The following is a 144,179-nucleotide window of genomic DNA, read 5'->3' as shown; positions in this document are numbered from 1 at the left end:
ATATAGCATAGCCTCCTGCCGCAACCACATCACAAGTGATGAATTCATAGACCTGCATTTTCTGTTCTCATCTTTTCTCCTGCTTATTCCTGCATTACCCCTCACTTTCAGAAACCGTTTTTCTCTCCCCGGTTCAGGCCCAGTGGGAACCTTCATGAATGTTGGAGGGTTATGAGCTGAGATGGAGAAGGAAGAAGAACAATAAATAGAAAGAACTCATTTTTGCACCAGACCCAATCCACCTCAAAATAACCCTTCTGTTCTCTGGTTCCCAAATAGAGACAGAGAGAGGACTGTGGAACAGGAGTGAACCCCCACACTCCCTGGATCTGAGGATGTAGCCCAGTGTTATTCTAAAGTTGGTTGGTAAATGAGACTCTATGCATAATCGTAGTTCCCTTTTCCAGAAGGTGGCAGACCCATTTCTTGTTCTGGGTTAGATTCCCATAGCGTCATTTGAACCCATATGAAGGTGTCGTCTGTTTCCAGTTCAAATCAGCTGCTGAGCCAATCAAGCAAAGGGAATAATATCCCAATAACAGATATAAACTATTCACATGGTCTCAACAAATGTATTTACTAACCTTTAAATCATGAATTGTATCACTTCTTCAGTGCTCTGGTGTTGGCTTTTCCACCATGGATGTTAGAAAAGTAGAAGGACTTTGCAGCATAGCTTGTACTGAAAGTTGTTAATAAACTATGAACAAGTCATTAATAAGTATAGGTTACTAACGGCTTGCCTGATAAATACACATTTAAGAAGTCATTTATAACTACCAGTTTGTGAGTGATCTATTAGCTACTGTATCTATAAGCAGTGGCGTTCCCAGAAATTACATTTAGGGCAGGCGAGTTTTTTTTTCTCTACCTACCCCCCCCCCCCCCCCCCCCCCCCTCCGAAGGGGCGGGTACTCGGGGAAAAAAATCTCGGCGGAAACAAGTTAACAACGCAACACTGACTACAAAACTGAAAAACGTTAATAAAAACAATATGCAAGTATAATCAATCAATCAATTATTCAGCAGTGGTCTCTTCATGTAGTAGTTAAATGGATCAAGCTACTCTCATACTCAGAGCCCCTTTTATGCCTGGTGAGTACAGGTGATGGCCCAGAGACCCCCACACCTGGCACTCCTGGCACCCCATGAAGATAAAGGCAAACATTTTCATCACTATAGTATAGGCGACGTCGCTCTGCTGTTTGGATACGGTAGTGATTAGCTGCCTGCCTGCCCGCGTGAATGGACGAGGTCCGACGGCCACTATTCTCTTTGGATTTTTTTCACTGCCTGTTTTTCAGTCTTTTACTTTATTTTCTAGGGGAGGCTAGATTTTAGTTGGGCAGGCGGCCGCCTGCCCTGCCTCTATGGTGGGTACGCCACTGTCTATAAGGCATAATTATAAATCCTTAACTAACTATTACACATCATTAATAACTTTAACTAATAGCTCATGATTGATCTATTAATTAATAATGAATTAGTCATTGCAGATAGTTATTCTAAAGTGTTACCACTTTTCAAGCTGTTGTGAATAGAATAGCCTGTATTAATTGCCCCTTAATTTATATAATGTTACGCCAATGGCAGGTTTTCGCTATACCAACCAACATAATTTAACAGTATCTGACCACCGTCGCTTGACATCAGCATCACTCCCTCTTCGGCAAGCCCATTTCGGAAAACGGGTGAAATAGGGGCACTTTCAGACTGAATAATGAAGTGAGGAAATGCTGTCTGACTGTCAGGCTAATGTGATCCTGTTGTTTTGAGCCAATCTTAACAACCCCTTGAATATCTGTAACTCGTCTACATGCCTCCCATTTGGGACTCCCACCCTCACTCCCATATAAATTCTAATATTAAAACAATTAAAAGAGTGAATTGATGACTTAACATTCCAGATGAGCAGCTGTTGTCTACATGACTTAATTAGTCTTATCTATCTTCAGGGGTCAGGATGCCTACTGCCCCTACGTTGCTGGAAGATTTAATTAGAAAAGTTAATCATGAAAAGAAATACTGCAGGTGTTAGAGTTGAAGGTGTTATGGCAGAGAAAATAATGGCTTGTCAGAAAGTCCCTTTATTTTGCTCTGGAATGGAGCATTGGTTTGCAATCTTTAACGTATCGTATACTACAGTGCTATTGTATTTTATTGAATGATTGATTGAATATTTTATTAATCAGAGATGTAAACAGCACGAGGTACAATCAGACATTAAGGCTAAAATGATAGCACAACAAAAAGTCCTGGGGACTTGTTTCCATTGTGGTCCAATGAATGACATAAAATATTTAGATATGCCAAAAATCGTTATCTTCAATGTGTCTTTCAACAATGCATGTGAAAAAGAATTCTGCACAATCATCTCTGATTCTTTTGCTTTCCCTTTACCCTTGGCTGCTAGTGCTATACTGTAGATCCTGGATTTGTGAATGAAAAGCCAATATTTTACACACACACACACACACACACACACACACACACACACACACACACACACACACACACACACACACACACACACACACACACACACACACACACACGGCAGAGGTTTGTCGCCCGTGATGGGCTTAGCCTGCGTTGCCAGGTGTGCTTATTGTGTAAGCGATGTTCGGCTTATTTGGGCGCTTCTTATGGGCCAGTTTTCATGGACCACGGCAGCGCTTGTTTCTCGCCTGTTTCACGGATGTGGCAATGCTTGTTTCTTGCACATGATTGGCTTGTCAAAGTAGTGATCATTTTGACGTTGCACACATTTATGATTATTAGAAGTGGAGAGTCAGACACATGTGAAGGTGGAAAATAAGTTGGGAGAGAATTGGAGCACTGCTTTGGCCGTGAGTTGTACCTAAATGTTTGGTTGTACCCTCTCTGATTGTGTGGCAGGATATTCATACAAGCTGTGAGCATTGTATGAGGTTTACCACTGGTAATGGCAACAGATGGATTAAGTAAATCATTAGGGTTATTGAAATGAATTTCCTTTACATCTTGCAGCTCACTGTAAGATATCTACAGTATACAGTATGCCTCTTTGTATTTGTATTGTATCTTTAGATACTGTTGCTTTTATAGCTCCTCTGTACAGAGTTTTGATGCCACGTATAGTCTCTGACTGCGGCCCAGCTCTAAGGAGTGTGAAATGTGTTACGAAGCCCTCGGGTCTACTTTGTCTCGTACGCAGTTGTCTTTCTACCCCTTTTATCATCTACATAATGCAAATGAGCTGAATATACAGTAGGGAAGCTAATTGAGACAAATACGGCTGAGGCACAGGAGGAAGAGAACCGCGGTACAGTAGCCTACAGTATGTGTGTGCGGCTCTAAGTTTGGTGTCTTTAATCACTGTGCCATCAATGGAACCACATGGCCTTTTTTGCCCTTTTGCACAAGGGAGAAGTTGCCCTCAGGGCTTTATGCCAGACATAACATTGCCACAATTGAAGCGCTATCATTGGCTAGCGCTTCAAATAACATCCAGAACAACACTTACAGCACCTTGATAGAACAGCGTGTTGAGACATTAGCTCAGTGTTCCCAAGATCAAAGGGTTCAAACCCCACTGCACGTGTCTTTCTTTGATCTCCTGACAAATGTTAGGTTAGTATGAGGTTGGAGCTAGGCATAGTTGTGTGAGGTTAGGATTATATATAGTATATATATATATATATCATTTTTAATTTTATTTATTTATATTTTGTAAAAAAAAAAAGAAAAAAAGAAATCTCTATCCAGCAATTCCAGTTGGCAGATTTCGTCGCACTGGGATGCAAACTGCAGCCGCGGAGTTCGTTGGAATGCATTGCAGTCAATTAGGGCCAGGTGGACCAGCTCATGAACAAACACTATTTCTGAACGATTGACAACCTTGTGAAATACTCGGTCCAGGGAAATAATGGGTATAGGTATTCTTCCTTTTTGTGATTAGTGAAAAATGAACAAATAACTCAAAGCAATGTAACACAGACAGACCCCGTGGTGTGTAGTTGCAAGTGTCTCTTTAATGTTCATTTTTTTCCCAGACACAGTAAAGCACATAACCTAGAGCACATGGGGGACTACAGGGGTGTATGACAGGTGGACTTCCTCTGACAAAACGAGGACAGACAACTTGATCCAAGGAAACATCCGACAGAAATGTATGATTTGGGCTGAGCCAAGAACAAGGATTTTTTCTTCTTTTTCTCTCTTTTCCTTTTTTGTAAGAGCTGCATTAAACCACGTGCACATCTTGGTTGTCATTTAAAAAAAAACTGATGTCTATAAATTATTACTGTGTATTTTTTTTTTCCTTTTTTCTTTCTTGTCTCTTGAAGAAGTCAGTTCTGAGATCAGTCTGTTGTCAGTCCATGACAATGTTGATGTGTTTTCATCTCTCAACAGTACATCTCTGCAACTCCAGGGTGATGTGATTTCAGCTGTCAGTATGTCTTGAGGTCTTTTCAAAACAGTAATAAAAGTAAAGAGAAAGTGTCCAACGGGTGTATCCTCCAGAAAACTTTTCAAAATCTCAATACACTGGGCATAAGTTAGCACAAAAGTACCCAAAACACCTTAATTGAGGCTACATTTTTTTTCAAACATGATTACGTGGGTGACACCGCACTGAAATGACAGTGTAGAAAATATCACTTTACTCTATACAGGTACTGATTACAAGTTTATCCAATCCACAACAGTACAGTACATAGTAATTAATTTGACTTGTACCTAATTTTCTTATTTACATCACTGTAACATCGTTAGTAGTGTTCTAATATGACATCTGAAAGAGGAATGCTACATAAGATTTTAAGGTTTCAAAGGGTGGCGTTCAAATAACGATGGATTGCCTTAAATTATTCCACAATTACAATATTCTTCATAAACCATCTCCACTATGGTTCTGCCCATTGTACTTTAACAACCAACACATTCTACAAGCATTGAGTGGAATGGATTGAGTATACGTCAGCTCTTTTCAATAGTGTTTTCTTGTAAAGCGAACAATTGCACCTCCCTGAGATGAAGACTGTATTGAAATGAAAGTATCATAAGAGAAAAGCAATAAATAAATATCACTGACAACGTATACTGTATGTGAGCTCCAATCATATGGGAAGAAATTATTATGAACCCTTTGTGGTACTGTTCTGAACTTTACATGTCTGTCTATATGAAACATGGTTAATATCATGTGTTATTATTAAGGATGTAATGATTTAATAAAACTCCCGATACGATAAACCCGACAACAAGTCCACAATATGATATTCATGACGATATTTAGGGAGAGGAATTTAGGAAATTAAATTAAATCCGTAGAACTTTTCATTTCCCATTCGCATGTCATAACATGATCTGTGAATGTAATATAGCTCTGAGTAGCTTGTGATTTATCTTCGGTGGTTAATTAGATGCACTGTGCTATTCTGAGGCTCTATCAATGTAGCTTTTGTCTGTTTTGATACAGAGCTGTTTGACTAAAGTCTGATTTACACTTGGTTTTGCATCGTGTCTGGCACCAAATAAATAAGCTCACAATGTGTCGCAGCGTGACACGTTGTTAGCCTTTAGATCAGCTATTGTCATCGGTTGGTGGTCTCGGCCAGGGTGTCATGATGGCCAGAAACGGCTCTGTGTGAAAGTCATTGTCACCTGAATACCTATTGAAGATGCCGCCACGGGCCCACGATAATGTTGAGATGATTTTGTTATCACGATAACGACAACATCATTACATCCCTAGTTATTATAAGCCCTTCATGTATACTTGATGCATACTCTCTATCCAACTTCACCACTTGAATTGCATTCTTTTCAGGGTGTGAGTTGTAACATGGATAACAGAGGACAATTATTGTGTTTGTGGTGCTAGTGAGGAGAGGGTATAAAAGAATGATCAGATGACCGCAAGTAGCATTTGGTTCCATTAACAGGGAGATAATCATATTTCTTGTAGATCATTCCTGTTTAGACAGCAATGATAAGATCCTAGCAGTGCCACGATGGGTTAAAAACAGTACCTTCGTTCCTGTGTCAGAAACTGCCATGGATCATTTAAATGGTCTCTGTAAACCAGCGTTTGTCAAGTAGTGGGGGCCCAATGGTGGTTCGCACGATGTTCTGACAGTATCACCTTCAATAGAGCAATGTTGTGTTGTTTGTTGTTTCATACCGTCGCAGTCGGGTGGAAATCTTGTATGTCCTTTCTTAATTATTTTTTAAAAAACATTTTAAAATAGTGAAAATAGCAGATCTACAAGCACATGCGAGGTGTTGTGTGCTTGTAGATTTTATATTTTCACTCATTTTGTGTGACACTCTTGTATGAAGTAGGGCTTTCATTTAGGAAATAAAAACAAAAATTTGAAATTGGAGATACAAGGTTTCTGCCCGACAGCCAAGATATACGTAGTACAGTGACTTCAGGGTCAACAAAATAAATTGTGTAAAATCAGTTGAGACCCACTGCTTTAAAGCACTGACTCACAGAGAGATGACTTACTATATAGAATAGATGCAGTAATACACCGCACCATCACAATCTGTAATAAAGCCCAGCCATTATTGCCAGTCTAATTATTGCCAACAACCCTGTTGAAGCATTAGGGATTTCCATTTACAAGGATATGCACTAGAGGCATTACCATAAAGTTAGTACTGTATGTACTAGTATCAGTGGGTAAGGGTTTCTGTTACCCATAAATTAAAACGTGTGTGTACACACACACACGCACACGCACACACGCAATAAATATTTTCAATTCATTCATTCAAATAAAAGCCAACACACAAACAAAAAATACAAATTAAACCTTCATCTCCCCAAGTCAAATTTCCAGTCACTCTCTTTTATACTCCTGGGGTAAATCAACTATATATTCCATGCATTATAAAGAGGTGTTGGTCCACAAATGCACTCAGGTTGATGGTCGAGGTCTAATAAAAAAATACAAAATAAATCATGATGCAGTTGTGGTGGAATATCAAAGTTTGTGTTGAATGGGGATGGACCAGACAAGTGTGATAGAATTCAGAACTATTAACTTGCAGAAGCTTGCATACTGACAGGTGCGGAGGTTGATGATGGGAGAAAAAACCTTCTCCTTGCTAGGACTGCCGAAAAACAGACAGTGAAAGAGAACGAGAAGTGAAAATGATGAGAGAGAAGAGAAGCAGGCTAGAGGCAGAAGTAGCGGGGGCAAGCTGACCAACAGCTTGTCTGACATCAATCCAATGATTGGTATGACTTTCAGTTGATCATCTGAGGTTCACTGGACACATATCTGATTCTTCAAGCTGTCAGAGAGAGATAGAGAGAGAGAGAGAGGCAAGGGGATTAGGAAGATAAGTACTTAATGACATTTTTAACACAATAGTTGTAGCTATGGCAACTGTCTGACCGATCGAATTCAAACTTGATCTCCGTATCTGTCTGTGTCCCTTTTACCAACATCCAACAACAAACATATTACCAACATTCAACAGTCATTATGACTAACCTTAAACAACCAACATTAAACAACCAACATTAAATAACCAACATTTGACCAACAATAAACATCTAACTATAAATGCACGGAATCTCTGCATATGCATGCCCCCCCCCCCTTTAAGTCGAGAAGCGTCCAACCGTTCGGCTTCAAAGTTTCCATGCGTGTCAAGCCCCAGTGCACGCTCTCCTGTGAGGGTGGTGTCACGTACACGATGGAAAAGCTATTGTGCTATTATGCCATTGTGGTAGCCTATATTTTTCTGACAAATAGCCTCGCCGGCGGTGCTGGACAATTTAGTCTCTGCAGAGCGCCGAAGCTAAAATGGTCCGGCGGAATCCCTGACATAGATACAGGACTGTAGTGTAGATACTTAGCTATGCAAGACTGTGTAGATACAGAACTATGTAAATACAGAGCTACACAGGACTGTATAGATACAGGACAGTATACTGTAGATACAGGGCTGTGTAAGATTGTGTAGAACAGAACAGTGCACTGTAGATACAGGGCTGTGTAAAAACCGGGTAGTGTAGATACAGTATAGGACTGGGTAGATGAAAAGCTAGATACAGGGTTGTGTACAGTGGATACATGATTGTGTAGATACAGGACTGTTGATACAGAGCCGTGTAGATACAGGACAGTGCAGATACAGGGAATGGGAGGCTCTGATGCAATGTGTAGGCTACTGTGTCTGGAAGCAGACATGAAGTGCATTCTTCTCTGCCTCTCTCTACGTATCTCTCCCCTTTAAATCTCTCTCCTTCTGTCTTTCTGCGTCTTTCTCTGTTTCTTGTCTTTACACTCTTCCTACAGTACTCCCGTTCTAGAGGTTGCGGCACACGTCACACAGCCAAACATCAGAGCGTTCGCATGCGTTGGCGTTCACACACCAACACATGCACATACTGTACACTTTTCTCTCTCTGTTTCTCTGCCCACTGCCACTGTAATTCTCAGCTGTCACTTAGCCAGCGTGTTTTACCGTGACATTCAAAACCTGGTTTTAAGGAAGAGCTGGCAAACAGCATTCAAAACAAACATAAAAGTTTCAGGCAAACAACAAAAGCAGATGTGCCCTGGCAACGAGGGAAGGCAAAGTCCTTCCTGCTGCCGGCGCAGGTTGGAATCCAATCCGAGGCCCTTTGCTGCATGTCATCCCCTCTCTTTCCTGCCTTTTATGTCTCTCTACTATACTATCACTAACAAATAAAGCAGAAAATACTGAAAACATAATCTAAAAAACTAAATCAGCAAGAAGAAGAACAACAGCATAGAGGCAAAGCACAGCAGTGCAGTCAAGGCCACGTTCTTTATCAAGACCAGCAAAACAAAGCAGAGACAGCTTCTTAATGCAATATGCCTCAAGGAACTTCACACGCATTTAAGATCCTGCGATAGTGAACAGGTCTTTTAGTTTTAACTTGCTCCACAAAGAGTTATGTGCCGAGGGTGTTCAATACGCAAATGCCCCTTTCCCCTTATTCAGTGAGAGTGGAGTCAAAGGCTGTTGGTAAATTAAAAGGCATATATCAAAAGAAGAAGAATGTAAGTAACCTTGAGAGGCTACTCTGAAATGAACACATTCTGAGCATGTTGGTAAGGGATTCCTTCTGTTTTGTATTCCTGCTTTAAATGTGAGGCACCTTGATGTTGTAATTGCCATTCACATGCATGAGTATTGACTCATTATAAAGCCTGCGTTCACAGTGGCAGCTACAAAACATACAAAGATAAAAAGCGACATAGCATCTCTGTCACTGCGTCGCTGTTAAAGAAGTGTGATCAACATGCTTCGTTGACAGATATAATGAGTCCCCCCCCCCCCCCCCCCCATTACAAGCAAGAATTGTGTGAAGAGCGAAGGTGAGGGAGTGCAAGGAGAAAAGACAAGCAAACAAATCTACATACTGTATACACATAGCATATCTAGCTGGTACTGTACAGTACATGAGGCTAGAACATAGCAGCAGGTATAGTACATGATATAAGGTGCAAAAAGTATCAGTGCATTGTACATGAGATTAAGATGCAAAGACAGTATTAGCGCATTGTCCGGTTCAACCACACAGTCCACAAAGAACTGTAACTTTCACAGGTAAAGTCCAGTAGATCCACAAAAAAAAGTATAGTCCATGGCCAGGACAGGCTCACATAGAGCGGTAACTTTCACAGGTAAAAAAAAAGTGTTTTTGGCCTTTGACACTGAGCTAAAAATATTTTTGTCTAATTGTTTATATAACTAACCCAAGCTAAAACATGTTGTCTCTGTGTGCATTGCATAGTTTGGCATATCTAGTTTGCCGCCTCATTACACCAGTGAGAAAACAGATAGCCTACTAAAGTATGTGAAGTTGGCAAACAGCTCAATTACAGTGGTGAAGGTAAATGGTAACAAGCAGAGTCTGAGACAATCGTTGGCAAGGGCCTGTTGATTTAGTGGTAAATATGCTTGTCTGCAGAAACACACATACAGTAACCCTGGTATGTGCGGACCTTCGACTGAATCCCATTAGGAACTGTTACTTGATAACAACACTACTGCCCTCTCTCTGTCTATGAGAACTGAACCAGTAAGTTGGCCTGGTAGTTCAAGTTCATGAATTTACTATCCCAAATGTTATATTTGGTTTGCAGTTATGCATCAGTCACAAAAAAAGAAGAAAAAAAGGGGTAAAAAACATTGTGACATATAAATTGCTTTGCTGACATTGTACCCCTTTGCTACACTCAGTATTTTTCTTCTTCTCTAAATTTCAATTATCCCCCATTCCCAACATCTCCATCAAATTGTCAGCACTCAGATGTGTGTCCTCCCCAAAACTGACAGCATGATGTGTGTCCTCCCCAAAACTGTCAGCAGGACACGCTTTTATAATAGCTTGGAGATGAAATATGGCCTGGAGCCCAGTGTCCAAATCCCACCACTTTTGCAGCACCCTGCATGAAAACATGCACGTGTAAACACACTCCTATGTATTGCACACACTCATATATGCACAAAAAACATGCACACACTTTCACGCACTCGGAACGCTTGCAGGCACTCGTTCATGCATCTACACACATATTCACCCATAAACATCCTCGCATACAGTAAATCCGTAAACACGCGCACACACAGATTTAAAGTGAGCACAAAGAGGAAAATTTCTCACAGCTACTGTATATCAAGGCTCCCAGCTTTCTCCTTAAGGCAAAGTGCCCTCATAACTAATTCACCATGAAGTGGGTGTAGGTTACATAGCCTCACAGCCTTCAAAAGGCCAAATAAACCACACCACCTGAGTGCCTCAACCCCTACACATGATGTGGGCAGCACGCACTCCTGCATGCCTATGGAGTGTGACGAATTCTGTCAGCACATTAATGTGGTGAAGCATTATTCATGCATAATTCACCCTAGTGCCTACATTCTGCATTGGACATTTTGAAATCCCTTTGAAGTTAATTTCCCTCCCTTAATAAACAGGGTAGCTGCTTTGGCTGCACTGCGTACTTAATATGACTGTGTTACCATGTTAGAGCAAGCGCCACCTTCCCATGTTAATTCCACTGTTCACAGTGTAGTGACATTACAGCGCCACGTAAAAAGCATCTGAACTCTAAAGTGTGCTTTCTCACATGGGGCAGATATCAGCCCAGTTGTTAATGTGTTCCTGGGCAGTTCTCTACACACCTCTCTTCTTCTCCTCCCCTCCCCTCAATCTATTTATGATAATGTATTTCTGGGAGACGTCTTGGGGGATGTCAAATGAAGCTGTGCCTGTGAACACAAAAGCCCCATGGGACTGAAAAATCATGCAAAAAAACTCCCTTTTATTTCTTGCCGCCTTCAAGGTGCCTGGTTGAAAGGCCGAGCTCACAGGGACGTTCACACGTAGTGAAGATGGAGAGGCCCGCTTCAACAGGAGCCATGGTTTACTTTAAACAAAGAACTACATCTAAGTGAATATCTAATCAGCCTGGAGTGAGTGGCAGCAGATTAAATCTGGAAGGATTAGTATGTTTTCCATCAGCAATAACACTATGCCCCTGAGAGTATTCATTAAAGGAGAGAGGGATAGATAGGTAGCCAGCATACATCACACTCATACATACATTCATACATACGCTAGGTAGGTTTGTGAGCGATAATGAGATCTAGCAAGAGAACAGATTGGGAATTTATCCCTTATCCAGGTTGACAATCACCTATTTTGCATCTAGTTTAGCCCTTGAGTTACAGTATCTGTCTGTGCTTTGGGAATTAATTAGCAAGTCAGTGATGGGGGGGAATGAGCCTTGAATCAAAGTCAGATTTCCCCCCTCTATCCCCTAATGGCATTGTTTTTCCTTCCTTTTGCCCAAGCCCACCTTTGATGCTTTTTGCCGGCAGCCACTCTTGTCATCGATATCTCTCTTCCACAGAGACTGTGTACAGTAAAGTGGCTTGTAAAATTCCTCCACTCAGGACCTCATGGGCACAAGGCGTAAAAAGCTGGTCCTGACTAGGCAGAGCTCCTCCTGGGCTTTGTTATAAATCACAGAGCCAACAAACAGGCAATGAGTGCTGGGGAAATATGGGCTCTGAAATTGTCAGACCCCGGCCTCCCCCTTCCATTCTCTAGCCCCGGCTGTTTTCTGCTCCAGTGCACAATGTATTTGTTTAATATTCAGAGTGCTTGAAGCCTTCAAGAAGAAGTTGCTTAAAATCAGAAGATGCTAAATTAATTTTCAAAATGTTATATAGCTATTTTGGAAAGATTTGTCCTTTGAAACTAATGATGTTGTCTATAAAATATATATGATCCACTCTCTGGTAATGTAGATGGGATGCCCCCTATAGTTGTACTTTTGTGCAAGTTATTGATTTCTAAAATAACATAAAATTATAATAATCATGATATAAAAATCTAGTTTTGGAATGAAGTTCCTTGTACATTATAAAGTGTTTTTCTTAAATCCCACTTTGGACCAAAGTAGGGCTGCCTGCAACTGTCGATTATTTTCTTAATGATTATTCTATCGATTACTTTTTGGATTATTCGAGTAATGTGTTTTTAGTTGTTTTAGTTGTTCGATTAACCACTTTATATTTTGTCGCACAACGATGTCATGCAATAATTGTGAGAATAGAAGATCTACAAGCTCACAATGCACCATGATGCGATGACGCATTGTGACCTTGTAGATCAGCAATTTAGATTTTCTTTTCTTTTTGTTATTTTCCACTATAATGACATGCCCAAAATAGGATATTATAACCCTTCCTGCTAGCCACTGAACTGTGGCTTAATACCATTGCCAGATTGATGGTAGTAAAGTGACTCTCCAGGACACTCCAAATGGTCATTTATGCTGCTATTGACATACAGGCTGTTGTCTGCCTATGTCCAAATAATTGCCTTTCTGGTTTTCACTCCCTCCTTATCGGTTCTAAAATCATAACGGCATCTTAATTTACATACTGTAAACATGATGCATGACGCAGAAACCTTTGAACAGGAAAGATAAATGTGTAGGCGATGTGCACACAGCTCAGAATTGGAATGAGATGGAACGTCAAGTTGCTTTGAAGATGTCATTATTTGTATGCATGCGGTAGCCTTGTTTGAATTGGGGTGAGCGTGAGAAAGGAACGTGACTCTGACAGCAGTGGAGATTTGTGGGGTACAGCACAGCGCCTCGAGGGGGTTGGATTTCTCCCTAGGCTAGCCTCCAGCGTTGACTCTCATGCTTGAGGGAACACTGAGGGAAGCCTCTAGATAGACCTGTCAATGACACCCTAAGGAATTCTCTGTTGCCGGGTGACTTCACAAGGGCAATAGTCAATATCCTAGAAGTCACAACTGCTCTATGACTGACTTGACACTTTGTAGCCCCAGTCCTAGTTGTAAGACACATAACTGTCATGTTGAATTCCCAACCTCAAAACCTGATTCTACTACATGGACATGCCTTTTACGGTATAAATTATACTGGTTTGACATCAATACAACAAAAATTAAGAATAACTGCTCATCACTGTAAAGCCCGGAGCAACTCAGTAGCCGATGACATGGGCACAAAATGCCCTGATCAGCGAGTCCCTGGTTTGATTCCCGGCCGGTTGGACCATTTGCTGTATGCCATTCTTCCCCTACTGTCTTGCCACAAAGGGCAAATCTGGCCACACTTGTCCCTCCCCCAACACAGCTGAAGTGCCCTTGACCAAGGCACTGAACCAAGCCCCCAGAGTTGCTGAGAAACATTGAAGCCGCCACCCCAGTGGCCAAAGCTGGAACTGCAGGCGGGGAGAAATACATGCACGAGCAAAACATACTGAGAGATATTTATATATATCTAACTATATAAATGGCGACCGACTTCCGCACCCTCGGTGGGGACACCCCACAGCTCTGTTATCGAATAAACAACGCACCGCCAGACCACATGTCGCCAACTGACTCGCCATGGCGGCTGCGCTGAATTTACGCGTCGCGTAGGGGACATCTCATTGCTCACTACACCTTTTCCACCGCGCAACATAATTAATTCTACTCACCAAATGTCGGACAAAACGGAAGGGGAGGCAGCTTCGTACCGTTTACCGTGCGCACGACCTAATCACCACAACAGCAGGCAGCCGGTGCGGGGTTTTTTCCTTTTTTTCCAAAATGTTTTTTTGGTCACCATTTTCTCCAGGAACCATTTCTGGTGTAACGCCACCGCCAGCATGCGCTGGCTTGCCAGGTTTGCACAGCCAGCGCCAGAAAGAAGCAACCACCTACATCAAACAAACAACACCCATCCCAAGGGCCCCGCCCTCTTCTACGGGGGTCCCCACGCGCCCCTACACTTACAGGGGGTCCGGCCACCAGCGGGCTGACCGCGGACCCCCTGCATAACTATTACATTCTCTCCCTACATGCCTCACTTACACCTCGCTGAAACTCGCGCCCGCCGCGCTTACAACACGCTCACCTGGCAACACCAACACCCCTCCCTCCACCCCCTCTTCCTCACCACCACGCCACTGCATACAGTCGGCACAACGTCCCTTCTCCACACACACACAGCACACACACTCACACACACACATGCTTCTACGCCGCCAACGCTCACCAACACGTCGCCAACGCGCAACAACAGTTCTGCATTGCTGCGTCTCTTCTCCACCACCACGCTCCATTCAGGTCACTACAATGTCTACACACGCTGCCTCTACTTCTTCCTGTACTTACAGCCACACTATCCGCTCCCCTGTGCACGTCGCCACGCTGTCTACTCTTTACCTCCCTCTCTGCCTCATAGCAAGTTAGCAACAGCCTCCACAGCACACACTGCTACCTCCCCCCCCGCCTGTTGCACGCCTAACACTCGCCTCCATCCCCAATATACACGCGGCCACGCTGGGCCCCGTGCGCGGCTGGGGTTGAGGGGGGCGTAGCCCCCCGAAACTCTTGTAAATATAAATATGTAAACATATCATGCATAAATACATATGCATTTACATATAAATATGCATCTCGAGTGTATTTAATAAATATCTTGCGTTCATACCTTGACACACGGGTTGCCGTAGGACGCAAAAAGGACACTAATGCGCATGCTCATAACTCTATGGTGTCCCCAAAAACATCTCAATAATTCTACTTCCGGCAGGCTTCCGGGTGCTTCAAAACGCCACTGAGCACATTCATTGAAATGATAGCTGGGGGCGGGGCAATCTGCCCTCTAGTTATATTATACCTCTATGCACTGAACCCCTGACTGCTCCAGTGGAGCTGTTCAGTGGCCAACAGTATAAGACTGTGGTTGTACTGGTTAGCTCCCAGGTTTTAATGTGTGTATGTCTGAGTGCAGGGTGTTGCTGAAAATTAGCATCTGTGCTTAGCAACCTTCCCTGGGAAAATCTTTTTTTTTGGTATGTCTGTCATCATATTTTATGATATCAAAAAGACTTCTTCACATCTATTGACTATCAATTCATTGAATAGTACAACATATTAGCAAGTGATGTTAAAACCACATGCTGATTAGCTCTGTCTACCTTAGTGTTGAGATATCAATAATCTGATATAATGATATCAGGAGATGTGGGGAAAACAAAAGCTCTCTTATTAGCAAAACATCACATGGAAAGGAGAGGTGGACCACCGCAATAGCCATTCTGCTGCATTCAGAAGACTTTCTTCTATAGCCCAATGTCTCCGCATGTCCAGACATCTGTGATATCTTGGCATACCAACTTAATAATCACATGCTCATTCTCAGTTAGGTTCTTTTTAGACTGCATATTAAATCATGGCAGTGAGATGTGGTTTTAAATCATCTGCTGTAACACTAATCGGCCAGTTTGGGACAAATTAAATTGACCTTGAACCTGGACCAACACAACCATTGACGAGGAGATGAGCACACAAGCATTTGGTAATATTATTAACTTCGGTGCGTCGCATGAAAATGAAAACGGCGTTGGTTGGAAACTAGCCAGGGACGTGCACAGATAGACTCTAGGTGGTGCTAGAGCACCTGCCCTTTGCCCTCTTGACCAGAAGTGCCCTTTTGAAAAAAAAAATTACAACGTTTTTTTTTTCCAGTTTACAGCAGGGGTCTTCAACAGGGGGTCCGGGACCCCTAGGGGGTCTTCAGAGTTACTACAGGGGGTCCGCCAAATCTTTATGTGATACGATTTTTCTTTTTACCATAACCACTCGAAACCTAGCATCCCTTTTCTGAGGAGAACTTTAACCAAAAATAGCAGATCTACAAGCTCACAACGCCTCGCGCTGCGAGGCGTTGTGGGCTTGTAGATCGGCTATTTTTGGCAAAGAGGTATAGGTGTAGAGGGAAAAAAGAGCAGATTAAGTAAACAAAAAAAAGTATCATTTACTTGAGCATCTGCCCCTCAAAATGTCTGTGCACGCCACTGAAACTAGCAGTGACACCTGCGTTATTTGTATCACTTTGCACCGGGTGTAAGATAGGGCTTTTTCATGTCTTTTTCATGTGAAATTCTAATGGCGAAAAAAAAAACATTAATTGATTTCACTGGATGGAAGTGTGCTCCAATGGAGGGTTAACATTCTGACAGCCATCATCCATTGCTTATGTTTTCATTGGTGAAGGTACCCTTTTCCCTGTTTACTTTTCAACTAACCTAGGGGGAGAAAAAGAAAACATCCTTGCAAGCATATATATAGGCAGGAAACCGTAGTGATTATGCTGAAAAGCAGGGCACACAAAGTATTGGTAGCAAATTGGGCATTGCAAATGCGAGATGAAGGGTGCAATTCAAAGAAATGTCTTTGCCCTGCCTTTGTGCTGCCTTCGAGGGCCTTTCTCCAAACCGTATGTAGCATCGGGTGCAGACGCAGGAGAATAGATGAAAGCCTTCCCACTGACTCTTTGCCGTGGGGGTGAGGCACAGGACACTGGGAGACTATGGGGGGGAAAGTAGGTGGGCATACATGCAAGCGCCAGTGTCCATCACAATACAGCATTCTACTTTGTGTCCCCTGGATAAGAGTGGAGAAGGCCACCATGGATAAGCATAATATATCATGCTCCTTTTATCTGACAGCCTTACCAACTGGATTTTATTTTTTATGTTTTAGAATTTACTGCAAAGGTCAGAGCATGCTACACACAAAGCCATGTCATTTTCCCTGTCACTCATGGATGCCAATGTGATCGTTATACACTAACACCATGAAGAGAAATTCACATCTCCAAATAGCCTGCTACCGCAAGATTCAATGGCTATTCAGTATATGCACTGCCAATGTGAAGATGCACGATGACACTGCAGTTATATTTCAGCCTAAACTTGAAAGCAAATATTAATGTGAATAAATAAGAGATAAGCAAACTTAAATAAATGCACATCGACACATGGGCCAATAAAGACTAATGCTGAGAAGAAATAGAGCCCGAACTCCCTGGAAAATATCGACTTTCTTGTTAGCCCATCACAACGTTTCGATCCTCTAGGGATCTTCTTCAGGTCATTTTGGCCTGACCTGAAGAAGATCCCAAGAGGATCGAATAAACAATAAAGTCTATCTTTTCCATGGAGTTGGAGGCTGCTTATTTCTTCTCAAAATAAATAAGGGATAGCCTGTGTTAACTGCTATCACATTGAAGCATACACCTTTTCGTAGATTATAGTATATCATATTTATGATGTATCAATAGGTGTTCATCAAGGCTTCTGTTAGAAGGTCACTTTATAAAACAGAACAATGTACCTGTCCAATGCCCATTTTCTCATTGATACCCATACAGTAAGTGAATTTATGCTTTTCTGCTACAGTTCCGAAACGACCTCGGATGATTTGCATGACTGTCGGCACATGTTGGGATAATGACGCCACCAAATCCATAAGGGTGAGTAACCATTCCTTCCAGATATTCACTGGGTTTACCATTGGCGGATCATTTCATGCAACATTAGAAGATGAATGAGCAACAGATTCTCAGACTGGTGCAAAGAATAAGGATTCAGCTAATGGGTCTCTGCACAGTGTGTGAGAGACTAGCCTATTCTAAGAGTTGCAATCTACCACTTTATTTAAGTGACAAACCTTTCAGAAATGATTGATGGCACAAAATGAAAACCATGGCCAGTAGTCAGTTCTCTGAGTAAAAAATGTAGAATATAATTTATCTTTCAGACAGACTGAATGACGAACCTAAAAAAAAAGCTTTTCTATGCATGAGCATGTTTTTGAAATCAACTCTAAATCATCAGCAGACTAGGATGTGTTTTTTCTTCTAATCCCAGTATGGAGAGTGACTATCCAGTTAACATATGACTGTATACTACAATGTGAAAGTGTATTGGACCTCAATTCTTATCCAGAGGACAGGGACTGCGTTTTTTGTTCTACCATGTCTAATTAGACGGCTTAGAATGAAAACAATGAATGAAAAGAGGTACTTAGGATTCCAAGCACCAGGGCCCTCGGGTGGCACAGAGGTAAAGTACCTGCACACTACTGCAGAGTCTAGGGGTTCGAATCCACCAGTGCATTCGACTTTGTCGAGTGAGCCATCGAACACAATTGTCCCGTGTTCAGGGGAGGGAAGCTGGGCGGGGAGGCTGATATTTGTCACTGCACGTACGCCTAGGGGCTGGGGCGGCATCTGTCAGCAGGGAGTGTTTGGCGGGAGGAGTGGGACGGAGGCGCTGTGTTCATGTATATGATAGGCGTTTAAATTTAATAATTGTATTGTTGATTAATTATATTGTATATCCTGGGATGGATGATGGCACTGTAATGATGTCTATTTGACTTAACCTATTGGCAGCCAATGTGCCCTGCAAAAAAGGCCCATTTTATCATTTCAATTTATCTTTTGTTCAGTCCCGCTATTATAAAACAATCTGAAAACTGCATGAGCAAAATTGACTATTTTGCAAAGCATAAAGATCAAAGTTAAACAAGGAAAGTGTGCTCCTCAGAGTGCAGATCTCTGCTGTGTCAGTCGTGTCGTGTAGCCATCAGGACACAAGGAAGCTGTGGGGGGAATTGTTTGTAAAACAAACCCTATGGGCAGAAGTGAAAGCGGTTTTAGAGGTGTGCTCTATAGGGGCCCTTCAACATGTGATTCCACTTTGGGTGTGATAGGATATTACACTCATGATACTGTATATATGGCATTTTTGAGCGGTGTAGCCGCTCCTATAAGTGGGGTTGGGAATTCGTCTTTCCCTGTACTGTGATTGGCTGATTGGCCACTGTTGTTTCTAAATAACACCGCTCACTTCACACTGGGTGTGATTTTTAAGAAATATTCAGAAATCTGTAGGAGTAGTAGTACTGTAGCTAATAAGTGTGTTTAGAAGAAAACAAAATGGTGGAAATTCCTGTTGGCCAGAAATGGGCGTGGTCTACATGGCAAGTTGCGTTATGATCCAAGGAATACAGGGAACATTTTTGACTATCTAAATAATTTGTATTATTATGTACAGTACAACCTACGGTTCAAATAAAGCTATAGGCAAAAATGTGAAGTGGCCCGTTATAATGCCACCATGATGCTGATTTGAAAAAATAGGTTTCGCTTGGCTTACTGGGAGTGTACGTGCAAAGTTTCAGGCCGATCGGTCCAGCGTTGCCCGAGATTATCTGCTCACAGAGAGACATACACGGACAGCGTCGAAAATATAATCCCCGGCCGTTCTGGCAGTATTCCCAGGTCCAAATCATATTTAAAAATGAATGATGGGAACTTGAGAAAGAGCCATCCTGTGAATGTATTTTGTGGTCATGCAAACACAGAGGTCATAACAGCTTGAAACAACAGTACAAATCCCTAAATTGGCTGGTAAATGCTTCCTATCCCATAGTGATTTGTCTCTGTCCTTGTGTTAAAGAGGGGAGAGAGCTAGAGTATTACTTTCTGATCTGGAGGTCAAATAGATTCTTCCTCTGTTTCGCCTTAGTTAACACTGACCAGTCACACCAGCCTTTTTTTTTTTTTTTGCATTTTTTTATAATTTCAACCCTTGTCGAATTATGAACAGATTAGGAGCTAAAAATGTTCGAAGATTTGCTGCTCCATTCACTTCAATGTTAAAATTCAAACGGACAAACAATTCACTTTGTTTTTTGGTTTAAAACTACTGCTTTTGAGCTATATTGAAACATCAACCAAACATGTCAACGAGGTCAAAATGACCTCGTTGACATTTGTGAAACCACACCTGAATCTCATCTGTGATTAGAAACCATCTGGGGATCAATCATACTGGAGGAAAAAAATCTGTGGCTACGCGAACAGGTACCAAAATCATGGCAAAACCCTGGCAGAGGCTACAGACTTTTCTGAAAAAACTCTGGCAGGCAATGTGTTAAGAAATATTCAGAAATCTGTAGGACTAGTAGTACTGTAGCTAATAAGTGTGTTTAGAAGAAAACAAAATGGTGGAAATTCCTGTTGGCCAGAAATGGGCGTGGTCTACATGGTAAGTTGCGTTATGATCCAAGGAATACAGGGAACATTTTTGACTATCTAAATAATTTGTATTATTATGTACAGTACAACCTACGGTTCAAATAAAGCTATAGGCAAAAATGTGAAGTGGCCCGTTATAATGCCACCATGATGCTGATTTGAAAAAATAGGTTTCGCTTGGCTTACTGGGAGTGTACGTGCAAAGTTTCAGGCCGATCGGTCCAGCGTTGCCCGAGATTATCTGCTCACAGAGCGACATACACGGACAGCGTCGAAAATATAATCCCCGGCCGTTCTGGCAGTATTCCCAGGTCCAAATCATATTTAAAAATGAATGATGGGAACTTGAGAAAGAGCCATCCTGTGAATGTATTTTGTGGTCATGCAACCACAGAGGTCATAACAGCTTGAAACAACAGTACAAATCCCTAAATTGGCTGGTAAATGCTTCCTATCCCATAGTGATTTGTCTCTGTCCTTGTGTTAAAGAGGGGAGAGAGCTAGAGTATTACTTTCTGATCTGGAGGTCAAATAGATTCTTCCTCTGTTTCGCCTTAGTTAACACTGACCAGTCACACCAGCCTCCCCCGTCTCCCCCTGGCATCTCGGCTGGACTCAGCATAGAGCCCTTACTCTCCTCACTCCCTGACTGGGGACCACAGAGAGACTCTGTGCTATTTTTGTCACAGCAGACAAACACCCTGAAAATGCTCCAACACACAGAACAAGTAAGAGAAGCTACTTTAGACAGGAAAGTTACAGTATGAGCACCGACTTTACGGGGGAAAAAAAAACGGAACCCGTGGCCAGCCACCTCCAAAGCAAAGATAGAGCATTGAGATAAATTGAAAATGAAAAGACTTGGGCCTGGACCACTGGCGTAGCAGTCCAGGTACCTAGGCAAAAATGTAGCCTGACAGTGCGTCACGAGTTCGAGTCCCGATCCCGACGGCCTTTGCTGCATGACACTCCCCATCTTTCTCCCCATTTCCTGTCAGCCTACTGTCCTATCCATGAAGGCATAAAAGCCCAAAAATAAATCTTTAAAAATGAAAAAAGAAAAAGAAAAGCCTGGAAATATATATACATATATGGTCGAGAGCTAAATAGGGTTGATAAATCAAATGACATTGTCCAGTATGGAAGTCTCCTTGCTTTTAGATGACAGCAGTATTGCTGTTAGGGTTAACTGAGTGAGCTGTTATGGAACATTGCAGCTGGCTTGTTAGAGGAGTATTGATCACACTTCTCATTAGTACTCTTGTCAGGGACGGGTCATTTCTTCCCCCTCGTGAGTCAAAAGGCTATTTTCCAATTTCCACGGCCATGCTGAGGCCAAACTAATCTGTGCCATGGAGCACACTCTGTTCTGTTCTGTGACGGCGTTGTGTCAACGGTTATCATTTATGTTTCTTCTGCAATGGACCTGGAATACTAGTACTAGGACATCCCTTCGAAAAACTACAGTGGCATCAATAATAATGTTAGCATGGTTAGGAAACATTGATGAAAATCCAGAAATGGGTATGGTTTAAAACGTTTCCACGGCAATCTGTGCGCAAGTGCAAATGCAATTGGAAACGCTATTAACCGTTCTCAGAACCATGGTGTCGTGGAAAAGCCCTAAAATCATATCTGGCCTATAGCTCGGTACAGCTTAGCAATGAAAAGTTATACAATCTAGACATTGCCTTCTGATTTACATGCACATGTATGTGACCCTATTTTTATTCTCATGCCAACTTGTCAAAGCGACCCTTTATTGTTAAGGTCAGGTCCGATCCCCCTGTTGGTTAATGCATATGATGTTACACATCGATCCAATCACTCTATTGGCTTGCATATGGCTGTCATGACTAGGGGGTGGGTGGGGGGGTGCTTACAGTAGCAAGAGGTGATTAACCCATTTAGACCTGGAACGCATCTGTGTCATTTTAGATTTCTTTGGCTATTCAAAAATAGCAGATATACAAGCTCATAGCGCGGCACCGAGTGCCGCGCTATGAGCTTGTAGATCTGCTATTTTTTGAAAAATCTTGAAAATTTGTGCAAATCTTTGAATATATATATAATTTTTAAAAAAAGGTGTGAGGGACAGTCAGTATCCCAGAACAGTAACAAAGGTGAGGGACAAAGAATGCAGCAAGAGGATCGGTTGAGTGCTGTGTGAGAGACGCATTCATACTGTGACGCCGCAAGGGACTGGATGGAGTATGGATTTACTTTCCCCGTCAAGTTTGGCACAATATTATGGCACTACAGCTGATCTACAAGCTCACGACGTGTCGCAGCACGACATGTGAGCTTGTAGATTGGCCATTTTTCGGTGTGCTTCCATGGAAGACATGCTGCTTTGTATGGAATCCAAATGACTGAAATCAGTTTGTGGCGACTGAGAACTTTAATCCATGCGTTTCAATCAGCCCTGCCAGGGAGAGCTTGTGGTAAGCTGGGGAAGGAGCAGCATTGTTTATGTTGTATGGGGGAGGGGGGGAATTGGGGGTCACTGATGCTGTTGAGGCAGTGCAGCCGACTGTGTCTAAAGCATCGAGCTGTTAGGCGGCACATCACGTCTCCCCGCTCCAGCGTCCCTGGCGGTTATGTGCAGACAGAGAGACAGCCCAACAGGGGGAATTACATCCAGCATATATACGCACCATGAAAGCCCCATCAATTCACACCTACTGGCTGAGGTCTGGCTAAACCAACACACCTTTCTCTGGCACTGCCCTCTCTCTCAACTGCATCGAGGTTAGCTCAAACGATCAGGAAACTGGGTCAATACTCTGGTCAAATTAATAGAAAATATTAGCATATTTGTGTTGGCATAAATGTTGTAGTGTGGACTAAGGCAAGTTAAGCATAACCTTAATTTGTTAAAATAATGTGCGATACATGAGTGTATTAAGATATGTGCATAGCCATGAATGTGTAATAGAAACAAATCTATAAGTGTAATAAGTATCATGTGCTTGTACAGTGTAACATTTGTACGTACTGTATACAGCATGTGTGCATACAGTATGTACAGGTATGCAGACATTTCCGTTATATGGATAGTATTTTGTAACCATTGTGTGGCGTGTGAAACCGTTGTTGTTGGTGATTCTCTCTCTAAATCAACTTGACATAGTACTGAAAATGTGTAAGCACGGTTAGGTTATGTCAAGGTTATGTCGTTTTTATGCCTTGCATGTAAATAAATAGTCTTTTATCTCTAAGAATTGTTTGGGGCGTACACAAACTATTTTTACACATGCATGCTTGGATATCAGTGCCCATTTCTTGTTAGTATCTTTTTTTTTTTTTTGCTCCTGTCTGGCTGTTTGTTATGTCTATAAGTTTGTTTACTTCTAGAGATTGGCTCCTGCAGGCACAACAGCCACCAATTAGTAGCAGTGAGAAAGAAGTAGGGGAAATGACTCAATTAGACTAGTTTTCCACTAATTGCTTCAATAAAGCTCAACTTAAATGAGAAAAGGTGCCTGAAGATGCCAGCTGAGCTCCCCTGATTGTGTTTGTCCTGGAGAAGCAACGCTTTCTTTAACCCATTAAATCCGGAGACGTATCTGTGTCATTTTAGGTTATATAGGAGATATAACCATTATTTTATACTTTGGCTACTCAAAAATAGCAGATCTACAAGCTCATAGCGCGACACTGAGTGCAACGCTACGAGCTTTCAGATCTGCTATATTTTTTTTTAATCTTGAAAATTTGTGCAAATCTTTGAAAATATATTTTCTAAAGTGAACATTTGTAACTCAAATATTTGCTAAATATTTGCTAATATCTGACAAATGTTCGCTTAAAAATATATATTCAAAGATTTGCACACATTTTCGGGAATTTTCAAAAACAGCAGATTTTACAGATAAATAGAGACAAGCTCGTAGCTTGTATAAGAAATCTAAAATGACACAGATGCGTTCCCGGATTGAATGGGATAAAATCCTAACTTTGTGCATTGTTCAATGTACAGTACTGTATCCCCCCTCCCCCAACTTGAGAGCCGGGTAAATTCAAGGGCAGCGATGAAAGGAAAGAAAACGGAAGTTGTCATGCTAATGCACTTGCATTCTAACACTCTACATCCAAAGTACCAAGATGAAATGAACTGCTGCTTAGGACGCATGGCAGCTAGAAATCAGCTCACTTGTTTTGGTGCTTGGAGCCCTGCAGGTGTGCGTGGTACTGTGCCACCGAATTCAGTGTGACGCTGCAGACTTCACAGGTGTAGCTTCGTTTCAGACCTGGAATTAAAAAGACAAATACAAATAGGACAAATAGGAAGACAATAAATGTAAATGTTTCAGACATAAATTACAAATATTTGAACACACTCAGCATACAGTATGCATAAAGTATGCTCTCCACTTAAAGACTATATCAAATCATCAAACTACATTTTACCTGCTCTGGTCATCTCTGACCTAGCCATGCCTTGGGTTGGCCACCAGTTCCAGGTGCCTTACACAGTGTCCAGCCAGCCTTTCCCTGACCTTGCCTCACCCGGTTATGCGGGGTACTCAGTTTCACAGAGTACCCGTCTGTCTCTGTGTCCCTTTCATGCCCATATATGGAGATTGCTGTATCTGTCTGTCCTTGTCCCTTTTATGCCCATGAGACATAAAAGGGCTATACACAGTGTAGCCCTTGTTGGGTTAAGAATTCACTCGCTACTATAGACCACAATGCACAGTTATCCTTAACAAGATGGGGGTCTAATAACCTCCTGTGTGGATCTCGGACTTCATGTGGCCATATATATATAGTAGGGGTGTGCCGATACACTAATTTCACCAAACGATACGATACGATATTTGGCTCACAACTTCGATACGATTTCGATACGATTTCGATACGATTTCGATACGATACGCACTTTTTTATTATGAAAATTACTGGGGGAGAAAAAAAGCAAATGCAAACAAATAATTCTGTTTTTGCATTATTCAGACATGCAAACTTGTAGCTTTTCAGCTACAATAGCCGTTTTGAATCCAAATAGGTCAATAGTGTGACACCTGACCCGAAAAAACAACAACATGTTGTCACCCTTTTCACCTCGGGGCTGTTTGCATGCCTGATTATTATTATTGTAGTTAAAAAAATAAAAAATAAACTTTTTTTTTCCAAAACGATATATATTTTTTCCAAAACGATACATATCGTCACGAAAACGTATCGCGTATCGTGGGACGATATATCGGCACACCCCTAATATATAGCATGACTCGAAATGTAAAATTAGCAATTCATACATATCAAAAAAATATTAAATGTGTGATTAGCCTACTACTGGTAGCATGCACAAGAAATGTGGCGCTGATCGATCCAGCAGTTTGTACAGCTGTCTTGACCAAGAACTTTTAGTTGATGATTATTTGTCATACAATTAATTGTGATTCATGATTTAAATGTGTTTTTGGCATTGAACATTGCATATTGGATATTCCCTGAAGAAGACCAGGTCTTCCTGAAGACCAAGGTCGAAACATTGGTTTCCTATTAAAATAACTTTTTTTGCATTGTGGCAACGAGCTGTGCGACCTCTCTTCATTTGGCATTGAACATTGGAACATATAAAAATGACAGTTTTATCTATTTTCCTTTTAGGCTTTGTAAACTAAAATGGCACAGAACAGATATGACGAATAGCAAAGGATATGACATGGAAATGACAATTAATACAGCCATAAAGATATGGTTTCCTTACGCATAAAAGATAATCAGTTTACTTTTCTGATAGCTACATCACTCATAAATGTGAAGACAAGCTTAATATTTGGTTATTTGTGATGCTGCATATATGAAATTCATAGATATTGCCACATTTTATTTCAAACTAATTTAGTTGTGGATGTCTGGAGTTTTGGTATAGTTGATGAAGTTGATCTGTCATCAACTTCCAAGTAGTTGGTCCAAGTAGTTTGTATATCTTGGATATAGTTTTGTGTACCCTGTAATCTTTTGTACTTTTTTCTCAATCAACCTTGAGGCTCAATCTCTATGTTTGGTGTATTTGGCTGACATATTATCTACAAAGTAGGAGTGGCAAGCATTTTTCATTTAATTTCCTCTGTGGTTGCAGATGTTAAAAGCCCTGTTGCATGGAAAGGTATAGTAGCCTTGTGAGAATAGAGACAATTCCATAAGTAAATTGTCAAAGTCTTCCTATGTTCACAACAGTGAACGTATCCATCAACAGCCACATGTCCTTGAGCAAAGCACTTGACCTTTTATCTGCTTGCTTATTGTGAATTTCGATTGAAAAGGGCATCAGTTAAACGCCTAAAATGTAAATGCCGCTGCAGTTAAAGTGGTCTGTGTAATTGCTGTCATGTATTATTAATGACCCAGTGGCATGAAAAATGGCCCTCACATTTACCTTGCTCTCACAATTGAGTTAAGCCTCCCCAGAAACATGCCTTCGAGCAAAAGGCCAAGACAAAATAAATGTCTCGCTCTCCTCCACTGAATCACAAATTTTCACATCTGCCAACATCCTTGAGTCAAATCTTTGTTATTAATGATCATTCGGTTCATATTAAAGCACTACGGTATCAAGCACTGCAATTTAAAAAGAACCAGAACCTCACGCCATTATATCCAGACGGAGGGCTGACGAAAAAAAGTAGCGCCAAATGATGTCGAAAATGTGTTATTTGCTAACAGCTTTACTTCTGAGATGTGGGTGTCAGCTGTTTTCCACCGTTGTGATGAAGGGTGATATCCCCGTGGGCGAGACAAGCAACTCACTTTCATTCCCTCCATCTGTTGATTGGCTGTAGCCATAACCGTGCTGTCAAGACGGCCACTACCGGGCTGGAATTTCAATTTTGTGCGAGCATCCCCCTGACAGGCTCGCAGACTGACATTAACCCATTAAGAAGGGGAAATAATCTGTGTAATTTTTAGATTTATTTGGCTATTAAAAAATAGCAGATATACAAGCTCAAAGCGTGGCACAGAGTGCCGCGCTATGAGCTTGTAGATCTGCTATTTTCGAAAAATCGTGAAAATTTGTGCAAATCATTGAATATATATTTTTAAAGCAAATATTTCTAACTCAAATCCTTGCTTCTGAGGGGTCCTTGGAACAACATATCTTGAGATGGGGGTCCCAATTTGAGTTACAAATGTTTGCTTTGAAAAATATATATTCAAAGATTTCCACACATTTTGATGATTTTTCAAAAATAGCAGATCTACAAGCACACTCGGTGCCGCACTATGAGCTTGTATATTTTTGAATAGCCAAAGTATAAGATAATGGTTAAAATGACAGATGCTTTCCCGGTCTTAATGGGTTAAAGTGCTGCGGCAAGCACCAGGGGTGTGCTCTGTGGTTGGCCCTTTTGACAACTCGCTTCTCAAACACTTTTTGAAAAGGTGAAAGATTGTGTGACGGACCCCAGCATCCATCACTGCCAGCCACCTGCAGCACTTCCCCCCCAGCCTCCACCCCCCCCGCTGCCTTGGCACCACCCTGCATGAACGATGGAACGCCGGGCACCTGCCAGGCCTCCATAAAGCTCTCCTCCATCACCACCATTTCCTGCGCTTTCTGACGCCTCCCCGGTGTGTCGTGGGATAGTCATTTGTTTTGGTTAACGTGAGCTTGGTCCCTCAGCCCAGGAAGAGCGTAACCGGTTCGGGGAGTGGAGGGAGCGGGAAAATGTTGTCAGTGGTCTCATTTATTTGGATTAAATTCAAGCTTTCTAGAACTGAGAAAATAGAAACAGGTTGAGAAGCAAATGTAAAATGCAATTCCTCCTTCAGCCTATAATTTGTCCACTTGCCCACACTATTGGTGCCTTATGGTCTTGAAAGAAATAGCAAATTAATAGAACATGGCATCTGCTATTTAGATATACGCTGGCCTGTTCGCTCTCCAATAAGCCAGCAACTGCAGTCTCTTATTGAGGCGGCTTGATTTAGCACTTTCGCTGGGTACCGTATCTGTGGCCAAATCTCTGGTTGTCTCAATTAATTGAGACTTATTGCCTCAGCCTTTCGGAGGGAACAACAAAGGGAAGGGAAGCGTCATGATCGATCAACAGCGTAATCCTCTGAGTGGATTGTTTATGAGCATAGGGAAGGTGGTTTGGGTCCATGGTTCATGCTAGATTAATCAGGGGCCATCTGCCCTTTTCAGACTTTTCATTTTTTACTTATTCCCCTCTACGCTTCCCTGACTGTAATGTAGTGCCCAGGCTGAAATAGCATATGTTAGCTTTGGGACCCCACAGGACCAATTGTATGATGGCTCAGGGCCACAAGTCAGTGAATGGTTTTCACGAAATAAAACGTATTTCCCCTTCAAAGTGATAAAACAGGAACAGCTAGCATGTAACCACAGATAGTACGGCCGTCTCTGGACACATGTGTGAAACAATGGAATATCAGATAAGTGACAATATGCTTTGAAAGGAATGTCTAGGTTGACATTCTTCAAATAACATAATTTACCAGATGACACAGCGTATAGCAAAGAGAGCCTTGACAACAGCTTGAAATGTATGGCGCTTCCTTCTGTCATCAAATCTAATGTCTTGAATTTGTGCCACTTACCAGATGAGTCAGTGTACTGGGGACAGAAAGCCCTCCCTTCCACATGGCCTCACGGAGAAGAGCTTGATCAGCTCTGTGTAATTTGCAAGTCTGAGCCGGCTATTAAGACAGTAATAGATCTATTTTAAGGTCAGGGTGAGTGGTGAAGATGGCATAGTAGCAAGATAAACGGCTTGTGAATTGTGATTGCAAGGGTCCCCAGGAAGTAGCAACAAGAATATAAAGAGGTGGAGATGGAGAGAGAGAAAAGGAAAAACAGAGATACAGCATGATATGGCAAATTACATCTCTCAGAATATGTCACTTCAATTAACTGCTGCATTGCACCCGGAAATGCATAATGTGTTGGGCTGACTGCCAAATTTCGACCACAGCCAAGCCTGTCAGTGTGGAACGAGCCATGATCACTAACAACCACATCTGATTGGCCCTTATGTGACCACATTATGTAGATTAAAAAGAAATGTCGTTGACAAGAGGGATGTGAGACAAACTTGGTTACTTTTTGCATTGGAAAAGGTTGGTTTGTACTGCAGCCAGTTCATGTCACATAATGGTGATGCCTATGTGTTGCTAATTCCTTTGTTTAGACTATATTCATCTTCCTTGGGAACGGGTAGGAGAGAAAAAGAGGTGATTGAATGATCAGTTTAACTGGTTATTTACAACATGGGACATGGCATGTAATCATTCCACAGTCTCATTAAGTCGATGGAATGTAGCAAAAAAATATAATATAATATAAAGTTATTTTTAATGACAGGAATGGGTTAGAATTAAGTATTTAATATTTTAACAGTGTAGTGAATGGTCCTGTATGTGTGATATAACAATATCCACCAAGGCGCTGGAAAATAATTTACTTTAAATTTGCTTGAATTTGATATGTTAATACTGTACGTTAACTCTCTTACTGCCAGACTTATTTCTGGCTGCGTGCACCCACTGCCAACTGATTTTTCATTTTTCTTACCTTTTTCAAGTAGTCACAGAATATTTATCTCCAGTATGAACATAAATCTCAATCAACATCATTAAATGGAAAAAGTTTAAGGGGAAATAGAAATTTAAAAAAGTGTAGTGAACAATTCTGAAATATGACTGCATACTGTATGATCTTCATATACCAGAAGATCCAAAAGTTACTTTGGAGTAAAATAATATCGTTTCTTGAAGAGACTGTAGCAGTTCTTGGCAAAAGTGCTTCAGCACATAGTTTGGGTTGGGTTTTTCTTAAGTAAGAGTATCAATACTGCAATGTAGAACTGTTGTACTCCGTTACAAGTAAAAGTCCGTAATTCAAAATTTACTTGAGTAAAAGTACAAAAGTATTGGTATCAAAATGTACTTAAAGTACCAAAAGTAAAAGTACTAAAATGTTTGAAAATAGCAGATCTACAAGCTCACAACGCGTCATAAATTGGCATAACGATTAAAGGGGGGGAAATAAAAAAAAATAGGATTAAAGAATGAATAGAATGTAGCACTATTACCGTGGCCTTATATTCCTTGTACGTGAATGGATTGAATTTGAAAATTAACACTCATACACTGGTTAAGGCTATGGGTCTCCCAGAGTCCCGGGCAACCAGTTTTGTTGGTTGACCATACATGAACTCCGTTTATAGTAGGCTACTATATGCAGCAAAAGGCATACAGTATTTTCTACTAGAATAAAATCGGATCCTTTGTGTGGGGTGTACATTCCATTTCTACACTTTAGTTCAAGTCCAAGCAATGTAAACACGCAATGTAAACACATACTGCCCATTCATTTTACATAAGCCTACTTAGAGCTGGCTATTCTTACTATCAGAAGAACTATCAGGAGAATACAGGCAGTTATGAAACATTTAAGGACCTCCATCACAAAAACACCAAGGTACAGAGTATCAGGTATTCTGTTATCAGTATGGAAAATAGGGCTGAGCGATATGACTTCAAATAAATATCACGATTATTTCAGACTTTTGCGATTCCTCGATTATTATTGATGAACGATTATGAATGAAAGTGAAAATAGCTGATCTACAAGCTCACAACGCATAGCATCGCAATGCGTTTTGAGCTTGCAGATCGGTTATTTTTGTACGTTTTGTACGTAGCTTGAAGATCGGCTATTTCCGCAAAGTAAAATGAAGTATAATACAGGGTTAAGTGGTTAATCAAACTAATCGATATACTCAATTATGAAAAATCGATTACATTGTTGTCCTGTTGATCTGTTTATATGTAAGAAAATAAAATAAAACCCTGCTTCTCAATTATTCAGTTGTCGGTTATTGGTTCTAAATATCGGTTTTGATATAATTTCTACTGCTATTTTTGGCGAAGAGTTTTGATGTAGAGGGAAAACAAAATAAAAACAGCAATCCAAGTACAAAGCCAACCCTGGTTCAGTTGACTAAATCTAAAGGGGTTCAAGTGCTTTGCTGCCTGTGGGTTGCAGTGTTGTCTCTCTGCCGTTCTCTACTTGTTTCTACCTCATGCTTTGTCTATTCCTTTCTTACTAATTTGCGTGTTCAGTTTTTATGCACCACATATGTGGAACAATCTCCCAGAAAATTCTGCTACAGCTAAAGTTAAAGACCTTTCTGTTGGCCAATGCCTTTTACTGTTGTTTTTATCATTTCTTCTGTACTGTAATTTATAATAATAATAATTATTATTATCTGACTTAATGCTTAATGTTTTAAATTAAGCACTTAGAATTGCTTTGTTGAGATATGCAATACAAATAAACTTTCCTTGCTCTCTCACCATCAACTTGACAACTTAATGTGGCTGCAGTGTGTTGTGTCCACAATGGAGTACAGGCTCCTGGCAAACAGTAGCACCTCCTCCTCCATAGGAGCCTTTGAATATTTCATCACCTGGCAATCATGAGAGGCAGGCTGCATATTTTCCCTCGTGCTGGGCATATGAGACAAGTTGAAAAGTGTGCAGGACAGTGGTGTCAGGCAAGAGAATGGAATGTAGACATAAAGTGGATTGAAATGGCACTCAACTGCCCTTTCTATGTATTGTATATCTAAATTGATTCCATGAGGGCAGAGAATCAATAATTAACTTGCTTTTAGCTAGGACGACCCCTCTTATTCAGAAATAGGAACATGTCAACAAATGGCGAATAGATTTGACTTTGCTTATTAATAGCACAAAAGGAAGCTGAAAAGCAAAGACAGAGGCACACCAGATTAGAAATTAAGTGCATCTTTGATGAATCCACACTTAGAAAGCAGAGCAAATGACAGCCTTCTAAAATTTTAGATGTATAGGCTTAAACTGTTTACCATTAGGTATCAGTATCAGTGTGGGAACTGGAACAAGTGACATCGCATGCAGTCAAGAGCACTCACATACTGATGTATTAACTCATCTCATTCTATCCAGTAACTCATTCTGTTCCCAAGACATTTATTTGAAATCACACAGTCCATGAGGGCCAGAGGAAGAGGATGAGGCAGGGCACGAAGAAATTAGCCCTGGTGACCATCTCTCATCGGTCACCAAACACGCTATTGACACACCAGTGACACCAGCGTGGCCGAGGAAAAAAGTGTATACTGTAGTAGTCCAGAGCACTTAACACCTTAGCATCCGAATGGAATGTCACGGTGCATTAAGACTATCTGCATTAGAACTGTCGAGAAGCTGTCGGATGCACCAAGTGGGAGCTCAGCTGTGTCCGCATATTTGTGTTCACACAGGACTCCAGGGTATGGCACCTGAGAAAAAGGTTGCGTGACCATGCAGTTCATCTAAAAATATCATGATGGGGGCTATACAAAGAAGGAGTACTAGGGGTAAATCATCTCAAAGACACGAGAAAGACAAGACACAGCAGAAAATGGTGAACATGTGGGTTCCCTGCCAGCATAGTTGCTATACATACTAAATTAAGGCTGTTTCCTCTGACGTAAAGATGGAGTTAAGCACTACTGTGTTACACAGTAGAACAGGGGTCTGCAACTTTTTTTGACATGAAGTGCCATGTTTGTAATTAGTTTGAATTATGACAGCTCAAAATAAAATTTCCAACAGACCTTATTTTTTCCCCTTCTTTTGAAGTATTTTCTTTCACATCAGGTCATTGTAATGCCACATATCTCCCTCCCCAGTCAGAGTTCAGAGTTTGAATGAATGTAGAATTATGTGCACGATGTCATTTGCATACAGATGTGAGGGGACTTAATTTAATTGACTACATTTATTACAATATTTAATTCTAAAAGTAAAATCCTGAAAGTGATTATCTACCCTCTCCTGTGCCAATTCTGGCACCCGTGCCTGACAGTACGTTTTAACAGCGGGCGACTCTCCGGACGATCTCGTCCAAAAGATAAATAAAATACATCTTTTCAAATCAACATCGTCCCCCCGCCCACTTCGCCTCTTCGCCCCGCTATCGCCAGTAGTTGTCGGCTCTCATAGACATATAATGCACTTCCGGAGAATACTATCCTGAGTCGCTGTTAAAACGCACTTTAAGGTTGACTACCCCTGTATTAGAACAAGAACAAATTATATACAAATGTCAATTATGGCTGTGGTAACAGTCTGAAAATAGGGCGGTCCCTCGACCTCCGCGGAAGGCGTTTTTTCGCACCTCAGACTCGAGCTGTGCATCGTTCAGGCGCTATCGTTTTAAGCCTAAAATCGTAGATCGACAAGCACCGGCCAGCGAAAGCCGCCGGTGTCCGCTCTGAGGAGCGATGTGGCCGGCCACTGTGACCAGATTATAGGGTAGCGCACTAGTATTGCATCATTTGCTAACGTCTATATGCTAAAGCTATGCAAGTACACATATCTGAGATATTCACATATACCTGAGATATGCGAAGTTGCTGTTATTATCCTGTTCAGCGAAATGTTCAACGTGTAACTCCAGAGCATGGGAACTTGGGAAGCGATAGCGAATCAATCATCAAAAAGTCCCGCAAAACGTCCACATTTTGAAGAAACGCTTTCTTTGCGAATAAACCTTTTTTTTCGCTGGCTAAATGTAGGACTACTGTGGTTTACTGCAAAAGCAGTAATTAGAGATAGTCTCCAATAAAGAAAAAGGAAGGATTTACTGGACAAATTTAAAATATTTAGAAACGGAACATCTAGAGCTCAACAATCCCTAATTGTTAAATCAAATAAATGCAATAAAACAAAAGCTAATCAAATATTACAGCCAATTGGAGATGAATGCAAAATTCACTAAACAATGGTAGTACAGTATGAGAATGGACTGGGAGCTAAAGATTTATTGGCATGGAGAATACACAAAACAAACTGAAAGGTCCATTCATGAAATTAAAGGTCCCCATACCAGCAGGGCATGTCATAAATTATAGAAAATACAGCATTCAGCTGGTACAGGAGTTGCACACGCAGCCCAAAGGCACTGAACCTTTAGCCATCACTAGTTTTTGAGAATCACTAGATCTACTGATTGATAAAAAATAAAATGAATGACATGAGAGTTAATGAAAGAAATGCTAGACAGTGTAATTTCAAGACTCAAAACAAAGTAACAGGAATAGATGGCTATCCAATCGTGATATGACATTTAGAGACTTACTAATGCCAATACTCCTGAAATGCCGCTCATATAGACTGATCAATATTTAATATAGATTAGAAGCCTTAATAATTAAAAAAATAGGCAAGAATAGACATTTTACCACAGTTGATTTGTATTTTCTAATCCTTGTATAGAATTACCACCTAAGCTGTTTAATGAGCTCTGGTTTTAGGCATACTGTATATGGAAAGGCCAAAAATCTTGGGTAGAATGGGTAATGTCTCTCCTAATGACTGGAGGGCTATTATAAAGCAGCACAATTTAGATGTTATTTTATTTTGTTTAACTGCTGCAACCCAATATTACAGCATATTGCTTAATTTGCTTAAATTAAAGGAAATACAGCAAGGAGAAGAGGAAGGCCAAATAGGATATTTATGGATGCGGTGAGAGAGGACATGCGGAAACAGATGGAAACATGATCCGCTGTGGCAACCCCTGATGGGAATTAGTCGAGAGATGCGCTTAATTTGCTCAAATAAAGGAAATAGATAATGTCTAACAACTTGCAGACAACCTATGTACTATATCTTTAGATATTTATAAGTTAGGCATAATTTAAAAATGTGTTGTTGGTTAAGAAAGAGAAATGAATCTGTAATAGGCACATACTTCAAGGGGCATGAGTAGAATTATTTTTATCACACCATTCCATTTGTCCGTTTCTCTCGGATTTGCACAACACTTTATGGAAAGTTTGGTCTTGGGTGAGGGAAGAACTGATCAAATGTTCATGTTTAGCCCAAGGCAGTTGGTGCGGCATCTCATAAAAGGCATTTAACTTGCAACACCACACAACTTTGTGGAAAAGTTAGTCATGGGTCAAGGAAGAACTGACTACCTTTCAACATTGATTGCCCAAAGCGTGGGTGTGGCTTCTCACAAAACACATTAGAACGGATTCACATACCTCCATGACACTTTGTGTGCCTATCTGCAGACACAAAATACATAGCATTGGTGGTGGTATACACACTCCACAGAGTGCAATCTTTCTAGTCCTTTATATGCTATTTTTATCTAGCTAACGGTTGTCCTCTGAAAAAAAAAAAAAGTTAGGGAGAGAGAGAGATGGAATAGGGTAAATGTGTTAATGCCTCAGGTAGCATCTTTTGTGTTGAAGAATGGGCCTGCCAGCTTACTTGTGTCCCTATGAACTAAGCAATCCCCTTCCTGCCCTGCCCTACTGCCAGCCTGGCTGTGTGCCTGCTATAGCTCCATTCCCTTATTCACATGATAGCAAATGCTAGTTTTTCCCTTCTAGGATGATTTGCTACTTAATTATTAATTGATCATCGCCAGAGACATGCGCTCATTAGGCCATAAATGCTGAATGATGCCGCTAGCACGCTGACATTTCCACCTCCACAATGACTGGATTGATGTCAGTTTATCAGTCTCTCTGTGCCAACTAAACTGCATAAAATACATTGTGTGCTATACAGAGGTTTGGATACCTTTGAAACTATATCTACTCCCGAGAGGTGAAGCAGAGAAGCTTCTGCATTTTTGACATACAGTGCGAAGTACTACCATGTGTTTACCTCGCTCAAACAATAACAGTGAAGTCAACACATCTCCAGTGTTGACAAGCAAAGTCATGAATAACTAATACATCACTACTAATACTAAATGAAAGGAATTGGGTTACAACAGTATGATGTGTGTGTGCGCGCGTGTGTGTGTTTGCATGTGTGTGTGCATGCGAGCGAGATGCCATGGGCCAAAACAGAAGCTACAGCTTATGGCAGTACACCACCATGTTCAGATTAGCTGTCAGACCTAAGACGTGACTATCATGAGAATTAAGGGGAGAATGAATGCGTATTTAACAGAGATTCTCACCCATTCACTCATGGTACAATATGGTCAGGATGAAAGCATCAATAATCGTATGCTGAAATCATAGATAATACTCAAGCACACAAATCAAAGTAACCAACAGGCAGTGTTGCCACTTGCCAGATTCTGTGAGAGAAACAAGCAACCAGGTCTAGGAAAACCAGCCCAAAAGAAGCGACGATGGGCCACATGAGCACTTTAACATATACATCAGCTATTTGAAAATAGCAGATCTACAAGCTCACAACGCGTTGCATCGATCTGCTATTTTCAAATAAAATCTTGCGGGGAAGTTATAATTAACCGATCTGGCAACCCTGCCAACAGGTAGGACTACGCAGGCCGAAACGACCAAAATTCTCTCCAACCTGCCTGAGCCCTCGTGAAGAACCAATAAAGAGACAATCAGGCTTGACATTAGTGTCCGGTGTCCAATCAGCTGTAAGGAGTTATCTAATCCATGCTGCCTTTCTCACGCACTGTTGCCCTTTAGAGCACCTCAGGGCTTCCTCTGCTGCTGCTGTTACACCAAGAACATCTGCCCACTGGAATCATATTCTGTAAGTGTTATTGACATTATTGTGACTAGGAAACAATAAGGGAGCACAGCACCCTCCTCTCTAAAATTAACCCATTAAGACCGGGAAAGCAACCACTTTAACCATTATTTTATACTTTGGCTATTGAAAAATAGCAGATATACAAGCTCATAGCGCGTCACCGAGTGCCGCGCTATGAGCTTGTAGATCTGCTATTTTTTGAAAAATCATGAACATTTGGGCAAATCTTTGAATATTTATATTTTTAAAGCGAACATTTGTAACTCAAATCTTTGCTTCTGGGGGTCCCTAGAACATTTTTTTTTTTAGATGGGGGTCCGCGGCCACATACATATAATTTTGGGGGTCCTTGACATGAAAAAGTTTTAGAACCACTGATATATATATTTTGTTTCAGGGACCCCCCAGAAGCAAAGAGTTGAGTTAAACATGTTTGCTTTTAAAAATATAAATTGAAAGATTTGCATACATTTTCACGATTACAAAAAAAAATAGCAGATCTACAAGCTCATATGAGCTTGTATATCTGCAATTTTTCAATAGCCAAATAAATCTAAAATGACACGGATAAGTTCCCGGTCTTAAAGGGTTAACAGCCTGTGACATGCTCACAGTCAGAGGCTGGCCACTCAGAGATGCTCAGCCTCTTAGGCATTCAGCTGGCAGTCAAGCTGACAAGTACAGTTTGGGTTGGCATTCAGCAGTGCACAGGCTCAAATTAACATCCATCATATAATACTGTACCCCACGCCTGCACATGGACATAAACACTGGAGCAAATAATTTAATAGCATTGGCTGCAACATTTGCCATCAGCTCTGGATTCAAAATAATCTTCAGTAACTGATGTACTGTACCAACTATCATTGAAGATGAACGAAGAACTGCTTGGCAATGCATGGCCTGAAATGGTTACATTGTTTCTTCGATAAGAAGAAGAAAGTCCGCACACTGTTCTCAATCTCCAAAAAAACTAACTTTTTATTTATGCAACGTTTCGACCTTCTAGGTTTTCATCAGGCAAATATTGAAAATTGAATACATTTTTTTCTTCCACATAAAGTGAGCAACTAGGGATTCTAATGATGCCTAGGATATAATACAAAATACACAAACTTGGAAGCTCCTTGTGTGCAAAAAGCAAAAACTTTATCTGTGCTACAAAAGCACATCAATATTAATACCCTACTGTATATAGATCAGGCGACAAACTTATTGTAGGTGGCTACATATGCATACATATACTGTACAGGTACACATTTCAAGTTCAGTGCTCTTCCTCAGGCAGCATATACTGTACCTGTATAAACGCTGCCTGAGGAAGAATGTTGCATACCACTGTTTTATAAGTAGCCATGTTTTATATAATGTTCATCACCTATTTAACACCACACATGTAACATAGGTGAGTCTAACCACATTATGGTTTAGTTAATAATCAACCTAACTGCAGACAATGACTTAATATCTATAGCTAAAGATTGGACAAGGAGGCGATACTGTGATTAGATTCTTCTTTATGTCTTATTATTTGGTCAAAAGAAGAGCGGACAATTATACACCCTCCTTTATTTTTTGTCAGACAGTTATAACTGAGAAGGAGACATTGGAGGACAAAGGTCAAAGGTCTCAACCATTTTGTTCAGTGATTACCTTTTATCTCACCCATGTCCAGGGTTTTGCCCAGCTGCTCTAGAAGGTCAGCTCTGGCAGCATTCTTCTTGTGCTTCTTGCCGTCGTAGTGTTGCTGAGCCATGCCGGGATTGTTAAACCATGCATTGCATAGCTGGCAGTAGCGGTCCGAGTCGCGGCGCTGTCGCGGAGAGATCATGGGTGTGGTTTCCGAGGAGATTTTCACAGGACTGGGCGACACCTCTGAAAGATAACAGAGGATACTATGTGGGCACAAGAGAAGACCAGATCAAACAGAATGATCTGTAAGGGGACATTGGGCCATTAAAGTAAAGATAAACAGATAAATGAGTTGTGTTTCAAACCACACATAATATAATAATATGATACAATATAATATATTAGGAGGAGCCTTTACCTTCATTTAGCCATTTAATGTATTTTTTAAATACAGACCCAGTATAATTTTTTAAGGATTTAAGGACTTAACCTATAGACCCCTTAATAGACGACGTCACACTGGTTGCAAGCGATAAGAACCAGTATTGCGCGCACAGGTCCAGCACCGAGGGTGCGTTCGGAAATTGCGCACCGGAGCGCAATCGCCTATTAGTTTGTATTGGCCAGTGCGCTGACTGCGCTCATTGCTGTATTTCCGAACGCACCTTATGTTGGGAATTGATTGCATGAAACAATCACCTGTGTGTTCAGTCTCAATGTTGGTAAACAAATAATTGGTCTACTAAGACAAGAGGCGATTCTTCATTTTTTTTTCTAAATCCTAACAGTTTAAAAGAAAAGAAAAAAAATGTTTTCAAGATTTAAAAAAAATAGCAGATCTACAAGCTCATAGCGCGGCACTCGGTGCCGTGCTATGAGCTTGTATATCTGCTATTTTTGAATAGCCAAAGAAATCTAAAGTGACACAGATGCGTTCCAGGTCTTAATGGGTTAAACTGGTTACCTCATTTTGCTATGAAACTTTTCACATTTATAAATTGTCATGGTAACTTTCGAAATACGATGGGATTTATCAAAATAATGATGACAAGAATGTTTTCGACTAGGAAGAACCTCTGCCACGAAACATCAGATCAGGTTCGGTCAACAAAGCCGCAAAATAAATCTGGTCATGTTTATATGGAGGCACAGCCCCTTCTGAATAACAAGCCAGTGTCTCCATTTAATGACCTGAGAAGAAAACCTAAAGTCTATGCGTCAAAATGGAATGCCGAGCATACAGTACTTGTCTCACGGCCGCTGATTTGTCCCTTCATGCGTGGATGCTGCCATTATCCCGCCAAAAAAGCATATTACAGCATCACACACCCTCAACAAAAACGGAGCCATCAAGTTAATCAGTAATAGATACTCAGGTGCTCAGCCCACACCTCATCTTGACGAGTTAACGTAGAGTGACTTGAGCAAGAACAAGTGATTAAAAAGGCATGTGTTTCAATCAGAATGTCCTGACGTGCCATGAGGGACGGCGCGTTGTGCAGCAATGACTTCCACCCCTCAAATATTAGTTAGCTCTGTCTCTCTAGTCTCTAAATAAGCGAGTTTTCGCAGCCGTGTTTGTTCCCACCCCACACTACTTTTACTGGTTGAGATCTGCAGGCTGCTTTGCGCCCGTTCCTGGAATATAAATATCAGGTCAGAAGCTTTGTAAATACAAATTATATAAAGGAAATTGGATGTTCAAATTGCATAGTGGACTGACAACACGTCGCTTCTCTAGCTCACTTTGCTCCTGACACACTTCATATTTACATTTCAGGATTGTTCAATCAAACAGTCAAACAGTATAGTGAGACCCAAACAGTAAAACAGTATAGTGGTTCTTTTTTACTCAAGGAAGGGAATGTGTCTAATATTTAAGGAAAACTAATAGAATACGCACATCACTTGGTTGAGGTGCTGGGTTGGAAAGTAATGTAAAGTATGAAGAAAAAGAATAAACCCGCACACTCATCTGCTATTGACAACGTTTCGAGCCAAGGCTCTTCATCGGGTCAACCCTTTTCTTTGTCTTCTTTTTCTTTTATATTATTATTATTATTATTATCATTTAAGACATGTCTATGCATACTGTGTTTGTGCATGCGTATGGGAGAAATATCTAAAGGAGACTGTGTGTATGTGTGCACATTATGTCTTTAGTCAGCCTCTGATTGCACAACAGACTAGCATGGGACTGCCGCCAGATTAGTAACAGGAAGTAAATATAGCTACCTTTCGCACATGAAGTGTGTGTGTGTGTGTGTGTGCGCGCGCGCGGAGCCGTGCATTGATGAAATGGAGACATTCCTCTCCTCATTAGTTATATTCATTAGTTAGTTATAATAATTAGTGGTTTGCGCCCCTAGCCTTGTTATGACAGGCGACAATGCTACATATCAGGACTGTTTCGTGCGAAATGTTGTAACCAGTTTGTCCGCTCGCTGTCAGGAACCGGTCCACATTTACTTCACATCCCATTATGTGCAACTGAACATGGCAACATTTCTCAGCAAACGGCACATGATGTTGGGGAGGTGCACTGTAGGCGAAGTGAATTGTCAGCATTTTAATCTTCTAGCAAAGCATATCTGCAGCTCATTAAGTGATTCAGAAATTGACATTGGAACAGTAGGGTTTGCACAGTACATATAGGCTATGCATCCGTTGTCAAAGTTGCACTTTTTACTGCATGCTTGCTGAACAACTGCTGAATGAACAGTTGTTCTCTCTCCCCAGCCTTAAGAAATGCCATACACAGTAGATGGTTATATGATATCGCAAGTCTGTGTTCATTCATGCACAAACATCTTCCCACGTGTTCGTACCTTTATTTAACCAAGAAAGATGATGAACCCATTGGATACATTATTTTTTAAATGGTTTTATTGGTGATTGTTATAGGGTGCAGGTGATAGGGGAACAATATTTAGTAGTACTCAATGTACTTCAGCGCAAGTAATTTTTGTTTTCAAATCGCAACCAAGATCCCACTCGAGCTGCTATTTCTTCTAACCTCTGGAACAACAGTCAACACTGCAGAACTAGTGTAGTGTGAAAGGGAAAGTTCCATCGGGTATTTGATATCTAACATTGTGCAGTTTTGAATGTCTTTAAATGGTTTTCACATGTATTATTTAGTTAGGGGCCAAGCACTGAGGGCATCCTATTGTATTTTTAATTGCAATAATCAGAAAAATGTAGGATAAATAATTAAGCTACGCTAACCCTACTTGTGTTTTAGTAGCATCCACAAAGTCATTATAGCCATGTCTGAATTGCGCTAACCGTATTCACTTTTTTTCTGAAATAGTTTTTTTCTGCCAACCATGCACTAAATAATTCAGAAAGGCCACCTTGCTGACATTTTTAATTGCCACTGTGACATTTACAGTGCTCACACGAAACCCCGAGCTCACCCAGATCTTTTTCACAAAAGCAAATTATTATCATTAGACATTTTGTGTCAGTGTAAAGTTCAACCTTCCAGCGTTTAAAAGAAGAGACTAATGGCTAACAGCCACCACTTTAATTATGTTAGGTCACTGCAACTGGCTTGATTAATTTATTTTGCTCACTTTTGTTTAACAATAGCTAAATGAAAGTGTCATGGTACACACCACATTGCCAAAAATAAAGGAGACACCTCAATAAATAAGGGATACCAAGTATCCTATGTAGGGTTCAGATGGCTCTCCATGATAGGCGTAATTGTTCCTGGCATGGTTCAGGTCCGACCTGGCAGGCATGCAAACTGGGTAGGACAAGATGCTTGAGCAGATACTGTATAAACACAGACCCACAACAAGGTATCCTCCACAGGAATGGTATCTAACCATGTTAATTATTTAGATAAGCTAATAAATGCTGATGACTTACTTAAAATGACTCTGATGCCAGCTGTTCGCAACAAAACTATGAATGTTCAAGTCCAACTTCATCCATGACCAGCTCCAGCTGCACCTAATGCGCGCCCACCTGCTTCACTACCAATGCATCAATTTCTCTATGACTCATTCAGATTTTTTTTTATGTTATAGTTGATGTTATATGACAAAGATCCATGGACCAGACAATATCAGTACCATCTGCAATTCCACTGGAGGGGCTAACACTACACAGGCCAGACAGAGTACTAGCCTCAGCTGGTGGGCTTGTAGGAGGTGGTCTGGCTGTTTGTGTAAACAACTCGTTGTGTCAAGATGCCAGGGTGGTATCTACACACTGCTCACCACACATAGAGCTTATGGCTGTCAAATGCTGACCGTTTTACTTGCCACGGGAGCTGTCACCGGTCGTCATTGTAGCAGACTATCTACCACCAGAGGCTAATGTGAAGGAAGCTATATGAGTCAACTTTAAAATAAAATCTACGAGCAGCAGACGGCACTTCCCGATGCTTTTTTTGTGGTGGCGGGGGATTTCTTGTCTTGCAGCGCATCAAGGGCAGCTTCCCTGCAAAACTGGATCCACTACAGTTTCTATATAGAGCCAATTGCTCCACAGACGACGCTGTCTCAACTACACTGCACTCCATCTCACTTTGTCCCATCTCGAGAAAGAGAACACCTACGTCAGGCTCCTCTTCATCGGCTTCAGCTCGGCATTCAACACCGTAATTCCACAACAGTTGGTGGAAAAGCTGAGGTTGCTGAATGTGGACTATGGCACCTGCACCTGGATCCTCAACTTCCTGTCTCAGAGGCAACAGAGAGTCAAAGTCGACAGCCAAACATCGAGAACCATCTCAGTGAGCACAGGATCGCCCCAGGGCTGTGTCCTGAGCCCCCTGCTGTTCAGTCTGTTGACCCCACTGCTGCACTGCCAAATTTGGCAGTAACCATATCCTCAAGTTCGCTGATGACACAAACGTGGTGGGACTCAAGAATGATGAGTCTGCTTACAGGAAGGAGGTGGAACTATTGACGTCATGGTGCAGTTCGCATAATCTCTCCCTGAATGTGTGCAAAACAAAAGAGATGGTGATCGACTTCAGGAGAGCCAGCAACCGCCACCACACACCGCTGACCATCGATGGCACCCCTGTGGAAACGGTTAATACCATCAAGTTACTGGGAGTTCATCTGGCAGACGACCTGACCACCACCGCTAACACCACAGCCATCATTAAGAAGGCCCAGCAGAGGCTACATCCCCTCCGAAGGCTCAAAAAGGCAGGCCTTCCTACTCTTCTCCTCACCACCTTCTATGCACCATTGAGTCCCTCCTAACCTACGGTTTCACTTCCTGGTTCGGCAGCTGCAAAGCACAAGAGAGACATCTGCTGAACCGGGTGGTGAAGACAGCTGGAAGGATCATCGGAGCCTCTGTTCCCTCCTTGTTGGAGATCTATAGGCTACAGAACCAAGATCCACCAGCATCATAACGGACCCCCATCACCCTTCCCATGGTCTGTTTTGTGCCCTCCTACCCATGGGGAAGAGGTACAGGAGCATTAAGGCCAGAACGAGCTGGATGCGGAACAGCTTCTTCCCGAGTTAAATGAGGATTGTAAATGAACTGCACCCTCTGCCACCCCCCCCCCCCCCAACGAACTGACCTAAACTAATTGGCCTGTACTTGACTGGAAAAATGTAATTGCACTTTTGAAATGCACTACAGCACTTTACTAAACTGTGCTGGTAACTTTTTTTTTGAAGGATTGCACCACGGCACTTTACCTACTGTATATGTGCTTGTGCTGTGCTGGTAACTTTTAGATGAATTGCACGTCATACATATAAGGGTTTCCTTATGTAAGTACACGGAAATACAGTGATTCTGAGGTAGCAAAGGTTCAGTGGCCTTACATTGTTATTCACATTTCATTATTTCATTAACAAATTGATATATGATATACCTGTCAAAAAAGTAGCTAAAACATTTTAATACGGATAAATAGAATAGATAATAGACCAGATGAATTAGCACTTTGTTAGAGCAGAATTAGTATTGCAAGCCAGATTGTTGCCTCCCACATTTTTCAAATGCTTCAGTCATACAGTCTGGAGCACGGAAGCTCAGAAAATTATCCAGGGGTAAAGCAGATGTGATGCCTCCTCCTCCCTTCCGTTTCATCGTTACAGTTGTGCAAATGTATCCTCTAAATCAAAATAATCAAAGCCTATATAGCTTATCAGAAATGGAAATTAAAAAATTAAATGTAAAGATAATTTTTTAATATATTTTTGTGAACGGAAATGACAAACAGACAAACAGCTTCCTTTCTCAGCTTTCGGGAGGTGTAGTTCCAGACACCAGAAGCGTAGCGTCTGTTGGGCCACTCGGGCCATGGCCCAGGCAATGGAGCTCTGGCCCAGTCTAGCTGCTGAAAGACGAAGGCGAGAAAAAGAAAATTCTACTCCTCCAACAACAATGGATACATTGGCTGCCCCATTCGCACCTTTTACCAAGCTACAAAAGCTGCAATGCATATCAATAGCCATGTATAACCTGTTACGTACTGTAGTCTGTAGGAGGCATATGCTACTGTCAGATGTCCTGAAGCAGTCCAAAGGAGAATGGATTATGGTCCTGGGATTCATGAATTAAATTACAGAGGTGACTCAACTAGAGGCAACTAGTTGAGTGTCAGTGGGTGTGTGCGTGCGCTCACTTGCTACAAGTGACGTCACAAATTGACACGGAACCATGTAGATTATCAACACAGTGTTATGGTGCTACTGTAGTAAAAGGCTGGGAGAGAGTGTTGTTACTGTTGTTTTATGGTCGTTTAATGAATGAATCTTTTTTTTTTCCCGGCCTGGCCCAGTCAAAATTGTAATCCAGCCTACGCAGGTGCCAAACACTATGTAGCATTCAGACAGAGATAGTGGAATAGTTGTCTGCAGGGCTCATCAATGTGTCCGTACAGTACATGGACAAATGTGTCCGTGGCAAGACCATTTTTTATTATGTTCTTATTTTGTTCATGTAATATGTGAGGAAAGCATAGACTGTTCTGTACCACACTGCATTGATGCCTGTATACAGCCAGTGCAATGTACAATTTCAATTTAGCCACTCTTCAGACACTCTTATCCAGAGCGACTTACAATAAGCAAAGTAATCACATACAGTGCAGAGAATAGAACAGTACAGAGAATAGAGCAGTATACAGTGAATAGACTTGGACCATGCTGCATTGATAGTAGCGGGAGTGACATCAGGACTCCAGGTCTCCAGGTTTTCTTCAGAATAGGTTAAGACACTGATTTAATTAATGCAGAGATACCAGGTAATAAAAGTAAATAAGTACACGTACTTTATTACAATACTTAAGTATTTTTTGGGAGGACCTGTACTTGAGTATATATATTCATCACAACTTTCACTTTTATTTCAATACATTTAAAATAAGAACATTATTATTTTACTCAACTACATTATCACTGTCACACCTCAAATAAAATCTGAATATACTGTAATTGCAAGTCTCTCATCATGATATTGGATTTACCAGACTGTTCTTAGCATATTCTCATGAGTACAACTGGCACTCTCATCAAGTTGCCTGCTGTCCATTGTTTTGTGCTATATAGGACACACCAATTATGGTGTAGTGCCTGTTTCATAACGCATTTATGCATGGATATTTGATAGGATAAATTATGTGCCAATCCTTTATAATAAACAGGCTTTGATTTTGATATTGAGAAAATAGATAATTGTAAGAAAAGTGGTGGAGGCAGGCTGGCAAAGGGTTTCCATGTTCATATGAAAGAGACTTTTTGTTTGTTGTTTATGATTGAGTTTCTGGCTGATAAGGGCACAGGCTTTTATGGGCGTTTGTTCTTTCAACCATTAGAACAAATGCACCATACTATATTGTGGCATACTATATATACTGTAAAAGACTCAAGTGGATGTAGATGGAGAATTATTTCTTTGGTGGACACCACCTCAAACAGAAAATTCTGCCTTTGATGTGATGGATGAAATGCACTCAAAATTCATCTGTTGTACTCTTTTATGTTCATGTGCCACTGAAAATGTTGCGACTGAACTGTAGCTGAACTATTTGAAAGCTACATCTGAAAATAGTGAATCAAGCCACAAGCTACTTGGAATTCTAGTAGCCCAGCAGCCGACCCTAAAATGTGAATCACTTTCAAATAACACTTTTACTCAACTACTTTATATACCACTGAGAAATACCATCATTGCAAAATGTGTAGCGCATGGGCACTATGGCACATTAGGAGTATACATTTAGGGTTAGGCCTATTAGTTTCTGGTAATATTATTGGTCGTGGCAAAAATAAAGTTTGATGAAAATGTCCAACCCAGCCCAGCATGGTGATGACCCCTGGTTGGCTGGCTATGCGAGACTAGAAGAGTAGAATTTGTATTTTACTGTAATAGGCAAAGTGTTCATTTTACCCTGTTGTCCCCTGCCGTATAATTAAGAATGCATTAGAATGGATCTGTGTCATTACCCCAAATGTAATAACAGAAAACACTTTTTTTTGTTTTTGTCAAAACAAACCTCAAACACTAATATTTGTTAGTGATTCCAAGCTAGTAATATAGCCAGCAGCCTTGTTATTTTATCTGGCCTATTGCTTGCAATTGTATAAAATGTTCAATGAATAATTAATGTAAAAACTAGCAGCAAAGAGATAACTCAAAGTTCACTTTTCTATTTATCGTCTGCTGCAAGAAGAAAGATTGCACATCTCTTCTTATTCCTAATCATTGATGCTCTGTCTGACTGCAAAGCTGAAGTGGGGGTTGGGGGCAGGACAGACGCTTTATTTCATACGCATTTTTAGTGCTTCCGACGTGGATAGACTGTTGAAAATTGTGTGAGCCAACAACTCTGTCTAGGTCTACTATTTCCGACCCAATCCCCATGAAGGTATGGTATAAATGTTATTATTGTACAACAGGGGTATGCGTGAGGCACTTGGGAGCTGTGCATGGTTGGTTACATAATGGTTTCCATCTTAGCAAAAAGAAAAATCTCAGAAGTGTTCAGAACAATAACTGGGAAGAATTACAAGTAGTCAGTTGATAAAGCCTGTTGATAATGCTTTGTGTAAGCTTTTTAAGTTGTCTTGAGAGCAATGCTACTGCAATACATAGTGGAGATTCATCAGACACGCACGTGCGCATGCAATGCACGTACGCGCGCGCGCGCACACACACACACACACACACACACACACACACACACACACACACACACACACACACACACACACACACACACACACACACACACACACACACACACACACACACAATTCAAGTGTAATCACACGCTGTTTTAATATTCCTGCTGCAAGAAAAAACAATCTTGCGAACCTGTTTTATGCTTATGAGAGGTACCCAACCCCCCATTCATCAAATTCTCATAATTGCAGGACAACTACACTGCTACCCAGAGTCTTGCACATTCCAGTCTCATAGATGATGACCCAGCAGGTACAGTTCAAAACTCAGCGCAGAAGACCTGCGCTGAGGTCTAACAGGCAGATATGGCATCAAAGGAATATTATACAACAGGTAGTTCCGACCAAGCAATCTGATTGGTTGAAATAGCTATCTAGCCGTGCTTCAAACCAGCATGATAGCACGGGCCAAATCACATTAATAAATCACTCCGCACTGCAGTCCGCACCTGATTAGACCATATAAGGCACAGCTGTGCTGTGAGGTCACGCTGTCCCACGGTGGGAAAACAAACAGACGAAAACAAACAGCACGGCGAAAAGAGCCGATCTACAAGTTCACAACGCGTCGCCAGGTATCGCACGGCGAAAATAGCCGATCTACAAGTTCACAACACGTCGCCATCGCGAGGCGTTGTCAGCTTGTAGATCAGTTATTTTGGCCACGTGACACGGTCGTACGACGGAGCATATAGCCTACTGGAATTCATTCCACTGTGCAAGCATTGATAGCTCAGCTGTGTTGATGAGACGGTGCCTCAAAGCGCTGCTACAGGGACTATTTAATGTCTCAGTCAAATAAACTCTTCTCTTTACAGGGAAACGGATAATAGCGAAACATTTTTATTATGAATTGCCCCACAATATGAATACATTTGGATGTGTTTTGTTGGTAACTGTTGTATAATCGCAATATTACACTCGAGGGTGTGCTTTACCTACATTATTGGCACTTCAGTGATGCTCGCGGAACTCGGCTTCGCCTCGTTCCTGACCGCATCACTGGCGTGCCAATAATGACGGTAAAGCACACCCTCTCGTGTAATATTGCTTAAATATAGCAATGCACCTGTGTAAATAAGGCATATACTGATATCACTCAAAGGGTGTTTCGTTCTCCACACAAAGAGAAACAGCACAATTTAAATATCAAATGTCATCCTCCTATAATTCCACAAAGCTCTGTGAGGGTGGTGAGGCCAAAATCTCTTCTGCCCGGTTCTCCTCAGTGGCTGGAGCAATCGATCTGAATTTGCACACAGCCATTGACCATTACCATGTGCACGGAACAGCGGAGACAGTTTTACGATTTCCCCAAATCTCAGCTGTTTATTAGCGTTTTTGTGTAAAAGTATGTCGCCATGGTTACGGCTGCCCAGCGAGCTAAGGGATGAATGCGGGGGGGGGGACACCGCGACGGGACGGGACGCGGGATAACCCCACGTTCGCCTGCGCACTTAACCTAGCCTGGTTCCAGACGAATCTGCCTTTGCAAAATTGCATGCACTTTAGCCCTCGGCAGATTAGGTCTGGCCCCCCTCCATAGAGATTTCAATTCTCTCCCTCCGCAGTTGTGCGGAACCAACCAGGGCCCAGTATCCAAATGTGGGCGGGCTTATCACCTTATTTGTAGCAATGACGTACAAGGACTGCTCTGATTGGTTCGTTCAAGGAAGCACTGCTCTGATTGGTTTAGGTCTAACCAATAGAGTCCGTTTGGATCTTTTTGTAACCGCCCCTTGGAAGAAAATCAACCGTTGATAGGGACCAGACTATTATCCACGCAGTGTGTCGTGTGATATTGTCTGGCTACATGAGGCTACACTTAACCGGGTATGGACTAGTAACAATAATTTACAGTATGTGCTCAGTGGAGCGCATACTGTACGTATATCTGTCTCCACTAGGCTGGTTTGCCAGCCTATGATGTCAGTCACCTACTGTATCTATGACGTATGACTTCATAATTGAGCGTGGTTTGAGCCTGAGCCGGCCATCATTGACTTCCATTATAAATTATAAAGTTCAATGTTTCAAACCAATATAGACAATATATGAAAAAACTAAATGTGTGGAATTACTTCCTTGGTCTACTGGCAGCATGCACAAGAAATGTGGCGCTGATCATTCCAGCGGTTCGCGACATTAGCCCCAGATAGGCTCACAGACCAAGATACACAGGGGCGAAATCTCTCCCATTGCCTTTGGATAACTATACCACTAAAGTTTTGATGTGCACTCCTCACTGTAATACCAACTTTCGGAGGACAGGGCATAAAAGTCATTTTTCTTTCCTTTTGTAGGGCAGAGAGAGAGAATGTCATTTTGTTGTAAACTTTTGGATGAGGAATTGTAGCAGACTTGAAGAACATGAAGTCACCAAAACTCACGTTACAGAGGGGATTAGTTCTGAGGCATTACAATTTCTTTGGCATTTATGTGAGAGGATTTTCTTTTTGAAAATCATCAGCACATGATGAATCATCCAAGCCTGATGGCCCTGCTTTATCATCATCAAGTCAAGGAGACAGCAGACATGCCAGATCTCATAACGGCAGTCATGCGATCAGTTCATGAGCGGAAACACAGTATACTATTACCTGCTTTGTTGGCCTGGTATATAGGCTAAATGCAGCTGGATGGGATATGGGAGAGGAGGTGTTAATAACCATAAAGAAAGTAATATGTGGCTAAAAAAAAAATACAGGCATACAATTTTAACACCTTGTTATCTCCATCCAAAATAATTGAACAGGGATATGCTTTTTACCCACTGTCTGTTTGTTAGCCACTGATTTTCACACTGACTGGCCAAAGTCTGTGTTTGCGTCTATTTTATATCCAGCTGCATAGATTTTCAGCTGTCATACATAGAGTATATGGACTGTGGAATATACAGTATATAGTGTATATCTGTAAAACCCAACAAGCATATATCTAACAAGTAAGAAATAAGGAGTACTAGGGGGTAAGGTGAAGGGAAGGTGAAGAAGTGAGTTTTCAGACTGCAGAGCAAGATGACGGAGGGGAGGGGAGTCATTCCACAGCTTGGGAGCCAGAAGAGAGAATGAGAGTCTAGGACTCTAGGTCCCTGTCTTGATGATATATGTAGTGTAAAAGTACGCAATTTGTTACTTTTATACATCCACCATTGAAAACGTGTCTTGGTACAAACAAACAAAAAAGAACCTTGTCCATTCCTACCGTAACATTGATGTACAGATTGAGAAAGGCTGGTGGTAATCCCAATAACTTCTATATATTATTCTACAACTAGAAACGTACGCTCATTGGAGAAGAACACTAACACTTCTGACACAGTAACGACAAAATGTGCGTCGTCTTCTGGCTGTCTCTCTTTAAGACAAATTGTAAAAAATATTCAAACATAGTGTTTTGATGTGGTGTCTGCAGTGCCGCTTTAGACTCCACGGGGGCTCTACGCATGATACGGGACTGCGCGCGCGTGCATGCGTCCCTCGCCCGCGCGATTTTTTCCGGGTTTCCCGCGGATAAAGTTACTTTTTTTGTTACTTTATTTCGGTTTTAGTGTGCTGGGCAGCCTGCGCGGATGTGAACGCAGTAATGCACGTTATTTTCTGCTGAAGGGAGGGGGCGGAGAGGGGGCCTCTTTGATCGGCGGGTAGGCGGGGCCCCACGCAACCTGCGTAGTGTGCGTGTAGGGAGAAGCGGCCCTGGGTGTCTGTTCGATATAATGGTCTACACAAGTTTCCCAATAGGAAGTTTTACTTGGATACATTATGTTGGATAATATGTTAAAAACAGAATATGTGCTGCTAGGACAGCGGAAATGACACAATAGAAGTTGTGGTTTTGTGGCATAATGTTACTTGCGTGTGACTCTCTCACACTCACTGACTCTCTCTCTCTCTCTCTCTCTCTCTCTCTCTCTCTCTCTCTCTCTCTCTCTCTCTCTCTCTCTCTCTCTCCATCTGTGTCAGTATGCACTGTACAGTATGTGTAAGAGGCAGGAATGTTCTGCAACAAGCATGAACTGTTCTCCATCAGAAACATCCATCGATCTTCTACTGCTTATCCAGAGTCAGGTCACGTTAGCCAACTTTAACTGGGGGATCCCGAGGCGTGGAGATATAATCCCCCTATCTATTTGGTCCGATGTCTCTTGCCAGCTGGCCGTGGCTGGAATACCTCCCTGGGGAGCTATCCAAGATGCATCCATATTACATGGAACTACCTCAACAGGCTCGTTTTCATGTGAAAGAATATTGGCTCTTCTCCAAGCTTCTTAACCTGGGAAAACTCATTTTCGCCACGTATCCGCGATCTTATTTCAGTCATGACCCACATTTCATGAATATAGGAGTAGGAACAAAGTTTGACCGGTAGATCAAGAGCTTTGACTTCTGGCTCAGCTCTTTTTTCTGTCAAAACAGTGCGGTACAGGGAACGCAGCACCGTTCCTGCTACACCTGGAGTGGGCAATCCACAAGTTTCCTGCTGAGAACCATGGCCTCAGATTTGGAGATGCACTGTACACTTGACTGCGAACCGACCCAGTGAGATTTGGATCGGGTCTGCCACTCCAGTACTGTCCCAGAATTCCATGCAATGTTGAAGAGGCGTGTCACCCACAACACAGACAACAGACCCTCAACACCCAAAGCCTTCAGCATTTCAGGATGGATCTCATCATTCCAGGGGCTTTGCCAATGTGGAGTCACTTGACATACCTCTGTAACTTCCTCCTGGGAAACTGGAGGAAGTGTTAATGTTAATTTGTGTTAATGTAGCAACAATGCTGTCACAACGTGCGTGTCCACGATTGGCTAGTTCCGGGCCATAGTCTATCAGTATGCTCATTCCATCGCCTGTTGTGATTGGCTAGTTCCGGTCCATAGCTTAGAGAGGGACAATTGCTTTGATTATAATTTGTCAAAAATATGTAATTGTTACTGACATATTTGAAATTGGCTTCCTTGGCCAGCTGGTAGCGTGTACAATAAATATGATGATAATTGGCCAAACAGTTTGCCAGATTAGCCGCAGACAGACACACAGACTGCAACCCAGAACCCCACCTAGCGGAATAATTAAAGATGCAGTATTTGGGTGTAGTTTAAAGTTTGAAGCCCCATTCAGTGCCACATCATGGCTAACATTACAGAGTACAATATCATCTCATTGAGAATCATCCTTGTGTAAAGCTGCAGATTTGACAGGAAATGGCATTCACAGCATTGGCGGTATTGTGTTCCTAGAAACGGGCCAGAAACTCTCAATTCATACTTAGAATGATGAGCAAATAGGAAACAAAATTTCCATCTAGAGGAATGACCAGATGCACGATCCTACAGTATGTTTGTATAGAAAGAATTATAATGGCCAATTAACACTCAGTCATACTGTGTTGAGTATGGTACACATTCAAGTAAAAATGCATGTTAACAGGCAAACGGTATATGGGTCACTGAATATGTGCATATTAGCAGAACGGTATCCATGAAGAGCCTGACTGAAAGGGCAAAGGAAATTATGGGCAGTATTAGTTTATTCAGGCTATGTGTGTTATACATAATGTGAACTATGTAAAAATATGTAAAACACACCCTGCGAGAAAAGACTGGTCTGGTACATCAGTGCTGTCAGATTAAAAGCTTACATGTAAAAAGAAAAAAAAAACTTTATATGAGTTTAAAAAAAGCAACCATAGTCTGATATTACCCTTTAAATGCTTTGGAGAAAGAAAGAAAAAAAATATAAAAAAGAAAATAAATAATCGGTCCCTGAATGAATTTCAAACTCCCTGTAGTCATAACTCGTGCTCTATCCTCAAGCAGTGAATCTCAGCTGGTTTCACACCAGAACCCAAATTATACAGTCAGGACGGAATGTATTACAACATAACAATATTCCTCTATTGTAGCTGCTTTTAGCCCATGACCCACTTTGAGTACCGGCCCACACTGCCGTAAAGGTGAAGCCGTTGTAGTGGTAACCCCATTTTACTGCATGGTTGTTGGATACTGACTGAAACACTGAAACACTGTTCCAAAGGGGAAAGATTTGGAACACATTGTGGTTTGCTAATCATTTCAGCTGTGGAACATGACAATGATTAGTCATTTGGGTTATGCTATAACAAGAATTGTTAGCCGTACGATCCTGGGTAATTTCTGCGTGGATGTGTTTTGAGGGTGTGCGGGTACAGGATGTTTCTGCCTCTATACCGCTGACAACCAGTTGAAACAACAGAGTCCCGTGAGATGAGTGGATCAGTGGACGCATTCGGCCTCTCCGCTAACGTTACTTATGTAGAAATCGATAGCCCAGGGCCTCCTGCTGCCCCTGATTTATCTTCCTGACATTTCCTATTTGTGGCAGATCCCTGCACAGCACAATGCAGGTGCTTTAGATTGTCACTGTGAGATAAAAACAGAATGGCCTCGAATAATGCTTGCAGTTATTACAACAGGGATATTGGAAGTGTGTAATCTTTCAATGACAAAACACCTCTGTTTTATTTTGATGTACTGTGCATTTTCCTTCCTATATGTAGCCTATACATTAAATTCCATATGATTTAGAGGAAAAGGGCATGTGTTGGCGAGCAATCCGAGCATGTGACCAAATGTAACTATTTTGTACTAGCTTCCTTATAATAATAATCCCTTCCCAGCATCAAATTTATGGGCCTCCTGCCAGTACAAAGAATACACACATTTATGAACATTACATACTAGACAATATTCTTTTTCACATAACATTTAGAAAGTTGTTATGAACAACAAAGTTTGTTATGTATTAAATGTGTGGTTTTCATAGCAGTACGCGTAGGTTTATTAGCATTCTTGCTGCTGTTCAAACAAATACCAACTACTTCTGTCCCCAGACTAATCCGTGGGCAGAAATCTCCAATCGTCTGGCAACGCGAGACGTAGGTCATTATTTTGGACAGGCATTATCATTGGGAATCATTTTAAGACACTCATCACTTTCAACTTGGGGAATATGTGCTCCCTGCTAAAAGCACAATATGACAAATCCTCTGTCACTACAAACACAATACAATCAATGTTTCATTCTTCCCTTTTATGTGACTGAAGTATAGGTCTAAATTGCTCAATGTCCTCATTTCATCACCATCTATTTCTACCATTTGAAGCTGTGCATACTCATGTTCAGAGCTGTTCTTATTCATTCTCTATCATCAGTACAAGTGGATACATCATACTCTTAACTCTTAGAAATGATTGTATGCACGGCTTATGCACAAATTGTTTGAATGCAATATTGATAAATGTGGGCCATGGTTTTTCATTTGAACTAAGGGCCATTCTTATTCCAGACTAGTGGAGTCAATTCAACTGACTTCTCAAACGTGTGTGTGTGTGTGTGTGTGTGTGTGTGTGTGTGTGTGTGTGTGTAAGAGTGCATGCGTGTGGTGGGTACATTCATGTCAGCTAAAGAGGGGAGGTACTGTGAGGCCATGTACTATTTGTTGGGTGTCAGGACGATTGATAGCTCTGTCATGGGAAGTGGGAGCCGTCTCCTTTCTGGCTCATTGGCCACAGATGGCATAGCTAACAGTTGGATCTGTCAGTGACATGTGAGTGAAGCTAGGTAATAGCATAGGGATTTTCCAAGGCAAGCACTATATCATTAGAGTGCAATTGAACAGCAAGGTCCAAAACTACAGCGAACAAACTCTATTTACAATTCATCAGAGATGGGTGAAAAAGCATGAATTCTTTATGATTATTTCAACCAAGCTGGAGAACCAGATGGGTGGGGTTTATTGCATCAGAATAATTCAGACCATGTCAGCTTTGTTGTCAATCTGATTAAAAAAAAGTTTAATAGAGTTTTAAATGTCCTATGAATATCTTAAACTTTTTGTCTTTTGTTTTTCCTAAGCACCAAACCCAGCGTTTCTAGCACTTCAACCACAGTAAATAAACAGAATTATTGGCAAATACTTTGAGACCATTGTTTTAGAGAATTGGTAGGCCACTGGCTGCATTGAAGTGACACTATTCAAGCAATTACAAATCCCCTTGCTGAACTTATTTCTGACAAAATGTTGTTGCATTCCAAAATATCCTCACCACTAGGACCCTGCAGCATTCCTTTTTCAGCGTTGCTTCAGTATATACAAGTGCAGTAGCGGAGCTACGAGAGGTGTCGCTAAAAAAAGACTACTAAATTAACGAGTTAAGCTGCAAGGGAGTATGAACAGAATCAACAGTAGGAGTGACCTTTATTGGAAAGTGTAATAACCCAAAACTTTTATGAAGGTGTCACTTTTTGGAATGGTGGATGATTAATTGGGTAACAAAATATTTAAGTAGGACTACAGACCCACTATGAGACAATTTTAATTCAATTCAATTGTATAGCAGAGAGAATGTCAAGCATTGATCGCCATTTAATTCCACTGAATGAAAATGAGGCAACAGGTGTGCCTCATGTGTGTCAAACGTCAATAGGATATTGTAGCAATACCATAAACCTGCTGAAACACATGAAAATGAGCCGTGGAGATCACAGGATTAGTGAGGAGGGGGACGGCTCCCAAGAGATGCAGAACTCTCTGACAGAGGTCTTTCACAGAGGCAGGATTCATCCACGTACGTACGGTATATCCTACTATAATTCTAGTAACCTGACGGTGGGTGGATGGGGTCCTGGGTCTCCGATCAAACTGCGCATGCGTCGTGTTGCCAGGTTTCGCGAGAGAAACAAGCAACGAGGTCTATGAAAACGAGGCCAAACCAAACGAACCCTATACCACCAACATTGGCCCTACAGCGCTTACAGTACGCCGACATGGCAACACCGAGACCCCGCCCACTCTCTGACTGTCTACAATTCCAAGCAACGAGGTCTATGAAAACGAGGCCAAACCATACGAACCCTATACCACCAACATTGGCCCTACAGCGCTTACAGTACGCCGACATGGCAACACCGAGACCCCGCCCACTCTCTGACTGTCTACAATTCCACACGCCGCGGCCGCCATTGAAATCAGCAGCTCGCTCGCTTCACACAGCTCACGCACAGTTACCTCCTAAACGCTGAAATAAGCACACATTTCGAACCAATGTGGTAATATTCTCACACAAACAAGCCCAACTTACATTTCTGTCCATTACAAATGTCACAAGACACGAAGGAGACGAGGCAGCGGCCCCGCGGAAGTCGCGGCCTAGCGCAAGCATAAGCCTCGCCTGGGAGTGGGGCCTTTACCCCAACATCGCCGCGCCGCCCGACGGATGTCGGCGCGCTGCCACCCGCGACGTCCCGCGCCATGTAAACAAACTACCGGTTGTTGCTAATACTGTCTAAAGCATGTATGTGAATGCTTATGTCCAATACTGTGTTGCCGTTAGTTGGGTTTAAGCCAACAGCTGCCTATAATGGGCCGTCAGTGTGGAGCTAAGCCACGGGTAGCGTTAGCATGCGGCTAACGTTAATGTTACACAACGCAGCTGTCGTCACTCAAACGGCTACGTTAAACATCTTATCAACAACCTGTATGAACGTTAGTGTGGTCAATGTCATCAATGCTAACTAATTAGCCCGTTGAACAGTGTTATTTTGGGGACTTTGGTGGGTTTCTGTGACACAATGTCACGATGTAGCAACTCACAGTGTTATGTCACACGCAATTGAATAGCTTAGCACTTCCGGTCGTTCCTTCACAATAAAGGTTGCAATCAATTGAAAATAGCCCATCTACAAGCTCTCAATGCGTCGCGATGCGTTGTGAAAATAGGGAGATGGGGAGAGAGAGAGAGAGAGGGACGGAGAGAATACTCAAATACCTTGAGCAAAAATACTTCAGAGTACTCAACATGAGTAAAAATACTTAAAAGTACTGAAAAGTTGAAAAAAAAGAGTAAAAATACTTAAAGATTGATGAAAACACTACAAATACCTAAAAGTTGATAAAAACACTACAAATACCTAAAAGTTGATAAAAACAGTAAAAATACTTAAAAATCTGTAAAAAAAACTTTAAAGCTAATAAAGTCATTAAAAACACTTTCAAGTAAATACATTGAGTAACAATACTTACTTAACTACTACTACAAATACTCTTTTAGTACCGCCTCTTTTAGTACCGCCTCAATACCAGCTTCAATGCATTACTGAAATTACATTTATATGAAATACATTACAACACCCTCCTATAATATTAAAACAAACAGCCGAAGGGGTCCGCCATGTTCCACAGGGGTGCGCGGGCCCCCAGGGGGTCCGGGGACACCCAGGAAAATAAAAAAGAAATGTTGAATCTTTTTCTTTTTTCTTTTTCACTTTTGGAATTTTTTGTCCCACGCTTTTGGTACCCCAAAATAGGGGGGCGCCACGACGGGGCGCGCGCGGGGGAGAAACCGCGCGACAGGACGTGCATTAACCCCAACTTTGCAACTACTTTCGCCTGCGCCCTTCACCGGGTATGGTCTAGTAGTGATAATTAGGCTATTTAATCTTTTGACCGGAAACCTGTAACATTTCTGAATATATTACAATTTATTTTGTATTATATCCACTACTAGTCCATACCCGGTGAAGTGTGCAGGCGAAAGTAGTTGCAAACGTTGGGTTATCCCGCGTCCCGTCGCGGTGGCCCCTCCCCCGCGTCCTGTCCTGTGTTAAAGTAAAACTGATATGCATTGCTCAGTATTTATTTTTGTTTAGTTTTTTCATCTTGTCAATTCCCAGTTTAACATTTTTTTTTATGTACACAAGAAGATTAGAAGACTAATAATCTATATAGAATCACCCATCCCCGTTGCACCTTAGGGGTTTTTATGCACTGCTATAAAACAAGGCTTTTTCAGGCAATGACAGTGAATCGCAGATAACCAAAGACCCAAGATAAAACAAATTCACTGGTGAGTGAATTTGTGGCGCTATAATAGGGCAATGTTAAAATTGGGTGGCATTTGTTCCTCAACGTAGTGCGAATGTTCGTGCAAATTTTCACCGCAATCGGGGTAACCGCCTTCCATTCCGACATCTCGCCACTCCGACTAGTGGCTTCCGCGTGCGGTTAGGGTTAGGTATAGGGTTCGTTCACGTCGGAAAGGCGACATGTCGGAAAGGCGACATGTAACCCGCAATCGGACGCTGTGTTCATGATTTGTGGCATTTTGTTCAAAACGGGCCACTCCTGCAAACTTTAGATGTCAATCTTAGCCAATCAGGATGGAATATGAAAAATCAAACTTGATCACATGACTATAGAGATCATGTGTACCGATTTGCGTGAAATTTTGATAAAATCTGAAGGCTTAATTTCCAAAAATGTGTTTTACAGAAGTCGGCCTCCTGGTGGCAGTATAAAAGGCAGATGCAAAAAATGCAGGGCAAAGGTTTTTCTTTGGCCTCTAGGGAGTGTACATACAAAGTTTTACACAGATCGGTGCAGTTATAGGTAAAAACGCAAATCGGCCTGTTATAGCGCCACCATGAGGCTGATTTGAAAATCTTCTTCATTTTATTTCTTCCTCGGCCTAGTGGGAATGTGCGTGCCAAATTGCATGGAAATTGCATGCTGTGTTCATGATTTAAGGCATTTTGTTCAAAACTGAGCACTCCTGCAAACTTTGGAAGCCAATTTTAGCCAATCAGGATGGAATATGAAACATCTGAAAGACGTATTTTGTTTAATGACTATAGAGATACTGTGTACCGATTTTCAGGATTTTTGGACAAAATCTGTAGGAGTACTGTCCAAAAATGTGTTTTGCACAAATCGGCCTCCTGGTGGCACTATAAAAGGCCCAAGTGAAAAATTTGGGGCAGAGGTTCTGCTCTGGCATCCAGGGAGTGTGTGTGCACAGTTTTGCTGCGATCAAGCCAACGGTGCCAGACATTAGCTGTACACACACACACACACACACACACACACACACACACACACACACACACACACACACACACACACACACACACACACACACACACACACACACACACACACACACACACACACACACACACACACACGGACGGACGGACAGGGGGTAAAACATACTCTCTCGCCATGCCTTTCGGCCTGGCGGAGACAAAAATGAATGCCACCTTTTGCATATAAACTGCCCAGACAAGCCAATCAAGAGGCAACTAACCCTCTGTAGTAAACAAACAGAGCTCAAGGTTCATCTGCCTTCATTCGTGACAGTTACCACACGGTCTCAGGTGGCCTGGCCAGGAGAGTGATCTGATTATTTCACGCACGCCATATTTCTTCATTCTAACTTGATTGCCTCAACAGTCATCTCCCATTACCCTCAAGACTACCAATTTGTAAATTGATTCAAGGTGAGCAGTTGCAGTGAATTGCAATAGCTACCCCAGTACCGTCATCCATAGGAGTGGAATAGTATAGGTGATTAACCCATTCAATCCGGGAACGCATGTGTGTCATTTTAGATTTCATTGGCTATTCAAAAATAGAAGATATACAAGCTCATAGCGTGGCACCGAGTGCCACGCTATGAGCTTGTGGATCTGCTATTTTTGAAAAATCTTGAAAATGTGTCCAATTTGTCCGATTCTACAACTCTGGTGTAAAGTTTTTTGAAAAAACATATATTGCTATATCAGTGGTTCTCAAACTTTTTCATGTGAAGGACCCCCAAAATGATGTGTATTTGGCCGCGGACCAAAAATTGTTATAGGGACCCCCAGAAGCAAAGATTTGACTTAAAAATGTTTTTAAAAAGAATATTATGTATTCAAAGATTTGCACATGTTCAAGATTTTTCAAGCTTACGAGCTTGTAGATCTGATATTTTTGAATAGCCAAAGTATAGAATAATGGTTATAGCTAAAAATCTAAAATGCCACTGAGATCCACACAGATGGTCTGGTTCTAAAAATCTGTAACCATATTTCTGTCATAATTTGTCTCTGTCTCTCTCCTCCGGCCACTCCCACATTCCATCCACCTCACCTCAGTTCTACCTATACACACCTTCTACTCTATATGACTGGACCCTCTCCACTCACCCTCTACTTCAAGTGATGTTACTGTGTTTCGGTCTTGGCAAAGCTAAGGTCTTGGCAAAGCTAAGGTGAGGCAAGAACGCTGTTCAGGAATCGTAAATCATAATGTCCCCCGTCAGCATGCAACATCGCGGGTATACCCGAAACGTCAAATAGTGCCATATGGTCAAATCCGTAACCAGCTGTCACCCGTTTCACGCCATGAGAGTGAAAATGCATTGGCTAAATTCATTAGTGGCCAAACCATCTTGTAAATGACACAACAATCGGTGTAGAAATGGTAGTGGGGTGTGATTTGGGCTTTGCTGTGGGTGGAGATGGGGGAGTGGCTCATGGGAGCAGTGCCAAGGTTTATTGAGTGGACCTGGGTGTGGGTCTTCCCACACAGACAGAGACAAAGAAGAGACACTGTGAAGAGCACTGAAAGTGCAACTTACCAACTGAACCAAATCCGCATGGCAGGCAATGTTCCCAGTACGCCTGGGCTGACTTTATTTTAGCACTGAAAGCATTTATATTCATTCTAAACTGAGTGTCTGTGTGAGGCCAATAAATGTGAATTTAACCTGCATCCAGTTGTCTGTCCATCCGTGAAGCTGAGAGGAACCCTCAGTAGCAACAGACTGCTACAGAAATAACTAATTATATTTCAAATATAGGTCGATATACAACATTTTACTTTAAAAACACTAGGTCTGCATAAATAGCTTGACACAACTTCAGCTTTCAAATGCAGTCTCACCCTTCTGGTTTCAAATATTTACCCTTCTACAATGAAAAGTTCTGCAGGCTGCTACACACAATGTGTAAATCAGTAATTGACCTTCTCTCTGACATGCAACATTCAGCACCATGGACAGCAAAGGATCAGAGAGAAAAATACAGTTCTTTTATTCACTGTGGGGACTTTTCCAACTCATATTTGAGGCAAGGCCTGTTCCTAGTCCCTAGTTGTGATGTGATTCTTGAGTCTTGACAAGCAACTTAATGAATTTGACTGATTACATCCATATAATATAACATTATCACACAAACAGGCAAAGTCCCTAGTTAAAGGATCTACACCATGAATTTGAAAAATAATAATAATATTTAATATCATATTGTTTATGTCCCTCAAACGTTTTTCAAAAGGTTTGAGCCTAAATCAAGCCTCAGATATACTCATTCCAACTAACTTCTCTCTGGCTTATAAAGCACTTTCACCTGCAATACCACATTGTCCTGTTTGGCACGGCGCGCTATTGAGCCAGTTTGTATGCATGTTATCTCATGGTTCTGTGTGGAAAAAGTACAAAAAAAAGATGTTTTCTTTTTTCTTTTCTTTTTTGGAACTGAAAAAACAGGAGGGATTTTACCAGACGTGACGTCACGTCTGGGTGAAAATCAGTTTGGTCTGTTGTGAGACCAATTTACAGAAAACCCCAGATATGCTGTGAAAGCCTGAGTGTTCAAACTGGGGTATTTTTTGGGATAGAAGAGAGGCAGGGGAGACCAAAAACACACAAAAAAGAAGGAAAAGTTAAAATTCATGGTGTAGTCCCTTTAAAGTCCAAATGCAACAAAGACAGAGAGAATCAAAGATGAAAAAGCTAGAACGCAGTAAAAAATATCACAACCTACTAATGCCTTAGAAACCACAACAGACCAGTCTAGGGGTGTTATGATGATACATGTATTAGGAACCATACTATGCTCTTAATGTTTTTTTATAATAAATCAACTTCTCTGTGCTCAACCAGAGCGTTGAAAGAGATCCCCCTCAGGGCCTGGCCTGCGCTCAACAGCCTAAACGACACAACCACGGTTACGTTTACAGTGCTGCATGCCCCTCCCACCCCCAACGAAAAAAAATACACTACTCACTGACAGTACGTTTTAACAGCGGGCGACTCACGGGCGATCGGCGGGCGACATCGGCCAAAAGATAAAGAAAATCCATCTTTCATCGCCCCCCCCCGCCCACTTCGCCCAATCGCCAGTAGTTGCCGGCTCTCATAGACATATAATGACGTCGCCCGGCGATCGCCCGAGAGTCGCCCGCTGTTAAAACGTACCGTAAGAGGCGTGCTACACTGTCAGATCAGCAGGTCTGGTCTGGTGTTCCCTGTGAACTGAACGATGGCAAGAGAGTGGTGGATAACATCACCCCACTGTGTGAAACACACACAGACCAACACACACATGGTGCTAATTTTACCCACAGCATTTAGAAAATGTTTTCGCCCCTATCCGTCCGTGTGCCCGTCCATCTGTGAGCAGCTAAAGAACCAGAGAATATGGGTTAGGTATAGCTCCATTATTGTTAAAAACAAAAACGATCATGTTATGTTTATGATGATGATACGACCTACGGTTCAAGAGTTATAGGCCAAAACCTGAAGCGGCCTGTTACAGCACCAAATGACGCAGATTTGGAAAATGTGGGGCGGAGGTTCTTCCATGGCCTACTGTCCTGTGTACTTTGCACACACATGGAGTGTGTGCAAAGTTTCATGCCGATTGGTACAGCGGCGTGTGAGAAAAGCTGCTCACAGACAAACAGAATGAATACATTCCAACTACAGGCAATCAACCCATCAAGCGGTAACACGTTTTCAAATTGAACTGACAATTTGATTTGACAACAGTTCCATGGGGGTCCTCAAGTAACATTAACTCATTTCCAGATTGACAACAACTTTTTGTAGCTGAGATTGGTAAAGTTTCAGCTAAAATAACTTTATCACCTCCAAAATTGCCACAAACAATGTGTTCAATTTTGTGAGAGCTGACAAGTTGCATGTGTCCTCATTTTCCCTCAGCTCAAGCTTAACCCATTAAGACCTGGAACGCATCTGTGTCACTTTTTGATTTGAGCTAAAAAGCATTATTTTACACTTTGTCTATTCAAAAATAGCAGATATACAAGCTCATAGCGCGGCACCGAGTGCCGTACTACGAGCTTGTATATCTGCTATTTTAGAAAAATCGGGAAAATGTGTGCAAATCTTTGAATATATACTTTTAAAGCGAACGTTTGTAACTCAAATCTTTGCTTCTTGGGGTCCCTGGAACAAAATATTTTGAGATGGGGGTCTGCGGCCAAATACATGTCATTTTGGGGTCCTCCTTGACATGAAAAGTTTGCGAACCACTGACATAGCAACATGTGTTTTTTCAAAAAACTGTTGGGATTTAGAAGACATTTTGTAGAATCGGAACCTCTTATTGGGTGTGTTTGACACTGGGCCTTGAGCAGAGTGATTTCTATTAGTTTTTCATTTGGGCAAACTTTTCCATCGTAGTCAAGGCTATGAAATGGAAGGAACAATGAAATGCCTGGATTGCTCCTTGGCAAGATCAGTGCTTTACCCGGGAAGGAGCAGCACAGCAGAGACAAAGCAAAGTGAAATACATTTTCCTGAATGAGCCATGCATTCCACCTGATGGAAACACATACTGTTACAAGAGACTCAGCATCCTTGCCAAGCAGTACCTGACGATGCCCGCTACCTCGGTTACATTTTAATGTATTTTTTTTAAAGCTGAACATTTTCTGACATTTATTTTAACAAGCAAATTTGAATATTGACCAGGGAGTCAAGGTGAGGCTTGCCAAATTTAATATGCATCCTGTATATTCCTGTGTTAATGAGGTCTGTCTCAGAATTGCTCTACCTCGACTACCTGCTCCAGTGTTTTTGACCTTTTGCCAGTCAGAGTGATTTGGGATTGTTACCTGCTCCTTTTGACTTGTTAGCCTGTTTTGATTTGCTTTCCATTATTGAACTCTCCGTACTTGCCCCTCCAGATATTTGCTTATTAAATGTATTGTTTGAACTTTTCTCTGCCTCCGGTTGCCTGCACTTTAGTCCTGCTCTCACAATTTTACTCTTTTTAAAGATTCTATTTATTTGGACAGGATCATTTATAATGACAGGAAAGTAAGGAAAAAGGTTGACATTACACTGAAAGGTACATGGTCGGTGCTCTTATTGGCTAAGCCTCTCAAGCACCCACTTTCTGTATTCTATCTATACCACACCGCTGAATACCCCTCCAACACAGTAAAATAAGTTCATTTAAGGATCCAGTTTTACATTCAGAGTAAAATGAACACTCCAGGAATGCATAAAATACCTCTTCTTTATGAATTATGACTTGACAATATTGTTATATTAGATACCATAAAGTTAAGTACTCAAGTGAGCCATGTAATCTATACTTCCTCTCAGAGGATAGGAGTGTAGAGGAGAAGAGAGACATCAAAGCAGAGCAGAGGGCAAGAGAGAAGTGCTAAAACATTGAGCTGAATATGGAGAGGCTACACCGTCTCTGGAGGAGAGGATGAACCATAATGAACTCACACAATGAATGAATCTACCTTTGGCTGTGATGGCAGGCTGTTCCCCGAGCAGCAACTTTATTCTCTTGGCGTGGATTTTGCCCTGGTAGTGCGACTGAGCCACGACCGCCGAGGTGAAGGACATGTTACACAGCGTGCAGCACTTGTTCTTGTCCACGTCGCCCTCCTCGCTGCCCTGCAAGACACCACACACTTGTGGTTAATGCTTCCATACAGGACTCCATTTGTAGCATTCGTTTCTGCTTTGCTGGACAGTGCAGTGAAGAGAGACAGGATGACATGTGATACAGTTCATGAACTAGATTTGAACTCGCAGCGGACTGCCTAACTGCCAGGGCCATCAGGACACACAGATTTTATTCCCAGCATTGGCACACTTAGAGGCTTTACTTTGGTGGGCTGCCCAGGTATATTAAAGGCTGCCAAAGTATTTGGAGAGCCATTTAAAAAAAAAATAACAGTCTGAGAAAACAACGTGGCACTGTGCACCGTATATTATTGTCTTTAGGGTGAACATCTTCTGGTGTTTGAAACTTGGAGACTGCGTTCATAATAGTCATGGGATGCAAACTAGGTCTGGTCTGTTTAGTAGTAATAAAAAACACAACCTTTCCACATTGATTAATTAGGTTTCTGACTCTTTGTTTTCCCAGGCTAAATATCCTCTGTAAGAATTGAAATGTATTGATAGTGTAGTATATTTGTGCAGGTGCATTCATGTATGCACGTGGATGTATACAGTACCCTCCCACTCCCTGAGAAATAGGGCATCCCCCGAAAGCCACATGATTTTTTTTTACATATTGTAAAGTACTAAATAACATGAGAGAGGTAACTTAGTTGAAAGAGATGACATGTAACACAGCTCATGAGCCCAGTTTGCACCTGACTGCGACACTTTGTGAACATGTAGATTTGGCTATTTTTGGTGCAAAACAACGGGACAGAATTTAGTAAAAAATCTGGTGTTACAACTCAGGAGCCACTAGGCAGCCATATTGGTATGCCCTAGTCTCTCGACATAAACTGTGGGCTCACACAACTCTCAGATGATTCTGAAAGCGCTTGAGTCTGAAATGAAAGGGCTGAAAATGCACAGATTGTGTAGCGGCTGTCAACCCCCCGCCCCCCCCCCCCCCCCCCCCACCCACACACACTTCAATTTCGCCATTGCAGCCGCGTAAAAAAGTCCTACTGTAAATCAAATTATTTGATTAAAAGATTATTGATCAGCAATGACAGTGGTTCACTGATTATACCATTATCGATCCCGAGTTTATTATAGATCAATGTTGTGTACCGACGAATATTGTTACGTTTATTATAGATCAGTGGTCTGTACCTACAGTGTGTTTTAAATGCATTAGCCTGAAGTGGAACCCAGGACACTCATATCACAGGTTTTAGTGAAAGGGGAAAAAAGATCTTATCAATGATACATCAAAGAGTCCATCACGCCATCCATCTGCCTGTGGGGCTTTTAGAACATGATGGAATCAAACACATCCAATGAATAATGGAACAGAACACTGTGTAAAAGTCTGAACACGACATCTGTGTTTTTCTGAGGGGAAGCCTTGTTCCGTGTAACCACTGCTAATAAGATTCAGTACACGGTCAGCCAGTATCCACCATGTATTAATTTAATTCATGCTAGCTACTCTGTCAAACACTTTTACTTTATGGTCAATGGATGAAGCCATGAAGGCTACCACTGTAGATAAAAACACAGTACTAGCATCATGTATGGTGTATGAGGTAGATAAAAACACCCTACTAGCATCATGTCTGTATAAGGTAGATAAAACACCTTACTGGTGTCATGTGTGGTGTATGAGGTAGATAAAAACACCTTACTGGTGTCATGTGTGGTGTATGAGGTAGATAAAAACACCTTACTGGTTTCATGTGTGGTGTATGAGGTAGATAAAAACACCTTACTGGTGTCATGTATGGTGTATGAGGTAGATAAAAACACCCTACTGGCATGTGTGAGCCAGCGAACAGATGTGCCTTGGAAAGACGTCATTTCTTCCAATATAAATTCAGATTAGGCCAACTGCAAAGAGAAAATCTCCTGACCAGGAGATTTTCTCTTTGCAGTTGGCCTAATCAAAATTCATATTCATCCAACTGTTAGATGATCCAGTTCCTGGTGGAGGGAAATGGATGCTGTTTCTCCATTTGGGAGAGGTGTGTGCGTGTGGGTGTACTGTATGTGTGTGTGCATGCGTGGGTTGAGGGGTCCTCATGTTTGGAGTAGGCCCACTAATAAATGCAGATTAAATGGATGAAGGCAGACTATGACAATGCCTCACCTGTAATCCCACAAGTAATCTCACTGATCTACATCGTCTGTAGATGAAGGGAGACACACACACACACACACACACACACACACACACACACACACACACACACACACACACACACACACACACACACACACACACACACACACACACACACACAAATCCACTGGTTGGCTAAATGGGTTGGTTGCTGGCAGGTTGCAAATGAAAGTCATTTGTGCATTCGAAGGGATGATAGTGGGGGAGATAGAATGAGGAATGATAACAGACCGACTGCAGGAGAAACACATTTACCTCAGACAACGCAGAAGGAGGAGAGCACAGTGCCATGTGCTGCACGCTTGTTAACTAGTAATGCTGCACTTTAGTTCCTTTTCCAGGTGGAATAATTTAGAGGCATCACTTGCTCTTACCTTTTAAGTCATCTAAAGTTAGTTGTTATACGATGTACTACTTCTGTTTTACTGTATAATAAAGAAATACATGTCTTTTAGAGGACCTTAAGAGGCATACAAAGGGGCACTTCTAGAATGACCAGTAATCACACCATTAATCTCTCCCACCACAGATTCAGATCAGGGAAAAAGCCCATCAGTCTGTTAAATTGCCATTACTGTAGATACATTCACCCATAACCTTTACAAACTTTAACCACTATACTCTACTATACTATTACTTCCCCTTATGCAGGCCTCTAGGCTCATCTTAACACCCCACACTACTTCCTCTGCATGTAAATGTGGGGGATTTACAGATTGAAGCTTGTTCTTTGGCTGTGCCTGTTTTAAGTTTATGGTTGTACTGTAAGTGATGGGATGTAAGGTGGGATGACAGGAAGTCTCTGTCTGCATGACAATTACAGAAGAAACACATTCACCCTCTGAGAATGCAGGGGGAGGAAAGCTAGCTGCCATGTTGGAGGTGGATGCTACTATTTCCTCCAGGAAAAAGAAATAAAGACTGGGAGTGCAGGGGAGCTGTGTCCCACCAAGCAGGCTCATAGAAGGATGGATCATCAATGCCATACCACTGGTCTGACGGCCCATTATTCCGTAACCTTTTAGATTTTTGACCCCTTTTGAACCCCACTTCAAAAAACTCAGACTGAAAGCCCATTAGTCCGTCGGCCCATTATCCAGACAACAAAAGCCCACTGCTCCAAATGCCCATTGCTCTATAAATACACACACTGGAGTTTTTTTTCAAGATTTGTATTTGTTACATCTCATATACGAGTAAAAAGGAGTAAAGCTCTTTGGTATCGGTTCCGCATGGCGCTGTGGTATAGACAACCTAGAGCGCAAAGCACGGCTAGGCGCTAAAATCAGCCCTGCCCTTAACACAAGAATGCACCGAATTCTGAGTGGCGAAAATCTTGTTTCGGCATTTATGCCTGCTTGGGACCTACAACATTGCAGGCAAAGTTCTTGCAGAAAGCAAGTGTGAACACTGTGCCGGCAGCACATGATATTGCTTACATATTCTAAGTGCGACTTGTGTTGAATATCTATCCATCTATACATTTGGCAGGGGATAAGACAGTCTGGTTGTGTTTTTAAATGTTTCATTCTTACTTTTACGATGCATCGGTCTCTGCTACAACTTGTCCAACTCACTGTTGGTGACGGCCCTTCTCTCAATATAAACTATGGCTCTCTCTCTCTTTCTCTCGCTCTCTCGCTCTCTCTGTCTGTCTGTCTGTCTGTCTGTTGGGTAGAGCAAGTATGCTTTAATAGTGCCACACTACGAGCTTGTAGATCTGCTATTTTTTTTTAATCGTGAAAATGTGTGTAAATCTTTGAATATATATTGTTTAAAGTGAACATTTTTAACTCTATTCTTTGCTTCTGGGGGTCCCTGGAACAAAACATTTTGAGACGGGTGTGGGCGGCCAAATACATATAATTTTGGGTTTCCTTAACATGAAAAAGTTTGAGCACCACTGATATAGAAACATACGTTTTTTCAGAATACTGTTGGGATTTAGAAGACATTTGTAGAATCGGCTTCAGGTCTTAATGGGTTAAAGCCTGGACATTTCTAGCCAAAAGGCACACACTGATACCTGCCAAACGACAACAGAGGTAGCCTAATCGGAACACCTAAACATAAATAAAGGCTGACAATAAATGTCTGGGCTCATATCAACACCGGGAAATCTCTCCATCAAAGCATAACAGATTTAACCCACAACAGTATTGTCAGTGTGTGATGTAGCCCAGATCATGCTGTGTGCCTGGATAAAAAGGAAGTCAAAGGTCCAACCATCCGTCCTCTCCCTCTCACAGTGTGATATCATCTTGAGAAGTGATGCAGTCTGACTCATTCTCTGACACACACGTGTAGAGTCTTAAAAATAGAAGAGTACAAAGCTGTACAAGCACACGCGCCACACACACACACGCGCGCTCTACTCCTAGCCATGGCATTGTCATTCATTGACATCATTCTCAGCACACACTATCGTATGCACACTTGCATACACATGTAGCCTATGTATGTGTGTGTACAGTATGTATACAAACCCTTCAATACAAAAATATAACAGAAGATGTCACCTCCAAAAAGTTAGGATGTATCATTTCACGGTTAATTAATACCAGATTAATGGGTGAGCTAATTGCAGGGTAATGTGATTAATGAAGAACCGGTCGTATGTGGCAGCTTGATGATAGCAGTGGATTTGCCTTGTTCAAAGTTATACAATACATAGATAGACAAATAAAACACAAACTGTATGCTATTATTTAGCAACACTGCAGCACGATTTTGTGGTGTATTAAAGTAAGCATAATGACAACACCAACATACACTGTATTAATACAGTATACAAGTGCATGTGATGTGTCATATACTGTAAGACTAGGCTTGTCACAATTATTACATAATCGTCTAATCGCAATTATTTGAGATAATCACATTTATTTTTGCATAATCGTCCTAATCGTTTCCATGTTGAAAAATGTTCATACATTTTCTAACATTTTCCAAAAAGAGCAGAAATAGCAGATCTACTTGTCAGCTATTTCCGCTACTTTACTTTACGTGTTTTTGAAAGTAAAAATTATTAAATATGTTAGAAATGTCTTAGCTCATCCTTTAATGCATTATTCATGTATCGGAAAATATACAGTTAACCTCCCGTAATTACAACAATCAATTAACCCATTCTAAACTGATACAAAGATTTTATTTTTCACCCAGGAAACTCCACAAATGTTCCGCAAAAAGCCATGGGAACATATGTACATGGAATGTTCAGGAGTACTAGCTTTTTGGGCCAAGGTTGCATTATCTCTGACTGACATGACTGAGATAAATATACCTTGTTTACCACACATTTTATGAAATGATGATTCATCTCTTAGCTGAACACTTCATAAGAAGAGAGTGTTAATGGCCGGTTTAGTGGCAGCAACGAAAATGCTTAGTAATGAGATGGAAACCACCTCATAACCTCAGTATTCATCGTTGGAAGTTGAGACGCTTGAGATTGGAGGCGTCCAGTGCACAGGGAGCAAAGACAGAATCGATCCAAACTTGACTTACTGCGGCCCAGAAGGTTAAATCAGTACTTTAGCATCAGAGGTTGAGCAATAAGCATGTAAACTGAATCTGCTTTGTCTTTTTTTTTGTTTAGTTTTTTTCCCTTTTTCCATAAGCAGGTTTAGAGGGTATTCAACAACATAATTATGATTTGTTTTGGTTTTCATTTCATTGTATTGTTTAAAAATGCATGTGTTATATACGTATATACATCATGGTTTTTCCTTTACTTTAATGTTTGTGCGAACCCGGGGGTCTGGTGAGGGGGTTAAGAAGCGCCCTGGGTTGTTTTGCAACCACAGGACCGCCAGATCAGAGGAAGAGACTATTGCTATTGCTAGCAGGCAAACTATAGAGTACATGAGTACATTAATGGCCACTGACGGACAATCTATGAACTGAAAAGATACACTTCTCTAAGTTATTGTGGGACTTTGTGTGAACTGTTTGTTTATCAGTGTGCAATGCTAAAGACACGTTAATCACAACTTTTTGTCTGACAATTAATCGTCATCTTAAATTTCATAATAAGACAGACAAACAGACAGACAGACATCGTGTTTTAGCAGCTAAAGGCAAATGTTAAATATCTGCCAGGAACTGTTCACATGCACATAAGAATTGTACAATGTATTTTGTCTAGGACACCCTGCTACACATTCATAGTACATTTACACACATTCACACTGGGATGCTACCCTGCACATCCCATCATCCAATCCCCACTGTTGGAGACATCCACCACACTGGAATGATTGGAGGTCAAATACAGTACCTTCTTCAAGGACATGTTCATGGCAGCTATTTACGGATTACATGTTCCTCTGCATACAATGTGCACAGAACTGTATCAATTTAAATTGGCTGCATATGGCTGCATATTGGAGAATTTATGGAGATTCATGATAACCTCAACAATAATAGATTAGTCCGCCTTCTAAAAATGATTTTGAAGAAGAGCTTCATGGTTGTGGTTAAAATAATCCTGGTTATTTTGCTGAACATTGCAATCCCGATTATTGTTAATGATAATTGTTTTGTGGAAAAATATCTATTTTAAAGTTTGATTATTGCCTTTATTGCTGCTCAAATACTATGTAATGACCTCTGTGATTTTATTCTGATGGATCGGATGATGGGTTGTGCAATGCTGTTGTTTATAGTAAACTTTGGCAAGGAGACAATTAACAATCACACTTTGCACATTACACAGAACGGCTATAGGCTATAACATTGGGGGGGGGGGTAGGCTATAACATTGGAATGTCATGTTTGTGTCCTAGTAATTACAACATGCAACACTACAGTACTTTACGATGTGTTTACTGTCCAAACACATCCATACAGCCTGTCTACGCTGGTTGCACCATAATGATGTAATGAGAGTCCTTTATTATATCCCTATCCCCCATTACCTCATGCTTTTTCATAAAAGCACACAACCACAAAACATTTTCATTACATGCCCCAGACCGAGAGAAAGATGGAGGTAGGGCATGCTTCCTGGCAGAGATTTGCAGTCTACTGAGCACACTAGGGTAGAAGGGGGTGAAATCGATTCATGTAAAGATCTTGATTTTTGTATTCTACGATTCTGAATCCATTTCCAAAAGTCAATTTTTTTATAGTTTCACTGCCAGTAATGTTGACTTTCCTTCCCGGCTTCCGCAGCTGTCGTGCAACAAGCAGTGTGGCAGCTGTGTCTACAACTGGGCTAGCAGGACAAAATAGGAAGAAATTCAGCTGACTCTGTACTCATTGAAAGCAAGCGTTTGGAGGGACGTTTATGTATAGTCTCACTCTTTAGCTCACACTCCTCCCCTCCCTGTATGCGTCAGCACGCCGCTGTGGGGAAGAGACACATGTGTGTTGTTGCGATCATTAGAACTCTCGTCAGTGACGAAAAAAAAACCTATGTTGACGTTGTGACAATCTATGTTTTACCCGAGCCCTGATTGGCTGTTTCCTCGCGGACATGTATCTATAGGCTGGAGGGGCGATAAGGTCTGCTATATAATGATCAATTGAATTAAGTTAACGTTAGCCTAGTTATGTGTGTAAATTATTTGCAAGCTCACTGATATTGACATTAGTCATCTAGGATCAGCACTGCCAGGTTGAACATCGAACTGTAGGCCTATATACATTTTCAGAGCAACGTCTATATTTGCATGTGTTGTGAATCAATTTGTGACCTCAAGAGTCTAAATCGAATCGAGTTGTGGGATACCAAACGATTCAGACCCCTAGAAGCATGCCCTGTTCTAGTTGGATTTCTGCACTATGTACTGCTGTGCTGCACTTCTCTGAATATTAGAGATGGAGAGAGAGACAGAGAGAGAGGCGGAGAGGGAGAGACGTAGCGTTTCAGTATAAAGGGTACTGCCTCCTAATTCCTAATGTGAATGCATAATAAAAAATGTTTTTCATTTGTAGGCAGTAAATTCTCTTTCCTGTCAATGCTGCACTGCACATTTTCTCTGTCCAAGTTCTAGCGCTGTATCCATTGCCCGCCTGTATTTGCATTGTGATACACAAGAGTGTCTTACTTCACTGTACTATTATCTATGCTAGCTGCCGTTTTTTCATTCTTAGCTGCAACATCCAAAGTGTCAAATAGCATAGGTTTTATATGGCTTCTGGTAAAGCAGTCGGTGTCTAGGGGCATTCTCTTTCTAGAGCTCAAACATCCCTTCAAAGCTTTGTGGCTCCATGAGAGCATGGCTTTCTTTGGGCTTCCGGCTATACACCCTCATTGAACTGCTCCAATCTGGTGTGCCTGGGTTCATATGTTGTAGCACGAGGCCTAAATCTGTAGGGAACGCTCACATCTCATGTGTGCTTCCCCTTCCCCGGCATAGAGGAAGAATGACAGCAGAGTGCAAGCATATCCCTAAAAAAAAAACGAAAGAGCGGAAACTGGACCTGATCCTAATAAAGCTTTGAACAAAGCAGTCTATTACTGCCAAGCAGACCGTGCACGGAGGAAATGCTAAGCATGACAGACACAGTGATGGCTAGTGCCTCTCCCATCTCATCCACTCAGACAAACTCTGACCTTCATCATTACACAGCGAGCAGACCCATCAGGGGACAGGCAGACTAAAACCCAGCCTTGATTCCACAGCTCCAGATAAATAATAGAGTGGCAGTCACTTCCACAGCCTTCGTCCAGCGTCACACTTTTATTCTGCATCCGTCCTGTATTAGTGCTATTTATAATGGTAGCACGGCGAGAATCCACCTGCATATGTATTCATCCTGCATCTCTACTAGGGCAGCACAGTTAATTGAAAATTGTGATTTCAGGTTTCACAATTATAAAATTGTGAATCTTGGCAATTAATTGTCAGCTGTTGCAACTTTCCCTCGTCTCGTCACCATTGCACAATGATTAATAAGCAGAACATTATACAACCTATCTTTCCACCCACCAGGCTCACGGAGGAACAATAAAATGTTCAGTGGCAGTTACATACTATTTGACCAAAGCTATGACACCAAAAAGCACATTAAGCAACAAAGGCATTAGAAATATAAGATCATCTTTTTCCATCAAAACTCATCATGATGAATAATCATGATTATATTATTCCTTCTTTCATTCTTTTTTTTATAAATGCAATTTTACTTACAGTACATCTGAGCTGATATCTACTGTCTGCTCATCTCATATTTTTCTCAAAGGCTTTTCCAGTATTTTAAGCTAGTTTACAGGTTTACGTGCCAGATCATGGTCGCTCCCTATAGTGTTGTGGCTGTGGGTGTCACTCACTGTGGAGAAGTAGTTCGACATAATGCTGAATCGGTGGCAGGTGAGGGGAATCAGCCTGGAATCGGTTTACTTTGCAAGTTTGCATATCCGGTCGAGAGAATAAGTGTTTATGGAAACGGTCTGTGCGTGCATGTTAGACTCAAGCCCTAGCCCTGCCCTGGCCTGTGGTGTTAAAGTCTCCCATGGGCCCTGGCCCTAACCTGCTAGGGGTCTTCAATTTATCAGCCTCAGAACTACCCGAGGCCGAGACCAGACACCAAATCAATGTAATCTGTCTCTGATGTGCGCTTCCTCTGATGTGCACTCTCTCTGATGGGGCAGCGGTGCAACTCTCTGATGCGGCAGCGGTGCAATTCTCTCTGATGTGCGTGCTTGTGCTCTCTGATATATGCATTATGCAAACACATATTACGTGATCTAGCAGCAAATAAGTAAATCAAGATTTACAAAGTACCTTTCTTTGATGTGAACTGTAAAGAACCATGTTTCAAATTGCCCCCCCCCCCCCTCACTTTTTACCCCTCAATTTGGCCATGCAGTGCTATGAAGAAAGCTAGCATCCAAAAAAAAATCCTATGAAAGAAGGAGTAGGATATGCACCTCCCCACAGTTTCTTTAAACACTGTGCTGGACCCAAACAATAATCAAGTGAAGAAAAAGGAAATGTCCGCACACGATTGCTCTCCCGTCTTTTCTTTATTATTTTAACCAAACAATCCCATGCAGGGCTTCATCAAGTTACTGTAGCATCCACCAATACATTCTCACTCCCAAGTCATCAGGCTTCAGAGATGAAACAGAGTTACTAACATAACTTGGGCTCATTGGATTTATCTCCTTTCATTTGGAATGTTCAGTTTTAAGAGTCGGACCCGGGCCCAATCTATTAATTAAACAATTGGTCCGAGTCTGGCCCTAATCAACTCACGGGGTCTTGGTGGGGCTCAACCAGCTTGCAGACCATTAGTGCGTACATGTGAGTGGAAATTAAATTGCATTCAGCTCTGTCTGTGTGTCTATTTGTATCTGTCTGCAGCTAATGTGACAAACTACTAAGCTGATAAAGCATCATATATCTTGTGCATTCTTCCAGCAGGCCATTGACCTCGATTCCCAAACATTTTTTCCAATCAGTCAATGACAACAATGTCATTTTGGTGAATTAATCATAACAGAGCAATATGTCCTCAAGGCTACGGTCTATGCCTATGGCTAGTCTGGTGCAATCTAACTAGCCATTTACAATGCTCATGTCCCTCCGTCTCATGGGATATATCACTGGTACTAGTCGGTTGCAAGCATGCAATTCACTGGCACAAGTAAAAGGATCCAGACTGAAATGCAACAAGTCAAAGTTGCATTTTAGTTGATAATCTATGCATGAAAAAATAAATAAAACATCTGCAAATCTCTTAGCCGGTCATTTAAGAGACAGGCGTACTGTAAACTGCCTTGTGTTGTCTACCATCCTCTCACGGAGGACTGGCACAGTGAATGCGGGGCTCTGAAAACCTGGTACTTACATTTCAAATTACATCCTTTCATTGACTGGTGACATACTTGCCACAAGGAATTAACATTAAGACTGTGCCGATTACATAACATAGAATTACAAATTATGTTCAAAAGGCTTTAACATTGTAACATCATGTTTGTCCTACTGATGACAACACAACTTTTCGATGTGTTCACTGTCCAAAGATTTGTCTCCTGTCTACTCTGGCTGCACCGGTATGATGTAATGACAGTCCCTTATTTTAGCCGTACCCCACATTGCCCTGTGCCTTTTCATACATGCAGACAACCCCAAAACATTGTTATAATAATAATAAAATAATAATAATAATAATAATACATTTTATTTATAACGCACTTTACATTTCTGGAAATCACAAAGTGCTACAGGGTTCAAATCAAAGGGCACAAAAACAACAAAAATCAGAGCAACAAATTCAGGGCATTATTATCACAGACAGACAGAAAGATGGAGGGAGGTAGGACATGCCTCCTGGTGGAGATTTGTGCTCTACTTAGCGCGCATTTATGTGTGTTTTTAAAAGAAGGATGGGCAGCAGCAAAGCTGAGAAAACACAATGTGACAGAAAGTGTGTGATGATTAAATCCTGGACCAATATGGAGTGGCTATGGACATGAACAATATTAGCAGGATTTGCTATGTTTTCTATTTCTGTTTTATTTGGCATTCTAAGGATGGCAATAACGGTCAAGTCCATCTGTCTTTTCCCCCCAAAATATATCTCAAAAACAGGCTGGATTGCCATGGAGCGTCCTGTATATCTCCCGGAAGATGAACTCAACAGATACAATATTTGTGACAATAATGGTCTTTCCTCTAGCACCACCCTTATGCCAGAATGTCCACTTGCATACAAGATATCTCAAAATCGAATGGGTGGATTGCAATGAAACTTGGAACAGCACAACTTCTAAGGGGGGCTTGCAAGGCTTTTAGACTCCATTCATTTATTGTTAGGGTTTTATGCAAATGCTAAAATTGAGATGATAAAGATAACAAAGATTTGATTTGGGGTAAGACAACATTTTCACACTTGATGTATCTGCCTTTAATCCAACATCAACAGACTTCGTTATACTTTTACAAGTTCAAGCAGTTTACAGTACCTGCTTACACTTATCTAAGCCTTTATGAGTGTACCATAATTGTGAACAGCAGGTTCACACAGTGGTTGCCTCAGATCAGGGACTGAGGATATTCAGATTGGTAAATACTAACTCAGCGAATTTGAGCTTACGAGCCACTGCACTGATTGCATGCTCAGCTCTTTTGATTAGCTGTAAAATGCTGTGTTAATGAAAATGACTTATTCCACTGTTTTAGCTGTTCCACGTGCACCCAACAGAAACTCAAACATGCACCGTAGATGAGCTTTTGAATACCACTTGGAGTGAATGTGTGATGACTGGGAATTGGCCAATCAGTTTGGAATGTGAAAAATCGGACGGATTGGACGGATCCATCTTGATCACTTGACTTGACTGCGGCATTTTGTTGAAAATGGGCCACTCCTGCAAATTTAGATGTCAATCTTAGCCAATCAGGATGGAATATGAAAAATTAAACAGATCCGTCTTGATCACATCTGAAAGTTTTGTGTAATGACTATAGAGATACTGTGTACTAAAAAAATGTTTTACATAAGTCAGCCTCCTGGTGGCGCTATAAAAGGCAGATGTGAAAAATGCAGGGCAAAGGTTTTTCCTTGGCCTCTAGGGAGTGTGCATACAAAGTTTTACACAGATCGGTGCAGTTATAGGTAAAAACACGAATCGGCCAGTTATAGTGCCACCATGAGGCTGATTTGAACATTTTCAAGTGGCATTTCTTCCTCTGCATAGTGAGAACATAGTGAGAATGTGCACGCAAGATTTCACGGAAATTGCATGATTTGAGGCATTTTGTTCAAAACGGAGCACTCCTGTAAACTTTGGAAGCCATTCTTAGCCAATCAGGATGGAAAATGAAAAATCGGAAAGTTTTGTGTAATGACTATAGAGATAGTGTGTACCGATTTGCGTGATGTTTGGATAAAATCTGTAGGAGTACTGTCAAAAAAATGTGTTTTGCAAAAAGCGGCCTCCTGGTGGCGCTATAACAGGCCCATGTGAAAAGGCAGAGGTTCTGAATTGGCACCTAGGGAGTGTGTGTGCACAGTTTCGCTGCGATCAAGCCAACGGTGCTTAAGATTAGCTGTCCACAGACAGAGGGGGCAACGGACACACACACACACACACACACACACACACACACACACACACACACACACACACACACACACACACACGGACGGACGGACGGACGGACGGACGGACGGACGGACGGACGGACGGACGGACAGACAGGGTGCAAAACATAATCAATAACATTACACTTGACTGAGAACTTAGAAGCACCTTATTGCCAATATGTAACTCAAACAGGAACTGGTTTCAGTCAATGTGCAACATAAAATGTAAAAGTTAAGATAAACAACAATACGCGCACACACACGCACGCACAGAATTATTACCATATTATATGTGAGTATATAGTAGAGGTATGTATAATTAATGTGTTTTCTGTGATCATAATTGCCATAGGGATTTTAGGTCTGGAACCACAGGTACCCCTGCTGGCCTGGGATCTTATCCTTATAACTTGCAATATACTGCAATAATCTTCCTTACATGTCTTATAGACCCTCTCAACCCTTTCCTGTCTCTCTCAGCAAAGTCCAAATGGGAATGTGCTGCACACTCAGCAAAATGTGTTTTGTCAATGAGGAGACAGGCATGAGGGTCGATTGACCCAAATAATATCAATATCCCCGTTATTCAAATGATATAATAGAAATGAGAAACAGAGCTCCTCATTGTTTGTGGGATTATGCATTCACCATACGCAATCATAGCTTCAGCAGCATAATAGTAGCAGATAGACAATATAGGTGAGGAGTTACAGCAATGACATTTTTCTCACACCAAGTTGAAATGCAAGGAAATTGCCGCATCTAGCCATTTCCAGGCTCCTTTAGTTTCACAGGGTCATTTTTGGTTCATTACCTTAAGATGTACTAGATCTGGGCTGCCTACTTCCTTTTCATTCTCATTCACTCCCTTAACTATGAGGTTTTGTGAGGAATGGCATACCAGAGTCCTTTAGTTAATCCAAACTACTCTGTATGAACCCTTTCACAAAGAAGCTTAGACATTGATATTTGTCACTGCACATATAGCTACGGGCTGGGGCGGCATCTGTCAGCAGGGAGTGTTAGGTGGGAGGAGTAGGACGGTGGTGCTACGTTCTCCCGGTGTGGGTTCCTCACTGGCAAGTGAGCCAGTAGGATACAACAGCACACTGAAGTGTGTGTGGGGAGGAATCAATTGGCATCACGACTAAATTGGGGAGAAAAAATAGGATTAAAAAAAAAAGGTAAAAATGCTATTTTTACTGAACATTTGCTTTTGACATGCCTAGATGGATAGTAATGTGTGTGTGTGTGCACGCGAATGCACGCATGCCTGTGTGTATTCCTGTGGACTGTAAATGTCTTTATTTGTCTGCAATTTGAGTGTTTACTATGTGTGTGTGTGTGTGTGCGTGTGTGCATGTGCGTGTGCGTGTGCGTGTGCGTGTGCGTGTGCGTGTGTGTGTGTGTGTGTGTGTGCCTGTGTTTGTGCCTGTGTGTCTATGTGCATGTGCATGCAATCTGTTGTATATCGCCCTAGGAGAAGTCAGGGCAACCAAGCATAAGACTGCAGTCACTTCTTGTTCAGTCAAGACAGCGCTGTACACCTGTGTGTTCTCCAATAAAATTGCTCCATTTGATGTAGCTCCGCCTTTCTCACAGCAATAAACTGGCAACACCAGACACTTCTAATGGAAGCTGACAGTTCTATAAATTGACACCAGAGCAATCCACACATGCATTCGGCACACGTCAACATAAAATCTGTCTGGAAAAGGAATAAATCATGTATACTCTTGCTGTGACCAATAATAATAAGTATCTTCTGTTAGTGTACATGCTATGACCCTGGCGTATTACTCTAGAGAGCAATGCAAACAATGGCTATGGCCTAACAATGCAACAGAAAAACAATAGCTTCTGCCTCTAGCGAAAAGTTTAGCTAGAGGTAAACATTTTGCTTTAATTTTTATTTTTAAGTCTAAGGAGAAAATTACAGATCTATCTCACTGTAGAAATCTACCTTTTGTTAAATGTTGTCTCTATCCAATTTTCAATTCGTAAGGGACACTGATTTGGGGTAATAAAGAGTTTTACCCTATTGTCAGCCATCGCAACTGACAAAGGATGGCTTGGTAGCCTGTGAAACATAGTGTTACTGTACATTAAAGTAAGAGAATTGCAATAGATGTAACAGCAATGTATGTACTGGGGTTTTCTCCAATAGATATTACTGCATAAACTAATGGACTGCATTTTATATAGCGCCTTTGTCCAAAGCACTATTTTTTTTTGTACCCTATTAACACACAAAATTCACACACTGACAGCAGAGGAAACCATGCAAGGCACCAACCTACTCATCGGGAGCAGTTAGGGATTCAGTGTCTTGCTATGATAGTTACAGCCTTATATTCCACATGGAACCAAGAGGATTATTAAGTAAGTAAGTCTTGCTATGAGAGGCCATCAACACTGGTGACTACTGCAGACTAAGCCTAAAGACTAAACCTAATAGGGTGAGCACTGTATGAGGTGAACGTGAAGATGTGCCTGTGGGAGAAGGAATGACAGCCTTTGTAGCCATCAGTCTTAAGCAGAGTGGACATGCACAGTCCTGCATGGCCCCAATGCCCCGTGGTTCCACCGACTAGCGGCAATGCACTCTGTGACCAGATGAGGACAATGTGCTTAACATACTACGTTTGAAAATTATGATGACCCATCTCAGCAAAAGGAGGATCATTTAAATGCTTGCGTTTTGTGTGTCTGAAAAAAACAGGGGATAAGTGCTTTTTAAGAAAACTCCCGGTTCTAGGGGCTTTGTCAGTAATTCAAATATGGCCCCCTTTGAAAAGATTTTGGACACCCCAGCCATAAACCATCGTGCATAAACTTGATATTCAGGAATTTACTTCTTCTGCCCACTGGTGTGCACAAGAAATTTGGCGCTGATCAGTTAGTGGTTTGCAAGATTAGCCACGGACAGACAGACACAGACACACACACACGCACACACACACACACAGAGATTACAACATCCGGCCACGCATCACTGCTGACAGGTTAAAGATCTAATTTAGAAGCACAGAATGAGGCTCATAAAAAGGGATTTGCTTGGGCATGTGGTGCAGTGACAGCCTCACATTAACGCAGGCCTATATACGAACAAAGGATGTGGTGGCACACTCTTCTACATTATACTGCAGTCATCGCATTGTGATTGGCGGAAGAATCAGAACCAACTTTATTGTCACATCACAGGTTTGCACAGGTGTAAAGAAGTGGGTGAAATTAGTTTTTGTGCAAGCTCCATAATGTTTTTTATATTCAGAAGAAAATAGAAAAGAAGAGGGGGGTGGGGGGGCAGGGAGGGCAAGGAGAAAAATAAAGGGAGAGCATAGGGCGGTAAAATCCACATGGTAGGTCCACGAGGAAAAGTAAAGTCCACGGCCAGCCTGGTGACATAGACAATGTCATGTGGTGGTCAGGCCAACAGTCTGATGGTTGCCGGGTGAAAGTTGTTCATAAACCATGGGGGCTTGCCCTTGATACTTACGGTAGGCCTATCCTTGCCTGGCCGCGGTCGTTGTAGGGGGTATGAACAGTTTGTGGCTGCAGGGTGGTGGTGCCTGTCCTTGAAGACGCTCTGAGCTTTGACTACACACATCTCTTCTTGAACAGTTCCTGGAGTGAGGGAAGCTCACCTCCCATTATGCGCTCGGCTGACCACACCATCCGCTGTAGGTTTTTCCTTTGGCGTGGCGCTCCATTTTCCGTACCAGGCAGTAACACAGCCTGACAGAATGTTTTTAATGGAGCTGTTGTAGTATAGCCTGAGGATGTGGGGGGCCTACTCCGAACAGTATAGTCGCATGCTGAGACCTTTTCCTCACATGCGTGGCGTGTGCGTCCCACTTGAGCTTCTCCTCCGAGGAACTTGAACTCGCTTGCCCTTTCCACTGCAGCTCCATCAGTGAAGATGGGCGTGTGCTCTCACCCCGGCCTCCTGAAGTCCACCATCAGCTCCTTGGTCTGACCATTCGGTATCACTTTACTTAAAGGTCGGGTCTATAATGCATTATAATCACATTTATTATGCATTATGATGCGCTTATACACTCGTTATAAATGTTTATAATCATGTATGACAATTTATAACCACGTACGTTTATAACGTGCTGGTCATACTGCATTATAAGCTCAGTGGAACAGCACATTATAACTACCTTAAGTAAGTTGTTATGCATAATTATAAACATTCATAACAAGTGTTATGAAGCATTATAAGTGCATTATATGATGCACTACAATACATTATAAATGTGGTTATAACACATTACAGACCCGACCTTAATATAAAGTCTTATCTCCAATTAGGAGTGCTAATATAGAGTATCCTGAATATAGCATTCTGAAAACATCCATCTTGTTTACCTTTGTAAACGTTTTTGAAATGTTAGTTTTTACGGCGTAGCTTCTAGGGACCGAGTTGACTGGAAGAGCATGTGTGTGTGTGTGTGTGTGTGTGTGTGTGTGTGTGTGTGTGTGTGTGTGTGTGTGTGTGTGTGTGTGTGTGTGTGTGTGTGAGTGTGTCCATGGCTAATCTTGTAAACCACTGGACTAATCAGCACCACGTTTTTGTGCACATTGCCATTAGACCAAGGAAGTAAATCCCTGTATATTTTCCACATAATATATGTTTTTATGCCATGGCTCCTATAGGTCTGAGTCGTCTAGAAGAGGCTTTTTCTGTGTGTGTGTGTGTGTGTGTGTGTGTGTGTGTGTGTGTGTGTGTGTGTGTGTGTGTGTGTGTGTGTGTGTGTGTGTGTGTGTGTGTGTGTGTGTGTGTGTGTGTGTGTGTGTGTGTGTGTGTGTGTGTGTGTGTGTGTGTGTGCGCGTGCTCGTGCGCGTGCACGGGTTTGCTAACAAAACTCGAGGTGATGGCAACTCCAGAATGGATGGCCGATTGGCGGCAACGATCAGTAGGATGCCTTAAATAAATGATTCACTTTCGGGTCAAAAAGGTCAATGTTCAAGGTCACAATCAATGGCAAGGTCAAAATTGAGAGTGGCCGTGTGGATTTTCCTGATACTTGAAGGGGGCGATCAGTAAGCTGATCATTAAGGGGAGGATCAGTAAGCTGGCCCAAAGCCATAATTAAGTTGGAGTTGAAAGGGTCAGAGGTCAAAGTCAACATCAAGAACAAGAGATGTTGCTGCAGGCAGGGTTTACACCCCCACATGCATCTGTTTAATTAGCAGTGTGATCCGCTGATGTTTACTGACTAACAGAGACAGTCTCTGGCACTGTATCTCTCTCTCTCGCGCACACACACACACACACACACACACACAGACACACACACACACACACACACACACACACACACACACACTAGGGTTGCCAACAGTCCCGTATTAGCCGGGACGCCCCGTATTTGAGCCAAAAGGGGCGTGTCCCGTACGGGACTTTGTTTGTCCCGGACTCCGGTGTAAAGGGAAAAATAAAAAATATATTTCTGTTTGCGCACACTGCAGTGTCTGGCTGCGCGTTTGTGTGCTTTATGAGATGGGCGCTAGGACCGCTCAGTTGACAGGGCAGGCACAGTGCTCGCACGAGTGCTTGTGTGTGTGTGTGTGTGAGATTTTCTCCGGTGGGAACGGCATCATTGTTTGTGTGGCATGTCAGCCTGTTCTCAACCCTAACCCTAAAACCGAAATAAAGTAACAAAAAAAAGTAACTTTATCCGCGGGAAACTCGAAAAAAATCGCGCGCGCGTACGGGAGACCCATGCACGCGCGCTGCGCTAAGCGGCTAATGTACCATCCAAACAAATCACAAGGGCTGCAAGTAACTGTCCATAACCAAGCCTTTAATGTTGAAGGTTGCAAAACATTATGTTCCTTTTGTGTTCTGTATTTGTAAGATAATTCCAGACAGACAAGATGTGTCCTTGATTGTTTGCACCACAGATATGTGGTGCAAACTGACAAAGGTCCTAGGAGGACTGAAGCGTTTGCTTTTTAATTCACTTTGAGCACCGAGCACAAGAATGAGCATTATGAAATAAAGAAAAAATATTTTCTTTAAGTCTGTCTAAGGAGTTTTCCTTGACTTTTATGCAGTGAGTGAGTCTCCTTCTGCCAGGTCACCACAGATATGTGAAATTAATCTTAGTTACGCTGATCTAAACTCCTCACCAACCACACTATTGTCGCAGAAAATATAAGGTTTTTACTTTCTGGTTAGCCTGGTAAACCCTCCCTCCGGAAATCTCATTTCCATTTGATTTCTGGAAGGAGTCTGGTCTGAAACGCCTTTCTCCAATAATCGCTCTGCTCGCCGAGCCGACGAGCCTATCAGCGTCGTCGCTCATTGTTCTGTGATTGACAGCGACAGTTGGCCAATCAGGTGGCGAGTTCGAGTGAGCCCGAATGAACCCGAGTGCAGCCTGAGAGCCGCCGACAAAAGACGAACGGCAGCCATTGTTATTTGTGCGAGTGCCTTCACTTCTTACTTTCGGTTTTAAAACGCTCTCAAACTTCTTTTTTGAGGCACGGAATTTACTATTAACATATCGTTTGGATAGAATTTAGTTGTTTAACTTCATATATGTGGTCAATTAATCATGACAGAGCCTATTTAAAAATATAAATTTAGAGAACCGGCAGGGGCGGGGAGTGACACGCATGTATCCCAATAAGGCAACCTATTTTCGGCATGGCCGTCCCAAAAGTCCCGTTGCGTCACATAGTCTGGAGCTCGTCAAAATGAACTGCTCATTGGCTGAAGGGGAAAAACGATCATTGGTTGAAGGGGTTGTCAGTCAACGGTATTACTCCCGCCCAACTCCAGCCCACAGCGATTATTGCAGAAAGGCGTTTCAGACCAGACTCCTTCCAGAAATCAAATGGAAATGAGATTTCCGGAGGGAGGGTTTACCAGGCTACTTTCTGGTGGCCAATCAGTAAAAAGTGATCAAATTACATGAACAGAATATAAACAGTCGGGCTGATCAATCTGGGATGGTTGTTGCCTGCCTTAGTAACCGCAGATGAGGGCTTTCATGTTTATTACTAATCAAAATATCATGCTATTCGGGTCGGGACATCTGTAAGCACTCTTCAATGTACTTTTTGCTGTTGTCAATCACTGTAATTTTTTTTTTCAAAGGTAACATTATTTTGTTGGTCAAAACCTGTCATACTTAATTGCGCAGGGATATAGGTGTTTGAGAAAAATATATATTGTGCGCAATAGTCTCTGCCAGCGGGTCAATAATCCTCAGTATCTCTACTTTAAAAATAAAAGCACAAGTATAAATCTATCTCATCATAAATTTCGAAGGGGTGTAATCTGTCACGAAGAACACATTGCAGAGGCAAAATAGACGGTATAACTCACTCCTCCTCATTCTCCAAGTTATCCAAACAACACACCTTGACAATCACTATTTTACAGAGGAGTTTACACCTACTATGGACTAGGAGTAATTTTAAGTTGTCATTTGTGTCTACATTGGAACTATTTCAGAAGATGCAACCCTTAAACTGTTGTAGAAACAGACATTTTCTAAATCTGTTTGTTTGTTTTACAGTCACACTGAGAATGAAAATGTATTCCAAATTGACCTTTTTAAAATGACAGAATGGACCATCCAATTTAAGTTATATGTGACCACATGCCTCCAGAAGGAGCAGGTTGCCACAGCGATCGGCATGACCAGTAGCGGTGTACTGTGGTCAGCTGGCATCAGGCAGGTTCCAGACATACTGTGCACTATGACAGTGCCAGAGGGGTGGTTGGTGTGTGTGTGTGTGTGTGTGTGTGTGTGTGTGTGTGTGTGTGTGTGTGTGTGTGTGTGTGTGTGCGTGCGGTGGAGAGAAGAGCTAACTAATAACCACAGCCTGCGCTGCCTTGATGCAATGACCACTGTACCCTTTTACTAGCAGCCTGAGGTTAGGTTGTGACGTAAGCGTAGATCCTTTGCCACACTGTAATTAGCGCATATAAGACAAGTGTGTGAATGTTTCCTTGGTTTTATCACAGACTATCTAGGTGTGTTAACCACTTACACCCTAATTAGTTGACCGGGGTCCCCCGGGGCACTCTCCTTTTTGGGCGGTGCAACCGCCCCTATATGTGAGGTTTGGACATCGACCCAATTGCACCCCCCCCAACCCTGCGCTGTGATTGGCCACCAGTGTACCCCCCTAACCCTGCACCGTGATTGGCCACCATGACTCTATTCAGGACTGTGATTGGCTAGAAACACATGACACATGTGCGTAGCCATATAGGACTATGCACTTAAAAAAAACACTTTTATATATTTTTTTAAAGTGAATCACTTCCATCACTGTAATGACCACTGTGACCACACCGCCCACTTCACACTGGGTGTGATTTTTTCTCTCTACACCAAATATCTTAACCGAAAATAGACATCTACAGTTCACAATTCTATAAGCTCACAACGCAGCACAATGCATTGCGACGCGTTGTGAGCTATTTTTGCCATTGTTTTGCCACAGAATAGGGATGCAAGGGTTCAAGTGCTTAAAACAACAAAGGAGACTATAGTCTATAGCTATAGTGAGTCCTACAGGCTCAACCAGCTTTTATGAGTATCGCATATGATTTGACCTGAAAATGACGTAGTGGGGTTGAAACCAGGCCATGAACTCATGCATGTTAATCCTCACTCTCTTGCAATCCTCTGTCTCTCTCCTGTGTATTATTTAATATTTAATAAAGCATAAATAAATACCATAAAAAAAGAAAAAGCGGGCAGTTCACTCCACTTCAATTGATTTCTTTATTTAGACAAAAAAAAGGAAAGCTGAGAGGGGGCCAGTATGGGGACAAAAAAGAGATAATATTGCAGTCAGGGGGTACAAGTGCTTCCAGAGATGGGGGCCTTAAGCCTACTTTATACTTAGTCGTCCGATGGAGTCACTCGCCGAAAACAATTGAATTGAACAAGTGAATCAAATACTTTCGCTGAGTGACACCATAGTATCACAAAGTGTAAGTTGTTAAGGTTGTTTCTGCCTAAATCATTGGCATCATTACCATCTATGAGCTCAAAGTTTTAACATAACCGTAACCGCTAACATGTGGTAAGTCAGTTGTCAAACTGAATAGTGAGAAAAGGTCACAGTCAATGTTTACAAGAAGGCAACTAAAAGGGCCACAAGTAGTTGAAGAAGAGGGATTCACACGCAAGGCGCCATGTGTTGCATAATGAAATATAAAATTAATAAAATAAAAGTCAGACAAGGGAAGTTTAGTTAGTTAAGCAAATGCTTCTTTCCAAGTTGAGTTGTATTGTGCCCGTACGGTGCAATACACGCGCCAACAAATGCCAGAAAATATTCTTTTTTATATATAAGAACGTTGGTCAAGGTCATCAATCGGCATAATGCAAAGACATAATATATCATAAAAATAAAACTGTCCAGAGCAAACAGTGTATTGTTCATCTTTATCATGAGAAGCTACAGACTGTAACATCCCAGGGGGACATTGTGCTAATCAGCCACAGCAGAAAGACAAAGAGAGTAGATGGCTCTACCTCGCTCTTCTGGGATTGTTTCCCCCACACACACACACACACACACACACACACACACACACACACACACACACACACACACACACACACACACACACACACACACACACACACACACACACACACACACACACAAACTATAACAATTCTACAATACTTGACGGGACATTTGGCCCTCACAAGTACATGTATAGTAATACAAACACGCACACACACACACACACACACACACACACACACACACACACACACACACACACACACACACACACACACACACACACACACACACACACACACACACACACCTCATCCTCTCCCAATGAAACAGAAGCCCTATTAGCCTGAAGTTGATTTAATTAGAACAGCAGTAGGCTCTAAGGAGACAGCCCTTCAGCTCCCAAACTCCTCCCCTGGCAGTAATTGTCTTTACACAAGTTTTTTACATTGAATTACAGGAGTTGTTGGCTGAGGGGAAATGTGAACTATCCTGAGGGGTCCATCCATGCACCTGTTAGTGAATGATATCACCAGTGGTTTTAAGCTAAACGGAATGTGCCTGTAGATGATTGGATGGTTTGCATCCAATAATAATGCTCCTGTACATTTTGTAGCATGTCAGCTGCAATGTAGTACAGCTAAACTTCCACTGAAAATGTTCACAAATCATAAAAAAATCACACCCTGTGTGAAGGAAGCGGTGCCTTTGGGGCGGGGCTTAACTCATTTCAGTTCGTCCCTATTGGTGGTCTGAGTCCACTTACCAAATTTGTACTTGGTAGCATGCTGCAAACTGGAATGATGGCTGTTTAAAGCCCAGCCAATGGGCAGACAGAGGGGGCGGGGCTTAAGTAATTACAGTTCGTCCCTATTGCTTGTTTTAGTGGGGGCTTCAGCAATTCATGCTGGTCCCTATTGGTGGTCTAAGTCCACATACCAAATGTGGACTTGGTGGCATGCTGCAAACTGGAGTTATAGCTGTTTAAAATCCCGTGCTCATACGGGCGGACGGACATAACATACGCTGGGGGTCCCTGGACCCCGCTTTGATAACTTCATCAATTCATGCTCGTCCCTATTGGTGGTCTAAGTCCACATACCAAATGTGGACTTGGTGGCATGCTGCAAACTGGAGTTATAGCTGTTTAAAATCCCGTGCTCATTCATCCCAGGCTCAAACAAACGGACACACAGACAGAGTCAAACGTAGAGCGGTTGGCACCGCTAAAAATGTTTAGAATATGTTTCAAAAATGTATTCCCTTTAAACCGTAACCACTATTAGTGCTAGTGCGGTTCTTGGCTCAGTGGAACAACAAGACTATGGTTAGTATTTTGGGGTTGGCACATTGGCGCAAGGTGCACAGCGGACAGGGAATTGTCAATTTCCTTATTTTTATGTTTGGTATTTGGGTGATTCACCGTGTGGGAGATGTGGGAGAGGCACAGAAGGGCCTGTTTGCAAGTACCACGACTTTGCACCGCCTATCTGCTTGGACAAGGTCAACTAGTGCACAGCGAGTCATGCACTCATCTTTTGTGCTGCTTTCTTCACTTATGTTTTGTCACTTTAGTCACACCCACATAGACGTCTCTCCAAGGCAACTTCAACAAACAACTGCTTATATAATGCTTGTCTGTTTCACTTAGAGGTAAACAGTCAAGTTGAAGTTATTTTAATACATTTTTTTGTGCATTCTAACTAAGTTAAATGCTGAGGCTATTATCCAACAAAGCCGTTCTGTATTGTGACTCGTGGAGAATATTGATGCTATATATCGTATATCGTTCTCTTTCATAAAAATCCTTTCTTGATTGGTCAACAAGATCAATTATTACACATTCTGCCAGATTCTGTTTGGCCCACCTCCAGATATTGAACCATTTCTTACACTGAGAAATGCTTCTCGTATATAAAACCAGTGCCAGACATATTAACTGCATTTGCAAGATAATTTTAGATCATCTGCTCTTGGTCAGTTTAATATGCTGTAGATTTGTTATTAATCTACCGCCTCACACCGGTTCAGGGTAAAAAAAAACAGGTAAAAGACTATCTATGTGTTCACATTTGGGGCCCTATTTTGATGGCGCAACTTAATTCCTGGCGCTATGTCTTAACTTGCGCTGAGGGGGCGTGACCCAGCAGCACTATTTAGCTAGCTTCCACCAATTTCAACAGATTACTTTGATTCCCTCAGGGTTGGTGACATTTAAAAGGATAAAAAGCACCTCTATTGATACGCTGGATATAAACAATACAATTAGTTAAAAACAAAAAAGATTAGGCACCAGGTACAAAGGCATTGCAAATAACATGGGCTCTAACTGGAAGACAAATTATCAAGCTCTCCTAAGATTAGCTAACGAGTAATGAAGTCAAGAGTAAATGTTACATTTTACAATGTTTACTACACAACTGCTGCACTGTTTCTGTGTTACATTATGATTTTTCTGTTCTGTTTACAATAATTGGGCTGCAGCGACTTTTGTGATGGTTTCTAATGTATGACCATTTTAACTGTGTTTTTTTTGGACAATGCTGCTTACCCTGTTAACGCAGCCAGCACAGACGCATGCACATACAGCTTTGATCTGGAAAGCGTGCTGGTACTGTATGTATTGTAGTACATGCAATAGAGGGGAAAAATAGATATAATTGTCTGCACCTCCGGTGCTCCATTTACCAGGCTCTCATTTTAGAAAGTGTTTATTTAGCACTCTCGTGTGAGGGAAAATTAATTAATATTATCCGCCAAACAACGACTGCACACTGCAATGGTTAATAAAGCATTTCCCTTGCACTGGCATATTCATGCCATTAACAAGACATCACCATGTGAGAAATACAAGAGCACATACAGTGTTGAGTTATTGTGATGAAAATAATTCCTCAATACCTGGACAGCACTACAGTATGTGTTACAAAATACATACCTGTACTATTGTACAAAATTCCTAGTTCATTTAAATGAATGGAGAACAACATGAAAGTCCAATGAGAATCTGAAGCACTGTATTTTCATTGTCAAGAAAGACCCCTTTCTTTGTTGAGATGCTGTAGATGTAGACAGACATAATGACAGCTCACATATAGTGTAGCTGTACCATACTGACATGCATGAATGCATACAGTGAAAAGGGACAGTGCGTGGACAGTAAACTGGAAATGTATTCAGAGCTGGTGCCTATTTGGTATATTCTATGGTTGTTTAGAGGGTGCAGTGTGGCAGAGTATTGTTCCTTTGTGATGATGAAGGTCGTGGTCATTTTAGAGAGATAATTGGGGAGGACAGGTGACAACTGGAGCTGATTGCCAACAAACGTTATATCACTATCTAACTCTATATCACTATATTATAACGTATCCAGTACTAAACTGTATTAGAGAGCAAATAATTGAAATGACAGTCAGTGAACTCTTGATGAGACACGCAAGCATTTATAGTGCATTTATTTTGTGGTCCAGGTTTACACAGTCAGACAGAAAAGCAATTTTAACTCCTCTACACAAGAAGTAACAATAAAGAGCCTTGAACCTTGAAAGTGGTTCATTGTAAACAAGCCCCCTTTTTTTCTCATTATGTCATCTAACCCTGACAATCGACCTTGCTGAGTTCTGCAGGCTGTCTGTGTGATCAACACTAATCACCTCCTCTTTGGATCTTCTCATAATGAGCAGTTAACAGGAGCCTACATGGCAGAGGAGAGGAGATTAAAAAGCGAGAGGAAGTTGTTTGCAGGGGAAATGTGCTGAGAAAGAGAGAAAACGCAGAGCAACAAAGACGAGAACTGAGCAAAAGTAAAGACGAGACCAGGAGCACTGAGGGAGAAAGAGAGGCAGCCACAGAAAGAGGAATGGGGCTGCATGTCCCTTGATGAGTCCTTATCGGGTGGTGAAGTGGAGAGATTTTGGGATTGATAAAGGTAAACTCACAGTAATCACAGCTGAGACCGTAGTCCCCTCAGTCTTACAGTACAATCCACACTATACCACTACAGCTCAATTATCACTGCTATCTTCACTTCTCACTGCTGTCACCATGCCAGTTCCCAATCACGGAAGTAGAAAATAACCTTTTTTTCTCCTTCATATTATTGTTGAAATGATAATTTAATTAACCCATTAGGACCTGAGTCCGATTCTAAAAAGCTTTCTAAATCCTAACAGTTTTTTGAACATAATATAAAACATATATTTTTTTAAATATCTCAAAATATGTTTTTACAGGCACCCCTAGAAGCAAAGATTTGAGTTACAAATTTTTGCTTTAAATATATATAGAAATAAAAAATTACACAGATGCGTTCCCAGTCTTGATCGGTTAAAGTAATACTCTGTAACATACATAGTTGTCATTATTGTTTGTCTGTGATGTTTTGAGCAACAAGGATCTTCCTCTGGCTTTTGTTTGGCTACATACAGTCACCATAAATAATACAATTAAATAGCCATAGTCCCCCTTACAAAACCACGTTATATAACAGATGTATAACAGATGTTCAGATGTGTAAAATAGCCCACAAATTGTGCATCTGTCACGCGATCCCACCTTCCACATTAAAATACCGTATGTGAGCCCTGAATGAATCTGTCGCACAATACATTTTATCAAACATTCAGGATATCGACCAAATCAACCATACAACCTCCTTGGCTAATTCTAGGCATTAGACAGCCTGAAAGACTCAATATATCACAAAGGATACAAAATGTCAGCATAATATAGATGTCAAGTTGACCTACAGCATTGGAAATTCCCTTTTACTGAGCTCAGGAGTTAGTCAATACAATCACAGAAAACATTGTCACCTCAATGAAAGTTGACCAAATCAATAATGTGCTAGTTGGGTTGTACTAGCACATCATTACCCACGCCACCCATAGCCCTGCACTGCCGCCTCCCCATCTCGCACATCTTCTGAGTAGGAGACCTTTAGTTAAAAACTGTATCAAGTTGCAGACCTTGGTGACCTCATAGCTGGCTACGGCCATGGTTTCAGGCCATTCTTGTATTTGACGCTTGAGAGAGGCTGTACATCTCCCGCGAAAGGCAGTTTTTCAATGCCTTCAGTGGACACGCCCAAAGTGTTCAGAGCAGAGTGAGCAGAGAAAATACTGCTTGTTTTCTATTTGATACACTTGGCAGTGTTTTCAATCATTCAAATTTGGTTGGGTGGTTAATAACACATGATTCTGTGGCTTGACAAACTCTAGCACACAATTTGTTATTGAGATGTGCAAGCCTTTTTTATATTTACCATGAAATATCAACACCACACTTCCTACAAGGATGCAGACGAATCAGTGTATAACGGACATAAACAGATGTTTTTGTTTAAGTGTCTCCTCCATGGGAGACGAGGAAAGAAGCTCATGCGTGCTTCTTGTACGTTATGTTACAGTAGGTTACGCACCGCTGACCTCCTCCATAGGCCACAGGGAAGGATAACACACACATCACCATCCCAACATTTATCGACCAGCGAGTGACAGGCCACATAATTGCGTCTGTCAAACACGCCATGTAGTTGCAATTTACATGTAGAGGGAGCTGAGGATTGTTGGAGTGTTGTATACATTACAGCGTGTTCCTTTTCCCCTGATGGAAGGCTGCCTCGACAGCCCAGTGTTGTTGTTACGCTTTCACTGTCACACTGTCACATTGTTCATTTGACTAGAAATAGAGGCATTGCTATTTATCTATTCACTATTCTGACAGGGGCACGGAGGCACTGGGTGGGGTGGAATCAATAGTAGGAAAATCCATTAACTGAGAGGGCTCTTCCAGCTCAGTGAAAGCTGTGAACGTAACTATACAGAGTTTGTCCCTGCTTCCCAGAGACTAATTAGCTTGTGTGAAAAAAACACACATGTAGCATGGATAGGCAGGATGTATAATTCATACCTCTGTTATTACGGCTACTCACATTGTCTGTTCTGAGTTTCTTGGCAGGGCAGCCTCCATCCACAGGATGTAGCATGTAATACAGTCGTACTTTGTTGGCATGTTTCCGACTCTGGAAGGGCAAAGGAAGAAGATTATTAGCAAAGACACATTAACATTGAACAGCACAGTAATAGCAGAGGCTGCCCCATAACTAGAAGGTCACAGATTCCATCAGAAAGTGTACATAGTAAGTCAGCCATAAGTACTGTGCAGTTTGAGACACTGAGTATTAATGTAATGTAAAATCCAAGATAAAACTTTGCAAATAAGTCAACTATAAAACAAAGAAATAAGGAAAACCACCAAATATACTGCGCACAGTATCTGCCCGGCTCTAGTCACAATTGATAATTAGTTATCTAACCTCTTGTTGCGGGTTTGTGCTGGAACACCCCCCCCCCCCCCCTCCTCTTTAGCTCTGACAGTCATGGCTGAAGAAGCGAGGGATTCTGGGAGGAGTGCATCAGTCAATTCCTCATTAAGTTTATCTCGAAATGATTCCGCTTGACTGCATACAGTAAGCTCTGCACGTTTCCAGGTCTCGTTTGACAATGAAAAGGAGAGGCCGGATTGCTAGAAAGGTGGGATGTACAGATGTAGGGATGTGACATTCAAAGACGGGCCTGAGCAATAGTGAGGGGAGCTCTATTGATATTTTGTCACTGTGTCTTGCTAGGAGGAGCCCAGTGAGGTGTTTTTGCTGTTTACAAGATCCTCTCTCTCTCAAAGGTATGATGCCGTGTAGACTAATGCCCAGCCCCTGTCTGTCTGGCTCTGAGGTTCTCGAAGAGATGACAGATAGGCATAGTGTATACACATTCCTGACAGGTCAAAGAAGAAGAAACATGTGCAGAGGATCATATTGGTCTTGCCTGTCTTGTTTTTCAGCAGAAATATTAATAGCAAGTCTTTTAATAAACAATACATTTCCATTTGAAATACAAATAGGATACTAAGGCTAAAAGAGACATACTCAAGTGGATCTTTCACATTTCTAATTCCATCTATGCCATCTCCCCAAATACTGTGTCATTAGGTTTGTCATTGATATTTTGAATAGAATAGTAACAACCAGCATAATGTGCACATGCTCTGTTCGGAAGTTTCTCTCTATTCTTTATTCAAACTGGAACAAAAACATACTGCTACTGTACTTATAAAACATCTGTTCAGATGGCATGTACTCTGTTGATGCTTGCCTATAGGGTAATGATACCCCTGCATACAATAGATTTACAGTTGAGTGGGCTAAATACTTTCCCCAGGGACATTGGACCATCCGTCTGTTTCTGCTTGGGCAGTAAAGCTAAAATGGTGAACACCACTGATTGTGGGAATGCAAATAAACCAGACTAGAACAGGGAGTGTATGGCCCTCATTTTTTGTACGGTAATACAGCAACATGCACGCTTGACATAATCAGGAATGAAGAAGAATCAATACTACATTACCACCACATCACTGAGCTGATCAAAAACCATGTGCTTGGACTGCCCCACCGCTCCCTTATAGAGCCAAAACATGGGTCATTGGGGCCCAGCTATAGTGTTCTTGCTCTACTAGGGCACAGAACCTAAGCCAATACTTTTAAAACTAATACATTTTAATCCTGTTTTTCTATAAAACTACAGAAAGCCTTGGATTTCTGTTTGTTTTTGTGTCTTCGCTCTTCGAAGTATGTTGGGTTATATGACAGTTTACCCATTTCTTTACACTATCCTTTGTATTATTATTGAACTCGGTGAGATCTTTTAAGCTACACGGGTTGGGTAGAGGGCAGACAAGGCAGTGCTGCAAGGTATGGTCTGCTTCTCCACATTCACGGGTGGTAGGGCCAATTTTGTAGAGCAGCTTTTGATCACCCCATTCCTGTTCTCATTGGATTTATTGAGGAAAACTTCATGTATATACTCTCACTTGAGAATAAACGTGTACAGACGGATCTGTTTTTTGGCTAGAAATTGGCTTCCAAAATGTGCAGGAGTGGCCCCTTTTGTACAAAATCATGCTCAAATCAATCAATTACTTACACATGATCTCAGGGGTGATGTGACAATGTAATTGGTTTGCAACATTAGTGGGAGGGGCCTATTTCTTAAAAACTAAGCCATATATCACAAACGCAGGATCCGATCAGTAGCAAATTTGAATCGCATGTTGCTTGGCCACACAACACAATGTCACCCAGTGGGTTCCTCATGTGATCAAGGCAACCACACTTGCAATTTCCCCAAATTGCACCTTTCTAGTTGTCAATTGCTGTTGTAATACCTCCACCAATTGACTATTACAAATATTTTCCCACCAGCATGGAACCCTGGGGGACAAATCCTACTCAAGGGGCAAACCCCCTGCACTGGAATTGAAGCTCTCTTCTGGGTTCTCTTACAGATGCTGTTCCTATTAATGGCCCAGCAGATGTCGCTATTTCATCTTTTACCGGTCGCACTAAAATATAATCTCTTTGGGCGGATTTTACACTTGATTTTATTACCTTAGGAAACCTTTTTATAAACACTTTATGTTTCCAATCGCTAGTTTACATTTGTTTTTAAATTACATTACATTACATTACGGTCATTTAGCAGTTCAAAGATGGCGGATTTCAATACGCCGAAAAACAGGCTTCAAATCGGTCTGTAGAAACCAAGCTTCGCTTTGTCCATTCTTTTTACAGTCTATGATCCTACTACAGTCCAGATTCCACACACAAGACACACATAACGTTTAGAATTATCAGTCATTTACATAAAAAAAAAAAGAGTAGCCTTGTGCTGGGTGAGAGAACAAATAACTCCTAAAAGAATGGTTGACCTCAAAATACAATAGCTTAACTCCTTGAACACCTTGGTAGTAGCATCCTCTGCCCCACGACCCCTCCTTTCTCTGTAAATGTACCTGTTGATGCTACTGAGTTTTCTACCAATATGTATTGTATTGTATGTATTATACGTATTACTGATGAATTGAGTACAATGTACCACAATGGAGACAAGCCCCCTGGGGCTTTTTGTGCTATCCGTTTAGCATAACCATTGACTGTACTACCGTACGTACCTGTACTGTTAACAAACTTGTTAATAAAGTATTCATTCATTCAATCATTCAAACTCTTTTCGGGCAAACCTTCAGAGCTGGGAACAATAAAAACTAGTGCTATGTAAAGAGCTGGTTCAAAGTGTTGCCTAAGGTACAATCACATAGTAAACAGCGTCAATAGCCTCATTGATTTCCATTTCCTGTCTGTTTCTGAGAACATGTGTAAGGTAACATTTACATTGCTGACTGAGGGCTAAACATTTTATTCAGCATTCTATGCCCTGCTTTCTGATAGGCAAGTAATGACATAGTCACCATTTTTGTATCACAAATAATCTCTCATACAGCATACTAAACATAAAAAATATATGGAACATGCAGCATTCTGATAATCCAGCAAAAAGCAACGACTCTTCTATGTATTAATTTCACCTATCAAAGTCCTTTTAGTCATTAGAGTAAGGGAAAAGGAAAAAGACACAATGAGAAAGGTTCCTATGTGCAAAAGTGGGAAACTATGAGTATGAGTACGTCATAGTTGTACACATGCACACTGCATTTTTTACTTAAGTCATTTCAATGCAATTACCAATATGTGTTGCTTGAGGTGGCACACAGAGGTGTTTTAAAGGATTCATGTGATGTGTTAGAGCACCAGCTGTCAGCTGAATGGATGGCTACTGAGAACACTGTCAGTCTGCATTAGTAATGCGCCAATACCGTTTTGTCACTGCCAATACCGATTCCCAGAATTAAACCTAATAGTTTTGAAGGATACTGAAGACCTTTCCAGTAAAGTACTTTTATGAACCAACACTGGACAATAGTTGGGATAGTCAGTGAATGAAAATCAAATACAATTGACTTTTCTCCATTAGAGAGCTATTATGGCAAAAACAGGCTCCAAAACAGATAATTTTGGACGTGGAGTTATGGATACTCTAAAACTAGTGCTCCGTTTTGAAGGATAGAAGAGACTGTCATTGGAAATGTGAGAGTGACAAAGTGAAAGTGAAAAAAATGTGGGATCTTATAATGAGCATTAAGTAAAAACATTGACCAATTACTGTATGTGAAGATGCGGTTGAAAATGGGCAATGTTCTCCTTTAAGTTTGGAAAAGGGTTAATATCAGGATCCCTTTCATTTCATAGGCTGAAAAGTCTCCGACAGTGACCTATTGATAATATTTTACTTTTGCATATTTAAGTTCTAGAATATTTCATACACACTCAAAAAATGGCCTTCAGTACTTTACAATTAGGCAACCTCATTAACCTGTGTGCTTTAAGCTTTGCATAAATAATGTGTGGACATAATGTTTCTGTTGTTTTACTTGAAAATCTCTCATTGATAACGTTCTTTCAAGGATGTGATGCAATGTGAATACAAAATCGAGGTACTTCTTGAAACAACTTTTATTTGCATAGTAAAAAAAAAGAAGTCAAACTATTAATGCTCCATTGTGTATCTCGGACTTCATGTAGCCAGCCCGTTATGTCAGTCGTCTATGAGATATCTATGACATAATGAAGTTTCAGCCCGATTGACTTCGATTATGAATTTGAAAGTTAGATATTCCAAAAAGTAGAACACATACGTGAAAAAAAACGCACCACAAATCGGTCCAGCAGTTTGCAAGATTACCTCCGGACACACAGACACACAAACTCTTCTTGACAGTTTGCCTCTGACAAGCCATGCCGTAATAAGATTTCATGAATTAATTACAGATTAAATATATTAACAAAATTGTTGCAGTGCAAGATTGCCGTTAGTTCATCAGCATCCTAGTCTGCATAGTAAATTAGAAACAGCAAGCATAATTGATGTGACTGTGTTTGGAAGCATGCTGGGCTCAGTTTGGGACAGTATCCATCAAAACAGTGTGTGTTGTACCTACTGAGGTTTTTTCTCAACACTGCATTTTGTCTCAGTTGGATTCTCGACACCTCTCATTCCATTCCATTTTTCAGTCTTAAAAGCTATGGTCCGTTGTAATCTTTGTTTAAAATATAGAACAATGAACAACAGTTATTCATAAATCATTCATGTATCCAAATGGATACAGAAATCCTTTGATTCCTTTGTTTCGGGAGCCAACACGTCCAGCGAGACTAAATACACACGAAAATTAAGATAATGAAAATATACTTTTGTAAAGTTTTGTTTGTTATTTACACACATGAGATAAATCTGTCCACAAACAGAAAATGTGGTTCTCAGCTTGCTCCGTAATGCCGGGGTAATTGCGCTAATTAGTGTGTCCACTCCGGGTTCCGGTATCCGCATTGGCTGGGTTATTGCATGCGTGAAATATTCTGGGATTTACTACCTTGGCCTACTAACAGCGTGTTTTTGTCCTATTTGTCTGCTGGGGACAGACAAATAGGCAGGACCTCTTCTGGTGTCCAAAAGCAACACAGTCATACAAAGAAGTATAAATTAGGCTACAGTTGCAAATTGGGCCTTAAAGGTTTTTTTTGTTTGTTTGTTTTATGAAAAACATTAATTTAATTAATGAATTAATGTCAAATATCTAAATATTGAATTAAGCAATTTAAAAACTGCACACAAAAGCCGGAGAAGACGTTACAATGGCCCCAGAAGTGTTTTAAAGTTATATGCCCTTTTAATATTTTATATGCCCTTCTGAGAGCCAAATCCAGCTTGGCAGCAGCCAAGAGTATTGTTGAGCCTCGGAGATCAATAGAGAATGGGATGGGCACTATATGTCACAAAACTAGGTCATACAGTCAGTTGTGAAACTCGCATCGATAAACAAACTGGCACGAATCACAGTGAACCCTATATCCACTGTGAAAAAACCCACAGAGATCAAAGAGAATTGGCCCCATTGGCACTATAAGATATGGTGTGTTTACAGGGACTTAGATATGATCTTTTCAGTTCTCGAACATCTCCCGCAATGCTGCAGAAATGAGTTGCAATGCAGCATCAGTGGACTACTGATTCATTCATTGTCTGTGAATGTGAAAAATAGATTTTCTAAACCAGTGATCATGTTACGTTAAACTAAATGAGTACAGTGAAGGAAGCAGCAGTGGCTCAGTAGGTAGAGCGGCCGCCCGGGAATTGGAAGATTCTCGGTTTGATCCTCAGCTCCTCCAGGCCACTCATCTGAGCAGCACACTGCTGGGTCAGAAAATGTATTCCTGCTCAGGAATCATTACTGTACCCTTTTCCTTTCTGAATGCATGATTAGCTTTGATGCATTGTTTAAACACTGGTGACATGGTAGAGCACTTTTGGGAATACAGTAATAGGCTAAATGCATTAGGAATCAGATGGCAATTTGGAGAAGACCCCCCGCTATGCTCACCCTTTCACCCCTCATTTTCTGTTTTTTGACTGCCTCATATTACATCTCTATTTCTATTCCCCACAGTTTGAAAAGCCTTTGTTCTAACCATCAGTGGATTTTGTGTTTGTATAGTCATGACTCCCTTCAGGCAGCTTTGTAAAGTTAGATTGGCAGAAGAAATGAGCAAGAGTTATTCATTCTGTGCATAAAGTTCTTTACACACCTGGGGCATGATGAAAACATTTCAAAACTATTCATTGTCTCCGCCAGGCCGAAAGGCATGGCGAGAGAGTATGTTTTACCCCCTGTCCGTCCGTCCGTCCGTCCGTCTGTGTCCGTGTGTCCGTGTGTGTGTGTCCGTCCGTCCGTCCGTCTGTGGACAGCTAATCTCTTGCACTGTTGGCTTAATCGCAGCCAAATTGTGCACACACACTCCCAATTCAGAACCTCTGCCCCACATTTTTCACATGGGCCTGTTATAGCGCCACCAGGAGGCCGATTTGTGCAAAACCCATTTTTTGATATTACTCCTACAGATTTTATCCAAACGTCATGCAAATCGGTAAACAATATCTTTACAGTCATGTGATCAACACAGATCTGTCCGATTTTCCATATTCCATCCTCATTGGCTAAGGTTGGCTTACAAAGTTTGCAGGATTGGTCCGTTTTGAACATAATGCCTCAAATCATGAACGCAGCGTGCGATTTCCGTGAGATTTCACACGCACATTCCCACTAGGCCAAGGAAGAAATGCCACCCTTTTCGCATTGTCCTGTTATAGCGCCACCAGCATGTCTAATTTAGCAAAACACATTTTTGGAACAAAATGCCTCAAATCATGAATGCAGTGTCCGGTTGCCGTGAAAGGCCTAAGAATAAATGGCACCCTTTTCACATTGGCCTATTATAGCGCCACCAGGAGGCCACAATAACCGTACCTGACCTGGCGGAGACCTGTGCTCGGAGGAGCACTTTTTCTAGTTTAATATAGGTTGATGCCTTCATTCGCTGTGAAAACATGTCCGAATAAAACTTATGTTGCTGGGTAATATCTAGATGTGAATGTATATGACACAAATATGAAAACATATTTTTAAGCAAATTAATAAAAAGAATAATACAAAAAAAAATAACTAGAAAAGTGCGCTCCTCTGAGCGCAGATCTCCACCAGGCTGGGTTGGCTACCCAGGGCCCGCAATGTTTGGAAGTCAGTCATAAACAATTGGAATGGAAGGAAAATTCTGACACATGACTCCCATGACTCCAGAGATAATGTGGACCAATTTGTTTTAGTAGTAGCAAAAAGTGTGTTTGAAGAAAACACAAAATATGATGGGATATATTATGGGGAGTCGGGCAGAAAAATGTATCCTCACGGAGATCATTACACGCATGGGGGTCTCGGGATGTTTTTTTTTATCCGGTCGCGGTAATCTGTTGCCTAGCTGTGGCCAGTTGAATGTGGCCTGAACGGAGATATAGCCATTTTCCCACAGGAAATAAAAAGTAAATTAGTCAAAATGACGTCAATTCCGGATCGTCATCTGGCAGTGAAAGCATCATTCATAGGGTAGCGAACAGCGCCATCTGGTAGAAAACCACCGAAAACTCAAATCTTGTCATTCTCGTCAGTGGCAAAATCAGAGTTAATAATGGTGTAAACATCTCTTTTGGTTTGATTTGGTGTTCTATAGGGACTGGAAGTATTGCATGTTATATATATTGTATGTTTAAACTGCCATAGTCCTTGGATTATGAGCTAACTGTTGTGCACCTTACATCTCACATTATTTACATTTTATGTGTCTCATCAGCCACCCTCAGAATCTTTGCAGGTGGTCTCCAACTTGCTGAATTGTTGTTTGACAGCAGAAAAGCACTTGTCTGGCATATCACTGCATTCACCAAAAGTGTCTTTAAGATGCTGCTAACAACTGATCTTTTGGGAAATTTCAATTAATAGCCCACTCCTTATGTTGTCCAATGAGAGCAGCTCCTAATTAGTCAAAGCTGATGTCTCAGAATGAACTACAATACATGAAGTGTCTCGTTGGTGCAGTTTGTGCTCACACCGGAGGCCACAGATTACTTTCCTTTTGCGACTGTATGTTTAGAAGTAATAACTTACAGTTTACCTGTTATTACTACCTGTATGTTGTCATCCAGCACTGATCGACACCAAAGGCCTGTTTCAGCACCACTTCTCAGACATTTTTAACCCATTAAGACATGGAACGCATCTGTGTCACTTTTTCATTTGAGCTAAAAAGCATTATTTTACACTTTGGCTATTCAAAAATAGCAGATCTACAAGCTCATAGCGCGGCACCGAGTGCCGCACTACGAGCTTGTAGATCTGCTATTTTTTTATTTTTTTTTAAAAATGTGTGCAAATCTTTTAATATATATAGTTTTAATGCGAACATTTTTAACTCAAATCTTTGCTTCTGGGGGTCCCTGGAACACAATATTTTGTGATGGGGGTTCGCGGCCAAATACATATAATTTTGGGGGTCCTTGACATGAAAAAGTTTGAGCACCACTGATATAGAAACATACGTGTTTTCTACATTTGTAGAATCGGCTTCAGGTCTTAATGGGTTAACCATCAATTACAGGAACAGTGACGACTCCCATTCTCATTTTCATATCGTAGTTTGTTTATATATTATTTTCCCCAGCTATAAAAATAGCTAAGATTTCCACCTCATTAACTCCTGTGAAGCAGACGGCAAATGAATGCTGCACATTACTCTCACACACACATACCAGCTACAGCATCCGGGAACGCTCAGTCAGTAATGGTGAGTGTGACCATTGGAATAGACTGCTGGGCTAATGATACATGAGAAGTAATTAAGAAGGTGCTGTGATGAAAATTAGTCGCTTTCTTTATCCAAAAAAAAAAACCCATTAAGATCTCGACGGGGCAGCATCTGATGCAAATTATGCTGCTCAGAAAATGCAGTCACTGCAAATTTGCCTGTGAGGAAGCGTCAGTCTGTCTTTCCTGCATAAGCGTGTATTTTATTTAGCTAAGTTGTGTAATAGAACTGAATTATACATGTTGCTTGTGTGTTCACTTGGCTGAGTCAGCATGGTATGTTTACAAATGAGCTGTTAACCCATTGAGACCTGGAACGTATATATATCATTTTTTGATTTTATGCCTTAATGGGTTAAGGCATAAAGTATATCAGTGTTATAGTGGAAATATAAATACATGCAATTTTACACATTTTCATATTTGACTTTGACATTTTTGACTGATCCTTAGGATCTCAAAATACACCAAAATGCTTTGAATAACTTAAAAATGACATGTGCATCAATTGTTGTCTAGCAGGCGCATTCCTTTATGACAACAAGTTTACTTATTTGTCAGACAACAATAAAGTATGTAGTGTGAATCACAAGGCGCGCCTAGTGCTGCTATATTGGACTATGCCATGGTGTCATCCCTAATCCTCTCCTCCAAAATCAATATTGGTAAAGGTCAAACAGCATGGGCTTGGGAAATGGAGATTAATTTGTCAATAAACAGCACACTCTCCAACACTCACACGCTATGTTTTGTTGGAGAGTAGCCAAAATCCTATGATCGGTGGGGCAGGTGAGAACAGGCTTACACAAGTAGGTCAAGTAGAGGCCATTTAAGAGCACCACAGAATAAAGCAGCGGTAAATATAACATTAATATTAAAAGAAAAATAATGAAATTATGTTTCTTTAAAAAGTGAGTTTTTCTCGTGATACTGCTAAATATTAACTTAAAGTATACTACCTATTATAGTACCTTAGTACCTTAGTTGATCCAAGCCGGAACAAAATCGATTGCTTGATCATTAAAATAAACACTTTTGAGATTTTTAAGTGGGCCCTGGTTGAGGTTGAGGACCACTGGAATAAAGGATATAAGGATAAAGATTAATATGGTTTGTATTTGTAAGATTATGCATAACTTACTGGTCCAGGAGCTGTGCTCCCTCATGTCCTAAGGCAAGTGCTTAAGTTGTTTTATGCATATGGGTCAGTAATAATGTAAACATAATAAAGTGCCTGGACAATTTAGTGCGTGAACAAATCCAATTCCATATAATGGAAATGACTAGATAAAGAAAAGGACCAGAGTAAAGGGGCACTTTATGCAATAATGCTTTTATTTCAGTCAGTATGTCAGTATACATTGCTGAATAGGGTGAAACCCGATTAGGTTCATTTTAAAGGCCTTCAACTGACAGGGGCTCTCAAAGATGCCATGGTCATTCTTATTATTTAATACATTCCCTTTGTCTAGTGAGATATGTTATTAAGGGGCTCAGAATGTGTCTCCTCTATTAGTGTTAATGTGTAAGTTATTAATATGTTTGCGAAAATACAACTGGCATTCATTCTCTATCGTTCATTCTGTCCAGAATTAGAGCTACTCTAATTCTAGTGGTGGACCAAGTACTCAACCCCAGTACTTGAGTCAAAGTATAGATACTCCTGGTTAACTACAGTACTTGCTTTTATGTTTTCTTCTTAATATCAATTCATAGTTGTATTGAAAATTAGACATCTTCCCCAAAAAATCCCCCCCCCCCCCCCCCCGAAAAAAGTAAAAATAATAAAAGAAGCAAAGAAAAAATAAATCATAGCCAATTTACAGTATATTTGAAATAGAGCTTAAGTGGTTAATGAATAATGTAACCTTTCCCTTTCTAGAAATGTAGTGGAGTTCAAAGACAATATTTGTCTTTGAAATGTAGTAGAGTGAAGTTTCTAAAAATACAAATAATACTCAAGTAAAGTACAGATACTCAAAGAATAGTACTCCATATAGTATACTATACTCCATAGTACTACATAGTAGTGAATGCACTTAATTTACAGTCCAACACTGTCTAATTCTGATTCTACACTGCAAAGCTCCTCTAGCTGAGTGGCTAAGACATATACGTAGCATTAGATTGGCATTAATAGGTCCTCAGTATACTACACACTCGCCCTCAGTGACACAGAAGGGTCTGATAGGGTGGTAATCACTACGGACATGAGTGTTGGAAACTATAGATGGAAACTGGGCCATGACAATCATTGACAACAGTCTAGAGAGGGCATCCTTAAGGGCAGATGAGATCATCAGGAGCCAAGAATGTAGTCGACCCCTGTAGTCTTTTCTCTCTCTCTCTCTCTCTCTCTCTCTCTCTCTCTCTCTCTCTCTCTCTCTCTCTCTCTCTCTCTCTCTCTCTCTCTCTCCTCCCCCCCCCTCTCTCTCTCTCTCACTATCTCTCTCTCTCTCTCTCTCTCTCGAACGCACGCGCATTATTGTAATCGTCATACATATTCAGCAGGCCAGGCTAGAACCTGAATCTGAACACATGGAATAAAATATCGCTTTGAGGAATCAGCTCGGATTCAGGCAAGAGAGAAACGGAGAGAGGAAGAGTAAAAGATGTGGATGGAGGGGGGCGGAGAGGAGAAAGGGTAGGAGGAGCAAGAGAAGGAATTGATAAAGAGAGAGTGTAGAGGTAAGGGGAATGAGGATGGAGAGGATAAAGTAAGGAAGGTAAGGGGAAATAGAGGGTGAGTGAGTAGGGCTCCAGAGTGCGACCATTTTGGTCACACATGCACCCAAAAATGGATCAAGTGCGACTAAAGATTTTAATTCACTTTTTTCCTAAATCCTCGCATTCTTACAAGACCCTCCCCTACTCTGCCTCTGATTGGCTCTTCGAGGGACAACATGCATGTATATGTGTGACACATGGATATTGTGCCCTCCTATACTCCTCCTGGAGTGCCTTCACAGCAGACAGCTACAGGCAGTTCAAACGAATACAGAACTGTGGCTCAGATAAACAAAATAGCCAAATAACTTTTTTTGCAAAGAATTCAGCCAAAGCATAGTTAGGAATAGTGCTTTTGTTGTCCCCCCTCCCCGCAGTCTTTCAGCAGAGAACCGATGCTGTGAGGAGTCCGATATGTAATAAAATTTAACATTGCTTATAATACAGCCAAAGAAGAGCTACCGTTTACCAAATGCAAGTCCCAGATCATTCTTATGAAAAAGAAACCTACAGCAATGATACTGCCTGTGCTCAGTTCACTGGAGTGATTGCAGAGACGCTGCAAAAAAAGACAGTTCACATGGTTTAAGCATAAAATCTCACGACTGAAAGATGTGTTACCATGAAGGAGGATGACCTCCGCCTGTAACTTGAGCAAGGTGAGACCAACCAACATCTTAATTGGCTACGTACGTCAAAGTGGGGCATGCCCTTGGTGCGTGTAATAATGCAACAATGCTAGACATAGAAATATCAATAGCAATATTTGAAGCAGAAATAAGACATGCAGGGGTGCCAGTGGCCTAGTGGTCAAGGCACCTACCACATATAGGCTCTAAAGCAGCCTGACAGCGAGCCCCAGGTTCGATTCCTGAGCCCAACAACCTTTAAATAGTTCAAAGAACAAAGACAAACCGATCGTCTCGTTAGGAGTTCATGAGAGTCCAGGTGGGGATGAAGTCAACAACAAATCATAGACTAGAAAAGTGTGCTCCTTGGAGCGTAGATCCCAGCCAGGTCGGGTTGTCTACCTAGGGCTGTGTCAGTCGTGGTAGACACAACCCGGGGAAATAGAGTTTGTACGACAGACGGTGCAACTATTCATGTTTGTGGCACCAACTATGGGCAGCATTGAAAGGGATTTTGGAGGTGCGCTCTATCCACAAGTTTCCAAGGGAGCTTACTGGGGAAAGGGCAAGCCCCCAGAACCGCGGTAGAACAGTGAAGCTGCCGTCGCCTGGTGGTCAAATCGCAAGACTTCCTCATTGAAAACGCTACTGCGCTGCATGCTTCTACCGTTTGAAACCCTGGTGTGCCTGCTCGGTGCTCAAGTCTTTCGCATTTGAGCACCAAAATTTGGTGCACAAATGCGAAAGAACAGGGTACTTCCGGGTGCTTCATGAGCTGCAGGTGAGCAACTTCATTGAAATGAATAGGTGGGGGCGGGGCAGTCCATTCTCTAGATAATATTCTAACTTTATGGGAAAAGGGGGTGTGTGAATTATGGGCAACACTTCCTGTTGTCACAGTCATTCAATTAATTTGAGTGATCCGTGTCAGTCAATCATAGCCTACTGTGAGAACACGACCTAACAAAAGTCCAAAGGGGTCATATTAGTCTGCCTACTTACCCTACAGATCTCCTTCCACACAGCTGATTCAAATTAATCATCAGTGCTTATTATTAAGCGCTGAAGTCAAATATCATTTCATCCACATGCAGAGATTCAGGTTCACAGCACATGAAACACAGGACAGGAGTTAGCCTACTGCTAAGAGCAAGTGTCAAGAGCCATTGATCCTCAGACTAATGTGAGCCTTTTTTAATTCTATCAGGTTGTGTTCCCACATTATTATTGACTGACACGGATCACTCAAATGAATTGAATGGCAGGAATTGATGCCCATAATTCACTGCAACACACAGTGCTTTGCAGCCTTTGTGGTGCCCCTTATGGGTGTATGTGAAATTGCTTAAAATGTGTTAGTGCAGCACTAAAGGGTGCTGTGAAAATGTTTCGTGCACTTCACGGTACCAGTGCAACCAACGTAAAAAGATTAGTCTGGAGCCCTGGAGAAAGTAAGGGAGAGGAGAGAGACAAGACGACGACACAAAAACAATCTGCTAAATCCTAGATATTCAACCAGCGGCCCGAGATCGAAATCCGTCCCCTGGGGAACTTTCTTGAGGCCCCTGGAACACTCCAATGTAAAATATAAATAAATAATAATAAATAAAAAGATTGTTGGTTGTATATAACAGTGGCACATAGGGACGACCATTTTGAATGTTTTTCATAACTGTTAACTTAAACTTGTTAACAGTTAACACATTAACTGATAAGAATAAAATGTAGGCGACTATTTAGAATGGAGGGATGTCTGACTGTGACTCACTCAGGGTCCCAAATTAACATCCGCCAGGACTGGATTTGCAGTCGTGATGAGTAAATATATGGAGAAAATCCTCCACTCATGGCTGGAACGAAAATTGTATTTCCTAATCTACTCCTGTAGATCTGCCATACGCCTAGTAACAGTGCGCTTTCCAAAATGTTGAAAAAAAAAAAAAGAAAAGATCATTGGTCTGTGGCGAATGTTGAAGGCATGTCCTAGTAATGATTTATATTTCATGTAGTCAAAAAATTGATGGGTGGCTTTTCATAAAACATGGTGGGAATGAACAGTAGGCTGCCCTAAAGAGATGATGATTGAACTATTTTGTTGAAAAGGTCAAAGACCAAGGTTACAATCATCAGAATCAAATCAAATTTTGAGATATCATTCAACGTTGGTGCGGGCAGGGTTTGCACCCCCAGGTGCATTGCTATTACCAGGTGTATGTAAATGCATGTGAACAATTAAAATATGATCCCCCTGGAAAACACCAGCATGGAAACAATGTGGGCACGACCCAACAGTTCAGCAGCTATTGTCTGCCATGTTGTTTTCACTATCTGCCCTTAACCAAGCTCAAACCACAAACTCCTGCATCATTATAGTTTATTAATGTACTGTGTGGAGCTGACAAGCAAACCTGCTTCCCTCCCAGTTACCTTCTGTGTACATAATTTGCATTTCACTGTGGTAGTTCGAAGAGGAAAAGTCAAACGATTTCTGATGCAACAGTTTTCATCCTTAAACTGTAGCTGGATAGCACTGTTGTGCTGCAGTATCTACCGCTTCTAAGAGCATTGCAAACCGATTATGCTCCTGCATTGTATGGAGAGACATGCTATTGTGCGGTGCAAATACAAAATGTAAATCTGGTAAAACCTGCACAATGAAGAAAAGAGCTTCAACACTAGATAGAATGCTGGCATTTTGTGAAAACGTCTGAGAAGTGCTGACATATTGCCTGCCAGTTGACAGACTCTCTCTGTATGTGGGGAATGGGATTATCCTGGCTAAAGCAATGAAATGTACCGCGGATGCATGGAGCAAGGAAGACAATTCAGAGGCTGCTGGTACTGACATACGTTGGTGACACTATACAAATACTTGCAAATAAGATATACACAAACCCAGCTCAGTCGCATAATATCAAAATCATTCAGAAACACAACACAAACTGCACATAGGCTGTGAAGCGTTATGCAAATAATTTGCTTCAGACACATTATTGACTTTGAAAAAAGAATGTCAGCTACATGGATGTGGAAAATGTCCTGTTGAACTATCAAATACTATTATATTATATTGCCTCACTAGACTGCCATTTTGTTCTTACATCATAGACACCCCACCCCCAGGTAAGATGTACAGTACACAAAATGGCGTGTGAATGTGGTCAATTTAGCTGTGAAGTTTATCTGATTAACCCACATCTGAACCAGTGTCTACACACAAAGAAATGGATGCATACATTAGAATTAACCCAGAGAGCTACCCTACTCTTTGAACTAAAGACCCTTCTGATCAGTGCTGCATGTGAGCAGTATAGTGGCTTTGATGTTGTTTGAGGAGGGGATTTAAAGCACGTCAGCAGCAAAAAAATAATTACATCTTCAGTCTCAACTGTGGCCTTAAGGACGTCTTTATTTTTGGATTTTAAACTTAGATTAACCCCACTGTGTGATTCAAAAGTGTGAGTCGGCCAAAGAGCTTGATGAAAATTGAGATGGAATGGAACAAACGCCCCCTTGCCAGTAAGAAGAGAAGTTTGTTTAAGGGATGCGTGGGGGGTTGCAGACAAGTAAATGTTTAAAGTCAGCATAAAGGACACACAGATAACAACTCAGAAATGTTATGATGAAAAGGGAACTACTATGAGAAAACTTCCTCTCTATCTGAGGTTTATTTTCCCCCATCTTTCGTTTTGCTTGTTGTCATCATCACCATATATTGCCTAAACATTTCATTGCACATGAGACTCTAACTGTACTAAGAGTGAACGTTCAGGAGGAATGGTAAGTACTGTAATTACTAATTAGCATTCAGCACACGATAATTTGAATAATATCTGATTCAGGATAGTAGAGTCCCTTCCTCTCCTCTGCAACTCTCCAAAGCAGGGGTCTTCGACAGTATTCTATCAGTATTTGCAGAATGAATTAATTGCATTTGTGTCTAATTAAGTATTCAATCAATCAATCAATCAATCAAAAAACATCACCACAACCAAAAATGTATTTACGGGTAGATAACGCTGGCAGCGTCACATGGGAGAAGTATTATTAGGTCTATTCATTAACCTTATTTCTAGAAAGTTATGATATTGTTATTGACTATTAGAAATATATTATTTTGTTCTAAATATCCACAGGTTGAGAAACTAGACATAGCTTATGTTCTGGACACTTTAGTTTATATTGTGAAAACGTCCATAGACATTCTACCCGGGAAGAAAACATTCTGATCTGGTCTATAAGGCCTGATTCAACATTGTACTGTATGTTTGAACAAAAAGGGAGAAGGAAGCATAGTATAGTATAGTTATATCAGGAAGAATGGACAGCAATATTGAAATATCAGTGGAAGAGTGCCAGTTCACAGAAATGGAGGGAGTTTGGTTGGAAAATCTTCTATTTTATTACACCCTCTCAGAAATCTCAATATGACAATATGTTTGCTGGAGAAACTGTGATAACCAAAAGGTTTGATGACAGGGATGGCTCTGTTATCAAGGACTGGAAGGGACACATTATGCCCTACTGGATGCTAAATGTGAGGTGCCCCTAGATAGTATTTTGAATATATACCTCAAGAATGGTTTGATACGTTTTAATAAATATACCGTTGGTGGCTGGTAAAAAAAGACTCTTACCGAGAAATGGCTGTCACAGGGGAGGCCAACTTTAAATGCAACAATTTAAAAAACGAATTGTTCAAAATTGGAACAATTTGCTGGGTTAAATATATCGCCTCTAGGCCTGATTTTATGTTAACATTATTGTTAACTGAGTTAAAAAGAACAGTAAGAACAGATATTCTGAAATGTGTGACAAACATGAATGTGTTCTGTATGATGTACTGTATACATAAACATAACAGTATCTGAATACATCTAATGGAAATTTACTGTACTTATCATGCTTAATGTCAGTAACGTTTTAAAACATACTCATGGTGCATAGTGGACAGTCTCATATGAGTCCTTTCATGTTATTTCAGAGACACTTGAGGCTCTGCAGTCAGACATTCTGACTGTCTAACTCAGGGACAGTGACTGAAAGGCAGCATCTTTACAGAAAGAAGGGAGAGGTGGTAGCAGGGAGAGGTGTGAGCAAATCAGACCACTGCTGCGCTCACTTTGTCCTTGAGGTGACAAGATAGCCTGATGGTTAGAGATACTGAGCCATGGCCAAAAGGTCACAAGTTGAATCCCTTCATCTGCTTTTCCATCAACAGCCATGCGTCCTGTCAGAGTGTCCTTGAACAGGATGATCAAACCATCCCCGCTCAATCATTGTCAATTGCTCTAGGTGCATGGGCATATCATCTAAAGGGCACACACTCAAAAAAAAAAAACGAACTTAAGTGTCAACTTGTGATTGGTGAGCTACAGTAGAGTTTAGGAGCAGTGGTGAAAGTACTGGAGCTGAGTTGAAAGGTAAAGCTGTATGCTGCTCTAAACACAAAGGGAGGGTCTCCGGGGTAAGGGGAATTACTTTTCTACATTCAATCTACAAGGGGAATAACTTTTCTACATTTCTACATTCAAGTTAGAGCTGTTAGTGGTAGATGTCTTCCTCAGAGACACTACGATTCAAGATTTTAATTGGTGCATTTTGTGTATGAGTACCCAAGAGTAGAATTCTTTGTTTTGGTTCTTCAGCAATGTAGCAGTAAAAATAACAAGAAAAAATGAAATGTTGCATTGATGTGGTGTAGACTAAGTGTTTTTTTTTTTTTTTTTAAAGACGGGACTTTTTTGTTATAAAGTGATAGTAATCATTACTATTTAGCTTGAGAAATCGTTCAAAGGAGTTCAATGTACAGGTGGCGCCACCTTAAGAGGTTTTCGCTGCTATTTCAATGGGGTGTTCTCTTTCTAGATTTCTAAATTTCTTCAGGGGTCTCCCTGTCTCTACAGCTCTTTAGTAAACAAACAAAAGATTTTCCAACTCGGGATACCAATTTTATTTTTACTTTGGTACCTTAAAATGTATAGTGTAACAGTTCCAATTCTGTCTGTTCAATTTGTATTTATGTATTCAGTTTATTTTGTTTAATCACTTCCAATTTCACTTGTTTATCCTGTATCCTGTACGAGTTCCCTCTCCTGATTGGATCAAATTGGTATCCTGGACTGAAAATGTATTTGCCAATTACTACAGTGCCGGAGAGATGGGGAGATCCCCTATTACTGAACAAACATTCTATAGCAATGATTGCTTTACAGAGTGTTTTATATAAATATCACTTACACCACCTTTAATCACTGACAGAGCAGTGTCTGCATATTAACATATTTTCACCCTCCACTGCATCACGACATGTAAACTGGGTGAGCCAAGAGTTGAACCCCTGACCTTCCAACTCCCAGATGGCGCCTCTACACTACCTACACTACCCCAATGTAAATAATTATAGCCTATCCATACATTAAGATCAATCAAGGGTGCAACCAGAGAAAAATGTATGACATATTTCCACTGAAGTACCCTAATTACTTGAAGTGTGTTGTCGCCCATTAAGAACAGTTCAAACTAACGGGGCAAGCCAAGCCATGTACCTATTGACATTTGAAAAACTGCAGCACTCTGGTGTGTGGGCAGAACACTCCCTGAAGGCGGACAGAATGAAAGCAACATGACTCCTGTGTCTTCGTTAACCCATTCAATCCGGGAATGCGTCTCTGTTATTTTAGATTTCTTTGGCTATTCAAACATAGCACAAGCTCATAGCGCGGCACCGAGTGCCGCGCTATGAGCTTGTAGATCTGCTATTTTGTTTAAATCATGAAAATGTGAGCAATATTTGAATTCTTTTTTTTTTTAAGCGGACATTTGTAACTCAAATCTTTGCTTCTGGGGGTCCCTGGAACTAAATATTTACAAATGTTGGGTTTAGAAAATATATATATATATTCCAAGATTTGCACAAATTTTTATGATTTTTCAAAAATAGCAGATCTACAAGCTCATAGCACGGTGCCGCGCTATGAGCTTGTAGATCTGCTATTTTTTAATAGCCAAAGAAAACTTAAAATTACACAAATGTGTTAAAGGGTTAGGTTAATACAACAAGATTGTACTGCCATTGGGGGTTTGACAGAGTTGTCTGAGGTTAGTGTGTAGGTTAGGGTCCTCACCTCATAATGGGCAACCCTCTGGGACTCTGAGATGAGCTGAGCGCTGCAAACCTTGCAGTAGCTGTCTGTGAAAAGCCCTTGGTCCACCTCTGTTGACTTCATCTGCAGCAAAGGAACAGGAAACAAACAAAACCAACATGCTTACTGAAATATACATACTATACCTGTATATACATATAGGCACTGTGCAAATGTCACTATGGGAACTGGCATGACAAAACGTTCTTGCTCTGCAGTCTGCAGTATATCCATACAATCCATGAAATGTAATGGAGCGAGTAAACAATTATCATCTAATTTCATACTTTGATGGTTGTGCAATCCATATTTCATTAGATCAAGTACTTGTGTTAGCAACAGATGCTGTTTGCAAAGCAATGGATCATAAGGTATTTGATCCACAGAACACAAAATATCATCCAAAACCTTCCTCCATTAAGAAATAATTATTGTCATGAATAAATTGACAGCTACATGTACAGAACACACAAATTAATTAGTTGTTGCTGAAAAAGCCATTGAAAACAGTTATTGAATGGGAGAGATGATGCCAGCTACCTCTGATTTCTATTACAAATTAGAGCTGGCCTGGGCAATATGAACAAAATCAAATATCACAATATATTTCACCAAATACCTTGATATCAATATTGTGACGATAATATCGTATCGTGACGGTAACGTAATCTTATTTTGTATTTTTTCAAAAGTTTTCCAAAATAGCAAAAATTGCTTATCTGTAGATCTTCCTAAAATATATAAATCTATAGTATAAAATAACAACACGTCATATCACAATATTATGACATCTAAAATCCCAGACGATATCGAGTCTCATATCACAATATCGATATAATATTGATATATATTGCCCAGCCTTATTACCAGTTCAGTCCTGAGTTCTATAAGTAGCTCACATTTCATATTTGGGGTCAGCCGTGCTTGACTCCTAATCCTAATGTACAGTTGCTCATCTTCATTAGAAACAACATGGTAGATGAGAACTATGGGGACGTAAATCAGCAAACTCCTTCCATCCCAAATGTGTAATTCTCTTCCATGAGAAAGTATGCAAAATGACAGGTTGATTGAAAACTAGAAAAAGTGCTCCTGGAGCACAGATCTCCGCCAGGTCAGGTAGGTTATTGTAGGCCAGCAATGTTAATGGAAAATGAAGAATCGGACAGATCAATCTTGATCACATGACTATAGAGATATTGTGTAGGCTACCGATTTGTGTGATGTTTGGACAAAATCAGTTGGAGTCATATCAAAAAAATGTGTTTTGCAAAAATTGGCCTCCTGGTGGCGCTATAATAGACATATAATACAGTATGTCAAAAGGGTGGCAATTGTTCCTCAATGTATGTGCAAGTTTCACCGCAATCAGCATTCATGATTTGAGGCATGTTTGTAGTTTGTACTCCTGGAAACTTTAGATGTCAATCAGATCCATCATGTGTACCGATTTGCGTGAAATTTGGATAAAATCTGAAGGAGTAATATCAAAAGAAATGTTTTACATAAGTCGCCTCCTGGTGGCGCTGTAAAAGGCAGATCTGAAAAATGCAGGGCATTTAGAGAGTGTGCATACAACGCTTTACGCAGATCGGTGCAGTTTTAGTTAAAAACGTGAATCGGCATGTTATAGCGCCACCATGAGGCTGATTTGAAAATTTTCAAATGGCATTTCTTCTTCAGCCTAGTGGGAATGTGTGTGCAAAATTTCACGGAAATCGCACAACGCGTTCATTATCTGCTCTGGCATCCAGGGAGTGTGTGTGCACAGTTTCGCTGCGATCGGCCCAACGGTGTCGGAGATTAGCTGCTCACAGACAGACAGACAGACGGACACACACACACACACACACGAACGGACGGACGGACGGGCGGACGGACAGGGTGAAAAACATAGTCTCTGCCACGCCTTCGGCCTGGTGGAGACAATAAAGAGTCCACAAACTGGAATTAAATGACTTGCTCCCAGTCAAAGGTTTTACTTTTAGTTCCGTTTTAGTCCCTGATGATACAAAAGTGTGTACATTTTATAAAACAAAAAAACAGTAGGCTATTGTGTCCATTGCGGCATTGCCAAAGACATACTGTTTTTTTGCAAGGTGGACTAAAGGATATCCACATTCAGCATTTTAACATTCGGTCCAAAAGGTTCAGTTTGAGTTCAGGGAAAGAAGCACAAACTGTGCTATACATTGTGGTATGAAATAAAGGTGCTATGCTGTTTACCTCATAGCGTTTCTCCTTGCGAATAAATTATAAGTTTGAGGGGTTGGACCAAGTTCCTATAATCCACTTTTGCCTGAAGTTACAAATATGCCACTAGTGATAAGAGCATTAAAAAATATGGGTTGTGAGGATCTTTGAATACTTCTACTTTGAATAACACAGCCATTTATCAGATATGTTGCCTGTAAAATTTAATTTTTTCCTACTCTTTACAAACATAAATGAAAACTTGCATAAATAGAGCCTGAGCAATTTCCTCCCCTGAAATTAATTTTCTCATGATTCATAATAGTTTATCTTAAATCGGTTCCCATTAGTTCGCTAGATCCAATGTAGGCCTACATGACAATCTCTTGTTTGTTTTCATCACTATCTGTCTATGGACAATTCCACTTGGATAATCTCAGTTGCATGTTGTAGACTGCCTTTTCACCAGCGGCAATTTATGTCACTGTTCTGTTCCTGAAAATAATTTGACCTTGGCAGAGGGATACAGGCAGACTCTGTGGTGCCTTGAAGCTGTTGAGTCAGCGGACAGACAGACAGACAGACAGACAGACAGACAAATGGACAGACAGAAGGACAGATGCTGGTGCCCGGTGGCCCAGAGGGCACAGCCAGACCAACAGATGAGGATAAAGCGAAGAGAAGAGAATAACTCAGTGCAACTCATCCGTTCCTCTAGTCTTGTAATCAGTTGAGAGCAGCACCATTTCCTGGACCCAAGACAATGTTCAGATTCCAGCAGGACAAACAACATAAATGAGCGGCTTTGGGAGCTCTATCAGCTTGCCTCCAGCCTTGAGCCGGAACAGAGCTACTGCCGATGATGAATCATTAATCACTCTTAATTCTGTTCAGTAGCAGGAACATAAGTGGAACAAAGGAGCCCGTACTACCGTTTGTCCGGTCTTATTTCAGTTCTCTGTGGTACATGGTCATTGTACGGCCACAGGAATATCTGGAATATTTGTTATGCATATTGCCATGTAGCTTTGACATTATGGCCTTGCATTTCTCTCTAGGTTTTCCTTTCCTCTCTCAGGTTTGTTTGTTCATCGCACAATCATGTTGACTTTGTGCCACTAGAGGGTGGTCTGGTGCTTTGTGTGGTGTTTTTATCACCACCCAGCACGAAGACCGTGGGTGGAGATGATTATTTTCACCCCTGTGTGCGTTTGTGCGTCTGTCCGTCTGTCTGCAGCTAATCTTGCAAACTACAGGACCGATCAGCATGACATTTCTTGGGCACGCTGTCTGCACACCAAGGAACTCAATTCCTGAATATGTTTTTGCATCAGTGTATGGAGAGAGGGAGACAGGCCGGGGCACCGACAGCGATACCACACACAGACAGAGAGACAGAGTGACACAGGCAGGCCGCAAAACCAGGATGCGCACATGCATGTACACACACACCGCACAGACATAGAGAGAGTCTGTCACACAGAGAGGCTACACACCTACAGTATGACGTGCACTTGTGCACATGTGCTGTTAAAGCCCACCTGCCTAACATCAACATACTAACATGACACAACCCATTCTCGCATAAACATAAACCCTAACCCTTAGAGTGCAAATAGACATACATGTAAAAAACCTAAATGCAGTCATGATGACATCTCTCACCCACTCCTCGACAGCAGCATTTTTTTTACTGCACTGACATTGGTACTGTCCTTGTCTATCAGCATTACCATCACTTAATAGCAGAGCCACAAGGCCTGGCCCTGCAACAGGCAAGGGAAAGGCTATTATTGAGTGTGAACCCAAGCTCACAGAAGAGCACCCACTGGCACTCACAAGATTCTATTCCCCCTCCTCGGCAATCAATTCATTAAGCTTAATGGATTTTACTGTCAGATATGGTGCTATAATTGCAGGAGGCTGAATGTCCTCTAAATATTAATTTTCACCCGCTGTAATTAAATAAGGGGAGGAGACACTCTTAATCCAACATGGAGTTCTCTACACAATTCAGTAATCAATACTTGATCACATGCATTTATTGTCAGCGAGGGTATTATGATTTATCTGCACCACAATCTCAAAGTCATTTGGTGGTGTCAAAAATGTGGCCCTGAAATGGTTGAATGAAAACCACATTCTGTAATTTGCTCTTATCAGATTTGATTCAGTTTCTCATACGTAGTCATTACTCTTCACTGCCCTGCTTCCCAATACGTGTGACTATGACCAGAAACTAATCAACACAGACAGGCTGCATGTAGATGGCAGCACCTTGGATGGGAAGAGCGGTATAGGAAGAGTGGACAAGTGAGGGATGGAGGAGCGAGGGGAAAGGTCAGGGCAGCAAATGACGGGCAGATGTTCAGGGCTACAAGGGGTTGGTTGTCATTCATTAAGGGAGGCGCTGAGCTGTGAAGTTGGACCCGAGCAGACATGTGTTTGAGTCACACCGGCATGTCCTCCAGGTGTCTATTTGGTTCAGTAAAGATCTGCCAGCACTGCATTCTGATTTGTCCACTGCAGCTGCAGGAGGGCTGAACACTACAGGCAGTGCTAAATAACTTCAGGGTTCATTTTGAGGTAAAGAGAAATGTTTAGTGGTGTGGAAACATACAGTACTGCAGATGTCATAAATGTTTTGCATTCAGGGAAGACCGCCTATGTCACAAAAGCAGGATTAGTGTCTTAACCAGCTAACTATGGATTTAATTCTGCTTTTCTGCATCAAAACAGTAGCACTCTTCAATGGGGACACATGGCCATGTTAAATTGTCCTGCACTCCTAACCTGCTCAGTAGCAGGTTCTGTTCAGGCTAATGGATCAATACTATAGCCTTGAGCGATCAGGTCTTTGAAAAATTATAGCAACATTCCCACCGGACAGCACACACATTGCTGGATGAGTTTTTAGAAATCATCAAAAACCTTGGCTTTCCCTGATGACATTTTGTAAAAGCGTAACAGTCAGTTCTCTGCAGATGGGATAACTTGGGTTATATTTGCAAGACTTCATTGCCAATGCAACACATCAGATCCATGCAATTACAGTAGAAATAACTGTATGCATTGCACTTTTTTTTGCAAACGGCACATATTTCTATGCAGTTGGTGAGAACTAATGTAAATATAATTATTTCATAGGACTACCAAATTATTGCTCCAATATGGTACTCAACATTTTAAAGCCGTGACCCCAAAAATAATCATATTTGAACTGGGGACCCCACCCCCCCTGACAAGCACTTGGAATTGTAGGAGTTGAGGCATTACATTTAGTTTGACTCGGTTCCACAGATGCAAATTGTAAAAATAGCTGATCTACATCAGCTGACCTCTAGCCTGGTTCCAGACGAATCTGCCATTGCAAAACAAAATTGCCCTTGGCAGATTAGGTCTGACCCCTCTCAATAGAGATTTTATTTCTCTCCCTCCGAAGTTGTGAGGGACCAATCAGAGCCCAGTATGCAAATATGGGGCAGGTTTATCACCAGAGGCATTTTTTTTTATTTGCCCCTTGGAAATGCAGGTTCCACACAGAGATTCCAGACTAATATCTACACAGCGATATTAGTCTGGACATGCTGATCCGTTGCGAGGCGTTGTGACTTGCGAGCATGTAGATCAGCAGTTTTTCACAATTTCTGCCTCTTTCTTAGGTAATATTTGACAATTTGGCCAATGTTTGACAATATTTTATAGTATAGTTTGTTGATTACTCTCATTTTTATCAGTATTGAAAAGGTCTTAAAAGTCCTTAAATCGTAACTTTAGAAATGTGCAGATACCCTCTAACTTACTGTATGTTGGTTTGTTTACTGTTTAAGTGATAAAACAATGTTGCACATTAAGCAAATCACCTGGAGATCCCCCCCCAAAATCATTTGGGGGCCCCGACCCACAGGTTGAGAATCACTGGTCTAGTCTGCTGTTGGCCGTCAGTCATCAGAAGTTAATTACAGTAACACATGTGTTGGGGAATGAGTTGCAGCATGGCAGGCTGATCAATACCATTGTCTCCACAAATGACTTTAGGAAGTATTCATGGTCATGAACACACAGCTCTGGAAGTCCCATGTCCCAGGTTGACTAATTGGCAGTCACTGGGCACTGAGCAGGTGTTCAACAGCAGTACATCTGAATGTGGTGAGAGGAAAATTCAAACAGAGGGAGAGACTGACAACGGTGAAAATAGAAAATGACTTTCTTGTTAAAGGGATGGTTAACCCCCAAAATGACTTTGTTTCTATCGATTAGTCACCCCATGGAGACTTGAATTCATCGATATTATTATTTTTTTGTCACATTCCTAAGCCAATAATTTGATGACCGGCAGCGGTTCCGGTAGGAGACACAAAGACTCTCCACAAAGTATCTCCTACCAGAACCACTGCCTACCGGTCCGCTGGTCATCAAATTATTGGCTTAGGAATTTGACAAAAACAAATATCCATTAATTCAAGTCTTCATGGGGAGAGATGGAAAGAAAAAAGATAGAAAAAAAGTAATTATCTGAGTGAACTATCCCTTTAAGTCTGCACAGAGCAAGTTGGCTTTCTGCCCACATTTCATCAAAGAGTTCAGAGTGCAGGCTTGCCTGTTGTGCAGTATCAATGGGGGGGCATCATAAATATGATAACTGCCACCCCCAGTTGCCAGCCCACAGCAGGAGTACACCTTTTTACCTGCACAGGGGGTCATTCCAATAACCTTTCAGTCCCAGGCTCCCAGGCAATTTGCCAAACCCAGGGAGGACAGTTATGTTTTCTATGTTTCTTCATAGCAATTGCAGTATAAACCTTTACCAATATTTAGGCTTTTTAAACAAAAGTTGCACAGTGCAGATACTGTATGACCACGTATAGCATCACAACACATTTTGAGCTTGTAGCTCTGCTATTTTCGAAAATATTTGAAACTGCATGAACATTTTTCCAACATTTTTGAAAATGTTTCTCTAAATGCCCCAAATTGGAGCGCCAGGTTGACAGTGGTTAAAAGAGTGTGATCATGATGGAAATGTGAGTGGTTCCCAACTCAAGGTTTGGGGACCCAGATAGTTGCTGGTTTAACCTGTAATCATCTAAATTATCATGGGCCGTCTAATACTGTAACTACCTTGTATAATAGAAAACTATTCTTCCTCGCCTGGACTATAGTTTGGAACCTCTAATCAATATATAATAACATCTAGTAATAAACCCTTTGATACTTTCCTCTCTGCCTCATCCCCAGGTAGTGTACATACCATTTATCTTGAGTTAAAGGTGGGGGGGGGCAGATGAGTATGCCTGACTCTGCAAGTAAAATCAATGAGTTTTAAACCCCCAACAACAGCAGCCGCAATCAATCACTAATATGGTTCAATGGCCATAATGTTACTTATTTAAATGAATTGTGGTTATCTCCCCTGACCTGTTGCCAAGCAGCGGGTGATGAATAATATGAGCTTGTGGAGGTCAGGGATTTTGGATGGCCTCCAGAGAAACAGCTCACTGCTCCAAGACATGCACAGTTAGGTTGGTGCAGTCTGACAGACAGAAATGTCAGTTCTGAGTTTACTGACTGTACGAGAGAGAGAGAGAGAAAAAACCCAGCAAGACAGAGAGAGGGAAATTATTTGATCCATGAAAGGGAGACAATGAGCCTTGTGAACTAGACATCTAATAGACTTGAGCCATTGTGGTGAAAAGAAAAGAAATCGCTGGCAGTCAGCCTTCATGGCTGCAGATTCAGAATGGACGCTGTCACAATATCACTCTTTATTGAGTGACACATACGAGGCGTTGTGAGACTGTATCTGCTAGTATTGCCATTTTAAATTAAATATTTTGCCCCAAAATCAATTATTTCAATTCAACTTGATTATTTCATTATTTTTTATAATGTATTTAAATCAATTAGTTTGAATAACTGTTACACACCTAGATGTAATCTGCGCACACACAATGTTTTTGGATGAGGCCCTGGGAGCAGCATCACTTATTTGCAGTAATCTCTCTACTCCAATCTCATTGGAGAGCAAAAGCTTAGCCTAATTGGACTGTGAATTGTTAGCTTGTGGGACTGCCCCATAATGCAAATTTCACCGGAGCAATGGCCACAACAAACAACCCCAGTCTCCATTTGTGTTTATTATTGTATATCTTGTATTATTAATTATTTGGATTATTTTTGGGGCGGTGTAGCCGCCCCCTATAAGTGTGTTTTGGACACCGACCAAAAGATTTGTATACCCCCTAACCCTTCCATTGTTAATGCAAATCGATACTTTTGCAAAGTCAGCCAATCACATTACAGCTAGTGTCGTCACCACTAACTGTAATGTGATTGGCTGACTTTGCAAATTCAGGACTGTGATTGGCTAGCGAAAAACATGACACATGTGCAGCCCTATGAATAGCAGTATGGACTTTAAAAAAAGTCATTTATCCTTTTCTTAAAGTGAGTCATGTTGTGATGACCACACACCGCCCACTTCACACTGGGTGTGATTTTTTCTTTATTTTAGAATTATGTTAGCGTGTTAATTTTGCAGAACAAATCCCATCAACATTTCGCTGCTTGTACTTATAATTAGTCACTATATAATTAGTGACAAATAAAACTCTTTCTTCATACGTCAAAATGTTTTTGACCAAGACTCTGAATCCCTACCTTGCTCCAGAGGCACCAAAGAAAGGCTGACCCTGCACTGTGGCTGTGACCTACAGTAGCCTAGACAGTCCGTGGACACTCTGAACCCCCTGGTGCTCCAGTGGAGCTGACAGTGGTTGTAGAGAAGTGTATGTACTGTAGTTGTAATGGGCAACTAGGCTATTAGAGCATTGCTGAAAGAAGCACACACGTACAATTACAGTTAAAAAATACAATTACAGTTAACCTTTTGGTTCTTTTTTTCTTTACCTATAAATGAAGGCTTAAAATAAGTGCCCTCATCAGCAGCGGTTTGACCAGCTGGTGCTTTGGGGTCATTGAGTTGCTTCAGTCTTACTCCCAGGAGGCCATATTAGTCAAGCCAGAATACTGAGGTAGCACACTTACATAACCAGGGGCCACATTTTTCATCCCTGAGCTCAATGTACTCAATTGATATCCATTCACTCTATCACTCTCTATCATTCTGTGTGTTTTTGCTTCGGGGAGGCAAGGTCAAGCCAAATTGCAATCCCATGCCTTTGGGTCAAAGTAATCTGCAGCTATCCTTTCTGTTAAGTGGGCCTATTTCCGTGTCGTGGGACCGAACCATTGCCCACAGATAGGCCGTGTGAAAACGTTAGCATGGACCTGGCGGAGTGCCTAGTGCCTAGAAGCAGCTCAGCGATGAGCCGAGAGAGAGACATTTATAAGTGAGTTTGAGAGGGTAGGATGATGAAATTGTGACACCGGTCATCTTAACCCATTAAGACCGGGGACGCATCTGCGTCTCATTTTAAGGTTTCTTTGTGCTATTCAAAAATAGCAGATATACAAGCTCGTAGCGCGGCACCGAGTGCCGCGCTACGAGCTTGTAGATCTGCTATTTTTGAAAAATCTTGAAAAAATATTTTCCAGATTTCTTTCAAAAAACTGTGAGATTTAGAAAAAATGTAAGAATCGCCTCAGGTCTTAATGGGTTAATGATGTTAAATCTCGACGGTCCAGGCACAATGTCAATCTGAAAGATTAAAACTGTCGGCCTATTTCTGTGTAGTGCGACCGAACCATTGCCACAGATAGGCCGTGTGAAAACATTAGCATGGGCCTGGCAGAGTACCTATAGTGCCTAGAAGCAAGCTCAGTGATGAGCCGAGAGAGAGAGACATTTATAAGTGAGTTTGAGAGGGTAGTACGATCAAATTGTGACACCGGTCGTCTTAATGATGTTAAATCTCTACAGTCCAGGCACAATGTCAATCTAAAAGATTCAAACTGCAATTGTCCTTGATGCAATTTAGACTAAATATTACCCTTCATAGAGTACCTGTTGAAAAGGACAGGACCGCCTACATCAGCACACACAACAATCCATCCAGTACAACGTACTGCTGTGTTTGCTGTACTGGGTCATTACACCCAGGCTAAATGATTTGTTGCACAAGGGGGCTCAGCTGGACTTATTCACAAAGCACCCCCAATTGGAAGATTAGGCAAGCATCAAGCCAGCCAGATCCATATATTGAGTCCAGCTAAGGTTTTAATAGTGCATCATTACTGAAATGGAGTCATGGCGTCATGGTTTGTAATGAACACATTCTCAGCTGGAAAATAAAGTTAATCAAAGTTTAAAATGAGATCTACGACACATCTATGCCTTGGTTCTCAACTGGTTTCACACTGGGAGCCGGACACAACCCATTGCATTCATTTAAAACCTATTCATCATTGACTGGGGTCCCCCAGGTGCCTATCCTTGACCCCTAATTGTTTCCCTCTGTATACAGTAGGCTACCTTTATCGCTTTGGCAAAAATAGCCTACACTACTGCAACATGACCTTGTAGATCGGCTATTTCTGCCTAATGTTCACCTACTATGACATGCCCAGAGAATATAGATGCTAAGGTTCAAGTGGTTAAACAAGGCAAAATTCCTACTATTCACATTTTGTATCCAACAATACTACACATGTTCAGTACATGTGCCCCAGCCAAGCAGACAACTATAGTAAGTCAGTGCATACATGCCTGTTGGTGTGGGAGGAGACACACATGGAGAGAACTTGCAAACTTCACACAGAAAGGACACAGTCTGGTTTTGACCTTCTTGCTGTGAGACAACAGTGCTAAACACTGTAGCACCATTCCACTTGTTGGATTATGAATACTGATCTGAGCTACCTACAAAAGAAACGTTTTATCCATTTTGGAGGAATAAATCAATAGCTGATGGTCACCTACCATTCAATGGTGATAAGATAACAAAAGCTTATGTTATTTTCAGAGTAGGTCACAGAATATTCTTTCACTGGTCACTCTTGAGGGAAAGGTCATTGATAAGGTTAACTTCAATACCTGGGCATTTTGATTGATGATTCCCTTACGTTTATGTACAGTACTTGGTGGAAAAGCGGAGGCTTCAGGCTTGTTGCCACATTTTTACCTGTGTAGAATTATGGGAATCTTGCATGCCCCTGCTCAGGCATTACATATGATTGATATGCTTCCCTTAGATTTATCACAAACCGTAAAGCCTTGAGCCAATACTGTGAGCTTTAGGTAGGTGTGCTCTGGCAACCCACAGGCACACAGTCACACACTGCAATACTTTAATATACAAGGCAATTCTTGGGCCGCTCCCATCCTATCTATGTATTCATTCATAGAAGAGTGAAATCCATTCTGAAAGACCTAGGGACTGAATCATTGGGGTGTCGGTGCTAAAATGATATTGGATGCATGACTTGTACTGCACTAGCCTTGGACCAAGTTTGTTCGAGATTTCTATAATAAATTCTGACATTTTGGGTATCTCTGAGACTCTGAGACTTTGAGATAGTGTTTGGAATTCCGTGTTCCGTGCCTATACTTCTCCATTCATGTTCAAAATATAAAGTGCTGGGGCGCCCTATGGTCAGAGATACACAAAGGACAGAATTGATTAAAGATCTCTTACAGTCTTGGTCCAAGGTACTGCACTTTGTTCTTGGGATGCTATTATTTCCGCCAGGCCAAAGGCCGGGGCCGGTGATTTTTATGCCCCTGTCTGTCTAGCTGTTTTTCAGTCTGTGTGCCCGGAGCTAATCTGGCAAACTACTAAACTAGACACTTCTGTGCACAACTTCTTGTGCACGCTGCCAGTTGGCCAAGGAACTAAAACCTGAAATGTTTCCAATTAATCGACGACAACTATGTTATGTAAATTTGTGGATTCATAGTCTAAGACCCATCATCCCTCCAGATTATGGAATACGTGTCTGTGTCTGTGAGTATGGAGTGGAACTAGCCAATCAGGCGCAACGTGTCCGTGCATCCCACACAGACAGCAACAGACAGACACAGAGGCCGCAGCACCTCGAACATGCACGCACACATGTGCATGCCCACGGGACAGACACACCGTTTAATAACGCCACAACAACATGCCAACGTGCCAAAATAATCCCACGCACCTACAGTATGACGCACCGGACAAAGAGAGACAGCGAGAGGGACACTGCCTAATACACGTTTGTGTATTAGGCACAATAGGCAGTATAATTCTTACTACTGAGACATGCCCCCTGGTACTGCTGTGAAGAACATGATGTAATAGCGTTACCTGCAATAATATCATTTCTGCCATCCAATTCTATTGTGATAAACAGTTGTATTTATTCGCCACTCTAACCCTTTGAGCTCTGTTACTCAAACATAGGATCAAATAGGACGCTCCAATATTACCACATTTAATCTAAAAACACATTATCAATACAAGTACACCTAGTACAGATTCTAATCAATGCAATCCTGCCATGGCAAACTCATTTTATTTTACCCATACACAGCCCTGGGTAGGCCACCCAGCCTGGCTGAGATATGTGCAAGATTGAACACCCGGCGCTATACCTGTACAGTGATTAATGTTGCAATCTGTGCCCCTTTCTCGGCCGTGTAGCCTTTAAATATTGCGCTGATCAGAGCAGCTGTCACCGAGCTATGGCTTTTTTAAATGTTAGACTGCTGTAATACTGCTGTAGTGCCCCATATGTGTGCAATTTAGTATTTGCCTGAACAGTGTTTGTGCCGTGTTTGGTACGGATCGGAGAAACGGAACGCCTGTGACAGGGCACCTGGTGGGCCCTGGTGTGACTATTGTCCCCTGAACAATTTTGTCAAGTTTGGTGAGTATTAGAGCAGTGGTTCTCAAAGTGGGGTCCGGGGACCCCCAGGGGTACTTGAGGGGGTTCCAGGGGGTACCCAGCAAAATGTGTTAATATAGCATCACAATAATTATGACCTTTTATACTTTTATACCCAACTCCAAAAATTCTAAAATAGCAGATCTACAAGCTCATAGCGCGGCACCGAGTGCCACGCTATGAGCTTGTAGATCTGCTATTTTTGAAAAATCTTGAACATTTGTGCAAATCTTTGAATATATTTATTTTAAAGCGAACATTTGTAACTCAAATCTTTGCTTCTGGGGGTCCCTGGAACAAAATATTTTGAGATGGGGGTCCTTGACATGAAAAAGTTTGAGAACCACTGTATTAGAGCATTGGTGCACCTGTGGGCCCTTGGGGCCGGCAGTGTGACATTCTCATGCCAGACCCCTGAACAGTGTTTGTGTCAAGTTTGATGCAGTTTAGTGCATCAGTGCACCTGTGGCCCCTTGGGCCCCCCGGGTACCCCCACATGTGGCCCATGGTGTGACTATTCTCATGAAAGATCCCTAAACAGCCAAGATGGTGCAGATTGGAGCAACGGTGCACATGTGGCCCCTGGTGTGACTAGACACTGGCAGAGCCTTGGACATAAGTCATTATAGAATCCTTTACAATGTGTCGTTATTATTGTAATAAAGCATTATGAGAATGTATGAGTTCTTATAACTATAATTACACAGTGTTATAAACAGATTATAATGCATTATAAGTAACCAGGAAGTACTAATGTTTATGGGAGATGACAATAAAGCGCATTAAAATGCTTAGCCTGCACCAAAAGTTTGGAGTGCGCCTAAATGATGTGCTGGTGCACCTAGATCTAAAGGTTAAACGCACCAATGTAACCATTAACCAAACCAAAGCAAAGCAGGGCTTTTACCAAGTAAAGCCCTGGAGACCCTATTAAGTTAAAGCCCACATCTAACACTAACATACTAATGACTCAACATATCCCACGCACCATATGACACACACATGCATGCACAGGCACCAGACACAAAGACAGAGAGATACACACACAGAGAGACAGTGCATCTATTATGTGCATGTGCATGTGCATGTGCATGTGCATGTGCATGTGCATGTGCATGTGCATGTGCATGTGCATGTGCATGTGCATGTGCATGTGCATGCACCTTGCACACATTTGCGTTTGCATTTGCTCAACTTCCATGTAATAGGCATGTTTTTGGTTATGGTTACAGTTTATTAAAGGGCTTTTGCATGAGGCAGTCACAGGAGCCAGCAGAAGGGTATAAATATGAATTATTTAGAGTATGTTTTAGCAAAAGGTATATGCAGTTTCCAGTATGTACACTATAATTCTAGAAGAGTGATCATTGTACACGTCTGTATAATATATTACGTTGCACTTATTTATTGCACTGGAGGCGTTGGTGTTAGTGGTGCAGGAGCATCAGTTCACCGTATGTGTACAGTCAGTGTGTTTGTAGTGTACCATATGTGTACGGTGTGTTTGTCAGGCACCGTATGTGTGCAGTGTGTCAGTTTAACGCAGTGGTTCTCAAACTTTTTCATGTCAAGGACCCCCAAATGAACATATATTTGGTCACGGATCCCCATTTGAAAATATTTTCAGTAGTGTTGTGTTGTTAAAATGTTTAAAATATTCCAATTTTTTTTAAATAGCAGATACACAAGCTCACAATGCGTGGCATTGCGAAGCGTTGTGAGCTTGTAGGTCGGCTATTTTCAAATGGCCAATGTATGTAGGGTTAAAGTTGTTAACCTGATTTTGATGCTAAATTAACAAATTTTGCTGGGGACTCCCTGGAACCCCCCCACCTGTGTCATTTTGGAATTACACTGCTCCTGTAGCCTGGTAAAGCTCCTTTATATCAGGATATCAATGTTAGGGCCATTATGTGTGACTCATGGCTTTTACATGAGGTACAGGCTGTAGATCCAAGTGCAGTGTTACTGCTTTTGAAATATCCTAATCAATACTTTATATTATGTGCTGCTGCTCGCCAAGGCCAGGAATAACTGCAGAACATGCATTCATTGCCTTCGATTACACAGATATTTATTCTGCGCCTGTGATACAGATATCCTTATAGTTGTAAAGCCCTTCTAAGCCAATGTAATGGTGTAGATGGCTTTATTATCGCTTATTATTTATCTAAACTACTTAAATAATCCTTATTGTCTTAGTCCCAGATGACCTTTAGCACCGAGGAGAGAAATGTAAAACAATTGCCCAAAAGACATGCAAAGAAAGACATTTTTCAGTCTACAAAAGGAAACCTTTATTGTTAGCACTGGAAGCACATCACGTACGGCTTCAAAGCTTTTTATTTATAACTCTCACAATGCCGACGACGGTAGGGAGGAGAATTTAAGCCTTTTTACCACTTCAAGCATTTTCCAAAATAGAAATAGCTAATCAGGATTATTAAAGTGGAGGTCAATAAAAAGAGGGTTTCATAACTGAACGCAGAAGAACTTTCTTTAGTTCATGCATTGCAAGATCTCTGCGGACGAGTACAGTAACTCCAAAAATACCCCTCGTAAAAAAACAGTAGGATACTGAAAGTGCATGTGTAAGCACTTTGTCCCCCAGAGGTAGCTAACCCGCCTGTGGCATCGGGCGACGGAGACAGAACTGTCTCGGATGATGAAATTCAACAAGACCATGACAATGCCAAGAAGGGGCCATCTGGTGGATTGAACGGGGAAGGGAAGATAATGATATCGATCAAATTCCCTCAGACAACCGGACAGTTGACCTTGTAAACCTACTGTAAGGCAGAAGGTGGACATAGCGCTTTTCACAATGTAGGCCTGCCTTATGTTGTAGATTAAAAACTCATTCAAGTTTGGATCTCAAATGTGATTTTAAATAGGCCTACAGTTGCTGGAATAAATGTAATTAATTAATTTTGTTCTGAAATGAGCCATAGGCCTAATCTTTTAAAACAGTGACAAAATAGGCCAAATGTATATACCTCTTAACATATTGAAATCAAATGGATACCAAACATTCTAGATATCTAAAATAATTTGCCTAGAAAAAATGTACTGATCTGATCACACACTGATCTATGCTTTAGAGGTATATAACTTATCAACTTATCGTAAGCTAGTGGCAAATATGGACAGTATAGAATGCTGTCCATATTTTACCAAACACAAATTGCAGAAACATTTAATTGGATATAACAGTTCTGTTGACAGAAAAGGTTAAAACTTTTTTCTTGAATCTTTGCTTCCTTTTATTCATAAATTAAGCTTCGAGTCTATGATATGTTTATGAAGCAAAACAGGTAAAAATAAATCTGATTACCAAACCCAACACCTGGAGGAATATCAACAACATGCAGTTGCCTAATTGGTAATCACTAATTAGACCTACTAATGACTTCATGGCACTCACTCATAAGTCATTAAAATTACGTTAAAAATGACATTTAAATAAATATATTTTCCCCTGAAAGTGTGTGTGTGTGTGTGTGTGTGTGTGTGTGTGTGTGTGTGTGTGTGTGTGTGTGTGTGTGTGTGTGTGTGTGTGTGTGTGTGTGTGTGTGTGTGTGTGTGTGTGTGTGTGTGTGTGTGTGTGTGTGTGTGAGTGAGTTATTTGATGACAGCAGGTGCTCTGTCCCAATCAAAAAGAAAACACCAACTATCCAATTTAATGTCATTTTAACTTGACAGTTTGTAGATACCATTTGTTTTTCATTTAGTTCAGGATGGATGTTCTGAAAGCTAGTTTTAAATTCTGTCCTGTCACTTGATGGACCAAGTTGTTCTGCAGTAGGCTACAGAAGCCTGTTTCCAAACAACAGTGGTGCAATGTTGTTAGTGGCAACCAAGCAGTGAGCCAGTGATGCTGACATCATTATTTTGTCAAAGAGTCATCATCTCAACTTCTACAAAGTAAATGGCCTAAATGCCAGAATCCCCGCCTTGAAGTATAGGACAACTTTGAGATCTTTAAAGAGTGCAACTTGTTTACAGTGGTGGAAAGTAACTAAGTACATTTACTCAAGTACTGTACTTAAGCACAATTTTGAGGTATTTTTTACTTTATTGGAGTACTTCCAGTTTTCAATACTTTTACTTCTACTCCACTACATCTCAGATCCAAATATTATACTTTTACTCCACTACAATTATTTGAAAACCTTAGTAACTAGCTACTTGCAGATTTTGATGACACTAACTACTTACGCACTTTACATACTTAGGCTATTTGAAAATAGCAGATCTACAAGGTCACATACGTGTTGTGAGCTTGTAGATCTGCTATTTTCAAATGCTTTCTATACATTTTGAAAACTTGTGAAAAGGGACATTCTGCGTGACGAGTACTTTTACTTTAGGTACTTTAAGTATATTTTGATGCCAACACTTTTGTACTTTTACTCAAGTACATTTTGAATTCCAGACTTTTGCTTGTAACAGAGTATTTCTACCTTGTGGTATTAATACTTTTATAAGTAAAAATGTTGAGTACTTCTGCTTGTTTATAAGAGCGTTTGATCTCCACCAGGCTGCTCCGCTTCTTTTTGAAACGGTGCCTAGGGTATCTCCACAGCTGTGTAGTAACGACGTACATTTGATTTACTCAAGTACAGTACTTTTTACTTTACAAGAGAATTTCCAATTTTCAGTACTTTTACTTCTACTCTACTACATCTCAGAAGCAATATTGTGCTTTTACTCCACAACAATTATTTGAAAACTTTAGTTAGTTACTTCGTAGATTTTTATAATTATTACAAAACATACAGTGACCACCACTTCAGCCCTATAAACATTTTGGCCATTTGAAAATAGCCGATCTACAAGCACACAATGCCTCTGGATGCCATGCACTGTGAGCTAGTAGATCTACTATTTTCAAAGGATTCTTATGCATTTGAAAACTTGTGAAATGGGACATTCTGCTTTTACTTTTGGTACTTTAAGTATATTTTGATGCAAACACCTTTGCACTTTTACTCAAGTACATTTAGAATTCCCGACTTCTACTTGTAACAGAGTAATTCTACATTGCAGTATCGATACTTCTACTTAAGTAAAGACATGTGAGTAGGCTACTTCTTCCAACACTGCTTGTTTCTAAGAGCATTTGACCTGCGCGAGGAGGAGGCTGCTCCGCTACTTTTTTGCCACAGTGTATCCTAGTCTCTCCACCGCTGTGTCTAATGACATGCAACACCAATCTCGCTCCGTTGCGACGCGCATCGACAACCAGCACACGTTTATCCTACTTCATCACAGCAGCAGAGCAGATAAAACACCAAACGGTCACCACACAAAATGATCCACTCCTGAGTCTAATTCTCTGATGATTAGGACCAATCATCCAGTTGGCATTCGTATAGTTTGGCGCACTGGGGAAAAAAAACAGAACAACATGAGGACGAGCGTTAAAATGTACCTGTAACTCCAAACTGTAGCCCTGGTACAAGTGTGTCGGGGACACTGTCAGCTGATGTTGCACTTGAAGAGAAACCGTATAATCCATTGACCAGATGTGCGAAACAACGCGCGCACGCACTGAGCAGAAGAAGACGCGTCCACAGCTGTTGGCAGCAATACTGTAGTACAATAGTCTGTTAGACTGTTCTCCCTCCGCCCCGCTCCCATCCCATTGGTCAGCTGCCACTGGCAGTAGTAGCCGCTGTGTGGAGCAGTAGGCTGTGTGGTGTGCAGCAGTAGGCTACTTGGCACACTTGCAGTAGTGGCCGTGAAGCAGTAGGCTGTGTGGAGCAGTAGGCTGTGTGGCACAGTAGGCTGTGTGAAGCAGTAGGCTGTGTGAAGCTGTAGGCTGTGTGGCGCAGTAGGCTGCTCACTCAGCACACTGGCAGTAGTAGACGCTGTGTGGCTCAGTAGGCTGCTTGGCACACAGTAGTAGCCGCTGTGTGGAACAGTAGTAGCCGCTGTGTGGAGCAGTAGGCTGTGTGGAGCAGTAGGCTACTCAGCACACTGGCAGTTGTAGAAATACTCTGTTAAAAGTAAAAGTCCGGAATTAAGAATGTATGTATTGGCATGAAAATGTACTTAAAGTACCTAAAGTATGCAGTATGCAGAATGTCCCATTTCACAAGTTTTCAAAGAAATCTTTAGAAAATAGCCGATCTACAAGCTCACAATGCGACGCATTGTGAGCTTGTAGATCGGCTATTTTCAAATGGCCGAAATGTAAAAGTAAAGTAAAAGTAACACATTTTGCTGGGGACCCCTTGGAACGCCTTCATGGACCCCTGGGGGTCCCCGGAACCCACTTTGAGAACCACTGATTTAATAAAAATAATATTAAACGCCAATGCACCGCTCCCATTACATTCACTTGACAGAAACCTGTGAGAGAACACTATTATGATACATTAATATGGCCTAACTATTAATATTGTTATGCCGGTGCCTGGTGTGCCGCTGAATAATGTGGGTTAATAAGACTATTGTCAGTGCGCGGCTCTCTAAGGCGATGTAAGAGCTGTGTGTGGAAACAGGGTCGACTTTGTAAAATGTCTCCATTGCCCCTATTCCATCAAGTTGGTCAGAATATCAGGTCAGTAGCACAGACTGAGATGTATGCCCACAGAGAATTCTACAGTGGGCAAATGTCTTTCATTTGCCTTTGAGCTCATTACTCTGGGTCCAGATGGTGGAATTTCAAAGACAAGCTATGTTTGCAGTGGAAATCATGTCATATCCTTAGGGGGTTGTACCACCAGACAGAGCATTTTTATTCACATATCACTCATTTAGCTGATACTCTTAACCAGGGTGATTTGCAGTGCGTGAACAGGTAGTAGGAGATTTTCTGTCTAACTGAGTGGCAGCACTCAACTGGCCAGTGATGGACACACTGACCGCTGCCGGAATCAAACCTGCAACATGCTGTATTTTCTCAACCTTGATCTTTGATAATACTGGGATTGTGGTTACTGCATCTGGCTCTGACTGGTGTTATTTTATTAAGAAAATGTGTCACAACCAGGTGCACTATTTTTCTCTTCATTTTCAGATTTCACTGTATCTCATTATTATGTCGTCTAAATATATTCATGTGCTGTACTAGTATGGAGGAGTGGTTGAGATTGAATACTGAGTTACTCCTTTTCAGAGAGAACGTTTTCCTCCTTCCCCCTCTGTAGACTCACCTGTTAACATCACATTCAAGTCAAGTCAAACATAGACATTCATTAATCAGCCCTATAAAACCCGTCTCATCAATAAGCACTATGCCGTGCTACAAAACCCACAGATGAAAACAGTACAGGAGAAGCAAATGCAGCGCCTACGATGCACCTCACAATTCCAATCAAGCGCTCAAACAACGGAGCGGTGGAGTGTGTGCCGTCTATACCGGATGCTTCATGAGGCATAAGCAATGCAATATAGGCCAATCCTAAAGGTTGTGAATTTATGGGTGAAATCAGTGCCTCTGGTTATGGAAGTCAATTTAGCGCGGGCCGGGTTCCCTATGGAAAACAAGCAGAACACACAATGTCCTACACACAGCGGGCCTTTTCTTTGCCAAATGTTCATATGAGTATGGCTGAGTGAGGTTATGTTATTATAAACACAGCAGGTAGGTAGGCTACAATTAATATTGTCACAAATTGACCCAGCATGTTCTGGAAGGCCTCCACGTCACGCACGCACGCACGAGAGCACATGCATGCCCGCACACACAGCCTGATCTGGGGGAATGGGGCATTTCCTTTTTAAGACAATGTTTTGGCAGTTCTTTTAAAACTCTGTGGTCTTCATGACTCACAAGGAGCATGTGGGATATGTAACATGGGGTGGGGGGTGGCGTTGATCTAACGTGGATGGTGGCATGTTCATACATCATTACATACATGCTCTACATTTATTTTATTAAATTCTCATGTTCTGAGATTTAGCTGATGGTCTTAATGTCACACTGTAGTCGGTAGAATAAGCCTCACTATCTTAGATCACCAAAAGTGGTGCAGCCAACACTGAGGACAGAGGACAGGGGTCAGAGTACCAGGACAATAGATTGGAGGTGAGAGCATAGACAAGGGAGAGAAGGGAGTTTTAAAATTGTGAACAAAGGGAATAGACAGCAAAGATAAAAGACAGGTAGGCTTGATTCCCAGGGATCCATTGAGCTGCACAGGGCAACCACATTTCTTTATCTGCCTTTGCCACAATATCGTTATAGTCTTTTATGGCATATGTTGGGAATAGAGGTTCAGCCATGGCGCCGCCATCCGACCAATATGTCTGAGTCATAGTGTCAAGGTTTGTCAGAGCTACCCGTTTGTCAGTGTCCATTTTGTGCCCATATGGAGATCTGTATCTGTCTGTCTATCTGTGTTCCTTTTATGCCCATATATGGAGGAGATCCCTGATGTCATTAGTTTATTCCCATACCCTGTATATTGGCATTCCCATCACAAGAATAATGATCGCAAGAATAGAGGAAATTAAGTACCTGGGTTGCATTTTAGAGGCAAATCTTTCCAGTGAAAAAATGGCAACAAAAGTAATCAAAAACGTCAACCAAAGAACAAGATTTTTGTACAGGATCTAGTAAGAATACATTGAGGACTCTAGCAGGAGCACTCATCCAATGTCACTTCGACTATGCATGCACCTCATGGTACCATAGCACCACAAAGGCCTTAAAAGCAAGGCTCCAGACATCCCAAAACAAAACTGGTCAGGCTACTGCTTGGCCTTACCTTTACAACTCATTTAACCCCTGCTCACTTTGCTAGGGTGGGATGGCTCAGGGTAAAGGACAGAGTACAGCAACTTGCAATGGGCCTGGTCTACAAGATACACTACACCACAAAGGCACTCATGTAACTAACTGTCAAACTACTTAAAAAACGTCAATGACGTCCATAATCACAACACCAGAGGGAGCTTCACAAATCACATTCAACCCAGATTTGGCTCTAACAAGGGATTAAATTCGTTCTACTGCTATGCCATAAAAATGCGGAATGCCCTACAGTACCAACAGTCATAAAAAAAATGTAATCCTTACTCTCCTTCAAAACCGCTCTAAAAGAGCACTTACAGGTGGCTGCAATTCGGAACTGGCCCTTGTAAAAAGTCAAAGCCACAATTTTAATATAGAAAAGCCACCTTCAGCCAATCTCTGCCCTGTAACCTTTAGCAACAAATAAGCGAACTAAACTGGCGTGCTTAACTCAGAAGTCTTCAGACTGAATCTGTCAGATGGGATCTGTCCCTAAAGGCACAAAACTAGCAAATTAACTCATCAGCATTCAGCACTCTCACAAACGTATATACTGTAACACACAGCAGCAGAGGAAACCAATTGGTTTCTTATCTGGTTGTTGGGATAACAGAATGTGATACATTTCTTCTTATGGATTTAATGCACAATAGCCTATATCTAATTATTAATCTTTTCTTTGCCACAGTATAACGGTGCATAGGTGTCGGTAGTTGAGGAAATGGAATTGGTTGCAGTTACAGATATAGGCCAATTCATTCCAAGTAAACAAGGGTTTCACAAGCCCACAATTAACTGGATGGAAATTCAAATGTCAACCACTGATTATTAGTTATAATTAATAAAGTAAAAAAAGCAATTGCAAGTTTTTTGAAAGGGCCCAAAAGAGGAGGCCCCCATCCATGCACACACACTGCAAACAACAGTTGTTTGCAGTCAGTTGTCATGACGTATGACTGCGACGGCAATCACAGTCCCATTAATTAAAGAAATGAAGCGGTCAAGGTACTTCTGTGGCCTACATGCATTGACTGCACCAACCAACTAATTGCACATTGCCCACCATACAACCTGTAGTCATATAAAAGGGGTATACCACAGTATGGGAAAATATTAAGTTCAGCTCATACAGCTACTTATAAGGGGCAGTGGTGGACAAGGTACTCAACCCCAGTACTTGAGTCAAAGTATATACTCTATATTCAAGTATTCAAAAGTACAAATTACAAAGTAAATGTTATTTTTAATATCAATGTGTTGCTGTATTGAAATAAAAACGTTTTCCAAAAATGTCTGTTCAAAAGTACAATATTTGTCTTTGAAATTAGAGTGAAAGTATACTACTACTACTAAATACTCAAGTAAAGTACACATACAAAAAAAAGTACATAAGGTACTTTGTTACGGTCCACCACTCATATGGGGGCAGACTTTGTAAAAAAAAAAAAACATACAAACTGGAGATATAAAGACAATGTGTCATGATAGACAAACACAACAGTGACAATAGGCCTACATGACAAACAGCAGTAGCCATGTACCTGTAGAAGCGAATATGAATTACATTTTGTTCCCCTACCCATTTGCAGATGTGACTTTCCATCCCAGGCCAGTGACAATTTATCACTGCATGGTGTGTTTTCTCGATGCCACAGTGTGCCTCAAAATCGCTACAGTGAAACTGGAAAATTGTATCTGCTTCTTCTGCTGACAGAACCACCTTTGCAAGGTGTTCCTTCTGGTTCTGCCTTCGACGGCAAATATAGTAAAGCATTCCATCTGGTCAGGGTAAAGCTCACAAGTTAAATAAAACAAATGGGATAAAGGCTATACTGTGATTGATGGTGTTATCTATGTATTATATAAACGATAGCTAAACTGAAAAGTGCATGGCTCTTCTTTTAATTATGTATCTTTGCTGTTTTGTGGCCCCCAGCGGAAACCGATGGTGCACTTAAAAGTCCATTATCTCTCGTACTATTATTGGATCCATAACTCACTATATCTCACTATACTGTATATCTCACTATATACTCACTTGTGTATTCTCCTACTCGACACTTCAGTGACCAGCATGGTCCAGCATAATAGACTTTCCAGGTTAACTGAAATTGAATATTGGCCTAGGCCTCTTAACAAATACCATTTATTCTACTGACACCTTGTATGAAACAGTATTTATTAGGCTATAGAATATGAGTTAAATTTAAAGTTAGATTTACTTGCTTCAAAAATCTGTTGCATTGTGGTACATGTTCCCTAAGATTAATATCTGTTTAAGAGCCACTTGTTTGTTTAGAAAAGCACTATAACAATAATTATGGTTATTTAAATTACTAAGCCCAACGGTGCATGATATGCTCTTCACACAACTTTGGCACTAATATAAATAAAATGCAATTGAGCAGGTACTCTTCCTGATTGCAACATCTGCTGTTGATGCGAGTGACCGCAGATGCATTCAGGCAAAAGTCGTCAACAAACATTTGTTGATTGAATTATGGGACGATGTCTTGAAAAGATGTGATGTACATGTACACTGGCTCTGTGTACCAGGTTTCCCTGTAATTAGCAGAGCAACCCTGCTTTGTTTTCTTATAACCAGTAGTGCAGGCTAAGCAGTGCAGTACCCATTATGAGAGACTTTGAAGCCATCTATCTATCTTGAAGGTCATCTATGATGCAAAGTAACGCGTGTGTGTGTGCCCACTGTGCCGTCCTGTTTGTGTTGTTATCAATTGCAGGTATACAATTGAGTGATTCATTATGATTCATTATGCTAGACAATAGCTGCATTTTGAATGTAAAAAAAAACTTAGCTGACGTGCGTTACACGAAGCGATGACATGAATATAGGTATTAGTATAATATTGGTTTGTAGGCTGCTGATGCTGATGTAATCAAGCATTATGTTTACAGTACAGTAGAAAAGCATGGAGTGTGGAGATCAGTGGAATCAGTAGTAGGGTGTGCATCAATGGTGTGTTCTACCCAAGGGCCCAGCTTCCTGCTTTGAAATTGACTCGAATAAGGAAGATAGTTCAAGTGACAGTTCATATGAATGGCCTGTAGTTTCGCTGTTTTACCCCCGCTGGTGTCAGTAAGAATTTATCTCAATGCAAGCGGAGTGGGGTTTTGACGAACTTTAGACTTGATTTTCTTACCTTAATAAACATTTTCATAAATACATTATGCTTCCAGTCACTAGTTTAAAGTCTCCTTTCAATCATCATGATATGCGTTTTGGTAAATTATGGTCCCATTTATTTTAAAATTGACGATAAAGTAGGCTATGCTCTAGGAGGGGCGGGATGATTTTATTGACAAGCTACACAGCCAATAGCATTCATTCCCCGCCCCCGCTCTTGGTTGACAAGCTACCCAACCAATACTGGTCTGGTTGCATTCTGCAGGATATGACGCGATATGGCGCGATATTGAAAGATGGCGGATTTGAAATTCCTGAACAATCGGCTTCATTTACGGTCTGTAGAAACCAATGGCGTCGCTTTGTCCATTCTTTTTTACAGTCTATGGTTCTACCGTGTTATGCTATAATATATACGTAGTGTGACCTGCAGAAATGTTTTGTTGCCAAGTGTAGCCCTCTACTAACCATTTCATCCTTTGAAAACGCGCTAGCGTATCTCACGGCCTGTAATGTCTGTAGATGTCTATCTGACAGGACATATAAAGTTCATACTATTAGAATGAGGCGACTCCACGAGTTCTCTTGTTGTGTATCAGCAGTAGAATTTTATTAACGTTCCCTCCATACGGTATCAACATAACATCTGACGTGCTTCAGGATACGTCACACAAGACATGAAAAGACCGGAAAAAAAACAGAACACAACACTGGTGTGCATCATGGATAGTTTGTGAGTGTTGTGAGATGTATAAAGTAAAAGTAAAATCCAAAAAGGAACTAATGTGGCACACTGGCAACATAACCAAAAGTGTGCCTGCAGGAAGGGAGAGAGAGGGGAAGTGTGTGTGTGTGTGTGTGTGTGTGTGTGTGTGTGTGTGTGTGTGTGTGTGTGTGTGTGTGTGTGTGTGTGTGTGTGTGTGTGTGTGTGTGTGTGCGTGTGTGTGCGTGTGCGTGCGCGTGTGTGAAGGGAGGGGGGCTTATGTGATGGATGGCAGCCAGTGATTAGAGGTCTGACGGCTTGGGGCGAGAAGCTGTTACAGAGCCTTGCAGAGCAGGGAGGGAGCGGATGGCGCACAGAGGGAGTGCTCTTTTTGGTTCACATGATAACCTGTTCCAGCGGCGTCCAAACTTTTTTCAAAGGGGGTCATAATTTGAAAATATGAAATAGCTTGGGGCAGACCACAACTCCTATCATACTTTACCTTTGGACAATAACAAAGTCACATACAAATGCATCACATTACAACAATCTTTATTTTCTACAGTCTAATAAATTATTTTGTTCAAATGGTATTGTAGTCACATTTTAGGAAGGAAGCTGCGGGCAGTGGTGTAAAGTAACTAGGTACATGTACTGTACTTAAGTACAATTTTGAGGTACTTTTACTTTACTGGAGTATTTCCCATTTTCATTACTTTTACTTCTACTCCACTACATCCCAGAGGCAAATATTGTAATTTTACTCCACTACAATTATTTGAAAACTATATATATTTTTTTTAATTATTTTTTTACCCCATGATTTTGTAACCCTTATTTTTCACCCGGTGCCAATTTTCTAAGTGATCCTGGGCCCTACACTCCCCTCACCAGCCTAGGGAGGCCAGGGCCGAGCTCATGCCTCCTTCAATGCAGAGAGCCAACTGACCTTCTTGTCACCTGACAGGGGGGAGTTTCCCTGGTTGGACGTAACGCGTGGAAGGAACATGTTATTCCAACCAGTTCCCTTCCCCTCCATCAGGTGCCCCGGCTGTCATGGGGGAGGCGTTATAGTGACCGGGATTACTACATGTTTTTGTGAGGTTATTAACTACCCTGAGAGACACGGGGAGAACATGCAAACTCCACACAGAGTGGGCCCTTTCGTACTATTTTAAAACTTTAGTTACTATTTACTTTGCAGACATAAATGATTAGCCCTATTCTATACCTAGGCTATTTGAAAATAGCCGATCTACAAGCTCACAACGCGTCACATCGCGACGCGTTGTGAGCTTGTAGATCTGCTATTTTCAAAAATGTTTGTACTTTTACTTTTGGTACTTTAAGTACATTTTGATACCAATACTTCTGTACTTTTACCTTACTTTTACTCAGTAATGGTAGTGTGGTCACATTTTAGGAAGGAAGCTGCGGGCCACTATTGGACCCCGGGCCGGACTTTGGACATGCCTGATGTATTCCACCACGGCTTGCCAACTCGGTGGACGGCTGCCCGGCATGGGCGCTCTCTCACCTTGCGGCTCGCTCAGGCGCACCATACGAGCCTCAAGGCCTCACTGTCAGCCCACCTGCCTTATTCTGGACTTGTTTAAAAAGTCATGCACTTGCTGTAAAACCTTAAGCGGGATATTGATTTTTTTTTTCCCCTTTAGATTGACATTCACACGAGAGAGACCCATATGATTTCCGTGCTCACTATTCATTGGAGGATCTTGCGTTCAGATGCTTTACAGTGTTGGTTCTCAAAGTGGGGTCCGGGGACCCCCAGGGGTCCTTGGAGGGGTACCAGGGGGTCCCCAGCAAAATTGGCTATTCAAAAATAGCAGATCTACTAGCTTGCATTTTGAAAGAATCTCGAAAATGTGTGCAAATCTTTACATATTTTTTTTAAAAGGTAAACATTTTGAACTCGAATCTTTCCTTCTGGGGGTTCCTGGCACAAAATATTTTCAGGTGGGGGTCCGCGGCCGAATACATATCAATTTGGGGGTCAGCCAGCAAGGACGCGATCCACAGTGAATCTGTAGAAGATGGTGAGGATGGGCGGTGTAAACCGGCTCTCTTCAGCCAGTTTGTGCGGTGTATCGCTGTACTTTCTTGGAACTTTTGTACTGTACTTCAGTTTACATCTGTTATTATTGAGAATCAATAAAAAAAATATTTGATACACTGTGCTTTCCTTGGCTGCATGCAGTGTTGGTGTTGAAAGGGCAGGTGAGGTCGTTGGAGATGAGCATTCCAAGAAACTTGGTGCTCCTAAAGTTAACAACCATCTAAGAGTTACTATAGGTTGCTCCCCAGCTCCCTGCACCTCCTCTCCTCTCTGTATGATGTTTCAACGTTGTTGCTGTTGAGGCCATCAGTGAACTTGATGATGTGGTTGGATTCGGACTTGGCATAACAATTGTGGATGATGTGTGAACAGCAGTGGGCTAAGCTTGCAGCCTTTGCGGTGCCTGTGCTCAGTGGAGTCTCTCTCTCTCTCTCTCTCTCTCTCTCTCTCTCTCTCTCTCTCTCTCTCAGCCCTCAAGTAATGCAGGCCCTGTGATTTGTATTCTGTACCAGTCCTCAGCAGTAAATGGGCATATATAGTAAGTGGATATAGATAGCTGGACACACTCCAGCGCTCCTTTGTTTGAGCTCTTGATTGAAATTGTGCGGTGCATCACCGGAGAACGCCAGGCAATTACTCAACACACATTTACGATTATGAGACAACGTGCTGCATCAGACAATAGGTTGAGAGTCCAAAAAACACAAACCACTGCGAGAGCTACATGCGTAACACTGGATACTCTGCAGATGTCAGCTCAACAGGCATGTTGCAATTATCTTTTAATCAATACTGCGTGTGTGTCAGCACATGCATGCCGAGTAGGATAGAAGGGCTGAAGATGGATCTTAATCTTTGTAGTCACAAATGCATTTCTCATTCCTCAGCCTCAGCCATTTAAGGACACAACCAGTCATGCTGTTGACAGTCTATCTATAGCAATGTTTCCTAAACATAGGGTCATGGCCCACTTTGGGTCACTGACACGTTTTTATGGGTTGCAACTTAAGTAAATAAAAACGTTTATGTATAAAAAATTACATTTTCAAACAATTTCAAAACATCTCAAATAGTGGAAATACTCAATCTACAAGCAGTATTTGAACTATTTTTGAATTGAGTGTGGATCCCAGGGAAACTCTTTTGGGTCTCAAGCTGAAAAAGTTTGGGTAGCCGTTCACAGTGGGGGAAGTTCTTTTTACTCTACATGAATCTGGGGGGGACTAACAGTTAGTGGCAGAATGTGCACTGCTGGTTGAGATTTTCAGAGATGGGGACAGCAGACAGCAATATGTATTTTTATTTTGATATTTATCTTTTAAGGACTGGCAATATTCAAAAACATACTTATATTCTGCCATGTACCAAACATGTACCATTTTAAAAACATAGAATTACAAAAAAGAAAAACAGTAATATCTGGAGTATAAATTGAACTCTGAAAGGGGGTCCATGTTTACACTTCCTGAGTTAAAATAACACTTGACATTTTACTGTGTCAGAGCTGTCAGAGTATGTTCAAGACCAGCGACCTCACATTTGCTTCCACTTTTAAGAAGAGTGCAGCATCTTATTGATGAGGCGTAATTGTGTTTATGTGGATCTAAATTAGAGGCATTTTAATGATTGGTGTCTTTTTTATTCCATAATCACTTTAATAAGGAAATAAATAAAAGGAAGCCCTTCTGGGTCTCAATTCACAATTTACTTGTATAGCCTACTTCTTTGACATTATCATTACAATGCAGGTCTGTCCCTGCCCCTCTTTTATATCCCTTGCTTCTAATGTTGCTTACCTAGGAATTTAAGCTCATTCTAATTTTATCTCATTTATGTGACAGTCTGCATAAAAGTGTCTGCTATATGTAAAAATAAAAAAGTAAATGTCTGACTGTTAAATGTCATGGCAAATACAACACAAATAGTTTAGTATTGTCACACATATTCCTGGCACACATGTTCATAGACCTACAGTACACAGTCAAATCCGTAGTGTTGATTTAACTCTAAGTTACAAATAGATAAACTAAAACAGATTTTCCTATGTATCACAGTACATAAACTGGCATGACTCCAGTCTTCTCACTTCTGCAGAACACTTAAAGGGGCTACACCATGAATTTCATTTTTTTTTTAGGTTTTTAGTATTTTTTGGGCTCCCCAGTGTCTCTTGTACCCAAAAAAATATTTATTTTTAACATTCAGTCATTCATGCTCATTTCATGGATTTCCTGAATGGGCGTGTCTGAACAGGCCATTTCAGAATGGCAGGGCAAGTGATGTCACTTGCCCTGATTTTGCATTGATGATGGCCAGACAGAATTGCTCAGTAGGTCCCCCCTGCCCAATAGGACGTTTTGGTATTGCAGCTGAAAAAGCTTGGAATGACAGACAGTCAGATTGTGAGAAAAAATATCTGGATGTTTTTTAGGCTTACAACCTGTTTAAAACGTATTAGGGGGCAATATTTATATATAATATATATATTTTTAATTCATGGTGTATCCCCTTTAACATGGTGCAGCTGTTTGCTTCAGAAAACACAAAACATAGGCATACTCATTAAACAACACACTGAACAGACACACAAACACGCTCACAAGAAGAAGTTACGGTTCCAAAGCATCGTTTTCATTTTTCCCCCCTCATACAGTTCATCTCATTGAAGAGAAATGCAATGGTATTCTTGAAGCATCCTGGATACAATGGTCTATCAGACTCTCACTCATTCAAAAGAGAATGATTTCTTTCATAGTAATATTTTTGCAATTCATCTTATAAACTCCACGCGGCTT

The 144,179-nt window shown here is 41.4% G+C and overlaps 1 protein-coding gene across 1 annotated transcript; it reads right to left on the bottom strand.

Moving 5' to 3' along the window:
• Nucleotides 1-24,569: 24,569 nt before the first annotated feature.
• On the bottom strand, nt 24,570-132,275 carry zmat4a (zinc finger, matrin-type 4a; the record flags this gene model as incomplete). Its single annotated transcript, XM_084055777.1, has 6 exons — nt 132,145-132,275; nt 113,679-113,780; nt 93,984-94,073; nt 65,151-65,307; nt 38,625-38,846; nt 24,570-24,670 (listed from the first exon to the last, which is right to left on the bottom strand). The coding sequence occupies exons 1-6, from the start codon at nt 132,229-132,231 to the stop codon at nt 24,570-24,572; spliced, it is 759 nt and encodes a 252-aa protein (XP_083911903.1). The 5' UTR covers nt 132,232-132,275.
• Nucleotides 132,276-144,179: the final 11,904 nt, after the last annotated feature.

The sequence above is a fragment of the Gymnoscopelus microlampas genome (genome assembly GCF_963454915.1).
Source record: "Gymnoscopelus microlampas genome assembly, chromosome: 4".
Classification (NCBI taxonomy): Eukaryota; Metazoa; Chordata; class Actinopteri; order Myctophiformes; family Myctophidae; genus Gymnoscopelus; species Gymnoscopelus microlampas.
The sequence above is the reverse complement of the archived record's forward strand: the minus strand, read 5'-3'. Positions and strand labels throughout refer to the sequence as shown.